At 39.2% G+C, this 144,179-nt stretch overlaps 8 protein-coding genes and 3 pseudogenes across 8 annotated transcripts; all 11 read right to left on the bottom strand.

Moving 5' to 3' along the window:
- Window positions 1-10,749: 10,749 nt before the first annotated feature.
- Window positions 10,750-11,668, bottom strand: LOC129550418 (olfactory receptor 5K1-like). The gene is given in 2 exon segments (XM_055418055.2): window positions 10,750-11,161; window positions 11,163-11,668. Coding segments are annotated over 2 exon segments (918 nt in total).
- A 6,598-nt stretch (window positions 11,669-18,266) lies between these two features.
- LOC129550413 (olfactory receptor 5H2-like) lies at window positions 18,267-21,109 on the bottom strand. The gene is made up of 2 exons (XM_055418042.2): window positions 21,091-21,109; window positions 18,267-19,234 (listed from the first exon to the last, which is right to left on the bottom strand). Exons 1-2 carry the CDS (start codon window positions 21,107-21,109, stop codon window positions 18,267-18,269), a joined length of 987 nt encoding a protein of 328 aa, XP_055274017.1.
- Window positions 21,110-36,216: 15,107 nt separating this feature from the next.
- LOC148778732 (olfactory receptor 5H15-like) lies at window positions 36,217-39,474 on the bottom strand (annotated as a pseudogene).
- A 6,717-nt stretch (window positions 39,475-46,191) lies between these two features.
- Window positions 46,192-47,133, bottom strand: LOC129550406 (olfactory receptor 5K1-like). The gene has a single exon (XM_055418029.2). It carries the CDS (start codon window positions 47,116-47,118, stop codon window positions 46,192-46,194), a length of 927 nt encoding a protein of 308 aa, XP_055274004.2. The 5' UTR covers window positions 47,119-47,133.
- Window positions 47,134-50,835: 3,702 nt separating this feature from the next.
- Window positions 50,836-53,677, bottom strand: LOC148778731 (olfactory receptor 5H2-like). The gene is made up of 2 exons (XM_088830898.1): window positions 53,659-53,677; window positions 50,836-51,803 (listed from the first exon to the last, which is right to left on the bottom strand). Exons 1-2 carry the CDS (start codon window positions 53,675-53,677, stop codon window positions 50,836-50,838), a joined length of 987 nt encoding a protein of 328 aa, XP_088687024.1.
- Window positions 53,678-73,395: 19,718 nt separating this feature from the next.
- Window positions 73,396-74,309, bottom strand: LOC129551340 (olfactory receptor 5H15-like; annotated as a pseudogene).
- Window positions 74,310-82,362: 8,053 nt separating this feature from the next.
- On the bottom strand, window positions 82,363-83,304 carry LOC148778730 (olfactory receptor 5K1-like). The gene has a single exon (XM_088838634.1). The coding sequence runs from the start codon at window positions 83,287-83,289 to the stop codon at window positions 82,363-82,365; it is 927 nt and encodes a 308-aa protein (XP_088694760.1). The 5' UTR covers window positions 83,290-83,304.
- A 3,532-nt stretch (window positions 83,305-86,836) lies between these two features.
- LOC129550423 (olfactory receptor 5H2-like) lies at window positions 86,837-89,687 on the bottom strand. Its single transcript, XM_055418068.2, has 2 exons — window positions 89,669-89,687; window positions 86,837-87,804 (listed from the first exon to the last, which is right to left on the bottom strand). The coding sequence occupies exons 1-2, from the start codon at window positions 89,685-89,687 to the stop codon at window positions 86,837-86,839; spliced, it is 987 nt and encodes a 328-aa protein (XP_055274043.2).
- An 18,088-nt stretch (window positions 89,688-107,775) lies between these two features.
- On the bottom strand, window positions 107,776-110,037 carry LOC129551331 (olfactory receptor 5H6-like; annotated as a pseudogene).
- A 6,860-nt stretch (window positions 110,038-116,897) lies between these two features.
- On the bottom strand, window positions 116,898-117,839 carry LOC148778729 (olfactory receptor 5K1-like). Its single transcript, XM_088838589.1, has one exon. The coding sequence runs from the start codon at window positions 117,822-117,824 to the stop codon at window positions 116,898-116,900; it is 927 nt and encodes a 308-aa protein (XP_088694715.1). The 5' UTR covers window positions 117,825-117,839.
- A 6,971-nt stretch (window positions 117,840-124,810) lies between these two features.
- LOC148778728 (olfactory receptor 5H2-like) lies at window positions 124,811-128,681 on the bottom strand. The gene is made up of 2 exons (XM_088830742.1): window positions 128,663-128,681; window positions 124,811-125,778 (listed from the first exon to the last, which is right to left on the bottom strand). Exons 1-2 carry the CDS (start codon window positions 128,679-128,681, stop codon window positions 124,811-124,813), a joined length of 987 nt encoding a protein of 328 aa, XP_088686868.1.
- Window positions 128,682-144,179: the final 15,498 nt, after the last annotated feature.

The raw sequence follows: 144,179 nt of genomic DNA, 5'->3' as shown, positions 1-144,179 counted from the left end.
TAAATTTGATATTCTAAGTTCTTTGATGAGTACAGTATTGTCTGAGCTCATCACACATGATTTCAGGGAGGCCAAAGTTACAGATTCTCTTTAGCAGTCAACTCCTAAATTTTTCCTTCTTGTGCAAACCATGGCTCACATTCCACAACTACACCTGACTTCCTACTTTAAACTGAAATCTAGTGAGGAATCTTACTAGGCAAAATTTGTGGGAGGAGAAAAGGAAAAAGAACACCAAGGACCACTGTGGGAAGTGGCCTAGGTTAGTGCTTCTCAAACTTTAATCCCTATGAATATTCCAGAGATATTTTTTAAATGCAAATTCTGTTTAAGCAGTGATGACTGTGAGTCTACATTTCTAATATGGTGTTGTCTCCAGACATTTGCCTTCTTCATTTTCATTATCTGCAGGCCTACCTTATCGAAGAACCAGATAATTAGAGAAATAAACCAAAAAAATTTGCAAATGTAGTAGAAATCTAAAAAGAGAAGCAAAGAGGAGTCAGAGTGGTCAAGGGAAGCCAGCATTGGTGGGGTCACATCAGATCTCATGGTAGGTGAGATTTTGTTCTATACCACAACTTAAATGAAAACTGTTCAGGGATTTTGAACACGGCAGTCACATGTTCAGATTTGCCTTTAAGTATAAACAAAGTTGCCATTGAGCATCACTGAGAAAAATAATGGCATTATTTATATCACAGTATTATAATATGACAATTGTGATGTGTTTTTATATCTGAAGTATACAACGAATGTTTAACCTCTACTTAGGATTTGATTGAAAGTTAGAGGGAAAACAAAGGATATTTTTTGGGTCATTTTTCAATTCTTCCATGTAACTAGAATTCTGCTAGTGAAAGCTAAAAAGGAGGTGAAAAAGAAAATATAGATAAAGAGAAGTAACTGTGGAAACTCAGCAGACAGATGAAGTAAGCAATAAAATGTGCATCAACACATATAATATGTAGCTTCAAGATAGCCCACCCTTGCCTTAAACATACTGCCCACTTCAATATTGTGTAACTATCTTTTCACTCTTTTTTTTTTTAATCTATCAGGTTTGTTTTTTTTTTAATTTAACAGGTGTCTGCATTGTGCTTTCCAACATAAGCAGTCTTTTCAATTTTATCATTTCAGTAGGTGGGTCATGATATCTCACTATAGTCTTAATTTGCATTTCCCCCAATGACAAATTATATTGAGAATGTTTATTCTGTCTTATGAAACAAATCCAAAAAGATATTACTATGATTTATGTCAAATAATGTTCTAGTATGTTTTCTTGTAAGGATTTGTGCATGTTAAGTCACTTCAGTCATGTCTGACTCTTTGAAACCCTATAGACTGGGGTCCACCAGGCTCTTCTGTCCATGGGATTCTCCAGACAAGAATTTTGGAGTGGGTTCCCATTTCCTCCTCCAGGGGATCTTCTCAACCCAGGGATCGAACCTACGTCTCTTATGTCTGCTGCATTAGCAGGTGAATTCTTTATACTAGTGCTACCTGAGGCGATGGCAACCCCACTCCAGTGTTCTTGCCTGGAGAATCCCAGGGACGGGGGAATCTGGTGGGCTGCCGTTTATGGGGTCGCACAGAGTCAGACACGACTGAAGCAAGTTAGCAGCAGCAGCGCTACCTGGGAAGCCACTGTAAGGATTTATGGTCTTACATTTTGGTCTTTAAGTCATTTTGAGTTTATTTTTGTATATGGTGAGAAAGTGCTCTAACTTCATTCTTTTATATGGAGAATCCAGTTTTCCCAGTAGCACTTATTTTTTAAATTTATTTTTAATTGCTGGATAATTGTAATGTTGTGCTGGTTTCTGCCATACAATAACATGAATCAATAATAGGTATATACTCCCTCTTGAACCTCCCACGTCTCTAGGTCATCACAGAGCAACAGATTGAACCCCCTGTGTTATACAGCAGCTTCCCACTAGCTATCTATTTTACACATGATAATGTGTATGTTTCAATGCTGCTCTCTCAATTTGTCCCACCCTCTCTTTGCCCTGCTGTGCCCACAAGTCCACTCTCTATGTCTACATCTCTATTCCTGCCATACAAATAGGTTCATCAGTACCATTTTTCTAGATTCCATAAATACGTGTCAATACACGATATTTGTTTTTTCTTTTTTAACTTACTTCACCCTGTATAACAGGCTCTAAGTTCATCCACCTCAGTTTAGCTGACTCAAATTCATTCCTGTTTACGGTCAGCAGCACTTACTGAAGAGACTGAATTTTCTCATTGTATGTCATTCCTCTTTTATTGTAGATTAATTAATGTTTAGTTTATGGGTTTATCTCTGGGCTCTCCTTTGTGTTCCATTAATCTATACATCTGTTTTTGCCCCAGTGCCATACTGTCTTGATGACTTTAATGCTCAAACTACCACACAATTGCACTTATCTCACACACTAGTAAAGTCATGCTCATAATTCTCCAAGCCAGTCTTCAGCAATATGTGAACTGTGAACTCCCAGATGTTCAAGCAGGTTTTAGAAAAGGCAGAGGCACCAGAAATCAAATTGCCAATATCCGCTGGATCATGGAGAAAGCAAGAGAGTTTCAGAAAAATATCTATTTCTGCTTCATTGACTATGCCAAAGCCTTTGACTGTATGGATCACAATAAACTGTGGAAAATCCTGAAAGAGATGGGAATCCCAGACCACCTGACCTGCCTCTTGAGAAACCTGTATGCAGGTCAGGAAGCAACAGTCAGAACTGTACATGGAACAACAGACTGGTTCCAAATAGGAAAAAGAGTACGTCAAGGCTGTATATTGTCACCTTGCTTATTTAACTTATATGCAGAGTACATCATGAGGAACGCTGGGCTAGAAGAAGCATAAGCTGGAATCAAGATTGCTGGGAGAAATATCAATAACCTCAGATATGCAGATTACACTACCCTTATGGCAGAAAGTGAAGAGGAACTCAAAAGCCTCTTGATGAAAGTGAAAGAGGAGAGTAAAAAGGTTAGCTTGAAGTTCAACATTCAGAAAACAAAGATCAAGGCATCTGGTCCCATCACTTCATGGGAAATAGATGGGAAAACAGTGGAAACAGTGTCAGACTTTATTTTTTTGGACTCCAAGATCACTGCAGATGCTGATTGCAGCCAGGAAATTAAAAGACGCTTACTCCTTGGAAGGAAAGTTATAACCAACCTTGATAGCATATTAAAAAGCAGAGACATTACTTTGCCAACAAAGGTCCGTCTAGTCAAGGCTATGGTTTTTCCCGTGGTCATGTATGGGTGTGAGAGTTGGACTGTGAAGAAAGCTGATCGCCGAAGAATTGATGCTTTTGAACTGTGGTGTTGGAGAAGACTCTTGAGAGTCCCTTGGACTGCAAGGAGATCCAACCAGTCCATTCTGAAGGAGATCAATCCTGGGTGTTCATTGGAAGGACTGATGTTGAAGCTGAAACTGCAATACTTTGGCCACCTCATGCGACGAGTTGCCTCACTGGAAAAGACTCTGATGCTGGGAAAGGTTGGGGGCGGGAGGAGAAGAGGATGACAGAGAATGAGATGGCTGGATGGCATCACCGACTCTGTGGACATGAGTTTGAGTGAACTCTGGGAGTTGGTGGTGGACACGGAGGCCTGGCGTGCTGTGATTCGTGTGGTTGCGGATAGTTGGACACGACTGTGCAACTGAACTGAACTGAACTGAAGCAGGGTGACAATATACAACCTTGAGGTACTCCTTTTCCTATTTGGATCCGGTCTGTTGTTCCACGTCCAGTTCTAACTGTTGCTTCCTGACCTGCATATAGGTTTCTCAAGAGGCAGGTCAGATAGGTAGGTTTATTGCTCAGTATTTTATTTTTTAGTTTAATTATAAATGAGATGTCTCCTTAATATCTGTTTCTGATAGTTCATTGTTAATGCATAGAAATGCATCAGATTTCTGTATATTAATTTTGTATCTTGCAACTTTATTTGATGTTGAATTTTTTCAAAAGATTTTTCTGCATGAATTGAAATGATCATATGATTTTTATTCTTCAGTTTTTTGCTGTGTTTTATCACATTGATTGACTTGCAGAACCATCTTTGCATACCTGGTGTGATACCCACCTAATCACATGCTATCTTTGTAATATATTGCTGAAATTGGTTTGCTAATATTCATTTGAAGATTTTTGCCTTGGTGTTCATCATAGATATTGGGTTATAATTTCTTGTGATATATGTATTTCTTGCTTTTATATCAGGATAATCCTGGCAACGTAAAATGAGTTTTAGCTTTTCTTCCTCTATAATTTTTAGAATACTTTGAGAAGGATGGGTGTTCACTTTTCTCTAAATGTTTAATAGAATTCACCTGTGTAGCTGTCTTGTCTTGGACTTTTGTTTGTTGGGAGTTTTTGTTTTGTTTGTTGTTGTTGTTATTTTACTGATTCAGTTTCTCTGCTGATAATTGGTCAGTTCATATTTTCTATTTCTTTCTGGTTCTGTCTTGGGAGACTGTACATATCTTGGTATTTATCCTTTTCTTCTAGGTTGTCCATTTTATTGACATATAGTTTGTTCATAGTAATCTCTTATGATCCTTTAAATTCTGTAGTGCTGGTTGTCATTTATTCTTTTCCATTTCTGATTTTTGATTCCGATCCTCTTGATGAGTCTGACTAAAGGTTTAACAGTTTTGTTTATCTTTCAAAGAACCCATTCTTAGTTTCATTAATATTTTATGTTTTTATATTTTAATCTCTTTCATTTATTTCTGCTTTGACCTGTATGTTTATTTCTTTTTACTTAGGAATGATATTTTTCTGATTTCTGAGTTGGACTTGTTTTGCTGTAAACTTTCGTCTAATAACTGCCTTTGCAGGATCATTGTGGTTTCATTTTTCCCCCTCTTTAAAAAAGTTTCTTCTTTGATTTCTTCATTGATCCATTGAAGTTTTAGTAGAGTGTTATTTAGCTTCCATATGTTTGTGTTTTCTGGAGGGATTTTTTTTCCTCATTATTGATTTCTAGTCTTAAAGCATTGTGGTCAGAATGCTTGATTTGATTTTAATTTTCTTAAATTTCCTAAGGCTTGTTTTTGGGTGCTGCCATTCGTGATGTATCCTGGGGAGTGTTCCATGTGCATTTCAAACAATGTGCTTTTGCTGTTATGGGCTGAAATGTCCTGTATACATATCTATTAAGCCCATTTGATCTAAAGAGTCCTTGAAGATCAGTTTCTTTGCTGACTTTCTGTGTGGATGATCCATCCATTGATATAAGTGGAATGTTAATGTCCCCTACTATGATTCTGTTATTGTCAATATCTTCCTTTATGTTCATCTATATTTGCTTTCTGTATTGTGCTTCTATGTGGAATACATACATATTTACAATGGTCATATCTTCTTGGATGATGCCTTGATCATTATTTAGTGTATTTCTATGTCTCCTGTTCCTGTCTTGTTCTAAAGTCTATTTCATTTGATATAAGTATTGCTACCTTGTGGCTCAGCTGGTAAAGAATCTGCCTGCAGTGCGAGAGAAATGGATTTGATCCCTGGGTTGGGAAGACCCCTGGAGAAGGGAAAGGCTACCCACTCCAGTAATCTGGCCTAGAGAATTCCATGGACTGTATAGTCCATGGGTTCACAAAGAGGCAGACACAACTGAGCAACTTTCACTTTCACTTCACCCTAGCTTTATTTTGATTTCCATTTATATGGGATAACTTTGATCCCTCCATTTTCAGTCTCCGTATGTCTTTAGAACTGAAGCGAGTATCTGCGGGATAAATATGGGTATTGTTTTTGCATCCCTTCAGCCTTTCTGTATGTTTTGATTAAAGCATTTAGTCTTTTTACATTTAAAATAATTATTGATAGTATGTACATATTGCCATTTTATTCGTTGTTCTGAGGTTGTTTTGTACTTCTTTTCTATGCTTTCTTCTTCTTTGATTTCTTCCCTTCTGACTTGATAACCTTATGGCTTGTATTTCTTTCTACTTTTTATGTGTTATATCTATTATGATTTTTGGTTTGTGGTTTTCATTAGGTTTATACATAGCAGTCAATATTGGGATATCAGTTCAGTTGCTCAGTCGTGTCTGACTCTGTGACCCCAAGGACTGTAGCACGCTGGGCTTCCCCATCCACCACGTACTCCCAGAGGTTGCTCAAATTCATGTCCATCGAGTGGGTGATGCCATCCTATCATCTCATCCTCTGTTGTCCCCTTCTCCTCCTGCCCCCAATCCCTCCCAGCATCAGAGTCGTTTCCAATGAGTCAACTCTTCACATGAGGTGGCCAAAGTATTGGAGTTTCAGCTTTAGCATCAGTCCTTCCAATGAACACCCAGGACTGATCTCCTTAGAATGGACTGGTTGGATATCCTTGCAGTCATAGGGACTCTCAAGAGTCTTCTCCAACACCACAGTTCAAAAGCATCAATTCTTCGGTGCTCAGCTTTCTTCACAGTCCAACCCTCACATCCATACATGATCACTGGAAAAACCATAACCTTGACTATATAGACCTTTGTTGGCAGAATAATGTCTCCTCTTTTTAATATGCTGTCTAGTTTTGTCATAGCTTTTCTTCCAAGGAGCAAATGTCTTTCAATTTCATGGCTGCAATCACCTTCTGTAGTGATTTGGGAGTCCCAAAAAATAAAGTCTGTCACTGTTTCCATTGTTTCCCCATCTCTCTGCCAGGAAGTGATAGGACCAATGCCATGATCTTTGTGTTTTTTTTTTTTTTAATGTTGAGTTTTAAGCCAGCTTTTTCACTCTTCTCTTTCACTTTCATCAAGAGGCTCTTTAGTTCCTCTTTGCTTTCTGTCGTAGGGTGGTGTCATCTGCATATCTGAGATTATTGGTATTTCTCCCTGTAATCTTGATTCCAGCTTGTGCTTCATCCAGCCTGGCTTTTCACATGATCTATTCTGCATATAAATTAAATAAACAGAGTGACAATATACAGCCTTGATGTACTCCTTTCCCAATTTGGAACCAGTCTGTTGTTCCATGTCCAGTTCTAACTGTTGCATCTTAACCTACATACAGATTTCTCAGGAAGCAGGTCAGGTAGTCTGGTATTCCCATCTCTTTCAGAATGTTCTTTTTTATTTATTTATTTTTTAATTTATTTATTTTAATTGGAGGCTAATTACTTTACATTATTGTATTGCTTTTGCCATACATTGACATGACTCTGCCCCAGGTGTACATATGTTGTTTGTTGTGGGTTGCCATTTTTTCTCCAAAAAATCTTCTCAACCTGCAGGTCATACCTGTTTCTCTTGCGTCTCCTGCATTGGCTGTCGGATTCTTTACCACCAACTATGTGTGGTAACTAAGCTGACAACAGGTGGACTTGTGGTTCATATTTTGTGTCATGTTGACATGGTCTAGATTGCCCAGATATCCAGTTATCATTACTTTTGTGTGTGTCTGTGTGTTCCTAAAAGAGATTACTGTTGACTTAGTAGACTTAGTAAAGTGGATTACAACACCCTTTGTATCTCAGTGTCATCTCATCCATTCTGGGCCTGTATGGAGCAGAAAGGCAAAGGAAGGTGGACTGAATCTGATTCATGACAGAACATGAATCTTATTTTGCCCTCCATGCTATTGGTTCTCATGTTTTCATACATGGGCTGGAATGTATACCATCAGTTCTTCAATTTCAAACTTGATAACTGCCTCAGCTTTCCTGGATCTCTACCATGCAGATAACAGATCATAGGTCTTCTCAGCCTCCATAATAAGGTGACCCAAATCTAATAATACACATCTTTAGATACATATGTACATGTAGATATAGGTTTACAAAGAGAGTGATATGATTGATTTCTATATTTGTCTTCATATATGTGTACTTCCCATTGGTACTATCCTGGATAATTCTGATTGATATAAAGACTATGTATTTAGTGAACGTCTTTCTTTATACTGAAAAATAAATGGAAATATCATGATGCTGTTGTTAACTGTAACCACCAAATGAGGCTGACTTACATCCCTTCTCATCATATTATTACAGCATAAGGAATAGCTTGTATATAAGATTTCTTTGAGAATTGTGGTCCAAAAATCATATAATCCTGGCAACTAATTTTCTCCGGTGATAACCAATGTATCTCACCTGGAAGCTGACCTGGTCTAACTTTGTGAGACCCTCCAGAAATATGTAACAATAAGATTATTGTAAATATTTTAATCCAAACGTCTAACTTAAAAAATTCTCCTGATATACCCCAGGAAATAATACTCATGATAAAAAGAAGAAGGTTTAAATCACTTTAGTTGTATGATACTTGTGATTGTCTTGAAAGAAACTTAGAGTGGTAAACTGACTTGCAGTAGTTATCCCAGGGCAAGTGATCCCCCTGAACTCACTACAAAATTGATATCAAGTAAAAGACTCTTACTTCATTTGAAGTATTTTAAAGATGATGCTGTGAAAGTACTGCACTCAATATGTCAGCAAATTTGGAAAGCTCAGCAGTGGCCACAGGACTGGAAAAGGTCAGTTTTCATTCCAATCCCAAAGAAAGGCAATGTCAAAGAATCAAAGAATGCTCAAACTACCACATAATTGCACTCATCTCACACACTAGTAAAGTGATGCTCAAAATTCTCCAAGTCAGGCTTCAGCAATACGTGAACCATGCACTTCCAAGATGTTCAAGCTGGTTTTAAAAAAGGCAGAGGCACCAGAGATCAAATTGCCAACATCCACTGGATCATGGAAAAGGCAAGAGAGATCCAAAAAAAACATCTATTTCTGCTTCATTGACTATGCCAAAGCCTTACACTGTGTGCATCACAATAAACTGTGGAACATTCTGAAAGAGATGGGAATCCCAGACCACCTGACCTGCCTCTTGAGAAACCTGTATGCAGGTCAGGAAGCAACAGTTAGAACTGGACAAGGAACAACAGAATGGTTCCAAATAGGAAAAGGAGTACGTCAAGGTTGTATATTGTCACCCTGCTTATTTAACTTATATGCAGAGTACATCATGAGGAACGCTGGGCTGGAGGAAGCACTAGCTGGAATCAAGATTGCCGGGAGAAATATCAATAACCTAAAATATGCAGATGACACCACCCTTATGGCAGAAAGTAAAGAAGAACTAAAGAGCCTCTTGATGAAAGTGAAAAAGGAGAGTGAAAATGTTGGCTTGAAGCTCAACATTCAGAAAACAAAGATCATGGCATCTGGTCCCATCACTTCATGGGAAATAGATGAGGAAGCAGTGGAAACAGTGTCAGACTTTATTTTTGGGGGCTCCAAAATCACTGCTGATGCTGATTGCAGCCAGGAAATTAAAAGACGCTTACTCCTTGGAAGGAAAGTTATGACCAACCTAGATAGTATATTAAAAAGCAGAGACATTACTTTGCCAACCAAGGTCCATCTAGTCAAGGCTATGGTTTTTCCCGTGGTCATGTATGGATGTGAGAGTTGGACTGTGAAGAAAGCTGATCGCCGAAGAATTGATGCTTTTGAACTGTGGTGCTGGAGAAGACTCTTGGGAGTCCCTTGGACTGCAAGGAAATCCAACCAGTCCATTCTAAAGGAGATCAATCCTGGGTGTTCATTGGAAGGACTTATGCTAAAGCTGAAACTGCAATACTTTGGCCACCTCATGCGACGAGTTGACTCACCGGAAAAGAGTCTGATGCTAGGATGGATTGGGGGTAGGAGTAGACGGGGACAGCAGAGAATGAGATGGCTGGATGGCATCACCGACTCGATGGACATGCGTTTGAGTGAACTCCGGGAGTTGGTGATGGACAGGGAGGCCTGGCATGCTGTGGTTCATGGTGTCGCAAAGAGTGGACATGACTGAGCAACTGAACTGAACTGAACTGAACTGATGCACCTATTAATACTCTTAATTGCAATCAGCCCAAGATAGAGATATTCCTAATAATAAGCAAGTCAAATAATAATATGAGAGGAAGCAACCTTTATTTAATTAATATATTTGGTAATTAGACTGTCATATATGATGGGCTGGCAATCAAAAGCAAACAGCATAAAAATATCAAATACATAATAGTATCAATATAAGTAGAAACATATTCAACTACAGATTGATAAATCAATAATAAATTAAAATAATCTATTTCAGAGAATTTGTTAGAAAATTGACTAACAATGAAGAGGAAAGCGTTGATTAGGAAATAAATCTTTTATTTGAATTCATATTCAAATATAATATCTTAAACTCAAAATTTATATTCAAATGGAAATAAATAGCTTACTTCTGTCACATGGTATTGCCTAAAATGGAATTAATTTTTGGGAACTTGAGGTATGAGGAGTTTGTTAGATTATGGCTTCCAATTGCAGAAATTTGCCAGCAATATTAAATGAAGGCAAATGTTGTATATAACTTCTAGTTCTAGGATTTGTTGAAAATTGTAGCTATTATACTCTGAAACTAATAGTAACTGTTGGAACTAATCATACTGGAACACAGTTTTGTGTTACTCAAGAGTACTCTTGTGTTACTCAAGAATAATTATTTAGTTTATCCCTGATACAAACTAGTAGCTTATATTTTTGAGTACATTTTAGCAGAAAGTCTCTTTTCTGAACTTGTTTATTCAGCTCAGAAACTAATCATGTGTTAATAATTTAATATTTTATATTGAAAGTTGTCATTTCCCATTTTCTCAATATTCTTTGATTTTGAAAAAAGCTTTCTCAAATTGCAATCAGCTGTCCACATGGCATGGTAATTGTTTCAGAATGTTATGATAGGTTCATAATTTTTTTCATAACATTTATTACTTCCTTATTTCTTAAGCTATAAATAAAAGGGTTTAATAAAGGAATCACTAGAGTATAAAAAATAGCAACAGGTAAATCTTTATCTTCTTCATTAACTGAATTCGGTTGAATGTACGTGAAGAGAAGAGAACCATAGAATATTGAGACTGAGAGAAAGTGGGACGCACAAGTCGATAAAGCTTTCTTTCTTCCTTCTTTAGATTTCATCTTGAAAATTGTGAAAATAATGTAAAGGTAGGAAATTATTACTATGGTAATAGTGAATATTTGAACTGATCCTCCAAAGATAAATATCATTAATTCATTGATATAAGGGTCCACACAGGAGAGTCTGTATAATGGAAGAACATCACAAAAAAAGTGATTGATTTGAACGGAAAGTTAACCTAAACAGAAACCCTATGTGAATTATGGAATGCAGGTTTCCAGCTACGTATGCCCCTGTGGTCATCTCAATGCAGAGTTTCTGTGACATCATGGTGTGGTACTGCAGTGGTTTGCAGATGGCCACAAAGTGATCATAAGCCATTGCTGCCAGGAGAAAGGAGTCTGCACTTTCAGCAAGACAGAGAAAGTAAAATTGTGCCATGCATTCATAGAGAGAAATCATCTTGTCCTTAGAAAAGAAGTTCTCCAACATTTTGGGGGTGATGGCACAGGAACAACAGGAATCCATCAGAGCAAGATTACCCAGGAAGATGTACATTGGTGTGTGAAGACGATGCTCTGTTACTATCAATGCCACCAGGCCAAGATTCCCCACCATGGTGATCAGATAGATGATAAAGAACACCAGAAACAGAAGAATCCTCAGCTCTGGGTGATCTGTAAATCCTATGAGGATAAATTCAATTGCCAAGGAGCAGTTATCCTCAGCCATCTCTACCTTGTTTGTTGAGACAGGAATTATGGAAATACAAGATTCTAATTTAGAGCATGTATATTTTATCTTTAAATTTTTATTTTTGCAACAAGGAAAGGAGCTGCTTCTTCAGATTCTCCTACTGTCTCTGTGACGGCACACAGACTTCTAAGGGACATTTGTTCCCTTAACATGTCAGCCTCTATGACCTCAAATCTAAAACTCAGGTTCATGAGCCTATTTTGATAATTCCAGGAAGGATGCTTACAGTGGGAAAGGTTTGTCTTTATGAAATTGTACAAGTACAGTGTACAAATTTAAGGTATCCATATTTGGTTCAGTGTCCTCAAATAAGTTCAGTGTCAGTATTTCGAGTTTTTTAGAATAAATTTAAAATCAATTTTTCTTTACATATACTTTTTTCATTGAGCAAAAGTTTTCATATAATCTCCCAGTGGAGTGCCTGTTTGAAAAAAAATACAGTAGACAGCTTAAAATTTTGCCTTAGGAGTTGCATGAATATTACTAAGATTAAGGGGAGGACTATTCCCTGTTCTTAAAAATGACAGAATGATTTCTGTTCGTTTCCAAGGCAAACCATTCAATATTACAGTAATCCAGGCCTATGCCCCAACCAGTAATGCTGAAGAAGCCGAAGTTAATCGGTTCTATGAAGACCTACAAGATCTTATAGAACTAACACCCAAAAAAAGATGTCCTTTTCATTATAGGGGACTGGAATGCAAAAGTAGGAAGTCAAGAAACACCTGGAGTAACTGGCAAATTTGGCCTTGGAGCACGGAATGAAGCAGGGCAAAGGCTAATTGAGTTTTGTCAAGAGAATGCACTGGTCATAGCAAACACCCTCTTCCAACAACACAAGAGAAGACTCTACTCATGGACATCACCAGATGGTCAACACCGAAATCAGATTGATTATATTCTTTGCAACCAAAGATGGAGAAGCTGTATACAGTTAGCGGAAACAAGACCAGGAGCTGACTGTGGCTCAGATCATGAACTCCTTATTGCCAAATTCAGACTTAAATTGAAGAAAGTAGGGAAAACCACTAGACCATTCAGATATGACCTCAATCAAATCCCTTATGATTATACAGTGGAAGTGAGAAATAGATTTAAGGGACTAGATCTGATTGATAGAGTGCCTGATGAACTCTGGACGGAGGTTCGTGATATTGTACAGGACACAGGGACCAAGACCATCCCCATGGAAAAGAAATGCAAAAGAGCATAATGGCTGTCTGAGGAGGCCTTACAAATAGCTGTGAAAAGAAGAGAAGCGAAAAGCAAAGGAGAAAAGGAAAGATATAAGCATCTGAATGCAGAGTTCCAAAGAATAGCAAGGAGAGATAAGAAAGCCTTCCTCAGTGATCAATGCAAAGAAATAGAGGAAAACAACAGAATAGGAAAAACAAGAGACCTCTTCAAGAAAATTAGAGATTCCAAGGTAACATTTCATGCAAAGATGGGCTCGATAAAGGACAGAAATGGTATGGACCTAACAGAAGCAGAAGATATTAAGAAGAGGTGGCAGGAATACACAGAAGAACTGTGCAAAAAAGATCTTCACGACCAAGATAGTCATGATAATGTGATCACTGACCTAGAGACAGACATCTTGGAATGTGAAATCAAGAAGGCCTTAGAAAGCATCACTACGAACACAGCTAGTGGAGGTGATGGAATTCCAGTTGAGCTATTTCAAGTCTTGAAAGATGATGCTGTGAAAGTGCTTCACTCAATATGCCAGCAGATTTGGAAAACTCAGCAGTGGCCACAGGACTGGAAGATGTCAGTCTTCATTCCAATCCCAAAGAAAGGCAATGCCAAAGAATGCTCAAACTACCGCACAATTGCACTCATCTCACACGCTAGTAAAGTCATGCTCAAAATTCTCCAAGCCAGGATTCAGCAGTATGTAAACCGTGAACTCCCAGATGTTCAAGCAATTTTTAGAAAAGGCAGAGGCACCAGAGATCAAATTGCCAACATCCGCTGGATTATGGAGAAAGCAAGAGAGTTTCAGAAAAACATCTATTTCTGCTTCATTGACTATGCCAAAGCCTTAGACTGTGTGCATCACAATAGACTGTGAAAAATTTTGAAAGAGATGGGAATCCCAGACCACCTGACCTGCCTCTTGAGAAACCTGTTTGCAGGTCAGGAAGCAACAGTTAGAATTGGACATGGAACAACAGACTTGTTCCAAATAGGAAAAGGAGTATGTCAAGGCTGTACATTGTTACCTTGCTTATTTAACTTCTATGCAGAGTACATCATGAGGAACGCTGGGCTGGAAGAAGCACAAGCTGGAATCAAGATTGCTGGGAGAAATATCAACAACCTCAGATATGCAGATGACACCACCCTTATGGCAGAAAGCGAAGAGGAACTCAAAAGCCTCTTGATGAAAGTGAAAGAGGAGAGTGAAAAGTTTGGCTTGAAGTTCAACATTCAGAAAACAAAGATCATGGCATCTGGTCCCATCACATCATGGGAAATAAATGGGGAAACAGTGGAAACAGTATCATATTTTATTTTTGGGGGGCTCCAAAATCACTGCAGATGCTGATTGCAGACATGAAATTAAAAGACCCTTACTCCTTGGAAGGAAAGTTATGACCAACCTAGATAGTGTATTAAAAAGCAGAGACATTACTTCGCCAACCAAGGTCCATCTAGTCAAGGCTATGGGATTTTCCGTGGTCATGTATGGATGTGAGAGTTGGACTGTGAAGAAAGCTGACCACCGAAGAATTGATGCTTTTGAACTGTGGTGCTGGAGAAGACTCTTGAGAGTCCCTTGGACTGCAAGGAGAGCCAACCAGTCCATTCTAAAGGAGATCAATCCTGGGTATTCATTGGAAGGACTGATGCTAAAGCTGAAACTGCAATACTTTGGCCACCTCATGCAATGAGTTGACTCCCTGGAAAAAACTCTGATGCTAGGAAAGGTTGGGGGCGGGGGGAGAAGGGGACGACAGAAGATGAGATGGCTGGATGGCATCCCCGACTCTGTGGACATGAGTTTGAGTGAACTCCGGGAGTTGGTGATGGACAGGGAGGCCTGGTGTGCTGTGATTCATGGGGTCTCGAAGAGTGGTACATGACTGAACGACTGAACTGAACTGATCTGAGCCACAGTCAGCTCCTGGTCTTGTTTTTCCTTACTGTATAGAGATTCTCCATCTTTAGCTGCAAAGAATATAATCATTCTGATTTTGTTCTTGAGCATCTGGTGTCCATGTGTAGAGTCTTCTCTTGTGTTGTTGGAAGAGGGTGTTTGCTATGACCAGTGCATTCTCTTGGTGAAACCCTAATAGCCTTTGCCCTACTTCATTCTTATCCATCCTAAACCTTCAGTTTATCATTAACTTTCTTAGCAAATTTCTCCAGTTTGACCTACAAATACATACACAGCTAGAAAGGACTTTAGAAATCATCATAGATAGTGAGAGATAACTTGCCTTTTGCCTCTCTGAGAGTCGGACTGTGAAGAAAGCTAAGCACCGAAGAATTGATGCTTTTGTACTGTGGTGTTGGAGAAGACTCTTGAGAGTCCCTTGGACTGCAAGCACATCCAACCAGTCCATCTTAAAGGAGATCAGTCCTGGGTGTTCATTGGAAGGACTGAAGCTAAAGCTGAAAGTCCAGTTCTTTGGCCACCTGATGTGAAGGGCTGCTGCTGCTGCTGCTAAATCGCTTCAGTAGTGTCCGACTCTGTGTGACCCAGTAGACGGCAGCCCGCCAGGCTCCCCCGTCCCTGGGATTCTCCGATGTGAAGAGCTAACTCACTGGAAAAGACCCTGATGCTGGGAGGGATTGGAGGCAGGAGGAGAAGGGGACAACAGAGGATGAGATGGCTGGATGGCATCACTGACTCGATGGACATGAGTTTGAGTGAACTCTGGGAGTTGGTGATGAAAACGGAGGACTGGCATGCTGCGATTCATGGGGTTGCAAAGAATCGGACAGGACTGAGTGACTGAACTGAATTGAACTGAACTGGAGCACACTAAGGTAAAAATATCTCTCATAGTGTATCTCTTTGTCTTCATTATCTTAGATCCCCCATCATTTTTTTTTCTCATTGCTTTCCCATTTCTTTCTGTGATATGATAGTTGATTCCCATGAGAAGCCTTACAAATAGCTGTGAAAAGAAGAGAAGCGAAAAGCAAAGGAGAAAAGGAAAGATATAAGCATCTGAATGCAGAGTTCCAAAGAATAGCAAGGAGAGATAAGAAAGCCTTCCTCAGTGATCAATGCAAAGAAATAGAGGAAAACAACACAATGGGAAAAACAAGAGATCTCTTCAAGAAAATCAGAGATTCCAAGGGAACATTTCATGCAAAGATGGGCTCGATAAAGGACAGAAATGGCATGGAACTAACAGAAGCAGAAGATATTAAGAAGAGGTGTCAAGAATACACAGAAGAACTGTACAAAAAAGATCTTCACGACCAAGATAGTCACGATAACGTGATCACTGACCTAGAGCCAGACATCTTGGAATATGAAGTCAAGTGGGCCTTAGAAAGCATCACTACGAACAAAGCTAGTGGAGGTGATGGAATTCCAGTTGAGCTATTTCAAATCTTGAAAGATGATGCTGTGAAAGTGCTTCACTCAATATGCCAGCAGATTTGGAAAACTCAGCAGTGGCCACAGGACTGGAAAAGGTCAGTCTTCATTCCAATCCCAAAGAAAGGCAATGCCAAAGAATGCTCAAACTACCACACAGTTGCACTCATCTCACACGCTAGTAAAGTCATGCTCAAAATTCTCCAAGCCAGGCTTCAGCAATATGTGAACCATGAACTCCCAGATGTTCAAGCAGGGTTTAGAAAAGGCAGAGGCACCAGAGATCAAATTGCCAACATCCGCTGGATCATGGAGAAAGCAAGAGAGTTCCAGAAGAGCATCTATTTCTGCTTCATTGACTATGCCAAAGCCTTTGACTGTGTGGATCACAATAAACTGTGGAACATTCTGAAAGAGATGGGAATCCCAGACCATCTGACCTGCCTCTTGAGAATCCTGTATGCAGGTCAAGAAGCAACAATCAGAACTGGACATGGAACAACAGACTGGTTCCAAATAGGAAAAGGAGTACGTCAAGGCTGTATATTGTCACCTTGCTTATTTAACTTATATGCAGAGTACATCATGAGGAACGCTGGGCTGGAAGAAGCACAAGCTGGAATCAAGATTGTCGGGAGAAATATCAATAACCTCAGATATGCAAATGACACTACCCTTATGGCAGAAAGTGAAGAGGAACTCAAAAGCCTCTTGATGAAGGTGAAAGAGGAGAGTGAAAAGGTTGTCTTGAAGCTCAACATTCAGAAAACAAAGATCATGGCATCTGGTCCCATCACTTCATGGGAAATAGATGGAAAAACAGTGGAAACAGTGTCAGACTTTTTTTGGGGGGGCTCCAAAATCACTGCAGATGCTGACTGCAGCCAGGAAATTAAAAGACACTTACTCTTTGGACGGAAAGTTATGACCAACCTTGATAGTATATTAAAAAGCAGAGACATGACCTTGCCAACCAAGGTCTGTCTAGTCAAGGCAATGGTTTTTCCCGTGGTCATGTATGGATGTGAGAGTTGGACTGTGAAGAAAGCTGATTGCCGAAGAATTGATGCTTTTGAACTGTGGTGTTGGAGAAGACTCTTGAGAGTCCCTTGTACCAGAAGGAGATCCAACCAGTCCATTCTATGGGAGATCAATCCTGGGTGTTCATTGGAGGGACTGATGCTGAAGCTGAAACTGCAATACTTTGGCCACCTTATGCGATGAGTTGACTCACTGGAAAAGACTCTGATGCTGGGAAAGGTTGGGGGCGGGAGAAGAAGGGGACGACCGAGAATAAGATGGCTGGATGGCATTACCGACTCTGTGGTCATGAGTTTGAGTGAGCTCCGGGAGTTGGTGATGGACAGGGAGGCCTGGCGTTCTGTGATTCATGGGGTCGCGGAGAGTCGGACACTTCTGAGCGACTGAACTTAACTGAAATAAAGTGGAATGTAAGACCTTTTGATGGCCAGCAGAATTCCTAGGGTTTGCCTCTCTTCATTCAAATACCAATCTGCCTCCACTTTGGAGTTAAATGTGATTGACAAATAAGGTCAAAGACATCATAAACAAGTCTCCTTCAGAGGAACTGCTCTGTTTTAATATTTAATGCATTTTAAAACCACATCGAAGAACATACAGGCATAGAAAATATTTGGGGTTTTTTGCTTTATTTTAGTATTCTCTGCTGCTGCTGCTGCTGAGTCACTTCAGTCGTGTCCGACTCTGTGTGACCCCATAGACGGAAGCCCACCAGGCTCCCCCATCCCTGGGATTCTCCAGGCAAGAACACTGGAGTGGGTTGCCATTTCCTTCTCCAGAATAAGAGGATAAAATTTTTATATGTTTTTGAATAAGAATATAAATCTATTTTATGGGATTTATTAGTTACTAATGTCTTAAGTGACTAAATAATAGAACAATTATACACCCAAAAAAGCTGAACACTGTCACATAGCAACATCTAAACTATATAATTTTGTTAATATTTAAATGAAAGGAGTACTTATAATACTATGAGATCCAACCATCTCTCTTTAACATTTTTGTCAGGGAATCTATGACTTTCTTATTTCTCAGGCTGTAAATAATTGGATTCAAAAAAGGAATTATGACAGTGTAAAATAAAGAGTCCATCATATCTTGATCATTTGCTCGTGTGGATCCAGGGCGCACATACATGAAAAGCAGAGGCCCATAGTAGAAGGAGATAGACAAGAGGTGGGCCCCACAGGTGGAGAAGGCCTTCCTTATGCCTTGCAAAGATTTCCTTTTTAATATTGTAAAGAGAACAAGTGTATATGAGATAAAAACTATCAGAATGCTGAACACCTGTATTGAGCCAGAGAAAATAAATAACATCAGGACATTAACAGAAGGATCAGTACAGGAAATTTTAATCAGTGGCATGACATCACAGTAAAAATGAAGTATTACGTTAGTATTACAAAAGGTTAACCTGAATAAAAAACCTGTATGAATTAAGGCATGAAGAAGGCCACCTACAAATGATGAGACTAGCAGCTGCATGCATAGTCTATTGGTCATAATCACTGGATAAAGTAATGGTTTGCATATGGCTACATAGCGATCATATGCCATTGTTGCCAGCAAAAAACATTCTGTGGTTACACTGATTGCAAAGGAAAAGAATTGTACTATGCATTCAGAGAGAGATATCATCTTACTCTTGCCTAGGAAGTTGACTAACATCTTGGGGGTCACTGTGGATGATAACCAAGTATCCACAAAGGCCAAATTCCCAAGAAAAAAGTACATTGGGATATGAAGTTGAGGGTCATTGTAGATGAGTGCAATCAAACCAGTGTTTCCCACGATGGTGACGAGATATATCATAAAAAACAGCAGAAACAGGGGAATTTGCCACTCTGGTTGACATGTAAGTCCTGTAAGAATGAACTCTGTCAGCTCTGTTGCATTTTTTGTTTCCATATCCTTAATAGATGGCCTCTGAAATGCAATGTGGTAAATGGAGAAAGGACATCATTTATTTTTAAAAGTGAATCTGCTGAGCGTAATTGAAATAAAAGCATATACTAACCTGAACATTTTTTATTTTACTTTTACTATGATACATGAAAATTAGTAGTGGAAAAGTTTTATTAGAATAATGTAATTGCATCATTTAATTTTTTTTTCAGAAGTGAGCAGATTTAGAACACAGAAAAGCATTATGTCATTTAAAACTTTGCACAGAAATGAGAAGATTTAGAAGAGAAGAAAGAAATTCTGAAGATGAGCAAACTTCAGTTCAATTCAGTTCAGTCTCTCAGTCGTGTCCGACTCTTTCCAACCGCATGAATCACAGCATACCAGACCTCCCTGTCCATCACCAACTCCCGGAGTTCACTCAAACTCATGTCCATCGAGTCGGTGATGCCATCCAGCCATCTCATCCTCTGTCATCCCCTTCTCCTCCTGCCCCCAATCCCTCCCAGCATCAGAGGCTTTTCCAATGAGTCAACTCTTCTCATGAGGTGGCCAAGTATTGGAGTTTCAGCTTTAACATCAGTCCTTCCAGTGAATACCCAGGACTGGTCTCCTTTAGAATGGACAGGTTTGATCTCCTTGCAGTCCAAGGGACTCTCAAGAGTCTCCTTCAACACCACAGTTCAAAAGCATCAATTTCTCAGTGCTCAGCTTTCTCAATAGTCCAACTCTCACATCCATACTTGACTACTGGAAAAACCATAGCCTTGACTAGACGGACTTTTGTTGACAAAGTAATGTCTCTGCTTTTTAATATATTGTCTAGGTTGGACATAACTTTCCTTCCAAGGAGTAAACGTCTTTTAATCTCATGGCTGCAATCACCATCTGCAGTGATTTTGGAGCCCCCAAAAACAAAGTCTGACACTGTTTCCACTGTTTGCCCATCTATTTCTCATGAAGTGATGGGACCAGATGACATGATCTTAGTTTTCTGCATGTTGAGCTTTAAGCCAACTTTTTCACTCTCCTCTTTCACGTTCATCATGAGCAGACTTAGGGGATGCTAAATAACCTCGGATATGCAGATGACACCACCCTTATGGCAAAAAAAGAGGAGAAACTAAAAAGCCTCTTAATGAACATGAAAGAGGAGAGTGAAAAAGTTGGCTTAAAGCTCAACATTCAGAAAACTAAGATCATGACATCTGGTTCCATCACTTCATGGAAAGTAGATGGGGAAACAGTGGAAACAGTGACAGACTTTATTTTGGGGGACTCCAAAATCACTGCAGATGGTGATTGCAGCCATGAAATTAAAAGACGTTTACTCCTTGGAAGGAAAGTTATGTCCAACCTAGATAATATATTAAAAAGCAGAGACATTACTTTGTCAACAAAAGTCCGTCTAGTCAAGGCTATGGTTTTTCCAGTAGTCAAGTATGGATGTGAGAGTTGGACTATCGAGAAAACGGAGCACTGAGAAACTGATGCTTTTGAACTGTGGTGTTGAAGGAGACTCTTGAGTCCCTTGGACTGCAAGGAGATCTAACCAGTCAATCCTAAAGGAAATCAGTCCTGAATATTCATTGGAAAGACTGACATTAAAGCTGAAGCATCAATAGTTAGGCCACCTGATGCAAAGAACTGATTCATTGGAAAAGACCCTGCTGCTGGGAAAGATTGAAGGCAGAATGAGAAGGGGACAGCAGAGGATGAGATAGTCAGATGGCATCACTGCCTCAATGGACATGAGTTTGAGCAAGCTCTGGGTGTTGGTGATGGACAGGGAGCCTGGTGTGCTGCAGTCCATGGGGTCGCAAAGAGTCGCACACGACTAAGCAACAGAATTGACTGATAGAGTAAGGTCAAGAAGTTCTTTGTGTATAACATGGATATAAGAACATAATAACAATATTAGAAGGGACCAGTTTATAAAATGAATGAAATGCCGTGTGAAGATCTTGAACTTCATTCTGCAAGCGTTCGGCAAGAATTTAAAACTTATTAGACAAGGAGGGAGAACATCACTTATTTTTTCAAGTTAAATATTTGGCTATAGAAAATAGGGTGCAGGGAGAAGAAACTTGCATCATAAGCAATAATTAGGAAGCTGTAGCTATTGTGCAATGATTCCTAAGCCAGATCACACATCAGAATTGTCTGGGGGAATTTTGTGCAAAATATTGATTCTGAAGTATAACTGAAGAAATTGATTCAGTAGATTATGAATGGGCTCTGATAAAAGGTATTTTATAAATATTCACCAGGTGATCTAAATGTATGTGAAATTCTTAGTTCATGTGATATAACATTAGGAATGATGAGGAAGACAAAGAGATCAAAATAAAATGAGAATGAAGATCACTTGTACTGCTGAACTCAAGTTTGTGTCCCCGATGAAAGTATCTAATATGTTGAGAACAGTTTACATTTCTTGACCAACCTAGACAGCATATTAAAAAGCAGAGACATTACTTTGCCAACGTCTAGTCAAGGCTATGGTTTTTCCAGTAGTCATGTATGGCTGTGAGAGTTAGACTGTGAACAAAGCTGAGTGCTGAAGAACTGATGCTTTTGAACTGCGGTGTTGGAGAAGACTCTTGAGAGTCCCTTGGACTGCAAGGAGATCCAACCAGTCCATCCTAAAGGAGATCAGTCCTGGGTGTTCATTGGAAGGCCTGATGCTGAAGCTGAAACTCCAGTACTTTGGCCACCTGATGCGAAGAGTTGACTCACTGGAAAAGACTCTGATGCTGGGAGGGATTGGGGGCAGGAGGAGAAGGGGACGACAGAGGATGAGATGGCTGGATGGCATCATCGACTCTATGGACATGAGTTTGGGTAAACTCCGGGAGTTGGTGATGGACAGGGAGGCCTGGCATGCTGCGATTCATGGGGTCGCAAAGAGTCAGACATGACTGAGCGACTGAACTGAATTGAACCTCCGGAAGACAGATATGAATTTTTTTTTGCCTGTAGAACAGTATCATATAGCTTTTCAAAAGAGAAAGAGGAGGGTATTGAGATAAGAATGGGTAGACAAGTGAAGTGGAAAATTTTATTGAATGAAAAGAAAACAAAAAGGAACAAAAAGCAGAAAGAGACTAAGGACCATGGATAAACATAGGACAGATCAGGAAATGGAGAGAGAGAGAAGTATTAGAAAAGTTGAAGATGAAATAAAAGTCTCAGAGTTTGGGGGCTTAGTGGTGGCAAATATTTGTCTTAACTCTGGTTTCATCAAAAGTTGGCAGCGCTGGATGTATAGAACAGTCTTTTGGACTCTGTGGGAGATGACGAGGGTGGGATGATTCGGGAGAATGGCATCGAAACATGTATACTATCATATGTGAAACGAATTGCCAGTCCAAGTTCGATGCATGATACAAGATGCTCGGGGCTGGTGCACTGGGATGAACCAGAGGGATGGGATGGAGAGGGAGGTGGGAGGGGGGTTCAAGATGGGGAACACATGTACACCCGGGGCAGATTCATGTCAATGTATGGCAAAACCAATACAATAATGTAAAGTAATTAGCCTCCAATTAAAATAAATAAATTAAAAAATAAATAAATAAATATATTAACCCTTAAAAAAAAAGTTGGCAGTGCTGGGAAACCTTTCTTTTACTTTTCTTCAAAATTCCAAGTTTATTTTCATATGGAATTTATATATGAATTAGTATTGCATTTTCAATTTATTTAAAATTGTTCATAAATATACTAGCATTGCCTCAAAGTTCTTTTCATATTTAAAAGATGTTTTATCATTGTTATTACTGTAATCAAAGCTGGATTTATCTAGAAATTCAGCTTTTCTTTATAGCATTTGCTTCTCTGCAACTTTTAGTAGCAGAATCAAATTGAGCTCAAAGCTAAAACTGAATAAAGGCAATGTAGCTGTAATTGCCGTTCTTCCATGCAACCCCAAATTAATAAATAATCAGAAATTCTTAATTCAGTGTGTGGGTACTTAAGGCCTACCTTTTACTAAAGGTCAAAAGAGACTGGAGAGGTATTTTTACCATTTCAGAAGATACATAAATAGATAGAGAGATGATACATTTACATATTCAGTGAAATAACCTAAGAAATACATGGAAAAGTAGTGAATGTAGGTTAACTAAGTAGAATAAATATTTTGAATACAACTGTCAGGAAGATCTTGCATGGGAAACATTGTGGCCTAAATATTTCAACCCACTTTTAATTTATTTAATGTTCCAGTTTACCAAAGTTTATCTTATGGACTAATTATATAATAATTATATTAACCAAATAATTAAATTTCATTAAGGATTACAATGTGGCCTTAGAGCTATCTTGCTTGACAATAATAAAATATACAGATTATTCACTATTTGTTTTTCATTTTCACCTGGCTATTTTGATATCTTGTAAACCAAATCAAAATTATTATAAATTTTATAGCATTTTTGACTTTCAGTTCTGTTCGTCACTCAGTCTTATCCGACTCTGTTTTCAGTAAAAACATGATATTATAGAAATCATTCTCTCTTACCAGTATCTACTAAGAAGTTTTCAAGATCCTTTTAGAGTTCAGCTTTCTGAAGTAGAAAATAATACAAGAGCACTGCAGTGACGATAACCCAGGCAACAGTTCTTTGTACACTGTTTCATTTTGAAGGCTTCGTTTTCAGGAAACTGTTGTTTTTGAGAATTTGTCTTTAACACAGAGTCAATAAGTTGTGTGCTTTTGTCAGAAGAGGAAAGAGCGTAGAACTCAAATCCCCCTGATAATGCCCAAAGATTCCCTTTAGGACAAAACTAAGCTGGTCTACTGGGCATTTTGGACTTGGACACGTATGAGAAATCCAGGTTGTCTCATTGGGCATTACAGACAAGACATTGTAGACAGTTCCCAGGTTCATCAATTGAAATTGCACTTCATACCACTTCTTTCCACCACAGGCACTTTTGAAATGTTTATGCAAACTCCAGTTTATCTATAAATTTGATATTCTAAGTTCTTTGATGAGTACAGTATTGTCTGAGCTCATCACACATGATTTCAGGGAGGCCAAAGTTACAGATTCTCTTTAGCAGTCAACTCCTAAATTTTTCCTTCTTGTGCAAACCATGGCTCACATTCCACAACTACACCTGACTTCCTACTTTAAACTGAAATCTAGTGAGGAATCTTACTAGGCAAAATTTGCGGGAGGAGAAAAGGAAAAAGAACACCAAGGACGACTGTGGGAAGAGGCCTAGGTTAGTGCTTCTCAAACATTAATCCCTATGAATATTCCAGAGATTTTTTTAAAATGCAAATTCTGTTTAAGCAGTGATGACTGTGAGTCTACATTTCTAATATGGTGTTGTCTCCAGACATTTGCCTTCTTCAGTTTCATTATCTGCAGGCCTACCTTATCGAAGAACCAGATAATTAGAGAAATAAACCAAAAAAATTTGCAAATGTAGTAGAAATATAAAAAGAGAAGCAAAGAGGAGTCAGAGTGGTCAAGGGAAGCCAGCATTGGTGGGGTCACATCAGATCTCATGGTAGGTGAGATTTTGTTCTATACCACAACTTAAATGAAAACTGTTCAGGGATTTTGAACACGGCAGTCACATGTTCAGATTTGCCTTTAAGTAAAAACAAAGTTGCCATTGAGCATCACTGAGAAAAATAATGGCATTATTTATATCACAGTATTATAATATGACAATTGTGATGTGTTTTTATATCTGAAGTATACAACGAATGTTTAACCTCTACTTAGGATTTGATTGAAAGTTAGAGCGAAAACAAAGGATATTTTTTGGGTCATTTTTCAATTCTTCCATGTAACTAGAATTCTGCTAGTGAAAGCTAAAAAGGAGGTGAAAAAGAAAATATAGATAAAGAGAAGTAACTGTGGAAACTCAGCAGACAGATGAAGTAAGCAATAAAATGTGCATCAACACATATAATATGTAGCTTCAAGATAACCCACCCTTGCCTTAAACATACTGCCCACTTCAATATTGTGTAACTATCTTTTCACTCTTTTTTTTTTTAATCTATCAGGTTTGTTTTATTTTTAATTTAACAGGTGTCTGCATTGTGCTTTCCAACATAAGCAGTCTTTTCAATTTTATCATTTCAGTAGGTGGGTCATGATATCTCACTATAGTCTTAATTTGCATTTCCCCCAATGACAAATTATATTGAGAATGTTTATTCTGTCTTATGAAACAAATCCAAAAAGATATTACTATGATTTATGTCAAATAATGTTCTAGTATGTTTTCTTGTAAGGATTTGTGCATGTTAAGTCACTTCAGTCATGTCTGACTCTTTGAAACCCTATAGACTGGGGTCCACCAGGCTCTTCTGTCCATGGGATTCTCCAGACAAGAATTTTGGAGTGGGTTCCCATTTCCTCCTCCAGGGGATCTTCTCAACCCAGGGATCGAACCTACGTCTCTTATGTCTGCTGCATTAGCAGGTGAATTCTTTATACTAGTGCTACCTGAGGCGATGGCAACCCCACTCCAGTGTTCTTGCCTGGAGAATCCCAGGGACGGGGGAATCTGGTGGGCTGCCGTTTATGGGGTCGCACAGAGTCAGACACGACTGAAGCAACTTAGCAGCAGCAGCAGCAGCAGTGCTACCTGGGAAGCCAATGTAAGGATTTATGGTCTTACATTTTGGTCTTTAAGTCATTTTGAGTTTATTTTTGTATATGGTGTGAGAAAGTGCTCTAACTTCATTCTTTTATATGGAGAATCCAGTTTTCCCAGTAGCACTTATTTTTTAAATTTATTTTTAATTGCTGGATAATTGCAATGTTGTGCTGGTTTCTGCCATACAATAACATGAATCAATAATAGGTATATACTCCCTCTTGAACCTCCCACCTCTCTAGGTCATCACACAGCAACAGATTGAACTCCCTGTGTTATACAGCAGCTTCCCACTAGCTAGCTATTTTACACATGATAATGTGTATGTTTCAATGCTGCTCTCTCAATTTGTCCCACCCTCTCTTTGCCCTGCTGTGCCCACAAGTCCACTCTCTATGTCTACATCTCTATTCCTGCCGTACAAATAGGTTCATCAGTACCATTTTTCTAGATTCCATAAATATGTGTCAATACATGATATTTGTTTTTTCTTTTTTAACTTACTTCACCCTGTATAACAGGCTCTAAGTTCATCCACCTCAGTTTAGCTGACTCAAATTCATTCCTGTTTACGGCCAGCAGCACTTACTGAAGAGACTGAATTTTCTCAATGTATGTCATTCCTCTTTTATTGTAGATTAATTAATGATTAGTTTATGGGTTTATCTCTGGGCTCTCCTTTGTGTTCCATTAATGGCTGCGCGGGCGCATGAGGGCCGAGAGGAGCTACTCCGCGTTCAAGGTCAGGAGGGGCGGCCTCGAGGAGATACCCCTCACCCAAGGTAAGGTACAGCGGCTGCACTTTGCTGGAGCCGCTGTGAAGAGATTTTCCACGACCAAGGTAAGAGAAACCCAAATAAGACGGTAGGTATTGCTAGGGGGCACCAGAGGGCGGACAGACTGATATCATAATCACAGGAAACTAGCCAAACTGATCACATGGACCACAGCCGAATGTGGTCCACTGGAGAAGGGAATGGCAAACCACTTCAGTATACTTGCCTTGAGAACCCCATGAACAGTAACAAAGGGCAAAATGATAGTATACTGAATGAGGAATTCCCCAGGTCAGTAGGTGCCCAGTATGCTACTGGAGCTCAGTGGGGAAATAACTATAGAAGGAATAAAGGGATGGAGCAAAAGCAAAACCAATACCCAGTTGTGGATGTGACCAGTGATAGAAGCAAGGTCCGGTGCTGTAAAGAGCAGTATTGCATAGGAACTTGGAATGTTAGGTCCATGAATCAAGGCAAATTGGAAGTGGTCAAACAGGAGATGGCAAGAGTGAACGTTGACATTCTAGGAATCAGTGAATTAAAATGGACTGGAATGGGTGAATTTAACTCAGACGACCATTATATCTACTACTGTGGGCAGGAATCCCTTAGAAGAAATGGAGTAGCCATCATGGTCAACAAAAGAGTCCGAAATGCAGTACTTGGATGCAATCTTAAAAATGACAGGATGATTTCTGTTCGTTCCAAGGCAAACCATTCAATATTACAGTAATCCAGGCCTATGCCCCAACCAGTAATGCTGAAGAAGCCGAAGTTAATCGGTTCTATGAAGACCTACAAGACCTTTTAGAACTAACACCCAAAAAAGATGTCCTTTTCATTATAGGGGACTGGAATGCAAAAGTAGGAAGTCAAGAAACACCTGGAGTAACTGGCAAATTTGGCCTTGGAGCACGGAATGAAGCAGGGCAAAGGCTAATAGAGTTTTGTCAAGAGAATGCACTGGTCATAGCAAACACCCTCTTCCAACAGCACAAGAGAAGACTCTACACATGGACATCACCAGATGGTCAACACCGAAATCAGATTGATTATATTCTTTGCAACCAAAGATGGAGAAGCTGTATACAGTTAGCGAAAACAAGACCAGGAGCTGACTGTGGCTCAGATCATGAACTCCTTATTGCGAAGTTCAGACTTAAATTGAAGAAAGTAGGGAAAACCACTAGACCATTCAGATATGACCTCAATCAAATCCCTTATGATTATACAGTGGAAGTGAGAAATAGATTTAAGGGACTAGATCTGATTGATAGAGTGCCTGATGAACTCTGGACGGAGGTTCGTGACATTGTACAGGAGACAGGGACCAAGACCATCCCCATGGAAAAGAAATGCAAAAGAGCGAAATGGCTGTCTGAGGAGGCCTTACAAATAGCTGTGAAAAGAAGAGAGGTGAAAAGCAAAGGAGAAAAGGAAAGATATAAGCATCTGAATGCAGAGTTCCAAAGAATAGCAAGGAGAGATAAGAAAGCCTTCCTCAGTGATCAATGCAAAGAAATAGAGGAAAACAACAGAATAGGAAAAACAAGAGAGCTCTTCAAGAAAATTAGAGATTCCAAGGGAACATTTCATGCAAAGATGGGCTCGATAAAGGACAGAAATGGTATGGACCTAACAGAAGCAGAAGATATTAAGAAGAGGTGGCAGGAATACACAGAAGAACTGTACAAAAAAGATCTTCACGACCAAGATAGTCACGATAACGTGATCACTGACCTAGAGCCAGACATCTTGGAATGTGAAGTCAAGTGGGCCTTAGAAAGCATCACTACGAACAAAGCTAGTGGAGGTGATGGAATTCCAGTTAAGCTATTTCAAGTCTTGAAAGATGATGCTGTGAAAGTGCTGCACTCAATATGCCAGCAGATTTGGAAAACTCAGCAGTGGCCACAGGACTGGAAGAGGTCAGTCTTCATTCCAATCCCAAAGAAAGGCAATTCCAAAGAATGCTCAAACTACCGCACAATTGCACTCATCTCACACGCTAGTAAAGTCATGCTCAAAATTCTCCAAGCCAGGCTTCAGCAGTATGTAAACCGTGAACTCCCAGATGTTCATGCAGGTTTTAGAAAAGGCAGAGGCACCAGAGATCAAATTGCCAACATCCGCTGGATCATGGAGAAAGCAAGAGAGTTTCAGAAAAACATCTATTTCTGCTTTATTGACTATGCCAAAGCCTTTGACTGTGTCGATCACAATAAAATGTGGAACATTCTGAAAGAGATGGGAATCCCAGACCACCTGACCTGCCTCTTGAGAAACCTGTATGCAGGTCAGGAAGTAACTGTTAGAACTGGACATGGAACAACAGACTGGTTCCAAATAGGAAAAGGTGTACGTCAAGGTTGTATATTGTCACCTTGCTTATTTAATTTATATGCAGAGTACATCATGAGGAACGCTGGGCTGGAAGAAGCACAAGCTGGAATCAAGATTGCTGGGAGAAATATCAATAACCTCAGATATGCAGATTAGACTACCCTTATGGCAGAAAGTGAAGAGGAACTCAAAAGCCTCTTGATGAAAGTGAAAGAGGAGAGTGAAAAGGTTGGCTTGAAGTTCAACATTCAGAAAACAAAGATCAAGGCATCTGGTCCCATCACTTCATGGGAAATAGATGGGAAAACAGTGGAAACAGTGTCAGACTTTATTTTTTGGGGCTCCAAGATCACTGCAGATGCTGATTGCAGCCATGAAATTAAAAGACGCTTACTTCTTGGAAGGAAAGTTATGACCAACCTTGATAGCATATTAAAAAGCAGAGACATTACTTTGCCAACAAAGGTCCGTCTAGTCAAGGCTATGGTTTTTCCTGTGGTCATGTATGGATGTGAGAGTTGGACTGTGAAGAAAGCTGATCGCCGAAGAATTGATGCTTTTGAACTGTGGTGTTGGAGAAGACTCTTGAGAGTCCCTTGGACTGCAAGGAGATCCAACCAGTCCATTCTGAAGGAGATCAATCCTGGGTGTTCATTGGAAGGACTGATGCTGAAGCTGAAACTGCAATACTTTGGCCACCTCATGCGACGAGTTGACTCACTGGAAAAGACTCTGATGCTGGGAAAGGTTGGAGTGGGAGGAGAAGGGGACGACGGAGAATGAGATGGCTGGATGGCATCACCGACTCTGTGGACATGAGTTTGAGTGAACTCTGGGAGTTGGTGGTGGACAGGGAGGCCTGGCGTGCTGTGATTCATGTGGTTGCGGATAGTTGGACACGACTGTGCAACTGAACTGAACTGAACTGAACTGAAGCAGGGTGACAATATACAACCTTGAGGTACTCCTTTTCCTATTTGGAACCGGTCTGTTGTTCCACGTCCAGTTCTAACTGTTGCTTCCTGACCTGCATATAGGTTTCTCAAGAGGCATGTCAGATAGGTAGGTTTATTGCTCAGTATTTTATTTTTTAGTTTAATTATAAATGAGATGTCTCCTTAATATCTGTTTCTGATAGTTCATTGTTAATGAATAGAAATGCATCAGATTTCTGTATATTAATTTTGTATCTTGCAACTTTATTTGATGTTGAATTTTTTCAAAAGATTTTTCTGCATGTATTGAAATGATCATATTTTTTTTATTCTTCAATTTTTTGCTCTGTTTTATCACATTGATTGACTTGCAGAACCATCTTTGCATACCTGGTGTGATACCCACCTAATCACATGCTATCTTTGTAATATATTGCTGAAATTGGTTTGCTAATATTCATTTGAAGATTTTTGCCTTGGTGTTCATCATAGATATTGGGTTATAATTTCTTGTGATATATGTATTTCTTGCTTTTATATCAGGATAATCCTGGCAACATAAAATGAGTTTTAGCTTTTCTTCCTCTATAATTTTTAGAATACTTTGAGAAGGATGGGTGTTCACTTTTCTCTAAATGTTTAATAGAATTCACCTGTGTAGCTGTCTTGTCTTGGACATTTGTTTGTTGGGAGTTTTTGTTGTGTTTGTTGTTGTTGTTATTTTACTGATTCAGTTTCTCTGCTGGTAATTGGTCTGTTCATATTTTCTATTTCTTTCTGGTTTTGTCTTGGGAGACTGTACATATCTTGGTATTTATCCTTTTCTTCTAGGTTGTCCATTTTATTGACATATAGTTTGTTCATAGTAATCTCTTATGATCCTTTAAATTCTGTAGTGCTGGTTGTCATTTATTCTTTTCCATTTCTGATTTTTTGATTCCGATCCTCTTGATGAGTCTGACTAAAGGTTTAACAGTTTTCTTTATCTTTCAAAGAACCCATTCTTAGTTTCATTAATATTTTATGTTTTTTTCTTTTAATCTCTTTCATTTATTTCTGCTTTGACCTGTATGTTTATTTCCTTTTACTTAGGAATGATATTTTTCTGATTTCTGAGTTGGACTTGTTTTGCTGTAAACTTTCGTCTAATAGCTGCCTTTGCAGGATCATTGTGTTTTCATTTTTCCCCCTCTTTAAAAAAGTTTCTTCTTTGATTTCTTCATTGATCCATTGAAGTTTATTTAGCTTCCACATGTTTGTGTTTTCTGGAGGGATTTTTTTTCCTCATTGTTGATTTCTACTCTTAAAGCATTGTGGTCAGAATGCTTGATTTGATTTTAATTTTCTTAAATTTCCTAAGGCTTGTTTTTGGGTGCTGCCGTTTGTGATGTATCCTGGGGAGTGTTCCATGTGCATTTCAAACAATGTGCTTTTGCTGTTATGGGCTGGAATGTCCTGTATACATATCTATTAAGCCCATTTGATCTAAAGAGTCCTTGAAGATCAGTTTCTTTGCTGACTTTCTGTGTGGATGATCCATCCATTGATATAAGTGGAATGTTAATGTCCCCTACTATGATTCTGTTATTGTCAATATCTTCCTTTATGTTCATCTATATTTGCTTTCTGTACTGTGCTTCTATGTGGAATACATACATATTTACAATGGTCATATCTTCTTGGATGATGCCTTGATCATTATTTAGTGTATTTCTATGTCTCCTGTTCCTGTCTTTGTTCTAAAGTCTATTTCATTTGATATAAGTATTGCTACCTTGTGGCTCAGCTGGTAAAGAATCTGCCTGCAGTGCGAGAGTAATGGATTTGATCCCTGGGTTGGGAAGATCCCCTGGAGAAGGGAAAGGCTACCCACTCCAGTAATCTGGCCTAGAGAATTCCATGGACTGTATAGTCCATGGGTTCACAAAGAGGCAGACACAACTGAGCAACTTTCACTTTCACTTCACCCGAGCTTTATTTTGATTTCCATTTATATGGGATAACTTTGATCCCTCCATTTTCAGTCTCCGTATGTCTTTAGAACTGAAGCGAGTATCTGCGGGATGAATATGGGTATTGTTTTTGCATCCCTTCAGCCTTTCTGTATGTTTTGATTAAAGCATTTAGTCTTTTTACATTTAAAATAATTATTGATAGTATGTACATATTGCCATTTTATTAGTTGTTCTGAGGTTGTTTTGTACTTCTTTTTTATGCTTTCTTCTTCTTTGATTTCTTCCCTTCTGACTTGATAACCTTATGGCTTGTATTTCTTTCTACTTTTTATGTGTTATATCTATTATGATTTTTGGTTTGTGGTTTTCATTAGGTTTATACATAGCAGTCAATATTGGGATATCAGTTCAGTTGCTCAGTCGTGTCTGACTCTGTGACCCCATGGACTGTAGCACGCTGGGCTTCCCCATCCACCACGTACTCCCAGAGGTTGCTCAAATTCATGTCCATCGAGTGGGTGATGCCATCCAACCATCTCATCCTCTGTTGTCCCCTTCTCCTCCCACCCCCAATCCCTCCCAGCATCAGAGTCGTTTCCAATGAGTCAACTCTTCACATGAGGTGGCCAAAGTATTGGAGTTTCAGCTTTAGCATCAGTCCTTCCAATGAACACCCAGGACTGATCTCCTTAGAATGGACTGGTTGGATCTCTTTGCAGTCCAAGGGACTCTCAAGAGTCTTCTCCAACACCACAGTTCAAAAGCATCAATTCTTCGGTGCTCAGCTTTCTTCACAGTCCAACCCTCAGATCCATACATGATCACTGGAAAAACCATAACCTTGACTATATAGACCTTTGTTGGCAGAGTAATGTCTCCTCTTTTTAATATACTGTCTAGTTTTGTCATAGCTTTTCTTCCAAGGAGCAAATGTCTTTCAATTTCATGGCTGCAGTCACCTTCTGTAGTGATCTGCGAGTCCCAAAAAATAAAGTCTGTCACTGTTTCCATTGTTTCCCCATCTCTCTGCCAGGAAGTGATAGGACCAATGCCATGATCTTTGTGTTTTTTTTTTTTTTTTTTAAATGTTGAGTTTTAAGCCAGCTTTTTCACTCTTCTCTTTCACTTTCATCAAGAGGCTTTTTAGTTCCTCTTTGCTTTCTGTCATAGGGTGGTGTCATCTGCAGATCTGAGATTATTGGTATTTCTCCCTGTAATCTTGATTCCAGCTTGTGCTTCATCCAGCCTGGCTTTTCACATGATCTATTCTGCATATAAATTAAATAAACAGAGTGACAATATACAGCCTTGATGTACTCCTTTCCCAATTTGGAACCAGTCTGTTGTTCCATGTCCAGTTTTAACTGTTGCATCTTAACCTACATACAGATTTCTCAGGAAGCAGGTCAGGTAGTCTGGTATTCCCCTCTCTTTCAGAATTTTCTTTTTTATTTATTTATTTTTTAATTTATTTATTTTAATTGGAGGCTAATTACTTTACATTATTGTATTGGTTTTGCCATACATTGACATGAATCTGCCCCAGGTGTACATATGTTGTTTGTTGTGGGTTGCCATTTTTTCTCCAAAAAAACCTTCTCAACCTGCGGATCATACCTGTTTCTCTTGCGTCTCCTGCATTGGCAGTCAGATTCTTTACCACCAACTATGTGTGGTAACTAAGCTGACAACAGGTGGACTTTTGGTTCATATTTTGTGTCATGTTGACATGGTCTAGATTGCCCAGATACCCAGTTATCATTATTTTTGTGTGTGTCTGTGTGTTCCTAAAAGAGATTACTGTTGACTTAGTAGACTTAGTAAAGTGGACTACAACACCCTTTGTATCTGAGTGTCATCTCATCCATTCTGGGCTTATATGGAGCAGAAAGGCAAAGGAAGGCAGACTGAATCTGATTCATGACAGAACATGAATCTTATTTTGCCCTCCATGCTATTGGTTCTCATGTTTTCATACATGGGCTGGAATGTTTACCATCAGTTCTTCAATTTCAAACTTGATAACTGCCTCAGCTTTCCTGGATCTCTACCATGCAGATAACAGATCACAGGTCTTCTCAGCCTCCATAATAAGGTGACCCAAATCTAATAATACTCATCTTTAGATACATATGTACGTGTAGATATAGGTTTACAAAGAGAGTGATATGATTGATTTCTATATTTGTCTTCATATATGTGTACTTCCCATTGGTACTATCCTGGATAATTCTGATTGATATAAAGACTATGTATTTAGTGAACGTCTTTCTTTATACTGAAAAATAAATGGAAATATCATGATGCTGTTGTTAACTGTAACCCCCAAATGAGGCTGACTTACATCCCTTCTCATCATATTATTACAGCATAAGGAATAGCTTGTATATAAGATTTCTTTGAGAATTGTGGTCCAAAAATCATATAATCCTGACAACTAATTATTTTCCGGTGATAACCAATGTATCTCACCTGGAAGCTGACCTGGTCTAACTTTGTGAGACCCTCCAGAAATATGTAACAATAAGATTATTGTAAATATTTTAATCCAAACATCTAACTTAAAAACTTCTCCTGATATACCCCAGGAAATAATACTCATAATAAAAAGAAGAAGGTTTAAATCACTTTAGTTGTATGATACTTGTGATTGTCTTGAAAGAAACTTAGAGTGGTAAACTGACTTGCAGTAGTTATCTCAGGGCAAGTGATCCCCCTGAACTCACTACAAAATTGATATCAAGTAAAGGACTCTTTCTTCATTTGAAGTATTTTAAAGATGATGCTGTGAAAGTACTGCACTCAATATGTCAGCAAATTTGGAAAGCTCAGCAGTGGCCACAGGACTGGAAAAGGTCAGGTTTCATTCCAATCCCAAAGAAAGGCAATGTCAAAGAATCAAAGAATGCTCAAACTACCACACAATTGCACTCATCTCACACACTAGTAAAGTGATGCTCAAAATTCTCCAAGCCAGGCTTCAGCAATACGTGAACCATGCACTTCCAAGATGTTCAAGCTGGTTTTAAAAAAGGCAGCGGCACCAGAGATCAAATTGCCAACATCCACTGGATCATGGAAAAAGCAAGAGAGATCCAAAAAAACATCTATTTCTGCTTCATTGACTATGCCAAAGCCTTTGTGTGGATCACAATAAACTGTGGAACATTCTGAAAGAGATGGGAATCCCAGACCACCTGACCTGCCTCTTGAGAAACTTGTATGCAGATCAGGAAGCAACAGTTAGAACTGTACATGGAACAACAGACTGGTTCCAAATAGGAAAAGGAGTACGTCAAGGTTGTATATTGTCACCCTGCTTCTTTAACTTATATGCAGAGTGCATCATGAGGAATGCTGGGCTGGAGGAAGCACAAGCTGGAATCAAGATTGCCGGGAGAAATATCAATAACCTAAAATATGCAGATGACACCACACTTATGGCAGAAAGCGAAGAAGAACTAAAAAGCCTCTTGATGAAAGTGAAAGAGGAGAGTGAAAAAGTTGGCTTAAAGCTCAACATTCAGAAAACGAAGATCATGGCAGCCGGTCCCATCACTTCATGGGAAATAGATGGGGAAACTTTGGAAACAGTGTCAAACTTTACTTTTGGGGGCTCCAAAATCACTGCAGATGGTGATTGCAGCCATGAAATTAAAAGACGCTTACCCCTTGGAAGGAAAGCTATGACCAACCTAGATAGCATATTAAAATGCAGAGGCATTATTTTGCCAACAAAGGTCCGTCTAGTCAAGGCTATGGTTTTTCCAGTAGTCATGTATGGATGTGAGAGTTGGACTGTGAAGAAAGCTGATCGCCGAAGAATTGATGCTTTTGAACTGTGGTGCTGGAGAAGACTCTTGAGAGTCCCTTGGACTGTGAGGAGGTCCAACCAGTCATCCTAAAGGAGATCAATCCTGGGCGTTCATTGGAAGGACTGATGCTGAAGCTGAAACTCCAGTACTTTGGCCACCTGATGCAAAGGGCTGACTCTTTGGAAAAGACACCAATGCTAGGAAAGATTGAGGGCAGGAGGAGAAGGGGACGACAGGGGATGAGATGGTTGGATGGCATCAATGACACAATGGACATGAGTTTGAGTGAACTCCAGGAGTTGGTGATGGACAGGGAGGCCTGGCCTGCTGCGATTCATGGGGTCGCAAAGAGTCAGACGTGACTGAGAGACTGAACTGAACTGAAAGTAATATTTATTTCACTTTTACATATATTTCTTAAATGCTTATTTAGGACTTCATGTATGTAAACAGTTGTGCTAATAAGCACCACAAAAGATTAAAGAATAGTGAGGCTTGTAAACTGCAATCTAAAAAATCTTATTGGCTAAAAATAAGTATTGCACAATTACACAAGATCATTTGTGGAAACTGTAACATTTAAACTTTGAAGAAAGGACCATTTCAATTGGAGATGAAGATAGATCCCTAGAGGGAGCATTCTCAGTGGAGAGACCTGTATGAAAATAAAACATGTACCAGAGAGAGAGTTTTGTCCTGAGGCTTTCAATAATTAATTTTGGTATAAAATATGGTCCATTAGGAAAATTGTGGAAGCAGATATTTCAAAGAAAAGAGCTTTAATAATGTCAGCAAATTCAGAGTAATATGTGTGTGTGTGTTTATCATGTTATCTATGCATAGATCTTAACAAATTGAACATATGTATATTCATATATGAAGTTCTGTATATGTATGCAATATATACATGCATAGTCTGGTGGCAATGGCAATCCATCAAAAGTTATTGAAGAGGAATATAAAAATAATCTGACAGGAATGTTTGGGAAGTAAGAGAATATCAACATGATGTAAAAGAAGTAATAAAACTATTACAAATGACAAATGTGAGTCATTTTAGGTCCTCAGTGGTGTCATTAGGAATGTGTATGGATTCAGTGGTGAGATTGGAAGGTAAGAGATGGACCTGAAGATAAATCACATATTATCATAGAGTATAAAGTGGAACAAAAGATGACTTTAAGCATTTCAGGGGCACAAATCATGCAAGCCCCTGGTTCATTATCAAAATGAACTCTTTGATATCATATCATCTTACAATTATTTGAACTTCAGTAATATGCATTTGAAGCCTCTGGTACTCAACAATATATTCCAATAACTTTTCCATATTACTTCTTTTTTCTTATCAGTTTCATCATTTCTAAATTGTAGCAAGGTTGAGCCCATTTCCTTCCTATTCGGCCACTTCACTTTTCTTCTTTATGCCCATCCCAGTTAAATCTTAAACCTAATCTCTTACCTTTCTGAATTAGTGAAGCTTTTCGGATTACTGTACAACACACAAGAAAACTAGACAGTGCCTTTCAAGGTATCAAGGGCAATGAGAGGCAGCTCCCCTCTTCTCATTATTTATAGACGCCCACTGGGCTAAAAACATCCTCTTATAATTTGTTCTGACTTTCATTTATTTAACTTCGTTCTCATTTTTTCTTTTTATCTTCTCATTTCTGCTGATTTCTCTGTGTAATATGAGAATTGAGTCTGCAAAAGAAATAAATTTCACCATGTCCCAAATAGAGTGTATGAAAGTCCTTTTAATAGTTAGCAAAATTCTGTGATTGGCCTGTTTACTCAAACTCAAAGTTGCCTACACTGTGGAGGTAAACATGATATGAGCTTCCAGGCTACACTGCTGTATTACTATCAAAAAATTTACATTCAATTTTTTTCAGAGCAATTGTGCTATTATAGTGCATAATGCATTTATGGAGCCACATTGAGAACATATGTGTATAATACGTTGTCTTCCTCTTTAATTAATTTAACTCAAACACTCAATTAAGTTTTTCTATGGTTTTGACATTTTGGGATAATTTGGTCTTTCCAGGTGGCACTATGGTAAAGAACCTGCCGGCCACTGCAGGTTAGATGTAAGAGACTTGGGTTCGATTCCTGGGTTGGGAAGGTCCCCTGGAGAAGGGCGTGGCAACTCATTCCAGTATTATCACCTGGAGAATTCCATAAACAGAGGAGCCTGGGGATCTGTGGTCCATAGGATCGCAAACAGTTGGACACGACTGAAGCGACTTAGCATGCAGGCATGCACACACTCATATATTTTAATATATTTATTAATGCTCCTTCTTTCAGTCATTAAAATTCTAGGGCAATTATAAATGCAAAAACTTTGAACACTAATCAATGCATATCTAATCTGCATACTTATGTGACTTCTAATGAATGCAGAACATATTAGTATGAGATCTAAGCATTTTTCTTTAACATTTTGCCAGGGAATCTATGATTTTCTTATTTCTCAGAATAGATGATTGTATTTAGCAAAGGAATTATGAAAGTTCACAAATAGAGCATCCATTGTATCTTGAACATCTGCTTCTGCAGATCCAGGGAGCACACACATGGAGAACAGAGGGTCAGAGTACAAAGAGATAATTAAGAGATATGTAAAAGGCTTTCCTTATGCTTTGTAGAGGATTCCCTGGTTGCTCAGCAGGTAAACAACCCTCCTACCAATGCAGGAGATGCAAGAGATGCTCCCTGGATTTCTGGTTCAGGAGGATACCCTGGAGAAGGAAACAGCAAAAATTCCATGGACAGAAGAGCCTGGCAGGCTACTGTCCATGGGGTCACAGAGTCAGACACAACTGAGTGTGCACTCACACAGACTCACACATACATTGTACAGACTTCTTCTTTAATATTGTAAAGAGAACAACTTTATAAGGGACAAGAACAGTCAGAATGATGCACACCTGTATTGATCCTGAGAAAAGAAATACAATCAGAGAATTAATGCAGAGGTCAGTACATGAAATCTTAAACAATGTCATAGTATATGTACTACATTATAGAATTACAGAAGGTTAATCTGACTTTGGTTCTAATGGTAAAGGATCTGCCTGTCAATGCAGGAGACATTGATCCCTGGGTCAGGAAGAGTCCCTGGTAGAGGAAATGGCAACCCACTCCAGTCTTCTTGCCTGCAGAGTCGCATGGATAGAAGAGCCTGGTGAGCTACAGCCCCATGGGGTTGCAAAGAGTCAGACATGACTAAGCAACTAATACACACAACACACAATCTGAATTTAAAAACATGATGAAGTATGGCATGAACAAGGCTATGTAAAATTGACAAAAGTAACAGCCAGTTGTATAGTCTATTGGTCATATTTACTATATAAAGTAATAGTTTGCATACGGCCATACAGTGATCATACACCATAGTTGCTAGCAAAAACCATTCTGTGGTTACTCTGATTGCACAGGAAAAAATTGTATCTTGCATTAAGTGAGAGAGATCATTTTGCTCTTGGCAAAGAGATTCTCTAGCAACTGGCTGAGGGCAGGATGGTCACTGTGGATGATATCTAGGAATCTGCAAAGGTCAGATTCTCAAGGAATAAGTACATGGGCACGTGAAGGTAGGGGTCTTTCCATAACATAGCAGTCAGACCAAGGTTCCTTGCAACAGTGATGAGATATAACATAGCAGTCAGACCAAGGTTCCTTGCAATAGTGATGAGATATATCACCAAGAACACCAATGACAAGGGGATTTGCCATTTGGTTGGTATGTAAGTCCTGTGAAAATAAAAATAAACTGTTAGTAATATTGCATTTTCTTTTTCCATATCCTCACTGGGTGGTGTCTGAAATCCATGGAGTAAATGAAAAGAATAGCAGTCAGAAATTACAAAGTGAAATTATGGGGAAAGAGAGTTGAAATGAAACCTTGCACTCCAGGGTACTGTTAATTTTATTTCCTCCTTAATATAATAAAAGGGGTCTGTTTTGGAGGGTGGAAATAAATTTTGTTATTGTTTTTCAGTCATTAAGTCCTGTCTAACCCTTTGAGACTCCAGGCACTGTAGCATGCCAGGTTCCTCTGTCCTCCAACTATCTCCTGGCATTTGCTCAAATTCATGTCCATTGAATTGGTGATGTTATCCAGCCATCTCGTCTTCTGTCGCCCCCTTTTCCTCTCCTCAGTCTTTCCCAAAATCAAGGTCTTTTCTAATGAGTCGACTTTTTACATCACTAGCCATAGTATTGGAACTTCATCTTTAGCAACAATCCTTCCAGTGAATAATCAGGATCAATTTCCTTTAGGATTGACTGGTTTGATCTTCTTGCAGTCCTAGGGACTTTCAAGAGACTTCTTCAGGACCACAATTGGAAAGCATCAATTCTTAAGCACTCAGCCTTCTTTATGGTACTACTGTCACATCCATATGTGACTATTGGAAAAACATAGCTTTGACTATATATTTGCACCTTTGTCAGCAAAGTGATGTTTCTGGTTTTTCATACACTGTCTAGGTTTATCATAGCTTTCCTTCCAAGGAGCAAGCATCTTTTCATTTCATGGCTGCAATCATAGTTTTCAGTTTTTTGGAGTCCAAGAAAATAAAATCTGTTACTGTTTCCACTTTTTTTCTATTTACCATGAAGTGATGCGATCACCTGCCATGATCTTTGTTTTCTGAATGTTGAGTTTTAAGCCATTTTTTTCACTTTCCTCTCTGAGTCTCATCAGAAGGCTTTTTAGTTCCTCTTCACTTTCTGCCATTATAATGACATTATCTACATATCTGAGGCTGTGATATTTCTCCTAGCCATCTTGATTCCAGCGGGTGATTCATCCAGCCCAGCATTTCACACGATGAACTCTGTATATAATTAAATAAGCAGGGTAGTAATTTTGTACATGGGGCTAAAGGTGAGGCTAAAGATGCAGTTTCTAGAGCCTACACTGGTTGTGAGATTGAACTTACTCTTTGCCCAATTTCTGGGGGTAGGGAGGAGTATCTGATCCCAAGTTGCTGGATCAGAACCAGGAGGATTGGGCTTTGAGCTGACCCTGTTTCTCTTTTTTTTTTAATTTTTTAATTGAATAATAATTGCTTTACAGAATTTTGTTGGTAATCAACGATAGATACACTTGTGTCCCCTCCCTGTTGAAACTCCCTAACATCTCCCTCCTATCCCATCCCCTCTAGGCTTTTACAGAGCCCCTGTCTGAGTTTCCCGAGTCATACAGCAAATTCCTGTTGACTATATGTCTATCTCTTTTACATATGATAATGTAGGTTTCCATGCTACTCTCTCCATACACCTCACCCTCTCCTTTCTCCACCACCTCCATGTCCATAAGTCTGTTCTCTATGCCTGTGTCTCCACTGCTGCCCTGCAAATAATTTCATTAGTACCATCTTTCTAGATTCCATATATGTGTGTGTGTGTGTGTTATTATACAATATTTATCTTTCTTTCTGACTCACTTCACTCTGTATAATAGGCTCTAGGTTCATCCACCTCATTAGAACTGACTCAAATGAGTTCCTTTTTATGGCTGAGTATTATTCCATTGTATATATATACCACAACTTTATCCATTCAACTGTTGATGGACATCTAGGTTGCATCCATGTTCTAGCTATTGTAGATAGTACTGCAATGAATATTGTGGTACATTGTTTTTTTCAGTTTTCATTTCCTCAGGGTATATGCCTAGTAGTGGGATTGCTGTGACCCTGTTCCTTTAAAAGTATCTTTTCTCCTCTCCCTGCACACTCAGCAGAGGGGATGTTAAAATAAGTGGGTCACATGCACAAAGTTTCAGTGTGCTGCCTATTTAGGTATCTATGGCTCTGCTAAGAGATGGGAGTCCTCACAGGTGTCACTTTAGTAAATGCCAGCAATGGCCACCACTGTCCCACCCAGGCTCAGCCTTAGAACCTGGTGATCTCTAAACCCATGATCAAATTTTTCCCTCAGTTGTGGCTTATGGCAGAAAGTGAAGAGGAACTCAAAAGCCTCTTCATGAAAGTGAAAGAGGAGTGTGAAAAGGTTGGCTTGAAGCTCAACATTCAGAAAACAAAGATCATGGCATCTGGTCCCATCACTTCATGGGAAATAGATGGGAAAACAGTGGAAACAGTGTCAGCCTTTATTTTTTGGGGCTCCAAAATCACTGCGGATGCTGATTGAAGCCATGAAATTAAAAGACGCTTACTCCTTGGAAGGAAAGTTATGACCAACCTTGATAGTATATTAAAAAGCAGAGACATTACTTTGCCAACCAAGGTCCATCTAGTCAAGGCTCTGGTTTTTCCCGTGGTCATGTATGGATGTGAGAGTTGGACTGTGAAGAAGGCTGATCGCCAAAGAATTGATGCTTTTGAACTGTGGTGCTGGAGAAGACTCTTGAGAGTCCCTTGGACTGCAAGGAAATCCAACCAGTCCATTCTAAAGGAGATCAATCCTGGGTGTTCATTGGAAGGACTGATGCTAAAGCTAAAACTGCAATACTTTGGCCACTTCATGCGACGAGTTGACTCACTGAAAAAGACTCTGATGCTGGGAAAGGTTGGGGGCAGGAGGAGAAGGGGACGACTGAGAATGAGATGGCTGGATGGCATCACCGACTCTGTGGACATGAGTTTGAGTGAACTCCGGGAGTTGGTGATGGACAGGGTGGTCTGGCGTGCTGTGATTCATGGGGTCGCGGAGAGTCAGAGACGACTGAGTGACTGAACTGGACTGAACTGAACTGTGGCCATCCCAAATCTAATCTATTTTGCTTAACTGTCCTGCAGAAAGATTGTATCAATTTTAGAGGTATAACTGCTCTATTATATTCCCAACAAATTGACTGTCATATCCTTTTAAATGTTTTCCAAACTGATAGCTCTTCTTTCCATTCATACAATAGAAGTAAAATAAAACCAAAAAAAAATTAATTTCACATATTTAAATTGAAATAAGTGAAATATATTACTTAAGCTTATTAGATTTACAATTTTTCTGTTGAATGTCCATTGCCACTTCCTTCTACTCAGATGTTTGCATGTCTTTTATGAATTGTAGTAGTTTCTTATATATGTGTTAGCCATTTTCTTTCTCTCATAAATGTCTTCAATTTTTTGTATTTTATGTGGCTATTAACTCTGCTGTTTTATTATTATGTAAAAGTTTTAAAATTTATATAGTCATTGTAAGAGGAGGAACTCAGGAAAACAAAGACTTTGCCCACTAATTAAGGAGAGAAATTTAATTCAGTAAACAATTCGAAAGTATTGTTAAATCAAAAAGTCAAACAGAATAGTAAGGCAGCTCAGAGATTACAATTAGTGAGGAGTTTCTACAAGGGTGAGTGATTAGTTAACATAAGCTATGATTTCACACGCATGAGCAACTTTCTTACAGTAGGTGGACTTAGTGATTAGATACAACTTGTGCTTGGAGACACTCCCTTTAGCAGTGGAAGAATGGGAAAAACATTATGGGTTTTCCCCCAGTCTTTAGTTACACTGATCCTCATTGTTCAATGTAGATAGAAGACATTTGGAAGGGAAGGAGTCTGAATTTGACAGTGGTCCTTAATTATAAAACAAAACACAGGTAAGGAAGTAGGAAAATGGATTGAGGGCAAAAAGGAAAATGATCAAATAATCACATGCATCAGTTAATCTGCTTATTATTTCTAGATTTGGTCTTTTGGTAATAAACCCTTTTCTTGACTTGTCAAAGTATGAAATTTTACTGTGCAAAAGCATGAAAACTCTTGTCTATTTAGTAGGTAATATATATGAAAGTTCTAGTTTAGTGCCTAGCAGTTGGTAGGTTCTCAGTAAATTATTTCTTTCATAATTGTACATGTAAGGATCAATACATGTTTTTGTTTATAAATGTAGAATTGTTAATATTTTCTGTCTCAATTATGCTTGATCAGCAACTCCAGGTTTTGGTTAATGCTATATACGCCTGGAGAATCCCAGGGACGGGGGAGACTGGTGGGCTGCCGTCTATGGGGTCACGCAGAGTCGGACATGACTGAAGTGACTTAGCAGCAGCAGCAGCATGCACCTATTAGAGCATCATCTTTCAGGATTTGAAATACCTCAGTTGGAAAGATGATGCTGTAATAGGCGCATAGCATTAACCAAAACCTGGAGTTGCTGATCAAGCATAATTGAGAAAGAAAATATTAACAATTCTACATTTATAAACAAAAACATGAGCTATTTCAAATCCTGAAAGATGAGGCTGTGAAAGTGCTGCACTCAATATGCCAGCAAATTTGGAAAACTCAGCAGTGGCCACAGGACTAGAAAAGGTCAGTCTTCATTCCAATCCCAAAGAAAGGCAATGTCAAAGAATGCTCAAACTACCGCACAATTGCACTCATGTCACACGCTAGTAAAGTCATGCTCAAAATTCTCCAAGCCAGGCTTCAGCAATATGTGAATCGTGAACTTTCAGATGTTCAAGCAGTTTTTAGAAAAGGCAGAGGAAACAGAGATCAAATTGCCAACATCCGCTGGATCATGGAGAAAGCAAGAGAGTTCCAAAAAAACATATTTCTGATTCAATGACTATGCCAAAGCTTTAGACTGTGTGGATCACATTAAACTGTGGAAAATTCTGAAAGAGACGGGAATACCAGACCACCTGACCTGCCTCTTGAGAAACCTGTATGCAGGTCAGGAAGCAACAGTCAGAACTGTACATGGAACAACAGACTGGTTCCAAATAGGAAAAGGAGTACGTCAAGGCTGTATATTGTCACCCTGCTTATTTAACTTATATGCAGAGTACATCATGAGGAACGCTGGGCTGAAAGAAGCACAAGCTGGAATCAAGATTGCCGGAAGAAGTATCAATAACCTCAGATATGCAGATGACACCACCCTTATGGTAGAAATTGAAGAGGAACTCAAAGGCCTTTTGATGAAAGTGAAAGAGGAGAGTGAAAAGGTTGGCTTGAAGCTCAACATTCAGAAAACGAAGATCATGGCATCTGGTCCCATCACTTCATGGGAAATAGATGGAAAAACAGTGGAAACAGTGTCAGACTTTATTTTTTGGGGCTCCAAAATCACTGCGGATGCTGATTGCAGCCATGAAATTAAAAGACGCTTGCTCCTTGGAAGGAAAGTTATGACCAACCTTGATAGTATATTAAAAAGCAGAGACATTATTTTGCCAACCAAGGTCCGTCTAGTCAAGGCTATGGTTTTTCCCATGGTCATGTATGGATGTGAGAGTTGGACTGTGAAGAAAGCTGATTGCCGAAGAATTGATGCTTTTGAACTGTGGTGCTGGAGAAGACTCTTGGGAGTCCCTTGGACTGCAAGGAAATCCAACCAGTCCATTCTAAAGGAGATCAATCCTGGGTGTTCACTGGAAGGACTTATGCTAAAGCTGAAACTGCAATACTTTGGCCACCTCATGCGACGAGTTGACTCACTGGAAAAGAGTCTGATGCTGGGAGGGATTGGGGGTAGGAGTAGACGGGGACAGCAGAGAATGAGATGGCTGGATGGCATCACCGACTCTGTGGACATGAGTTTGAGTGAACTCCGGGAGTTGGTGATGGACAGGGAGGCCTGGCTTGCTGTGGTTCATGGGGTCGCAAAGAGTGGACATGACTGAGCGACTGAACTGAACTGAACTGAACTGATGCACCTATTAATACTCTTATTGGAATCAGCCCAAGATAGAGATATTCCTAATAATAAGCAAGTCAAATAATAATATGAGAGGAAGAAACCTTTATTTAATTAATATATTTAGTAATTAGACTGTCATATATGATGGGCTGCCAATCAAAAGCAAACAGCATAAAAATATCAAATACATAATAGTATCAATATAAGTAGAAACATATTCAACTACAGATTGATAAATCAATAATAAATTAAAATACTCTATTTCAGAGAATTTGTTAGAAAATTGACTAACAATAAAGAGGAAAGCGTTGATTAGGAAATAAATATTTTATTTGAATTCATATTCAAATATAATATCTTAAACTCAAAATTTATATTCAAATGGAAATAAATAGCTTACTTCTGTCACACGGTATTGCCTAAAATGGAATTAATTGTTGGGAACTTGAGGTATGAGGAGTTTGTTAGATTATGGCTTCCAATTGCAGAAATTTGCCAGCAATATTAAATGAAGGCAAATGTTGTATATAACTTCTAGTTCTAGGATTTGTTGAAAATTGTAGCTATTATACTCTGAAACTAATAGTAACTGTTGGAACTAATCATACTGGAACACAGTTTTGTGTTACTCAAGAGTACTTTTGTGTTACTCAAGAATAATTATTTAGTTTGTCCCTGATAAAAGACTAGTAGCTTATATTTTTGAGTACATTTTAGCAGAAAGTCTCTTTTCTGAACTTGTTTATTCAGCTCAGAAACTAATCATGTGTTAATAATTTAATATTTTATATTGAAAGTTGTCATTTCCCATTTTCTCAATATTCTTTGATTTTGAAAAAAGCTTTCTCAAATTGCAATCAGCTGTCCACATGGCATGGTAATTGTTTCAGAATGTTATGATAGGTTCATAATTTTTTTCATAACATTTATTACTTCCTTATTTCTTAAGCTATAAATAAAAGGGTTTAATAAAGGAATCACTAGAGTATAAAAAATAGCAACAGGTAAATCTTTATCTTCTTCATTAACTGAATTCGGTTGAATGTACGTGAAGAGAAGAGAACCATAGAATATTGAGACTGAGAGAAAGTGGGACGCACAAGTCGATAAAGCTTTCTTTCTTCCTTCTTTAGATTTCATCTTGAAAATTGTGAAAATGATGTAAAGGTAGGAAATTATTACTATGGTAATAGTGAATATTTGAACTGATCCTCCAAAGATAAATATCATTAATTCATTGATATTAGGGTCCACACAGGAGAGTCTGTATAATGGAAGAACATCACAAAAAAAGTGATTGATTTGATGAGACCCATGGAAAGTTAACCTAAACAGAAACCCTATGTGAATTATGGAATGCAGGTTTCCAGCTACGTATGCCCCTGTGGTCATCTCAATGCAGAGTTTCTGTGACATCATGGTGTGGTACTGCAGTGGTTTGCAGATGGCCACAAAGCGATCATAAGCCATTGCTGCCAGGAGAAAGGAGTCTGCACTTTCAGCAAGACAGAGAAAGTAAAATTGTGCCATGCATTCATAGAGAGAAATCATCTTGTCCTTAGAAAAGAAGTTCTCCAACATTTTGGGGGTGATGGCACAGGAACAACAGGAATCCATCAGAGCAAGATTACCCAGGAAGATGTACATTGGTGTGTGAAGACGATGCTCTGTTACTATCAATGCCACCAGGCCAAGATTCCCCACCATGGTGATCAGAGAGATGATAAAGAACACCAGAAACAGAAGAATCCTCAGCTCTGGGTGATCTGTAAATCCTATGAGGATAAATTCAATTGCCAAGGAGCAGTTATCCTCAGCCATCTCTACCTTGCTTGTTGAGACAGGAATTATGGAAATACAAGATTCTAATTTAGAGCATGTATATTTTATCTTCAAATTTTTATTTTTACAACAAGGAAAGGAGCTGCTTCTTCAGAGTCTCCTACTGTCTCTGTGATACAGGCACACAGACTTCTAAGGGACATTTGTTCCCTTAACATGTCAGCCTCTATGACCTCAAATCTAAAACTCAGGTTCATGAGCCTATTTTGATAATTCCAGGAAGGATGCTTACAGTGGGAAAGGTTTGTCTTTATGAAATTGTACAAGTACAGTGTACAAATTTAAGGTATCCATATTTGGTTCAGTGTCCTCAAATAAGTTCAGTGTCAGTATTTCGAGATTTTTAGAATAAATTTAAAATCAATTTTTCTTTACATATACTTTTTTCATTGAGCAAAAGTTTTCATATAATCTCCCAGTGGAGTGCCTGTTTGAAAAAAAATACAGTAGACAGCTTAAAATTTTGCCTTAGGAGTTGCATGAAGATTACTAAGATTAAGGGGAGGACTATTCCCTATTCTTAAAAATGACAGAATGGTTTCTGTTCGTTTCCAAGGCAAACCATTCAGTATTACAGTAATCCAGGCCTATGCCCCAACCAGTAATGCTGAAGAAGCCAAAGTTAATTGGTTCTATGAAGACCTACAAGACCTTTTAGAACTAACACCCAAAAAAGATGTCCTTTTCATTATAGGGGACTGGAACGCAAAAGTAGGAAGTCAAGAAACACCTGGAGTAACTGGCAAATTTGGCCTTGGAGCACGGAATGAAGCAGGGCAAAGGCTAATAGAGTTTTGTCAAGAGAATGCACTGGTCATAGCAAACACCCTCTTCCAACAACACAAGAGAAGACTCTACTCATGGACATCACCAGGTGGTCAACACCAAAATCAGATTGATTATATTCTTTGCAACCAAAGATGGAGAAGCTGTATACAGTTAGCGAAAACAAGACCAGGAGCTGACTGTGGCTCAGATCATGAACTCCTTATTGCGAAATTCAGACTTCAATTGAAGAAAGTAGGGAAAACCACTAGACCATTCAGATATGACCTCAATCAAATCCCTTATGATTATACAGTGGAAGTGAGAAATAGATTTAAGGGACTAGATCTGATTGATAGAGTGCCTGATGAACTCTGGATGGAGGTTCGCGATATTGTACAGGAGACAGGGACCAAGATCATCCCCATGGAAAAGAAATGCAAAAGAGTGAAATGGCTGTCTGAGGAGGCCTTACAAATAGCTGTGAAAAGACGAGAAGCGAAAAGCAAAGGAGAAAAGGAAAGATATAAGCATCTGAATGCAGAGTTCCAAAGAATAGCAAGGAGAGATAAGAAAGCCTTCCTCAGTGATCAATGCAAAGAAATAGAGAAAAACAACACAATGGGAAAAACAAGAGAGCTCTTCAAGAAAATCAGAGATTCCAAGGGAACATTTCATGCAAAGATGGGCTCGATAAAGGACAGAAATGGCATGGAACTAACAGAAGCAGAAGATATTAAGAAGAGGTGGCAAGAATGCACAGAAGAACTGTACAAAAAAGATCTTCACGACCAAGATAGTCACGATAATGTGATCACTGACCTAGAGACAGACATCTTGGAATGTGAAGTCAAGTGGGCCTTAGAAAGCATCACTACGAACAAAGCTAGTGGAGGTGATGGAACTCCAGTTGAGCTATTTCAAATCTTGAAAGATGATACTGTGAAAGTGCTTCACTCAATATGCCAGCAGATTTGGAAAACTCAGCAGTGGCCACAGGACTGGAAAAGGTCAGTCTTCATTCCAATCCCAAAGAAAGGCAATGCCAAGGAATGCTCAAACTACCACACAGTTGCACTCATCTCACACGCTAGTAAAGTCATGCTCAAAATTCTCCAAGCCAGGCTTCAGCAATATGTGAACCGTGAACTCCCAGATGTTCAAGCAGGGTTTAGAAAAGGCAGAGGCACCAGAGATCAAATTGCCAACATCTGCTGGATCATGGAGAAAGCAAGAGAGTTCCAGAAGAGCATCTATTTCTGCTTCATTGACTATGCCAAAGCCATTGACTGTGTGGATCACAATAAACTGTGGAAAACTCTGAAAGAGATGGGAATCCCAGACCATCTGACCTGCCTCTTGAGAATCCTGTATGCAGGTCAAGAAGCAACAATCAGAACTGTACATGGAACAACAGACTGGTTCCAAATAGGAAAAGGAGTACGTCAAGGCTGTATATTGTCACCTTGCTTATTTAACTTATATGCAGAGTACATCATGAGGAACGCTGGGCTGGAAGAAGCACAACCTGGAATCAATATTGCTGGGAGAAATATCAATAACCTCAGATATGCAGATGACACTACCCTTATGGCAGAAAGTGAAGAGGAACTCTAAAGCCTCTTGATGAAATTGAAAGAGGAGAGCGAAAAGGTTGGCTTGAAGCTCAACATTCAGAAAACGAAGATCATGGCATCTGGTCCCATCACTTCATGGGAAATAGATGGAAAAACAGTGGAAACAGTGTCAGACTTTATTTTTATTTTTGGGGGCTCCAAAATCACTGCAGATGCTGACTGCAGCCAGGAAATTAAAAGACGCTTACTCTTTGGAAGGAAAGTTATGACCAACCTTGATAGTATATTAAAAAGCAGAGACATGACCTTGCCAACCAAGGTCTGTCTAGTCAAGGCTATGGTTTTTCCCATGGTCGTGTATGGATGTGAGAGTTGGACTGTGAAGAAAGCTGATTGCCGAAGAATTGATGCTTTTGAACTGTGGTGTTGGAGAAGACTCTTGAGAGTCCCTTGTACCAGAAGGAGATCCAACCAGTCCATTCTATGGGAGATCGATCCTGGGTGTTCATTGGAGGGACTGATGCTGAAGCTGAAACTGCAATACTTTGGCCACCTCATGCGATGAGTTGACTCACTGGAAAAGACTCTGATGCTGGGAAAGGTTGGGGGCTGGATAAGAAGGGGACGACCGAGAATAAGATGGCTGGATGGCATTACCGACTCTGTGGTCATGAGTTTGAGTGAGCTCCGGGAGTTGGTGATGGACAGGGAGGCCTGGCGTTCTGTGATTCATGGGGTCGCGGAGAGTCGGACACTTCTGAGCGACTGAACTGAACTGAAATAAAGTGGAATGTAAGACCTTTTGATGGCCAGCAGAATTCCTAGGGTTTGCCTCTCTTCATTCAAATACCAATCTGCCTCCACTTTGGAGTTAAATGTGATTGACAAATAAGGTCAAAGACATCATAAACAAGTCTCCTTCAGAGGAACTGCTCTGTTTTAATATTTAATGCATTTTAAAACCACATCGAAGAACATACAGGCATAGAAAATATTTGGGGTTTTTTGCTTTATTTTAGTATTCTATGCTGCTGCTGCTGCTGAGTCACTTCAGTCGTGTCTGACTCTGTGTGACCCCATAGACGGAAGCCCACCAGGCTCCCCCATCCCTGGGATTCTCCAGGCAAGAACACTGGAGTGGGTTGCCATTTCCTTCTCCAGAATAAGAGGATAAAATTTTTATATGTTTTTGAATAAGAATATAAATCTATTTTATGGGATTTATTAGTTACTAATGTCTTAAGTGACTAAATAATAGAACAATTATACATCCAAAAAAGCTGAACACTGTCACATAGCAACATCTAAACTATATAATTTTGTTAATATTTAAATGAAAGGAGTACTTATAATACTATGAGATCCAACCATCTCTCTTTAACATTTTTGTCAGGGAATCTATGACTTTCTTATTTCTCAGGCTGTAAATAATTGGATTCAAAAAAGGAATTATGACAGTGTAAAATAAAGAGTCCATCATATCTTGATCATTTGCTCGTGTGGATTCAGGGCGCACATACATGAAAAGAAGAGGCCCATAGTATAAGGAGATAGACAGGAGGTGGGCCCCACAGGTGGAGAAGGCCTTCCTTATGCCTTGCAAAGATTTCCTTTTTAATATTGTAAAGAGAACAAGTGTATATGAGATAAAAACTATCAGAATGCTGAACACCTGTATTGAGCCAGAGAAAATAAATATCATCAGGACATTAACAGAAGGATCAGTACAGGAAATTTTAATCAGTGGCATGACATCACAGTAAAAATGAAGTATTACGTTAGTATTACAAAAGGTTAACCTGAATAAAAAACCTGTATGAATTAAGGCATGAAGAAGGCCACCTACAAATGATGAGACTAGCAGCTGCATGCATAGTCTATTGGTCATAATCACTGGATAAAGTAATGGTTTGCATATGGCTACATAGCGATCATATGCCATTGTTGCCAGCAAAAAACATTCTGTGGTTACACTGATTGCAAAGGAAAAGAATTGTACTATGCATTCAGAGAGAGATATCATCTTACTCTTGCCTAGGAAGTTGACTAACATCTTGGGGGTCACTGTGGATGATAACCAAGTATCCACAAAGGCCAAATTCCCAAGAAAAAAGTACATTGGGATATGAAGTTGAGGGTCATTGTAGATGAGTGCAATCAAACCAGTGTTTCCCACGATGGTGACGAGATATATCATAAAAAACAGCAGAAACAGGGGAATTTGCCACTCTGGTTGACATGTAAGTCCTGTAAGAATGAACTCTGTCAGCTCCGTTGCATTTTTTGTTTCCATATCCTTAATAGATGGCCTCTGAAATGCAATGTGGTAAATGGAGAAAGGACATCATTTCTTTTTAAAAGTGAATCTGCTGAGCGTAATTGAAATAAAAGCATATACTAACCTGAACATTTTTTAGTTTACTTTTACTATGATACATGAAAATTAGTAGTGGAAAAGTTTTATTAGAATAATGTAATTGCATCATTTAAATTTTTTTTCAGAAGTGAGCAGATTTAGAACACAGAAAAGCATTATGTCATTTAAAACTTTGCACAGAAATGTGAAGATTTAGAAGAGAAGAAAGAAATTCTGAAGATGAGCAAACTTCAGTTCAGTTCAGTTCAGTCTCTCAGTCATGTCCGACTCTTTACAACCCCATGAATCACAGCATACCAGGCCTCCCTGTCCATCACCAACTCCCGGAGTTCACTCAAACTCATGTCCATCGAGTCGGTGATGCCATCCAGCCATCTCATCCTCTGTCATCCCCTTCTCCTCCTGCCCCCAATCCCTCCCAGCATCAGAGGCTTTTCCAATGAGTCAACTCTTCTCATGAGGTGGCCAAAGTATTGGAGTTTCAGCTTTAACATCAGTCCTTCCAGTGAATACCCAGGACTGGTCTCCTTCGAATGGACAGGTTTGATCTCCTTGCAGTCCAAGGGACTCTCAAGAGTCTCTTTCAACACCACAGTTCAAAAGCATCAATTTCTCAGTGCTCAGCTTTCTCGATAGTCCAACTCTCACATCCATACTTGACTACTGGAAAAACCATAGCCTTGACTAGACGGACTTTTGTTGACAAAGTAATGTCTCTGCTTTTTAATATATTGTCTAGGTTGGACATAACTTTCCTTTCAAGGAGTAAACGTCTTTTAATCTCATGGCTGCAATCACCATCTGCAGTGATTTTGGAGCCCCCAAAAATAAAGTCTGACACTGTTTCCACTGTTTGCCCATCTATTTCTCATGAAGTGATGGGACCAGATGCCATGATCTTAGTTTTCTGCATGTTGAGCTTTAAGCCAACTTTTTCACTCTCCTCTTTCACATTCATCATGAGCAAACTTAGGGGATGCTAAATAACCTCGGATATGCAGATGACACCACCCTTATGGCAAAAAAAGAGGAGAAACTAAAAAGCCTCTTGATGAACATGAAAGAGGAGAGTGAAAAAGTTGGCTTAAAGCTCAACATTCAGAAAACTAAGATCATGACATCTGGTCCCATCACTTCATGGAAAGTAGATGGGGAAACAGTGGAAACAGTGACAGACTTTATTTTGGGGGACTCCAAAATCACTGCAGATGGTGATTGCAGCCATGAAATTAAAAGACGTTACTCCTTGGAAGGAAAGTTATGTCCAACCTAGATAATATATTAAAAAGCAGAGACATTACTTTGTCAACAAAAGTCCGTCTAGTCAAGGCTATGGTTTTTCCAGTAGTCAAGTATGGATGTGAGAGTTGGACTATCAAGAAAGCGGAGCACTGAGAAATTGATGCTTTTGAACTGTGGTGTTGAAGGAGACTCTTGAGTCCCTTGGACTGCAAGGAGATCTAGCCAGTCAATCCTAAAGGAAATCAGTCCTGAATATTCATTGGAAAGACTGACATTGAAGCTGAAGCTTCAATACTTAGGCCACCTGATGCACAGAACTGATTCATTGGAAAAGACCCTGCTGCTGGGAAAGATTGAAGGCAGAATGAGAAGGGGACAGCAGAGGATGAGATAGTCAGATGGCATCACTGCCTCAATGGACATGAGTTTGAGCAAGCTCTGGGTGTTGGTGATGGACAGGGAGCCTGGTGTGCTGCAGTCCATGGGGTCGCAAAGAGTCGGACACGACTAAGCAACAGAATTGACTGATAGAGTAAGGTCAAGAAATTCTTTGTGTATAACATGGATATAAGAACATAATAACAATATTAGAAGGGACCAGTTTATAAAATGAATGAAATGCCGTGTGAAGATCTTGAACTTCATTCTGCAAGCGTTCAGCAAGAATTTAAAACTTATTAGACAAGGAGGGAGAACATCACTTATTTTTTCAAGTTAAATATTTGGCTATAGAAAATAGGGTGCAGGGAGAAGAAACTTGTGTCATAAGCAATAATTAGGAAGCTGTAGCTATTGTGCGATGATTCCTAAACCAGATTACACATCAGAATTGTCTGGGGGAGTTTTGTGCAAAATATTGATTCTGAAGTATAACTGAAGAAATTGATTCAGTAGATTATGAATGGGCTCTGATAAAAAGTATTTTATAAATATTCACCAGGTGATCTAAATGTATGTGAAATTCTTAGTTCATGTGATATAACATTAGGAATGATGAGGAAGACAAAGTGATCAAAATAAAATGAGAATGAAGATCCCTTGTACTGCTGAACTCAAGTTTGTGTCCCCGATGCCTAGGGAGACCAAACAAACCAAAAAGTTTGTTTAGGAGTTTGGAACAGAGAAAGGTTTAGTACAGGGCCAGGCAAGGGGAATATGTGGCTTACGTTCTAAAATCCTAACTCATCCTTGGTTTTTGAGGAAGACTTTTTAAAGGCAAAACTTCGGATGAGGGCTGCAGAATGTATGACTCTCTTCTGCTTGGTTTGGGGTTAGGTAACAGGGTGTGTTCGAGCAATCTTGTGCTCAGCCTTAAAGTTACCATCCTCTACCTGGATAGAGGCCTTAAAGAAAAACTTAAAGTTATGTTGTTGTGTATATTCCTTGAGGGAGAAAAAGGACCTTGCTTCATCGCTGCAATATTGTTTGCTGACTGTTCCTCTTTGCTTCTGTATCCTCCCACTTTTCCTAATTAGGAACCGTTTGAATCTGACCTTAGGAACTCAGGGAAGGTCTAGGAGCTAAAGCTTTTTTTCTACAAAGAAATGGGAGATACTGAAAGTCTTTTGTACTCATGAGGGCCCCACAGGGTCCTGCTCAGTTTCACTGGAACTCGGTGACGTGTAAGATGTGAAGGAGTGATTAGTAAAGGAGAGAGAGTAACTAAGTGACTGGGCAGATGGACATCAAAAATTGGCGTAGAAGACTCAGATGCAGTAGCTGGTTTTTGCAAGAACATCCTCTGGATATTCAAGTTAGATAAACTTCACAGTACGATTCTACAAAAGATGTAATAGAAATAATGGCTTATGAGTCATTGAGGTGGCTGAAATTCATAGTATGTATGACCTTTCCATTGGCCAGTGTGAGTAAGGTAAAAAGAGAGAAGGCATGAAAATAAACTTGAGGAAGTTATATTAGAGAGAAATAGATGTATATCATTTCTTAGACAGAAAAATCTGATCCTCTTTTTTTACCACACAAGTCTCTTTTTTACCAGATGGTGGCAAACAAAAACTGTCATCCGCTCTAGAAGCCAAAATTCTAGAAAGTGACTTTGTCCTCCCCCTTGAACCTAGGATGGGGAGGGAGGCGGGGTTTTGGTGAGGCATTTGATTTAGGGTTAGACACTTAAACTCTTCCCTGTGGCTCAGCTGGTAAAGAACCTGCCTGCAATGCAGAAGACCTGGGTTCAATCCCTGGGTTGGGAAGATCCCCTGGAGAAAGGAAAGGCTACCCTTCTCCAGTATTCTGGCTTAGAGAATTTCATGGACTATATAATGCATGGGGTCACAAAGAGTCAGACATGACTGAACAACTTTCACTTTCACTCAAACTCAGGGCTCCCTTGGTAGCTCAGCTGGTAAGGAATCTGCCTGCAATGCAGGAGACCTGGGTTCCATCCCTGAGTTGGGAAGATCCCCTGGAGGAAGGCTTGGCAACCCACTCCAGTATTCTTGCCTGGAGAAATCCCCGTGAACAGAGGAGCTTGGCGGGCTGCAGTTCATGGGGTTGTAAAGAGTGGGACACAACTGAGTGACTAAGCAAATCACCCAAACTCACCACACTGCATTTAGAATATATATAAAGACAAAAAGCATATGTGCATATGAAAAGAATTTTATTTGCCAACTCAACCAAGGAAAAAGTGTCGTGACCCCAGAAAATGAATCCTATGTCCACAACAACGGCATTGTCAGTGTGCAGTGTGGCATTTAAGTTCAGCTACAATGATAACACGTCTGACTGAACTAGAACTGAAACATGATTTGGGTGTCAGCTGTCCGATTTCTTTCTTTGTGCACCTTCCCATTTATCCAGTGGATTTCTTCAAATTACCCTAGCATTTCTTCATTGGAGACAATTTCCATTCGATTAACTTAATTCTTCCTGCAACCAAGAGCTCTGGCTCACCCAAAAGGAAATAAAGAGAGACCAAAAAATGCTACTGAGCAGAGTGAATAGAAGAAGCAGGAGGGAATGGGAAAGTTGTGTTGGGAACTCAAACAGAGGGAAATACTCAAGAACAAAGTCAAATACAGTCCTTAAAGAAAAATGAATATTCTGATAGAATAGAGTGAAAAGAAATCTTTGCGTGTGGGAACTAATCGACTTTTAGAAGCTTTAGTGAGAGCAGTTTTCATATTGTAACAGAGTTGAGTTAGAGAACAAAGAGAAGTGGCACAGCAGTGAGGAGAATGAAAGTATCTAATATGTTGAGAACAGTTTACATTTCTTGACCAACCTAGATGGCATATTAAAAAGCAGAGACATTACTTTGCCAACGAGGGTACGTCTAGTCAAGGCTATGGTTTTTCCAGTAGTCATGTATGGATGTGAGAGTTAGACTGTGAAGAAAGCTGAGTGCTGAAGAATTGATGCTTTTGAACTGCGGTGTTGGAGAAGACTCTTGAGAGTCCCTTGGACTGCATGGAGATCCAACCAGTCCATTCTAAAGGAGATCAGTCCTGGGTGTTCATTGGAAGGCCTGATGCTGAAGCTGAAACTCCAGTACTTTGGCCACCTGATGTGAAGAGTTGACTCACTGGAAAAGACTCTGATGCTGGGAGGGATTGGGGGCAGGAGGAGAAGGGGACGTCAGAGGATGAGATGGCTGGATGGCATCATCGACTCTATGGACATGAGTTTGGGTAAACTCCGGGAGTTGGTGATGGACAGGAAGGCCTGGCATGCTGCGATTCATGGGGTCGCAGAGAGTCAGACATGACTGAGCGACTGAACTGAACTGAACCTCCGGAAGACAGATTTGAATTTTTTTTGCCTGTAGAACAGTATCATATAGTTTTTCAAAAGAGAAAGAGGAGGGTATTGAGATAAGAATGGGTAGACAAGTGAAGTGGAAAATTTGATTAAATGAAAAGAAAACAAAAAGGAACAAAAAGCAGAAAGAGACTAAGGACCATGGATAAACATAGGACAGATCAGGAAATGGAGAGAGAGAAAAGTATTAGAAAAGTTGAAGATGAAATAAAAGTCTCAGAGTTTGGGGGCTTAGTGGTGGCAAATATTTGTCTTAACTCTGGTTTCATCAAAAGTTGGCAGCACTGGATGTACAGAACAGTCTTTTGGACTCTGTGGGAGAGGACGAGGGTGGGATGATTTGGGAGAATGGCATTGAAACATGTATATTATCATATGTGAAACGAATTGCCAGTCCAAGTTCGATGCATGATTCAAGATGCTCGGGGCTGGTGTACTGGGATGAACCAGAGGGATGGGATGGGGAGGGAGGTGGGAGGGGGGTTCAAGATGGGGAACACATGTACACCCAGGGCAGATTCATGTCAATGTATGGCAAAACCAATACAATAATGTAAAGTAATTAGCCTCCAATTAAAATAAATAAATAAATATATTAACACTTAAAAAAAAAGTTGGCAGGGCTGGGAAACCTTTCTTTTACTTTTCTTCAAAATTCCAAGTTTATTTTCATATGGAATTTATATATGAATTAGTATTGCATTTTCAATTTATTTAAAATTGTTCATAAATATACTAGCATTGCCTCAAAGTTCTTTTCATATTTAAAAGATGTTTTGTCATTGTTATTACTGTAATCAAAGCTGGATTTATCTAGAAATTCAGCTTTTCTTTATAGCATTTGCTTCTCTGCAACTTTTAGTAGCAGAATCAAATTGAGCTCAAAGCTAAAACTGAATAAAGGCAATGTAGCTGTAATTGCAGTTCTTCCATGCAACCCCAAATTAATAAATAATCAGAAATTCTTAATTCAGTGTGTGGGTACTTAAGTCCTACCTTTTCAGTTCAGTTCAGTTCAGTCGCTCAGTCGTGTCCAACTCTCCGCGACCCCATGAATCACAGCACGCCAGGCCTCCCTGTCCATCACCAACTCCCGGAGTACACTCAAACTCATGTCCACAGAGTCGGTGATGCCATCCAGCCATCTCATTCTCCGTCGTCCCCTTCTCCTCCCGCCCCCAACCTTTCCCAGCATGAGAGTCTTTTCCAATGAGTCAACTCGTCGCATGAGGTGGCCAAAGTATTGGAGTTTCAGCTTTAGCATCAGTCCCTCCAATGAACATCCAGGATTGATCTCCTTTAGAATGGACTGGTTGGATCTCCTTGCAGTATAAGGGACTCTCAAGAGTCTTCTCCAACACCACAGTTCAAAAGCATCGATTCTTCGGCGATCAGCTTTCTTCACAGTCCAACTCTCTTTTACTAAAGGTCAAAAGAGACTGGAGAGGTATTTTTACCATTTCAGAAGATACATAAATAGATAGAGAGATGATACATTTACATATTCAGTGAAATAACCTAAGAAATACATGGAAAAGTAGTGAATGTAGGTTAACTAAGTAGAATAAATATTTTGAATACAACTGTCAGGAAGATCTTGCATGGGAAACATTGTGGCCTAAATATTTCAACCCACTTTTAATTTATTTAATGTTCCAGTTTACCAAAGTTTATCTTATGGAATAATTATATAATAATTATATTAACCAAATAATTAAATTTCATTAAGGATTACAATGTGGCCTTAGAGCTATCTTGCTTAACAATAATAGAATATACAGATTATTCACTATTTGTTTTTCATTTTCACCTGGCTATTTTGATATCTTGTAAACCAAATCAAAATTATTATAAATTTTATAGCATTTTTAACTTTCAGTTCAGTTCGTCACTCAGTCTTATCCGACTCTGTTTTCAGTAAAAACATAATGATATTATAGAAATCATTCTCTCTTACCAGTATCTACTAAGAAGTTTTGAAGATCCTTTTAGAGTTCAGCTTTCTGAAGTAGAAAATAATACAAGAGCACTGCAGTGACGATAACCCAGGCAACAGTTCTTTGTACACTGTTTCATTTTGAAGGCTTCATTTTCAGGAAACTTGTTTTTGTGAATTTGTCTTTAACAGAGAGTCAATAAGTTGTACAGTTGTGTGCTTTTATCAGAAGAGGAAAGAGCGTAGAACTCAAATTCCCCTGATAATGCCCAAAGATTCCCTTTAGGACAAAACTAAGCTGGTCTACTGGGCATTTTGGACTTGGACATGTATGAGAAATCCAGGTTGTCTCATTGGGCATTACAGACAAGACATTGTAGACAGTTCCCAGGTTCATCAATTGAAATTGCACTTCATACCACCTCTTTCCACCACGGGCACTTTTGAAATGTTTATGCAAACTCCAGTTTATCTATAAATTTGATATTCTATGTTCTTTGATGAGTACAGTATTGTCTGAGCTCATCACACATGATTTCAGGGAGGCCAAAGTTACAGATTCTCTTTAGCAGCCAACTCCTAAATTTTTCCTTCTTGTGCAAACCATGGCTCACATTCCACAACTACACCTGACTTCCTACTTTAAGCTGAAATCTAGTGAGGAATCTTACTAGGCAAAATTTGCGGGAGGAGAAAAGGAAAAGGAACACCAAGGATGACTGTGGGAAGAGGCCTAGGTTAGTGCTTCTCAAACTTTAATCCCTATGAATATTCCAGAGATTTTTTTAAAGTGCAAATTCTGTTTAAGCAGTGATGACTGTGAGTCTACATTTCTAATATGGTGTTGTCTCCAGACATTTGCCTTCTTCAGTTTCATTATCTGCAGGCCTACCTTATCGAAGAACCAGATAATTAGAGAAATAAACCAAAAAAATTTGCAAATGTAGTAGAAATATAAAAAGAGAAACAAAGAGGAGTCAGAGTGGTCAAGGGAAGCCAGCATTGGTGGGGTCACATCAGATCTCATGGTAGGTGAGATTTTGTTCTATACCACAACTTAAATGAAAACTGTTGAGGGATTTTGAACATGGCGGTCACATGCTCAGATTTGCCTTTAAGTATAAACAATGTTGCCATTGAGCATCACTAAGAAAAATAATGGCATTATTTATATCAACATATTATAATATGACAATTGTGATGTGTTTTTATATCTGAAGTATACAACGAATGTTTAACCTCTACTTAGGATTTGATTGAAAGTTAGAGGGAAAACAAAGGACATTTTTTGGGTCATTTTTCAATTCTTCCATGTAACTAGAATTCTGCTAGTGAAACCTAAAAAGGAGGTGAAAAAGAAAATATAGATAAAGAGAAGTAACTGTGGAAACTCAGCAGACAGATGAAGTAAGCCATATAATGTGCATCAACACATATAATATGTAGCTTCAAGATAACCCACCCTTGCCTTAAACATACTGCCCACTTCAATATTGTGCAACTATCTTTTCACTCTTTTTTTTTATTCTATCAGGTTTTTTTTTTTAATTTAACAGGTGTCTGCATTGTGGTTTCCAATATAAGCAGTCTTTTCAATTTTATCATTTCAGTAGGTGGGTCATGATATCTCACTATAGTCTTAATTTGCATTTCCCCCAATGACAAATTATATTGAGAATGTTTATTCTGTCTTATGAAACAAATCCAAAAAGATATTACTATGATTTATGTCAAATAATGTTCTAGTATGTTTTCTTGTAAGGATTTGTGCATGCTAAGTCACTTCAGTCGTGTCTGACTCTTTGCAACCCTATAGACTGGGGTCCACCAGGCTTTTCTGTCCATGGGATTCTCCAGACAAGAATTTTGGAGTGGGTTCCAATTTCCTCCTCCAGGGGATCTTCTCAACCCAGGGTTCGAACCTACGTCTCTTATGTCTGCTGCATTAGCAGGTGAATTCTTTATACTAGTGCTACCTGAGGCGATGGCAACCCCACTCCAGTGTTCTTGCCTGGAGAATTCCAGGGACGGGGGAATCTGGTGGGCTGCCATCTATGGGGTCGCACAGAGTTGGACACGACTGAAGCAACTTAACAGCAGCAGCAGCAGTGCTACCTGGGAAGCCACTGTAAGTATTTATGGTCTTACATTTTGGCCTTTAAGCCATTTTGAGTTTATTTTTGTATATGGTGTGAGAAAGTGCTCTAACTTCATTCTTTTATATGGAGAATCCAGTTTTCCCAGCAGCACTTATTTTTAAATTTATTTTTAATTGCTGGATAATTGCAATGTTGTGCTGGTTTCTGCCATACAATAATATGAATCAAACATAGGTATATACTTGCCTCCTCCCTCTTGAACCTCCCACCTCTCTAGGTCATCACAGAGCAACAGATTGAACTCCCTGTGTTATACAGCAGCTTCCCACTAGCTATCCATTTTACACATGATAATGTGTATGTTTCAGTGCTGCTCTCTCAATTTGTCCCACCCTCTCTTTGCCCTGCTGTGCCCACAAGTCCACTCTCTATGTCTACATCTCTATTCCGGCCATACAAATAAGTTCATCAGTATCATTTTTCTAGATTCCATAAATATGTGTTAATACATGATATTTTTTTCTCTTTTTAACTTAAGTATAACAGGCTCTAGGTTCATCCACCTCAGTTTAACTGACTCAAATTCATTCCTGTTTATGGCCAGCAGTACTTACTGAAGGGACTGAATTTTCTCATTGTATGTCATTCCTCTTTTATTGTAGATTAATTAATGTTTAGTTTATGGGTTTATCTCTGGGCTCTCCTTTGTGTTCCATTAATCTATACATCTGTTTTTGCCCCAGTGCCATACTGTCTTGATGACTTTAATTTGTAGTATATTCTCAAATCAGGGAGTATACTTGCAACTCTGTTATTTCTTCTCAGGATTGTTTTGGCTATTTGAATTATTTTGTTTTTCAATACAAATTTTAGTACTATTTGTTCTATCATGAAAAATGTCATGATACTTTGACAGGGATTAAACTGAATCTGCAGATTACCCTGGGTAGTATGTCATTATAACAAGATTGATTCTTCCAATCAGAGAACACAGTGTATCTTTTCACCTATTTGTGTATGCTTTCATGTCTATTATCAGTGTCTTACAGTTTTCTTAGTTCTACTATGTCCTTCAGTTCAGTTCACTCACATAGTTGTGGTCAGCTCTTTGTGACCCCATGAATCACAGCATGCCAAGCCTCCCTGTCCATCACCAACTCCCCGAGTTCACTCAAACTCACCTCCATCGAGTCGATGATGCCATCCAGCCATCACATTCTCTGTTGTCCCCTTCTCCTCCCGCCCTCAATCCCACCCAGCATCAGAGTCTTTTCCAATGAGTCAACTCTTCACAAAGATAGCCAAAGTATTGGAGTTTCAGCTTTAGCATCAGTCCTTCCAATGAACACTCAGGACTGATCTCCTTTAGAATGGACTGGTTGGATCTCCTTGCAGTCCAAGGGACTCTCAAGAGTCTTCTCCAACACCACAGTTAAAAAGCATCAATTCTTCCGTGCTCAGCTTTCTTCACAGTCCAACTCTCACATCCATACATGACCACGGGAAAAACCATAGCCTTGACTAGACGGACCTAATATGCTATCTAGGTTGGTCATAACTTTCCTTCCAAGGAGTAAGCGTCTTTTAATTTCATGGCTGAAATCAGCATCCGCAGTGATTTTGGAGCGCCCAAAAATAAAGTATGACACTGTTTCCAATGTTTTCCCATCTATTTCCCATGAAGTGATGGGACCAGATGCCATGATCTTAGTTTTCTGAATGTTGAGCTTCAAGCCAACTTTTTCACTCTTCTTTTTCACTTTCATCAAGAGGCTTTTTAGTTCCTCTTCACTCTCTGCCATAAGGGTGGTGTCATCTGCATATCTGAGGTTATTGATATTTCTCCCAGCAATCTTGATTGCAGCTTGTGCTTCTTCCAGCCCAGTGTTCCTCATGATGTACTCTGAATATAAGTTAAATAAGCAAAATGGCTGTCTGAGGAGGCCTTACAAATAGCTGTGAAAAGAAGAGAAGCGAAAAGCAAAGGAGAAAAGGAAAGATATAAGAATCTGAATACAGAGTTCCAAAGAATAGCAAGGAGAGATAAGAAAGCCTTCCTCAGTGATCAGTGCAAAGAAATAGAGGAAAACAACAGAATAGGAAAAACAAGAGATCTCTTCAAGAATATTAGAGATTCCAAGGGAACATTTCATGCAAAGATGGGCTCGATAAAGGACAGAAATGGTATGGAACTAACAGAAGCAGAAGATATTAAGAAGAGGTGGCAAGAATACACAGAAGAACTGTACAAAAAAGATCTTCATGACCAGGATAGTCACGATAATATGATCACTGACCTAGAGCCAGACATCTTGGAATGTGAAGTCAAGTGGGCCTTAGAAAGCATCACTACGAAAAAAGCTAATGGAGGTGATGGAATTCCAGTTGAGCTATTTCAAATCTTGAAAGATGATGCTGTGAAAGTGCTGCACTCAATATGCCAGCAGATTTGGAAAACTCAGCAGTGGCCACAGGACTGGAAAAGGTCAGTCTTCCTTCCAATCCCAAAGAAAGGCAATGCCAAAGAATGCTCAAACTACTGCACAGTTGCCCTCATCTCACACGCTAGTAAAGTCATGCTCAAAATTCTCCAAGCCAGGCTTCAGCAATATGTGAACCGTGAACTCCCAGATGTTCAAGCAGGGTTTAGAAATGGGAGAGGCACCAGAGATCAAATTGCCAACATCCGGTGGATCATGGAGAAAGCAAGAGAGTTTCAGAAAAATATCTATTTCTGCTTCATTGAATATGCCAAAGCCTTTTCCACAATAAACTGTGGAAAATCCTGAAAGAGATGGGAATCACAGACCACCTGACCTGCCTCTTGAGAAACCTGTATGCTGGTCAGGAAGCAACAGTCAGAACTGTACATGGAACAACAGACTGGTTCCAAATAGGAAAAGGAGTACGTCAAGGCTGTATATTGTCACCTTGCTTATTTAACTTATATGCAGAGTACATCATGAGGAACGCTGGGCTAGAAGAAGCACAAGCTGGAATCAAGATTGCTGGGAGAAATATCAATAACCTCAGATATGCAGATGACACTACCCTTATGGCAGAAAGTGAAGAGGAACTCAAAAGCCTCTTGATGAAAGTGAAAGAGGAGAGTGAAAAAGTTGGCTTAAAGTTCAACATTCAGAAAACAAACATCATGACATCTGGTCCCATCACTTCATGGGAAATAGATGGAGAAACAGTGGAAACAGTGTCAGACTTTATTTTTTTGGGCTCCAAGATCACTGCAGATGCTGATTGCAGCCATGAAATTAAAAGACGTTTACTCCTTGGAGGAAAGTTATGACCAACCTTGATAGCATATTAAAAAGCAGAGACATTACTTTGCCAACAAAGGTCCGTCTAGTCAAGGCTATGGTTTTTCCCGTGGTCATGTATGGGTGTGAGAGTTGGACTGTGAAGAAAGCTGATCGCTGAAGAATTGATGCTTTTGAACTGTGGTGCTGGAGAAGACTCTTGAGAGTTCCTTGGACTGCAAGGAGATCCAACCAGTCCATTCTAAAGGAGATCAGTCCTGAGTGTTCATTGGAAGGACTGATGTTGAAGGTGAAACTGCAATACTTTGGCCACCTCATGCGACAAGTTGACCCACTGGAAAAGACTCTGATGCTGGGAAAGGTTGGGGTGGGAGGAGAAGGGGACGACGGAGAATGAGATGGCTGGATGGCATCACCGACTCTGTGGCAATGAGTTTGAGTGAACTCTGGGAGTTGGTGATGGACAGGGAGGCCTGGCGTGCTGTGATTCGTGTGGTTGCGGAGAGTTGGACACGACTGTGCAACTGAACTGAACTGAACTGAAGAAGGGTGACAATATACAACCTTGAGGTACTCCTTTTCCTATTTGGAACCGGTCTGTTGTTCCATGTCCAGTTCTAACTGTTGCTTCCTGACCTGCATATAGGTTTCTCCAGAGGCAGGTCAGATAGGTAGGTTTATTGCTCAGTATTTTATTTTTTAGTTTAATTATAAATGAGATGTCTCCTTAATATCTGTTTCTGATAGTTCATGTTAATGCATAGAAATGCATCATATTTCTGTATATTAATTTTGTATCTTGCAACTTTATTTGATGTTGAATTTTTTCAAAAGATTTTTCTGTATGTATTGAAATGATCATATGATTTTTATTCTTCAGTTTTTTGCTGTGTTTTATCACATTGATTGACTTGCAGAACCATCTTTGCATACTTGGTGTGATACCAACCTAATCACATGCTATCTTTTTAATATATTGCTGAAATTGGTTTGCTAATATTCATTTGAAGATTTTTGCCTTAGTGTTCATCATAGATATTGGGCTATAATTTCTTGTGATATATGTATTTCTTGCTTTTATATCAGGATAATCCTGGCAATGTAAAATGAGTTTTAGCTTTCCTTCCTCTATATTTTTTAGAATATTTTGAGTAGAATGGGTGTTAACTTTTCTCTAAATGTTTAATAGAATTCACCTGTGAAGCTGTCTTGTCTTGGACTTTTGTTTGTTGGGAGTTTCTGTTGTGTTTGTTGTTGTTGTTACTTTACTGATTCAGTTTCTCTGCTGGTAATTGGTCAGTTCATATTTTCTATTTGTTTCTGGTTCTGTCTTGGGAGACTGTACATATGTTGGTATTTATCCTTTTCTTCTAGGTTGTCCATTTTATTGACATATAGTTTGTTCATAGTAATCTCTTATGATCCTTTGTAATTCTGTAGTGCTGGTTGTCATTTATTCTTTTCCATTTCTGATTTTTTGATTCCGATCCTCTTGATGAGTCTGACTAAAGGTTTAACAGTTTTGTTTATCTTTCAAAGAACCCATTCTTAGTTTCATTAATATTTTATGTTTTTTTCTTTTAATCTCTTTCATTTATTTCTGCTTTGACCTGTATGTTTATTTCCTTTTACTTAGGAATGATATTTTTCTGATTTCTGAGTTGGACTTGTTTTGCTGTAAACTTTCGTCTAATAGCTGCCTTTGCAGGATCATTGTGTTTTCATTTTTCCCCCTCTTTAAAAAAGTTTCTTCTTTGATTTCTTCATTGATCCATTGAAGTTTATTTAGCTTCCACATGTTTGTGTTTTCTGGAGGGATTTTTTTTCCTCATTGTTGATTTCTACTCTTAAAGCATTGTGGTCAGAATGCTTGATTTGATTTTAATTTTCTTAAATTTCCTAAGGCTTGTTTTTGGGTGCTGCCGTTTGTGATGTATCCTGGGGAGTGTTCCATGTGCATTTCAAACAATGTGCTTTTGCTGTTTTGAATGTCCTGTATACATATCTATTAAGCCCATTTGATCTAAAGAGTCCTTGAAGATCAGTTTCTTTGCTGACTTTCTGTGTGGATGATCCATCCATTGATATAAGTGGAATGTTAATGTCCCCTACTATGATTCTGTTATTGTCAATATCTTCCTTTATGTTCATCTATATTTGCTTTCTGTACTGTGCTTCTATGTGGAATACATACATATTTACAATGGTCATATCTTCTTGGATGATGCCTTGATCATTATTTAGTGTATTTCTATGTCTCCTGTTCCTGTCTTTGTTCTAAAGTCTATTTCATTTGATATAAGTATTGCTACCTTGTGGCTCAGCTGGTAAAGAATCTGCCTGCAGTGCGAGAGTAATGGATTTGATCCCTGGGTTGGGAAGATCCCCTGGAGAAGGGAAAGGCTACCCACTCCAGTAATCTGGCCTAGAGAATTCCATGGACTGTATAGTCCATGGGTTCACAAAGAGGCAGACACAACTGAGCAACTTTCACTTTCACTTCACCCGAGCTTTATTTTGATTTCCATTTCTATGGGATAACTTTGATCCCTCCATTTTCAGTCTCTGTATGTCTTTAGAACTGAAGCGAGTATCTGCGGGATGAATATGGGTATTGTTTTTGCATCCCTTCAGCCTTTCTGTATGTTTTGATTAAAGCATTTAGTCTTTTTACATTTAAAATAATTATTGATAGTATGTACATATTGCCATTTTATTAGTTGTTCTGAGGTTGTTTTGTACTTCTTTTTTATGCTTTCTTCTTCTTTGATTTCTTCCCTTCTGACTTGATAACCTTATGGCTTGTATTTCTTTCTACTTTTTATGTGTTATATCTATTATGATTTTTGGTTTGTGGTTTTCATTAGGTTTATACATAGCAGTCAATATTGGGATATCAGTTCAGTTGCTCAGTCGTGTCTGACTCTGTGACCCCATGGACTGTAGCACGCTGGGCTTCCCCATCCATCACCTACTCCCAGAGGTTGCTCAAATTCATGTCCATTGAGTGGGTGATGCCATCCAACCATCTCATCCTCTGTTGTCCCCTTCTCCTCCCACCCTCAATCCCTCCCAGCATCAGAGTCATTTCAAATGAGTCAACTCTTCACATGAGGTGGCCCAAGTATTGGAGTTTCAGCTTTAGCATCAGTCCTTCCAATGAACACCCAGGACTGATCTCCTTAGAATGGACTGGTTGGATCTCCTTGCAGTCCAAGGGACTCTCAAGAGTCTTCTCCAACACCACAGTTCAAAAGCATCAATTCTTCGGTGCTCAGCTTTCTTCACAGTCCAACCCTCACATCCATACATGATCACTGGAAAAACCATAACCTTGACTATATAGACCTTTGTTGGCAGAGTAATGTCTCCTCTTTTTAATATGCTGTCTAGTTTTGTCATAGCTTTTCTTCCAAGGAGCAAATGTCTTTCAATTTCATGGCTGCAATCACCTTCTGCAGTGATTTGGGAGTCCCAAAAAATAAAGTCTGTCACTGTTTCCATTGTTTCCCCATCTCTTTGCCAGGAAGTGATAGGATCAACGCAATGATCTATGTGTTTTTTTTTAATGTTGAGTTTTAAGCCAGCTTTTTCACTCTTCTCTTTCACTTTCATCAAGAGGCTCCTTAGTTCCTCTTTGCTTTCTGTCGTAGGGTGGTGTCATCTGCATATCTGAGATTATTGGTATTTCTCCCTGTAATCTTGATTCCAGCTTGTGCTTCATTTAGCCTGGCTTTTCACATGATGTATTCTGCATATAAATTAAATAAACAGAGTGACAATATACAGCCTTGATGTACTCCTTTCCCAATTTGGAACCAGTCTGTTGTTCCATGTCCAGTTCTAACTGTTGCATCTTAACCTACATACAGATTTCTCAGGAAGCAGGTCAGGTAGTCTGGTATTCCCCTCTCTTTCAGAATTTTCTTTTTTATTTATTTATTTTTTAATTTATTTATTTTAATTGGAGGCTAATTACTTTACATTATTGTATTGGTTTTGCCATACATTGACATGAATCTGCCCCAGGTGTACATATGTTGTTTGTTGTGGGTTGCCATTTTTTCTCCAAAAAAATCTTCTCAACCTGCGGGTCATACCTGTTTCTCTTGCGTCTCCTGCATTGGCAGTCAGATTCTTTACCACCAACTATGTGTGGTAACTAAGCTGACAACAGGTGGACTTGTGGTTCATATTTTGTGTCATGTTAACATGGTCTAGATTGCCCAGATATCCAGTTATCATTATTTTTGTGTGTGTCTGTGTGTTCCTAAAAGAGACTAGTGTTGACTTAGTAGACTTAGTAAAGTGGATTACAACACCCTTTGTATCTGAGTGTCATCTCATCCATTCTGGGCCTGTATGGAGCAGAAAGGCAAAGGAAGGCAGACTGAATCTGATTCATGACAGAACATGAATCTTATTTTGCCCTCCATGCTATTGGTTCTCATGTTTTCATACATGGGCTGGAATGTTTACCATCAGTTCTTCAATTTCAAACTTGATAACTGCCTCAGCTTTCCTGGATCTCTACCATGCAGATAACAGATCATAGGTCTTCTCAGCCTCCATAATAAGGTGACCCAAATCTAATAATACTCATCTTTAGATACATATGTACATGTAGATATAGGTTTACAAAGAGAGTGATATGATTGATTTCTATATTTGTCTTCATATATGTGTACTTCCCATTGGTACTATCCTGGATAATTCTGATTGATATAAAGACTATGTATTTAGTGAACGTCTTTCTTTATACTGAAAAATAAATGGAAATATCATGATGCTGTTGTTAACTGTAACCCCCAAATGAGGCTGACTTACATCCCTTCTCATCATATTATTACAGCATAAGGAATAGCTTGTATATAAGATTTCTTTGAGAATTGTGGTCCAAAAATCATATAATCCTGACAACTAATTATTTTCCGGTGATAACCAATGTATCTCACCTGGAAGCTGACCTGGTCTAACTTTGTGAGACCCTCCAGAAATATATAACAATAAGATTATTGTAAATATTTTAATCCAAACATCTAACTTAAAAACTTCTCCTGATATACCCCAGGAAATAATACTCATGATAAAAAGAAGAAGGTTTAAATCACTTTAGTTGTATGATACTTGTGATTGTCTTGAAAGAAACTTAGAGTGGTAAACTGACTTGCAGTAGTTATCCCAGGGCAAGTGATACCCCTGAACTCACTACAAAATTGATATTAAGTAAAGGACTCTTACTTCATTTGAAGTATTTTAAAGATGATGCTGTGAAAGTACTGCACTCAATATGTCAGCAAATTTGGAAAGCTCAGCAGTGGCCACAGGACTGGAAAAGGTCAGTTTTCATTCCAATCCCAAAGAAAGGCAATGTCAAAGAATGCTCAAACTACCACACAATTGCACTCATCTCACACACTAGTAAAGTGATGCTCAAAATTCTCCAAGTCAGGCTTCAGCAATACGTGAACCATGCACTTCCAAGATGTTCAAGCTGGTTTTAAAAAAGGCAGAGGCACCAGAGATCAAATTGCCAACATCCACTGGATCATGGAAAAAGCAAGAGAGATCCAAAAAAACATCTATTTCTGCTTCATTGACTATGCCAAAGCCTTTGACTGTGTGGATCACAATAAACTGTGGAACATTCTGAAAGAGATGGGAATCCCAGACCACCTGACCTGCCTCTTGAGAAACTTGTATGCAGGTCAGGAAGCAACAGTTAGAACTGGACAAGGAACAACAGAATGGTTCCAAATAGGAAAAGGAGTACGTCAAGGTTGTATATTGTCACCCTGCTTATTTAACTTATATGCAGAGTACATCATGAGGAACGCTGGGCTGGAGGAAGCACAAGCTGGAATCAAGATTGCCGGGAGAAATATCAATAACCTAAAATATGCAGATGACACCACACTTACGGCAGAAAGCGAAGAAGAACTAAAAAGCCTCTTGATGAAAGTGAAAGAGGAGAGTGAAAAAGTTGGCTTAAAGCTCAACATTCAGAAAACGAAGATCATGGCAGCCGGTCCCATCACTTCATGGGAAATAGATGGGGAAACAGTGGAAACAGTGTCAAACTTTATTTTTGGGGGCTCCAAAATCACTGCAGATGGTGATTGCAGCCATGAAATTAAAAGACGCTTACCCCTTGGAAGGAAAGCTATGACCAACCTAGATAGCATATTAAAATGCAGAGGCATTATTTTGCCAACAAAGGTCCGTCTAGTCAAGGCTATGGTTTTTCCAGTAGTCATGTATGGATGTGAGAGTTGGACTGTGAAGAAAGCTGATCGCCGAAGAATTGATGCTTTTGAACTGTGGTGCTGGAGAAGACTCTTGAGAGTCCCTTGGACTGTGAGGAGGTCCAACCAGTCATCCTAAAGGAGATCAATCCTGGGTGTTCATTGGAAGGACTGATGCTGAAGCTGAAACTCCAGTACTTTGGCCACCTGATGCAAAGGGCTGACTCTTTGGAAAAGACACCGACGCTAGGAAAGATTGAGGGCAGGAGGAGAAGGGGACGACAGTGGATGAGATGGTTGATGGCATCAATGACACAATAGACATGAGTTTGAGTGAACTCCAGGAGTTGGTGATGGACAGGGAGGCCTGGCCTGCTGTGATTCATGGGGTCGCAAAGAGTCAGACGTGACTGAGAGACTGAACTGAACTGAAAGTAATATTTATTTCACTTTTACATATATTTCTTAAATGCTTATTTAGGACTTCATGTATGTAAACAGTTGTGCTAATAAGCACCACAAAAGATTAAAGAATAGTGAGGCTTGTAAACTGTAATCTAAAAAAACTTATTGGCTAAAAATAAGTATTGCACAATTACACAAGATCATTTGTGGAAACTGTAACATTTAAACTTTGAAGAAAGGACCATTTCAATTGGAGATGAAGATAGATCCCTAGAGGGAGCATTCTCAGTGGAGAGACCTGTATGAAAATAAAACATGTACCAGAGAGAGAGTTTTGTCCTGAGGCTTTCAATAATTAATTTTGGTATAAAATATGGTCCATTAGGAAAATTGTGGAAGCAGATATTTCAAAGTTAAATTTGGAAGAAACGAGCTTTAATAATGTCAGCAAATTCAGAGTAATATGTGTGTGTGTGTTTATCATGTTATCTATGCATAGATCTTAACAAATTGAACATACGTATATTCATATATGAAGTTCTGCATATGTATGCAATATATACATGCATAGTCTGGTGGCAATGGCAATCCATCAAAAGTTTGAAGAGGAATATAAAAATAATCTGACAGGAATGTTTGGGAAGTAAGAGAATATCAACATGATGTAAAAGAAGTAATAAAACTACTACAAATGACAGATGTGAGTCATTTTAGGTCCTCAGTGGTGTCAATAGGAATGTGTATGGATTCAGTGGTGAGATTGGAAGGTAAGAGATGGACCTGAAGATAAATCACATATTATCATAGAGTATAAAGTGGAACAAAAGATGACTTTAAGCATTTCAGGGGCACAAATCATGCAAGCTCCTGATTCATTATCAAAATGAACTCTTTGATATCATATCATCTTACAATTATTTGAACTTCAGTAATATGCATTTGAAGCCTCTGGTACTCAACAATATATTCCAATAACTTTTCCATATTACTTCTTTTTTCTTATCAGTTTCATCATTTCTAAATTGTAGCAAGGTTGAGCCCATTTCCTTCCTATTCGGCCACTTCACTTTTCTTCTTTATGCCCATCCCAGTTAAATCTTAAACCTAATCTCTTACCTTTCTGAATTAGTGAAGCTTTTCGGATTACTGTACAACACACAAGAAAACTAGACAGTGCCTTTCAAGGTATCAAGGGCAATGAGAGGCAGCTCCCCTCTTCTCATTATTTATAGACGCCCACTGGGCTAAAAACATCCTCTTATAATTTGTTCTGACTTTCATTTATTTAACTTCGTTCTCATTTTTTCTTTTTATCTTCTCATTTCTGCTGATTTCTCTGTGTAATATGAGAATTGAGTCTGCAAAAGAAATAAATTTCACCATGTCCCAAATAGAGTGTATGAAAGTCCTTTTAATAGTTAGCAAAATTCTGTGATTGGCCTGTTTACTCAAACTCAAAGTTGCCTACACTGTGGAGGTAAACATGATATGAGCTTCCAGGCTACACTGCTGTATTACTATCAAAAAATTTACATTCAATTTTTTTCAGAGCAATTGTGCTATTATAGTGCATAATGCATTTATGGAGCCACATTGAGAACGTATGTGTATTATATGTTGTTTTCCTCTTTAATTAATTTAACTCAAACACTCAATTAAGTTTTTCTATGGTTTTGACATTTTGGGATAATTTGGTCTTTCCAGGTGGCACTATGGTAAAGAACCTGCCGGCCACTGCAGGTTAGATGTAAGAGACTTGGGTTCGATTCCTGGGTTGGGAAGGTCCCCTGGAGAAGGGCGTGGCAACTCATTCCAGTATTATCACCTGGAGAATTCCATAAACAGAGGAGCCTGGGGGTCTGTGGTCCTTAGGGTCGCAAACAGTTGGACACGACTGAAGCGACTTAGCATGCAGGCATGCTCACATTCATATATTTTAATATATTTATTAATGCTCCTTCTTTCAGTCATTAAAATTCTAGGGCAATTATAAATGCAAAAACTTTGAACACTAATCAATGCATATCTAATCTGCATACTTATGTGACTTCTAATGAATGCAGAACATATTAGTATGAGATCTAAGCATTTTTCTTTAACATTTTGCCAGGGAATCTATGATTTTCTTATTTCTCAGAATAGATGATTGTATTTAACAAAAGAATTATGAAAGTTCACAAATAGAGCATCCATTGTATCTTGAACATCTGCTTCTGCAGATCCAGGGAGCACACACATGGAGAACAGAGGGTCAGAGTATAAAGAGATAATTAAGAGATGTGTAAAAGGCTTTCCTTATGCTTTGTAGAGGATTCCCTGGTAGCTCAGCAGGTAAAGAACCCTCCTACCAATGCAGGAGATGCAAGAGATGCTCACTGGATTTCTGGTTCAGGAGGATCCCCTGGAGAAGGAAACAGCAAAAATTCCATGGACAGAAGAGCCTGGCAGGCTACTGTCCATGGGCTCACAGAGTCAGACACAACTGAATGTGCACTCACACAGACTCACACATACATTGTACAGACTTCTTCTTTAATATTGTAAAGAGAACAACTTTATAAGGGACAAGAACAGTCAGAATGATGCACACCTGTATTGATCCTGAGAAAAGAAATACAATCAGAGAATTAATGCAGAGGTCAGTACATGAAATCTTAAACAATGTCATAGTATATGTACTACATTATAGAATTACAGAAGGTTAATCTGACTTTGGTTCTAATGGTAAAGGATCTGCCTGTCAATGCAGGAGACATTGATCCCTGGGTCAGGAAGAGTCCCTGGTAGAGGAAATGGCAACCCACTCCAGTCTTCTTTCCTGGAGAGTCCCATGGACAGAAGAGCCTGGTGAGCTACAGCCCCATGGGGTTGCAGAGAGTCAGACACGACTAAGCAACTAATACACACAACGCACAATCTGAATTTAAAAACATGATGAAGTATGGCATGAACAAGGCTATGTAAAATTGACAAAAGTAACAGCCAGTTGTATAGTCTATTGGTCATATTTACTATATAGAGTAATAGTTTGCATATGGCCACACAGTGATCATACACCATAGTTGCTAGCAAAAACCATTCTGTGGTTTCTCTGATTGCACAGGAAAAAATTGTATCTTGCATTAAGTGAGAGAGATCATTTTGCTCTTGGCAAAGAGATTCTCTAGCAACTGGCTGAGGGCAGGATGGTCACTGTGGATGATATCTAGGAATTTGCAAAGGTCAGATTCTCAAGGAATAAGTACATGGGCACGTGAAGGTAGGGGTCATTCCATAACATAGCAGTCAGACCAAGGTTCCTTGCAACAGTGATGAGATATAACATAGCAGCCAGACCAAGGTTCCTTGCAATAGTGATGAGATATATCACCAAGAACACCAATGACAAGGGGATTTGCCATTTGGTTGGTATGTAAGTCCTGTGAAAATAAAAATAAACTGTTAGTAATATTGCATTTTCTTTTTCCATATCCTCACTGGGTGGTGTCTGAAATCCATGGAGTAAATGAAAAGAATAGCAGTCAGAAATTACAAAGTGAAATTATGGGGAAAGAGAGTTGAAATGAAACCTTGCACTCCAGGGTACTGTTAATTTTATTTCCTCCTTAATATAATAAAAGGGGTCTGTTTTGGAGGGTGGAAATAAATTTTGTTATTGTTTTTCAGTCATTAAGTCCTGTCTAACCCTTTGAGACTCCAGGCACTGTAGCATGCCAGGTTCCTCTGTCCTCCAACTATCTCCTGGCATTTGCTCAAATTCATGTCCATTGAATTGGTGATGTTATCCAGCCATCTCGTCTTCTGTCGCCCCCTTTTCCTCTCCTCAGTCTTTCCCAACATCAAGGTCTTTTCTAATGAGTCGACGTTTTACATCACTAGCCATAGTATTGGAACTTCATCTTTAGCAACAATCCTTCCAGTGAATAATCAGGATCAATTTCCTTTAGGATTGACTGGTTTGATCTTCTTGCAGTCCTAGGGACTTTCAAGAGACTTCTCCAGGACCACAATTGGGAAGCATCAATTCTTAAGCACTCAGTCTTCTTTATGGTACTACTGTCACATCCATATGCGACTATTGGAAAAACATAGCTTTGACTATGTTTTTTTTCTCCACCACCTCCATGTCCATAAGTCTGTTCTCTATGTATATTTGCACCTTTGTCAGCAAAGTGATGTTTCTGGTTTTTCATACACTGTCTAGGTTTATCATAGCTTTCCTTCCAAGGAGCAAACATCTTTTCATTTCATGGCTGCAATCATAGTCTTCAGTTTTTTGGAGTCCAAGAAAATAAAATCTGTTACTGTTTCCACTTTTTTTCTATTTACCATGAAGTGATGCGATCACCTGCCATGATCTTTGTTTTTTGAATGTTGAGTTTTAAGCCATTTTTTTCACTTTCCTCTCTGAGTCTCATCAGGAGGCTTTTTAGTTCCTCTTCACTTTCTGCCATTATAATGACATTATCTACATATCTGAGGCTGTTGATATTTCTCCTAGCCATCTTGATTCCAGCTTGTGATTCATCCAGCCCAGCATTTCACATGATGAACTCTGTATATAATTAAATAAGCAGGGTAGTAATTTTGTCCATGGGGCTAAAGGTGAGGCTAAAGATGCAGTTTCTAGAGCCTACACTGGTTGTGAGATTGAACTTACTCTTTGCCCAATTTCTGGGGGTAGGGAGGGGTATCTGATCCCAAGTTGCTGGATCAGAACCAGGAGGATTGGGTTTTGAGCTGACCCTGTTTCTCTTTTTTTTTTATTTTTTAAATGAATAATAATTGCTTTACAGAATTTTGTTGGTAATCAACGATAGATACACTTGTGTCCCCTCCCTCTTGAACCTCCCTTGCCGGGAGCCAGCGAGGGAAATTCTACCCGTGGCAAAGGTCAACTGGGGAAGAGGCCTGACGGGCAAAGGCTAATCAGGACTCGAGGAGCCCCCTGGACTTACCTGAGCATCTACCCCAAAGAAAACCGGAATCTGACTGCTTTACTATCTTACGCTTCTTACCAAGTCCTCTAATACTTACGGGGGCTTCCCCCCAACCACCTTTCTCTGAAAACATTAATTCAGAGCTCTAGTTTAAAAGTTCTCCTCGGCTTAATAGGACTGTTCCAATCCAAGCCCCTCTGATAGCTTTCTAACTTGCATGACAAGTTTGTCCGGGCTCTTACAACTATGAGTGTGACTGTTTATAGCCTCCCAGCCATGCAAGGACAGAAAGCTTAATATTCTAAAATACAGGAATCTGTTGAAGAAGTTAAAATCATTAGAGTAGTACTAAAAAAGATTTCATTGTTGAATCGATGCTTGCTGCCGTTTCCTCTATCTATTGTATCCTTGGAAATATATTAATCACATATAGAGAATATAAGTAGTAGCCTTTGATTTAACCACATCAGATCTTAGGTTAATAAATTCCTTTCTTGCAGCTCACTACACCGGTGCCTTATAGGAATGTAACTTTGTTATGTGTCTAGCACCTGACTCTAGGAAAGTCACCTTAAAAGAATATAAGCCTTTTACTTGCTAACTAACCTATTGTTAGGAAAGAGGGCCATAAACTGTTAGCAGGCCCCCTGGCCAGAAGAGGATGTAAACCACCTAAAACTTTTATCACAAGACACACAAAAATAAGCCCTGATCCTGATAAGGGTCAAGACTGCTGACCCCACGTGATTTTGGCGTGAATCTATACCTCCCTTTCTCTGTTTCTTATGCGCATAACTTAGGGTATAAAAGCAGCACTGGAAAATAAAGTTTTGGGCCTTGCTCACTGAAGCTTGGTCTCCCCGTGTCGTTCTTTCTCTTTTTCCATCCTTTTCTCTATTCTCCTTTTTCTGGTTGAGATCCTTGGAGCGCTGGGCCCTCTGAGTTTACTTATCTGCCTGGGCTTCTAAGACTCACTCGAGGGGGTGCCCTGGTGGGGTGCCTCCAGTGATTCGAGAGGGCGCCTGCGGCCTACGTAAACAGACCAAGCCCCGTGCTGGGGTTTTATTGGTTTCCAGCGTAAACCAAGGAATGGTCAGCCCCTGTCTCTCTCTCTTTCTCCGTCTCTCTCTCTGACGCCGACGCCGTTCATCCCGAGGACACCCTGGGTCATATCGAGGCTGGTCCCCGATACTCCCTCCCATCTCCCTCCTATCCCATCCCCTCTAGGCTTTTACAGAGCCCCTGTCTGAGTTTCCCGAGTCATACAGCAAATTCCTGTTGACTATATGTCTATCTCTTTTACATATGATAATGTAGGTTTCCATGCTACTCTCTCCATACACCTCACCCTCTCCTTTCTCCACCACCTCCATGTCCATAAGTCTGTTCTCTATGCCTGTGTCTCCACTGCTGCCCTGCAAATAATTTCATTAGTACCATCTTTCTAGATTCCATGTGTGTGTGTGTGTGTGTGTGTGTGTTATTATACAATATTTATCTTTCTTTCTGACTCACTTCACTCTGTATAATAGGCTCTAGGTTCATCCACCTCATTAGAACTGACTCAAATGAGTTCCTTTTTATGGCTGAGTATTATTCCATTGTATATATATACCACAACTTTATCCATTCAATTGTTGATGGACATCTAGGTTGCATCCATGTTCTAGCTATTGTAGATAGTACTGCAATGAATATTGGGGTACATTGTTTTTTTCAGTTTTTATTTCCTCAGGGTATATGCTTGGTAGTGGGGTGCTGTGACCCTGTTCCTTTAAAAGTATCTTTTCCCCTCTCCCTGCACTCTCAGCAGAGGGGATGTTAAAATAAGTGGGTCACATGCACAAAGTTTCAGTGTGCTGCCTATTTAGGTATCTATGGCTCTGCTAAGAGATCTGGGAGTCCTCACAGGTGTCACTTTAGTAAATGCCAGCAATGGCCACCACTGTCCGACCCAGGCTCTGCCTTAGAATATGGTGATCTCTAAACCTACAATCAAATTTTTCACTCAGTTGTGGCTTATGGCAGAAAATGAAGAGGAACTCAAAAGCCTCTTGATGAAAGTGAAAGAGGAGAGTGAAAAGGTTGGCTTGAAGCTCAACATTCGGAAAACTAAGATCATGGCATCTGGTCCCATCACTTCATGGGAAATAGATGGAAAAACAGTGGAAACAGTGTCAGACTTTATTTTTTTGGGCTACAAAATCACTGCAGATGCTGATTGCAGCCATGAAATTAAAAGACGCTTACTCCTTGGAAGGAAAGTTATGACCAACCTAGATAGTATATTAAAAAGCAGAGACATTACTTTGCCAACCAAGGTCCATCTAGTGAAGGCAATGGTTTTTCCCATGGTCATGTATGGATGTGAGAGTTGGACTGTGAAGAAGGCTGATCGCCAAAGAATTGATGCTTTTGAACTGTGGTGCTGGAGAAGACTCTTGAGAGTCCCTTTGGTGCAAGGAGATCCAACCAGTCCATTCTAAAGGAGATCAATCCTGGGTGTTCATTGGAAGGACTGATGCTAAAGCTAAAACTGCAATACTTTGGCCACCTCATGCGACGAGTTGACTCACTGAAAAAGACTCTGATGCTGGGAAAGGTTGGGGGCAGGAGGAAAAGGGGACGACTGAGAATGAGATGGCTGGATGGCATCACCGACTCTGTGGACATGAGTTTGAGTGAACTCCGGGAGTCGGTGATGGACAGGGTGGCCTGGCGTGCTGTGATTCATGGGGTCACGGAGAGTCGGACACTACTGAGTGACTGAACTGAACTGAACTGAACTGTGGCCATCCCAGATCTAATCTATTTTGCTTAACTGTCCTGCAGAAAGATTGTATCAATTTTAGAGGTATAACTGCTCTATTATATTCCCAACAAATTGACTGTCATATCCTTTTAAATGTTTTCCAAACTGATAGCTCTTCTTTCCATTCATACAATACAGGTAAAATAAAACCAAAATAAAATTAATTTCACATATTTAAATTGAAATAAGTGAAATATATTACTTAAGCTTATTAGATTTACAATTTTTCTGTTGAATGTCCATTGCCCCTTCCTTCTACTCAGATGTTTGCATGTCTTTTATGAATTGTAGTAGTTTCTTATATATGTGTTAACCGTTTTCTTTCTCTCATAAATGTCTTCAATTTTTTGTATTTTATGTGGCTATTAACTCTGCTGTTTTATTATTATGTAAAAGTTTTAAAATTTATATAGTCATTGTAAGAGGAGGAACTCAGGAAAACAAAGACTTTGCCCACTAATTAAGGAGAGAAATTTAATTCAGTAAACAATTCGAAAGTATTGTTAAATCAAAAAGTCAAACAGAATAGTAAGGCAGCTCAGAGATTACAATTAGTGAGGAGTTTCTACAAGGGTGAGTGATTAGTTAACAGAAGCTATGATTTCACACGCATGAGCAACTTTCTTACAGTAGGTGGACTTAGTGATTAGATACAACTTGTGCTTGGAGACGCTCCCTTTAGCAGTGGAAGAGGGGAGAAACATTATGGGTTTTCCCCCAGTCTTTAGTTACACTGCTCCTCATTGTTCAATGTAGGTGGAAGACATTTGGAAGGGAAGGAGTCTGAATTTGACAGTGGTCCTTAATTATAAAACAAAACACAGGAAAGGAAGTAGGAAAATGGATTGAGGGCAAAAAGGAAAATGATCAAAGAATCACATGCATCAGTTAATCTGCTTATTATTTCTAGATTTGGTCTTTTGGTAATAAACCCTTTCCATGACTTGTCAAAGTATGAAATTTTACTGTGGAAAAGCATGAAAAATCTTGTCTATTTAGTAGGTAATATATATGAAAGTTCTAGTTTAGTGCCTAGCAGTTGGTAGGTTCTCAGTAAATTATTTCTTTCATAATTGTACATGTAAGGATCAATACATGTGTTTGTTTATAAATGTAGAATTGTTAATATTTTCTGTCTCAATTATGCTTGATCAGCAACTCCAGGTTTTGGTTAATGCTATATACGCCTGGAGAATCCCAGGGACGGGGGAGACTGGTGGGCTGCCGTCTATGGGGTCACGCAGAGTCGGACATGACTGAAGTGACTTAGCAGCAGCAGCAGCATGCACCTATTACAGCATCATCTTTCAGGATTTGAAATACCTCAGTTGGAAAGATGATGCTGTAATAGGTGCATAGCATTAACCAAAACCTGGAGTTGCTGATCAAGCATAATTGAGAAAGAAAATATTAACAATTCTACATTTATAAACAAAAACATGAGCTATTTCAAATCCTGAAAGATAATGCTGTGAAAGTGCTGCACTCAATATGCCAGCAAATTTGGAAAACTCAGCAGTGGCCACAGGACTGGAAAAAGTCAGTCTTCATTCCAATCCCAAAGAAAGGCAATGCCAAAGGATGCTCAAACTACCGCACAATTGCACTCATCTCACATGCTAGTAAAGTCATGCTCAAAATTCTCCAAGCCAGGCTTCAGCAATATGTGAATCGTGAACTTCCAGATGTTCAAGCAGGTTTTACAAAAAGCAGAGGAAACAGAGATCAAATTGCCAACATCCGCTGGATCATGGAGAAAGCAAGAGTTCCAGAAAAACATCTATTTCTGGTTCATTGACTATGCCAAAGCTTTTGACTGTGTGGATCACATTAAACTGTGGAAAATTCTGAAAGAGATGGGAATCCCAGACCACCTGACCTGCCTCTTGAGAAACCTGTATGCAGGTCAGGAAGCAACAGTTAGAACTGTACATGGAACAACAGACTGGTTACAAATAGGAAAAGGAGTACGTCAAGGCTGTACATTGTCACCTTGCTTATTTAACTTATATGCAGAGTACATCATGAGGAACGCTGGGCTGGAAGAAGCACAAGCTGGAATCAAGATTGCCGGGAGAAATATCAATAACCTCAGAAATGCAGATGACACCACCCTAATGGCAGAAAGTGAAGACGAACTCAAAGGCATTTTGATGAAAGTGAAAGAGGAAAGTGAAAAAGTTGGCTTGAAGCTCAACATTCAGAAAACGAAGATCATGGCATCTGGTCCCAACACTTCATGGAAAACAGATGGGGAAACAGTGGAAACAGTGTCAGACTTTATTTTTTTGGGCTCCAAAATCACTGCAGATGCTGATTGCAGCCATGAAATTAAAAGACGCTTGCTTCTTGGAAGGAAAGTTATGACAAACCTTGATAGTATATTAAAAAGCAGAGACATTACTTTGCCAACCAAGGTCCGTCTAGTCAAGGCTATGGTTTTTCCAGTGGTCATGTATGGATGTGAGAATTGGACTGTGAAGAAAGCTGATCGCTGAAGAATTGATGCTTATGAACTGTGGTGCTGGAGAAGACTCTTGGGAGTCCCTTGGACTGCAAGGAGATCCAACCAGTCCATTCTAAAGGAGATCAATCCTGGGTGTTCATTGGAAGGACTTATGCTAAAGCTGAAACTCCAATACTTTGGCCACCTCATGCGACGAGTTGACTCACCGGAAAAGAGTCTGATGCTAGGATGTATTGGGGGTAGGAGTAGACGGGGACAGCAGAGAATGAGGTGGCTGAATGGTATCACCGACTCGATGGACATGAGTTTGAGTGAACTCCGGGAGTTGGTGATGGACAGGGACGCCTGGCGTGCTGTGGTTCATGGGGTCGCAAAGAGTGGACATGACTGAGCAACTGAACTGAACTGAATTGAACTGATGCACCTATTAATACTCTTAATTGGAATCAGCCCAGGATAGAGGTATTCCTAATAATAAGCAAGTCAAATAATAATATGAGAAGAAGCAACCTTTATTTAATTAATATATTTGGTAATTAGACTGTCATATATGATGGGCTGCCAATCAAAAGCAAACAGCATAAAAATATCAAATACATAATAGTATCAATATAAGTAGAAACATATTCAACTACAGACTGATAAATCAATAATAAATTAAAATACTCTATTTCAGAGAATTTGATAGAAAATTGACTAACAATGAAGAGGAAAGCGTTGATTAGGAAATAAATCTTTTATTTGAATTCATATTCAAATATAATATCTTAAACTCAAAATTTATATTCAAATGGAAATAAATAGCTTACTTCTGTCACACGGTATTGCCTAAAATGGAATTAATTTTGGGGAACTTGAGGTATGAGGAGTTTGTTAGATTATGGCTTCCAATTGCAGAAATTTGCCAGCAATATTAAATGAAGGCAAATGTTGTATATAACTTCTAGTTCTAGGATTTGTTGAAAATTGTAACTATTATACTCTGAAACTAATAGTAACTGTTGGAACTAATCATACTGGAACACAGTTTTGTGTTACTCAAGAGTACTCTTGTGTTACTCAAGAATAATTATTTAGTTTATCCCTGATAAAAGACTAGTAGCTTATATCTTTGAGTACATTTTAGCAGAAAGTCTCTTTTCTGAACTTGTTTATTCAGCTCAGAAACTAATCATGTGTTAATAATTTAATATTTTATATTGAAAGTTGTCATTTCCCATTTTCTCAATATTCTTTGATTTTGAAAAAAGCTTTCTCAAATTGCAATCAGCTGTCCACATGGCATGATAATTGTTTCAGAATGTTATGATAGGTTCATAATTTTTTTCATAACATTCATTACTTCCTTATTTCTTAAGCTAGAAATAAAAGGGTTTAATAAAGGAATCACTAGAGTATAAAAAATAGCAACAGGTAAATCTTTATCTTCTTCATTAACTGAATTCGGTCGAATGTACGTGAAGAGAAGAGAACCATAGAATATTGAGACTGAGAGAAAGTGGGATGCACAAGTCGATAAAGCTTTCTTTCTTCCTTCTTTAGATTTCATCTTGAAAATTGTGAAAATGATGTAAAGGTAGGAAATTATTACTATGGTAATAGTGAATATTTGAACTGATCCTCCAAAGATAAATATCATTAATTCATTGATATAAGGGTCCACACAGGAGAGTCTGTATAATGGAAGAACATCACAAAAAAAGTGATTGATTTGATGAGACCCACGGAGAGTTAACCTAAACAGAAACCCTATGTGAATTATGGAATGCAGGTTTCCAGCTACGTATGCCCCTGTGGTCATCTCAATGCAGAGTTTCTGTGACATCATGGTGTGGTACTGCAGTGGTTTGCAGATGGCCACAAAGCGATCATAAGCCATTGCTGCCAGGAGAAAGGAGTCTGCACTTTCAGCAAGACAGAGAAAGTAAAATTGTGCCATGCATTCATAGAGAGAAATCATCTTGTCCTTAGAAAAGAAGTTCTCCAACATTTTGGGGGTGATGGCACAGGAACAACAGGAATCCATCAGAGCAAGATTACCCAGGAAGATGTACATTGGTGTGTGAAGACGATGCTCTGTTACTATCAATGCCACCAGGCCAAGATTCCCCACAATGGTGATCAGATAGATGATAAAGAACACCAGAAACAGAAGAATCCTCAGCTCTGGGTGATCTGTAAATCCTATGAGGATAAATTCAATTGCCAAGGAGCAGTTATCCTCAGCCATCTCTACCTTGCTTGTTGAGACAGGAATTATGGAAATACAAGATTCTAATTTAGATCATGTATATTTTATCTTCAAATTTTTATTTTTGAAACAAGGAAAGGAGCTGCTTCTTCAGATTCTCCTACTGTCTCTGTGATACAGGCACACAGACTTCTAAGGGACATTTGTTCCCTTAACATGTCAGCCTCTATGACCTCAAATCTAAAACTCAGGTTCATGAGCCTATTTTGATAATTCCAGGAAGGATGCTTACAGTGGGAAAGGTTTGCTTTATGAAATTGTACAAGTACAGTGTACAAATTTAAGGTATCCATATTTGGATCAGTGTCCTCAAATAAGTTCAGTGTCAGTATTTCGAGTTTTTTAGAATAAATTTAAAATCAATTTTTCTTTACATATATTTATTTCATTGAGCAAAAGTTTTCATATAATCTCCCAGTGGAGTGCCTGTTTGAAAAAAAATACAGTAGACAACTTAAAATTTTGCCTTAGGAGTTGCATGAATATTACTAAGATTAAGAGGAGGACTATTCCCTATTCTTAAAAATGACGGAATGATTTCTGTTTGTTTCCAAGACAAACCATTCAATATTACAGTAATCCAGGCCTATGCCCCAACCAGTAATGCTGAAGAAGCCGAAGTTAATCGGTTCTATGAAGACCTACAAGACTTTTTAGAACTAACACCAAAAAAGATGTTCTTTTCATTATAGGGGACTGGAACGCAAAAGTAGGAAGTCAAGAAACACCTGGAGTAACTGGCAAATTTGGCCTTGGAGCACGGAATGAAGCAGGGCAAAGGCTAATAGAGTTTTGTCAAGAGAATGCACTGGTCATAGCAAACACCCTCTTCCAACAACATAAGAGAAGACTCTACTCATGGACATCACCAGGTGGTCAACACCGAAATCAGATTGATTATATTCTTTGCAACCAAAGATGGAGAAGCTGTATACAGTTAGCGAAAACAAGACCAGGAGCTGATTGTGGCTCAGATCATGAACTCCTTATTGTGAAATTCAGACTTAAATTGAAGAAAGTAGGGAAAACCACTAGACCATTCAGATATGACCTCAATCAAATCCCTTATGATTATACAGTGGAAGTGAGAAATAGATTTAAGGGACTAGATCTGATTGATAGAGTGCCTGATGAACTCTGGATGGAGGTTCATGATATTGTACAGGACACAGGGACCAAGACCATCCCCATGGAAAAGAAATGCAAAAAAGCAAAATGGCTGTCTGAGGAGGCCTTACAAATAGCTGTGAAAAGAAGAGAAGAGAAAAGCAAAGGAGAAAAGGAAAGATATAAGCATCTGAATGCAGAGTTCCAAAGAATAGCAACAAGAGATAAGAAAGACTTCCTCAGTGATCAATGCAAAGAAATAGAGAAAAACAACAGAATAGGAAAAACAAGAGATCTGTTCAAGAAAATTAGAGATTCCAAGGGAACATTTATTGGAAAATGGGCTCGATAAAGGACAGAAATGGTATGGACCTAACAGAAGCAGAAGATATTAAGAAGATGTGGCAGAAATACACAGAAGAACTGTACAAAAAAGATCTTCACGACCAAGATAGTCACGATAATGTGATCACTGACCTAGAGCCAGACATCTTGGAATGTGAAATCAAGTGGGCCTTAGAAAGCATCACTACTAACAAAGCTAGTGGAGGTGATGGAATTCCAATTGAGTTATTTCAAGTCTTGAAAGATGATGCTGTGAAAGTGCTTCACTCAATATGCCAGCAGATTTGGAAAACTCAGCAGTGGCCACAGGACTGGAAAAGGTCAGTCTTCATTCCAATCCCAAAGAAAGGCAATGCCAAAGAATGTTCAAACTACCGCACAAGTGCACTCATCTCACACGCTAGTAAAGTCATGCTCAAAATTCTCCAAGCCAGGCTTCAGCAGTATGTAAACCGTGAACTCCCAGATGTTCAAGCAAGTTTTAGAAAAGGCAGAGGAACCAGAGATCAAATTGCCAACATCCGCTGGATCATGGAGAAAGCAAGAGAGTTTCAGAAAAACATCTATTTCTGCTTCATTGACTATGCCAAAGCCTTTGACTGTGTGGACCACAATAAACTGTGGAACATTCTGAAAGAGATGGGAATACCAGACCACCTGACCTGCCTCTTGAGAAACCTGTATGCAGGTCAGGAAGCAATAGTTAGAACTGGACATGGAACAACAGACTGGTTCCAAATAGGAAAAGGAGTACGTCAAAGTTGTATATTGTCAACCTGCTATTTTAACTTATATGCAGAGTACATCATGAGGAACGCTGGTCTGGTAGAAGCACAAGCTGGAATCAAGATTTCCAGGAGTAATATCAATAACCTCAGATATGCAAATGACAGTACCCTTATGGCAGAAGGTGAAGAGGAATTCAAAAGCCTCTTGATGAAAGTGAAAGAGGAGAGTGAAAAGGTTGGCTTGAAGTTCAACATTCAGAAAACAAAGATCATGGCATCTGGTCCCATCACTTCATGGGAAATAGATGCGGAAATAGTGGAAGCAGTGTCAGACTTTATTTTTTGGGGCTCCAAAATCACTGCGGATGCTGATTGCAGCCATGAAATTAAAAGACGCTTACTCCTTGGAAGGAAAGTTATGACCAACCTAGATAGCATATTAAAAAGCAGAGACATTACTTTGCAACCAAGGTCCATCTAGTCAAGGCTATGGTTTTTCCCTTGTTCATGTTTGGATGTGAGAGTTGGACTGTGAAGAAAGCTGATCTCCGAAGAATTGATGCTTTTGAACTGTGGTGCTGGAGAAGACTCTTGAGAGTCCCTTGTACCAGAAGGAGATCCAACCAGTCCATTCTATGGGAGATCGATCCTGGGTGTTCGTTGGAGGGACTGATGCTGAAGCTGAAACTGCAATACTTTGGCCACCTTATGAGATGAGTTGACTCAAAGGTTGGGGGCGGGAGAAGAAGGGGACGACCGAGAATGAGATGGCTGAATGGCATTACCGACTCTGTGGGCATGAGTTTGAGTGAGCTCCAGGAGTTGATGATGGACAGGGAGGCCTGGCGTTCTGTGATTCATGGGGTCGCGGAGAGTTGGACACGACTGAGCGACTGAACTGAACTGAAATAAAGTGGAATGTAAGACCTTTTGATGGCCAGCCGAATTCCTAGGGTTTGCCTCTCTTCATTCAAATACCAATTAGCCTCCACTTTGGAGTTAAATGTGATTGACAAGTAAGGTCAAAGACATCATAAACAAGTCTCCTTCAGAGGAACTGCTCTGTTTTAATATTTAATGCATTTTAAAACCACATCGAAGAACATACAGGCATAGAAAATATTTGGGGATTTTTGCTTTATTTTAGTATTCTATAAGAGGATAAAATTTTTATATGTTTTTGAATAAGAATATATATCTATTTTATGGGATATATTAGTTACTAATGTCTTAAGTGACTAAAATAATAGAACAATTATACATCCAAAAAAGCTGAACACTGTCACATAGCAACATCTAAACTATATAATTTTGTTAATATTTAAATGAAAGGAGTACTTATAATACTATGAGATCCAACCATCTCTCTTTAACATTTTTGTCAGGGAATCTATGACTTTCTTGTTTCTCAGGCTGTAAATAATTGGATTCAAAAAAGGAATTATGACAGTGTAAAATAAAGAGTCCATCATATCTTGATCATTTGCTCGTGTGGATCCAGGGCGCACATACATGAAAAGCAGAGGCCCATAGTATAAGGAGATAGACAGGAGGTGGGCCCCACAGGTGGAGAAGGCCTTCCTTATGCCTTGCAAAGATTTCCTTTTTAATATTGTAAAGAGAACAAGTGTATATGAGATAAAAACTATCAGAATGGTGAACACCTGTATTGAGCCAGAGAAAATAAATATCATCAGGACATTAACAGAAGGATCAGTACAGGAAATTTTAATCAGTGGCATGACATCACAGTAAAAATGAAGAATTACGTTAGTATTACAAAAGGTTAACCTGAATAAAAAACCTGTATGAATTAAGGCATGAAGAAGGCCACCTACAAATGATGAGACTAGCAGCTGCATGCATAGTCTATTGGTCATAATCACTGGATAAAGTAATGGTTTGCATATGGCTACATAGCGGTCATATGCCATTGTTGCCAGCAAAAAACATTCTGTGGTTACACTGCTTACAAAGGAAAAGAATTGTACTACGCATTCAGAGAGAGATATCATCTTACTCTTGCCTAGGAAGTTGACTAACATCTTGGGGGTCACTGTGGATGATAACCAAGTATCCACAAAGGCCAAATTCCCAAGAAAAATGTACATTGGGATATGAAGTTGAGGGTCATTGTAGATGAGTACAATCAAACCAGTGTTTCCCGTGATGGTGATGAGATATATCATAAAAAACAGCAGAAACAGGGGAATTTGCCACTCTGGTTGACATGTAAGTCCTGTAAGAATGAACTCTGTCAGTTCTGTTGCATTTTTTGTTTCCATTTCCTTAATAGATGGCCTCTGAAATGCAATGTGGTAAATGGAGAAAGGACATCATTTCTTTTTAAAAGTGAATCTGCTGAGCGTAATTGAAATAAAAGCATATACTAACCTGAATATTTTTTATTTTACTTTTACTATGATACATGAAAATTAGTAGTGGAAAAGTTTTATTAGAATAATGTAATTGCATCATTTAAATATTTTTTCAGAAGTGAGCAGATTTAGAACACAGAAAAGCATTATGTCATTTAAAACTTTGCACAGAAATGAGAAGATTTAGAAGAGAAGAAAGAAATTCTGAAGATGAGCAAACTTCAGTTCAGTTCAGTTCAGTCCAGTCTCTCAGTCGTGTCCGACTCTTTACAACCCCATGAATCACAGCATACCAGGCCTCCCTGTCCATCACCAACTCCCGGAGTTCACTCAAACTCATGTCCATCGAGTCGGTGATGCCATCCAGCCATCTCATCCTCTGTCATCCCCTTCTCCTCCTGCCCCCAATCCCTCCCAGCATCAGAGGCTTTTCCAATGAGTCAACTCTTCTCATGAGGGGGCCAAAGTATTGGAGTTTCAGCTTTAACATCAGTCCTTCCAGTGAATACCCAGGACTGGGCTCCTTTAGAATGGACAGGTTTGATCTCCTTGCAGTCCAAGGGACTCTCAAGAGTCTCTTTCAACACCACAGTTCAAAAGCATCAATTTCTCAGTGCTAAGCTTTCTCGATAGTTCAACTCTCACATCCATACTTGACTACTGGAAAAACCATAGCCTTGACTAGACGGACTTTTGTTGACAAAGTAATGTCTCTGCTTTTTAATATATTGTCTAGGTTGGACATAACTTTCCTTCCAAGGAGTAAACGTCTTTTAATCTCATGGCTGCAATCACCATCTGCAGTGATTTTGGAGCCCCCAAAAATAAAGTCTGACACTGTTTCCACTATTTGCCCATCTATTTCCCATGAAGTGATGGGACCAGATGACATGATCTTAGTGTTCTGCATGTTGAGCTTTAAGCCAACTTTTTCACTCTCCTCTTTCACGTTCAGCATGAGCAAACTTAGGGGATGCTAAATAACCTCGGATATGCAGATGACACCACCCTTATGGCAAAAAAAAGAGGAGAAACTAAAAAGCCTCTTGATGAACGTGAAAGAGGAGAGTGAAAAAGTTGGCTTAAAGCTCAACATTCAGAAAACTAAGATCATGACATCTGGTCCCATCACTTCATAGAAAATAGATGGGGAAACAGTGGAAACAGTGACAGACTTTATTTTGGGGGACTCCAAAATCACTGCAGATGGTGATTGCAGCCATGAAATTAAAAGACGTTTACTCCTTGGAAGGAAAGTTATGTCCAACCTAGATAATATATTAAAAAGCAGAGACATTACTTTGTTAACAAAAGTCCGTCTAGTCAAGGCTATGGTTTTTCCAGTAGTCAAGTATGGATGTGAGAGTTGGACTATCGAGAAAGCTTAGCACTGAGAAATTGATGCTTTTGAACTGTGGTGTTAAAGGAGACTCTTGAGTCCCTTGGACTGCAAGGAGATCTAACCAGTCAATCCTAAAGGAAATCAGTCCTGAATATTCATTGGAAAGACAGACATTGAAGCTGAAGCTTCAATACTTAGGCCACCTGATGCAAAGAACTGATTCATTGGAAAAGACCCTGCTGCTGGGAAAGATTGAAGGCAGAATGAGAAGGGGACAGCAGAGGATGAGATAGTCAGATGGCATCACTGCCTCAATGGACATGAGTTTGAGCAAGCTCTGGGAGTTGGTGATGGACAGGGAAGCCTGGTGTGCTGCAGTCCATGGGGTCGCAAAGAGTCGGACACGACTAAGCAACAGAATTGACTGATAGAGTAAGGTCAAGAAATTCTTTGTGTATAACATGGATATAAGAACATAATAACAATATTAGAAGGGACCAGTTTATAAAATGAATGAAATGCCGTGTGAAGATCTTGAACTTCATTCTGCAAGCGTTCAGCAAGAATTTAAAACTTATTAGACAAGGAGGGAGAACATCACTTATTTTTTCAAGTTAAATATTTGGCTATAGAAAATAGGGTGCAGGGAGAAGAAACTTGCGTCATAAGCAATAATTAGGAAGCTGTAGCTATTGTGCAATGATTCCTAAGCCAGATTACACATCAGAATTGTCTGGGGGAGTTTTGTGCAAAATATTGAATCTGAAGTATAACTGAAGAAATTGATTCAGTAGATTATGAATGGGCTCTGATAAAAGGTATTTTATAAATATTCACCAGGTGATCTAAATGTATGTGAAATTCTTAGTTCATGTGATATAACATTAGGAATGATGAGGAAGACAAAGAGATCAAAATAAAATGAGAATGAAGATCACTTGTACTGCTGAACTCAAGTTTGTGTCCCTAAACAAACCAAAAAGTTTGTTTAGGAGTTTGGAACAGAGAAAGGTTTAGTACAGGGCCAGGCAAGGGGAATATGTGGCTTACGTTCTAAAATCCTAACTCATCCTTGGTTTTTGAGGAAGACTTTTTAAAGGCAAAACTTCGGATGAGGGCTGCAGAATGTATGACTCTCTTCTGCTTGGTTTGTGGTTAGGTAACAGGGTGTGTTCGAGCAATCTTGTGCTCAGCCTTAAAGTTACCATCCTCTACCTGGATAGAGGCCTTAAAGAAAAACTTAAAGTTATGTTGTTGTGTATATTCCTTGAGGGAGAAAAAGGACCTTGCTTCATCGCTGCAATATTGTTTGCTGACTGTTCCTCTTTGCTTCTGTATCCTCCCACTTTTCCTAATTAGGAACCGTTTGAATCTGACCTTAGGAACTCAGGGAAGGTCTAGGAGCTAAAGCTTTTTTTCTACAAAGAAATGGGAGATACTGAAAGTCTTTTGTACTCATGAGGGCCCCACAGGGTCCTGCTCAGTTTCACTGGAACTCGGTGACGTGTAAGATGTGAAGGAGTGATTAGTAAAGGAGAGAGAGTAACTAAGTGACTGGGCAGATGGACATCAAAAATTGGCATAGAAGACTCAGATGCAGTAGCTGGTTTTTGCAAGAACATCCTCTGGATATTCAAGTTAGATAAACTTCACAGTACGATTCTACAAAAGATGTGATAGAAATAATGGCTTATGAGTCGTTGAGGTGGCTGAAATTCATAGTATGTATGACCTTTCCATTGGCCAGTGTGAGTAAGGTAAAAAGAGAGAAGGCATGAAAATAAACTTGAGGAAGTTATATTAGAGAGAAATGGATGTATATCATTTATTAGACAGAAAAATCTGATCCTCTTTTTTTACCACACGAGTCTCTTTTTTACCAGATGGTGGCAAACAAAAACTGTCATCCGCTCTAGAAGCCAAAATTCTAGAAAGTGACTTTGTCCTCCCCCTTGAACCTAGGATGGGGAGGGAGGCGGGGTTTTGGTGAGGCATTTGATTTAGGGTTAGACACTTAAACTCTTCCCTGTGGCTCAGCTGGTACAGAACCTGCCTGCAATGCAGAAGACCTGGGTTCAATCCCTGGGTTGGGAAGATCCCCTGGAGAAAGGAAAGGCTACCCTTCTCCAGTATTCTGGCTTAGAGAATTTCATGGACTATATAATGCATGGGGTCACAAAGAGTCAGACATGACTGAACAACTTTCACTTTCACTCAAACTCAGGGCTCCCTTGGTAGCTCAGCTGGTAAGGAATCTGCCTGCAATGCAGGAGACCTGGGTTCCATCCCTGAGTTGGGAAGATCCCCTGGAGGAAGGCTTGGCAACCCACTCCAGTATTCTTGCCTGGAGAAATCCCCGTGAACAGAGGAGCTTGGCGGGCTGCAGTTCATGGGGTTGTAAAGAGTGGGACACAACTGAGCGACTAAGCAAATCACCCAAACTCACCACATTGCATTTAGAATATATATAAAGACAAAAAGCATATGTGCATATGAAAAGAATTTTATTTGCCAACTCAACCAAGGAAAAAGTGTCGTGACCCCAGAAAATGAATCCTATGTCCACAACAACGGCATTGTCAGTGTGCAGTGTGGCATTTAAGTTCAGCTACAATGATAACACGTCTGACTGAACTAGAACTGAAACATGATTTGGGTGTCAGCTGTCCGATTTCTTTCTTTGTGCACCTTCCCATTTATCCAGTGGATTTCTTCAAATTACCCTAGCATTTCTTCATTGGAGACAATTTCCATTCAATTAACTTAATTCTTCCTGCAACCAAGAGCTCTGGCTCACCCAAAAGGAGAAAAAGAAAGACCAAAAAATGCTACTGAGCAGAGTGAATAGAAGAAGCAGGAGGGAATGGGAAAGTTGTGTTGGGAACTCAAACAGAGGGAAATACTCAAGAACAAAGTCAAATACAGTCCTTAAAGCAAAATGAATATTCTGATAGAATAGAGTGAAAAGAAATCTTTGCGTGTGGGAACTAAGCGACTTTTAGAAGCTTTAGTGAGAGCAGTTTTCATATTGTAACAGAGTTGAGTTAGAGAACAAAGAGAAGTGGCACAGCAGTGAGGAGAATGAAAGTATCTAATATGCTGAGAACAGTTTACATTTCTTGACCAACCTAGATGGCATATTAAAAAGCAGAGACATTACTTTGCCAACGAGTGTACGTCTAGTCAAGGCTATGGTTTTTCCAGTAGTCATGTATGGCTGTGAGAGTTAGACTGTGAAGAAAGCTGAGTGCTGAAGAATTGATGCTTTTGAACTGCGGTGTTGGAGAAGACTCTTGAGAGTCCCTTGGACTGCAAGGAGATCCTACCTGTCCATCCTAAAGGAGATCAGTCCTGGGTGTTCATTGGAAGGCCTGATGCTGAAGCTGAAACTCCAGTACTTTGGCCACCTGATGCGAAGAGTTGACTCACTGGAAAAGACTCTGATGCTGGGAGGGATTGGGGGCAGGAGGAGAAGGGGACGACAGAGGATGAGACGGCTGGATGGCATCACCGACTCTATGGACATGAGTTTTGGTAAACTCCGGGAGTTGTTGATGGACAGGAAGGCCTGGCATGCTGCGATTCATGGGGTCGCAGAGAGTCAGACATGACTGAGCGACTGAACTGAACTGAACATCTGGAAGACAGATTTGAATTTTTTTTTTGCCTGTAGAACAGTATCATATAGTTTTTCAAAAGAGAAAGAGGAGAGTATTGAGATAAGAATGGGTAGACAAGTGAAGTGGAAAATTTGATTAAATGAAAAGAAAACAAAAAGGAACAAAAAGCAGAAAGTGACTAAGGACCATGGATAAACATAGGACAGATCAGGAAATGGAGAGAGAGAGAAGTATTAGAAAAGTTGAAGATGAAATAAAAGTCTCAGAGTTTGGGGGCTTAGTGGTGGCAAATATTTGTCTTAACTCTGGTTTCATCAAAAGTTGGCAGCGCTGGATGTATAGAACAGTCTTTTGGACTCTGTGGGAGAGGACGAGGGTGGGATGATTTGGGAGAATGGCATCGAAACATGTATACTATCATATGTGAAACGAATTGCCAGTCCAAGTTCAATGCATGATACAAGATGCTCGGGGCTGTTGTACTGGGATGAACCAGAGGGATGGGACGGGGAGGGAGGTGGGAGGGGGGTTCAAGATGGGGAACACATGTACACCCGGGGCAGATTCATGTCAATGTATGGCAAAACCAATACAATAATGTAAAGTAATTAGCCTCCAATTAAAATAAATAAATTTAAAAAAAATAAATAAATATATTAACACTTAAAAAAAAAAGTTGGCAGTGCTGGAAACCTTTCTTTTACTTTTCTTCAAAATTCCAAGTTTATTTTCATATGGAATTTATATATGAATTAGTATTGCAATTTCAATTTATTTAAAGTTGTTCATAAATATACTAGCATTGCCTCAAAGTTCTTTTCATATTTAAAAGATGTTTTGTCATTGTTATTACTGTAATCAAAGCTGGATTTATCTAGAAATTCAGCTTTTCTTTATAGCATTTGCTTCTCTGCAACTTTTAGTAGCAGAATCAAATTGAGCTCAAAGCTAAAACTGAATAAAGGCAATGTAGCTGTAATTGCAGTTCTTCCATGCAACCCCAAATTAATAAATAATCAGAAATTCTTAATTCAGTGTGTGGGTACTTAAGGCCTACCTTTTACTAAAGGTCAAAAGAGACTGGAGAGGTATTTTTACCATTTCAGAAGATACATAAATAGAGAGATGATACATTTACATATTCAGTGAAATAACCTAAGAAATACATGGAAAAGTAGTGAATGTAGGTTAACTAAGTAGAATAAATATTTTGAATACAACTGTCAGGAAGATCTTGCATGGGAAACATTGTGGCCTAAATATTTCAACCCACTTTTAATTTATTTAATGTTCCAGTTTACCAAAGTTTATCTTATGGACTAATTATATAATAATTATATTAACCAAATAATTAAATTTCATTAAGGATTACAATGTGGCCTTAGAGCTATCTTGCTTGACAATAATAAAATATACAGATTATTCACTATTTGTTTTTCATTTTCACCTGGCTATTTTGATATCTTGTAAACCAAATCAAAATTATTATAAATTTTATAGCATTTTTGACTTTCAGTTCTGTTCATCATTCAGTCTTATCCGACTCTGTTTTCAGTAAAAACATGATATTATAGAAATCATTCTCTCTTACCAGTATCTACTAAGAAGTTTTCAAGATCCTTTTAGAGTTCAGCTTTCTGAAGTAGAAAATAATACAAGAGCACTGCAGTGACGATAACCCAGGCAACAGTTCTTTGTACACTGTTTCATTTTGAAGGCTTCGTTTTCAGGAAACTGTTGTTTTTGAGAATTTGTCTTTAACACAGAGTCAATAAGTTGTGTGCTTTTGTCAGAAGAGGAAAGAGCGTAGAACTCAAATCCCCCTGATAATGCCCAAAGATTCCCTTTAGGACAAAACTAAGCTGGTCTACTGGGCATTTTGGACTTGGACACGTATGAGAAATCCAGGTTGTCTCATTGGGCATTACAGACAAGACATTGTAGACAGTTCCCAGGTTCATCAATTGAAATTGCACTTCATACCACTTCTTTCCACCACAGGCACTTTTGAAATGTTTATGCAAACTCCAGTTTATCTATAAATTTGATATTCTAAGTTCTTTGATGAGTACAGTATTGTCTGAGCTCATCACACATGATTTCAGGGAGGCCAAAGTTACAGATTCTCTTTAGCAGTCAACTCCTAAATTTTTCCTTCTTGTGCAAACCATGGCTCACATTCCACAACTACACCTGACTTCCTACTTTAAGCTGAAATCTAGTGAGGAATCTTACTAGGCAAAATTTGCTGGAGGAGAAAAGGAAAAAGAACACCAAGGACGACTGTGGGAAGAGGCCTAGGTTAGTGCTTCTCAAACATTAATCCCTATGAATATTCCAGAGATTTTTTTAAAATGAAAATTCTGTTTAAGCAGTGATGACTGTGAGTCTACATTTCTAATATGGTGTTGTCTCCAGACATTTGCCTTCTTCATTTTCATTATCTGCAGGCCTACCTTATCGAAGAACCAGATAATTAGAGAAATAAACCAAAAAAATTTGCAAATGTAGTAGAAATATAAAAAGAGAAGCAAAGAGGAGTCAGAGTGGTCAAGGGAAGCCAGCATTGGTGGGGTCACATCAGATCTCATGGTAGGTGAGATTTTGTTCTATACCACAACTTAAATGAAAACTGTTCAGGGATTTTGAACACGGCAGTCACATGTTCAGATTTGCCTTTAAGTAAAAACAAAGTTGCCATTGAGCATCACTGAGAAAAATAATGGCATTATTTATATCACAGTATTATAATATGACAATTGTGATGTGTTTTTATATCTGAAGTATACAACGAATGTTTAACCTCTACTTAGGATTTGATTGAAAGTTAGAGCGAAAACAAAGGATATTTTTTGGGTCATTTTTCAATTCTTCCATGTAACTAGAATTCTGCTAGTGAAAGCTAAAAAGGAGATGAAAAAGAAAATATAGATAAAGAGAAGTAACTGTGGAAACTCAGCAGACAGATGAAGTAAGCAATAAAATGTGCATCAACATATATAATATGTAGCTTCAAGATAACCCACCCTTGCCTTAAACATACTGCCCACTTCAATATTGTGTAACTATCTTTTCACTCTTTTTTTTTTAATCTATCAGGTTTGTTTTTTTTTTAATTTAACAGGTGTCTGCATTGTGCTTTCCAACATAAGCAGTCTTTTCAATTTTATCATTTCAGTAGGTGGGTCATGATATCTCACTATAGTCTTAATTTGCATTTCCCCCAATGACAAATTATATTGAGAATGTTTATTCTGTCTTATGAAACAAATCCAAAAAGATATTACTATGATTTATGTCAAGTAATGTTCTAGTATGTTTTCTTGTAAGGATTTGTGCATGTTAAGTCACTTCAGTCATGTCTGACTCTTTGAAACCCTATAGACTGGGGTCCACCAGGCTCTTCTGTCCATGGGATTCTCCAGACAAGAATTTTGGAGTGGGTTCCCATTTCCTCCTCCAGGGGATCTTCTCAACCCAGGGATCGAACCTACGTCTCTTATGTCTGCTGCATTAGCAGGTGAATTCTTTATACTAGTGCTACCTGAGGCGATGGCAACCCCAGTCCAGTGTTCTTGCCTGGAGAATCCCAGGGACGGGGGAATCTGGTGGGCTGCCGTTTATGGGGTCGCACAGAGTCAGACACGACTGAAGCAACTTAGCAGCAGCAGCAGCAGCAGTGCTACCTGGGAAGCCAATGTAAGGATTTATGGTCTTACATTTTGGTCTTTAAGTCATTTTGAGTTTATTTTTGTATATGGTGTGAGAAAGTGCTCTAACTTCATTCTTTTATATGGAGAATCCAGTTTTCCCAGTAGCACTTATTTTTTAAATTTATTTTTAATTGCTGGATAATTGCAATGTTGTGCTGGTTTCTGCCATACAATAACATGAATCAATAATAGGTATATACTCCCTCTTGAACCTCCCACCTCTCTAGGTCATCACACAGCAACAGATTGAACCCCCTGTGTTATACAGCAGCTTCCCACTAGCTAGCTATTTTACACATGATAATGTGTATGTTTCAATGCTGCTCTCTCAATTTGTCCCACCCTCTCTTTGCCCTGCTGTGCCCACAAGTCCACTCTCTATGTCTACATCTCTATTCCTGCCGTACAAATAGGTTCATCAGTACCATTTTTCTAGATTCCATAAATATGTGTCAATACATGATATTTGTTTTTTCTTTTTTAACTTACTTCACCCTGTATAACAGGCTCTAAGTTCATCCACCTCAGTTTAGCTGACTCAAATTCATTCCTGTTTACGGCCAGCAGCACTTACTGAAGAGACTGAATTTTCTCAATGTATGTCATTCCTCTTTTATTGTAGATTAATTAATGATTAGTTTATGGGTTTATCTCTGGGCTCTCCTTTGTGTTCCATTAATGGCTGCGCGGGCGCAGGAGGGCCGAGAGGAGCTACTCCGCGTTCAAGGTCAGGAGGGGCGGCCTCGAGGAGATACCCCTCACCCAAGGTAAGGTACAGCGGCTGCACTTTGCTGGAGCCGCTGTGAAGAGATTTTCCACGACCAAGGTAAGAGAAACCCAAATAAGACGGTAGGTATTGCTAGGGGGCACCAGAGGGCGGACAGACTGATATCATAATCACAGGAAACTAGCCAAACTGATCACATGGACCACAGCCGAATGTGGTCCACTGGAGAAGGGAATGGCAAACCACTTCAGTATACTTGCCTTGAGAACCCCATGAACAGTAACAAAGGGCAAAATGATAGGATACTGAATGAGGAATTCCCCAGGTCAGTAGGTGCCCAGTATGCTACTGGAGCTCAGTGGGGAAATAACTATAGAAGGAATAAAGGGATGGAGCAAAAGCAAAACCAATACCCAGTTGTGGATGTGACCAGTGATAGAAGCAAGGTCCGGTGCTGTAAAGAGCAGTATTGCATAGGAACTTGGAATGTTAGGTCCATGAATCAAGGCAAATTGGAAGTGGTCAAACAGGAGATGGCAAGAGTGAACGTTGACATTCTAGGAATCAGTGAATTAAAATGGACTGGAATGGGTGAATTTAACTCAGACGACCATTATATCTACTACTGTGGGCAGGAATCCCTTAGAAGAAATGGAGTAGCCACGATGGTCAACAAAAGAGTCCGAAATGCAGTACTTGGATGCAATCTTAAAAATGACAGGATGATTTCTGTTCGTTCCAAGGCAAACCATTCAATATTACAGTAATCCAGGCCTATGCCCCAACCAGTAATGCTGAAGAAGCCGAAGTTAATCGGTTCTATGAAGACCTACAAGACCTTTTAGAACTAACACCCAAAAAAGATGTCCTTTTCATTATAGGGGACTGGAATGCAAAAGTAGGAAGTCAAGAAACACCTGGAGTAACTGGCAAATTTGGCCTTGGAGCACGGAATGAAGCAGGGCAAAGGCTAATAGAGTTTTGTCAAGAGAATGCACTGGTCATAGCAAACACCCTCGTCCAACAGCACAAGAGAAGACTCTACACATGGACATCACCAGATGGTCAACACCGAAATCAGATTGATTATATTCTTTGCAACCAAAGATGGAGAAGCTGTATACAGTTAGCGAAAACAAGACCAGGAGCTGACTGTGGCTCAGATCATGAACTCCTTATTGCGAAGTTCAGACTTAAATTGAAGAAAGTAGGGAAAACCACTAGACCATTCAGATATGACCTCAATCAAATCCCTTATGATTATACAGTGGAAGTGAGAAATAGATTTAAGGGACTAGATCTGATTGATAGAGTGCCTGATGAACTCTGGACGGAGGTTCGTGACATTGTACAGGAGACAGGGACCAAGACCATCCCCATGGAAAAGAAATGCAAAAGAGCGAAATGGCTGTCTGAGGAGGCCTTACAAATAGCTGTGAAAAGAAGAGAGGTGAAAAGCAAAGGAGAAAAGGAAAGATATAAGCATCTGAATGCAGAGTTCCAAAGAATAGCAAGGAGAGATAAGAAAGCCTTTCTCAGTGATCAATGCAAAGAAATAGAGGAAAACAACAGAATAGGAAAAACAAGAGAGCTCTTCAAGAAAATTAGAGATTCCAAGGGAACATTTCATGCAAAGATGGGCTCGATAAAGGACAGAAATGCTATGGACCTAACAGAAGCAGAAGATATTAAGAAGAGGTGGCAGGAATACACAGAATAACTGTACAAAAAAGATCTTCACGACCAAGATAGTCACGATAACGTGATCACTGACCTAGAGCCAGACATCTTGGAATGTGAAGTCAAGTGGGCCTTAGAAAGCATCACTACGAACAAAGCTAGTGGAGGTGATGGAATTCCAGTTGAGCTATTTCAAGTCTTGAAAGATGATGCTGTGAAAGTGCTGCACTCAATATGCCAGCAGATTTGGAAAACTCAGCAGTGGCCACAGGACTGGAAGAGGTCAGTCTTCATTCCAATCCCAAAGAAAGGCAATTCCAAAGAATGCTCAAACTACCGCACAATTGCACTCATCTCACACGCTAGTAAAGTCATGCTCAAAATTCTCCAAGCCAGGCTTCAGCAGTATGTAAACCGTGAACTCCCAGATGTTCATGCAGGTTTTAGAAAAGGCAGAGGCACCAGAGATCAAATTGCCAACATCCGCTGGATCATGGAGAAAGCAAGAGAGTTTCAGAAAAACATCTATTTCTGCTTTATTGACTATGCCAAAGCCTTTGACTGTGTCGATCACAATAAAATGTGGAACATTCTGAAAGAGATGGGAATCCCAGACCACCTGACCTGCCTCTTGAGAAACCTGTATGCAGGTCAGGAAGTAACTGTTAGAACTGGACATGGAACAACAGACTGGTTCCAAATAGGAAAAGGTGTACGTCAAGGTTGTATATTGTCACCTTGCTTATTTAACTTATATGCAGAGTACATCATGAGGAACGCTGGGCTGGAAGAAGCACAAGCTGGAATCAAGATTGCTGGGAGAAATATCAATAACCTCAGATATGCAGATTAGACTACCCTTATGGCAGAAAGTGAAGAGGAACTCAAAAGCCTCTTGATGAAAGTGAAAGAGGAGAGTGAAAAGGTTGGCTTGAAGTTCAACATTCAGAAAACAAAGATCAAGGCATCTGGTCCCATCACTTCATGGGAAATAGATTGGAAAACAGTGGAAACAGTGTCAGACTTTATTTTTTGGGGCTCCAAGATCACTGCAGATGCTGATTGCAGCCATGAAATTAAAAGACGCTTACTTCTTGGAAGGAAAGTTATGACCAACCTTGATAGCATATTAAAAAGCAGAGACATTACTTTGCCAACAAAGGTCCGTCTAGTCAAGGCTATGGTTTTTCCTGTGGTCATGTATGGATGTGAGAGTTGGACTGTGAAGAAAGCTGATCGCCGAAGAATTGATGCTTTTGAACTGTGGTGTTGGAGAAGACTCTTGAGAGTCCCTTGGACTGCAAGGAGATCCAACCAGTCCATTCTGAAGGAGATCAATCCTGGGTGTTCATTGGAAGGACTGATGCTGAAGCTGAAACTGCAATACTTTGGCCACCTCATGCGACGAGTTGACTCACTGGAAAAGACTCTGATGCTGGGAAAGGTTGGAGTGGGAGGAGAAGGGGACGACGGAGAATGAGATGGCTGGATGGCATCACCGACTCTGTGGACATGAGTTTGAGTGAACTCTGGGAGTTGGTGGTGGACAGGGAGGCCTGGCGTGCTGTGATTCGTGTGGTTGCGGATAGTTGGACACGACTGTGCAACTGAACTGAACTGAACTGAACTGAAGCAGGGTGACAGTATACAACCTTGAGGTACTCCTTTTCCTATTTGGAACCGGTCTGTTGTTCCACGTCCAGTTCTAACTGTTGCTTCCTGACCTGCATATAGGTTTCTCAAGAGGCATGTCAGATAGGTAGGTTTATTGCTCAGTATTTTATTTTTTAGTTTAATTATAAATGAGATGTCTCCTTAATATCTGTTTCTGATAGTTCATTGTTAATGAATAGAAATGCATCAGATTTCTGTATATTAATTTTGTATCTTGCAACTTTATTTGATGATGAATTTTTTCAAAAGATTTTTCTGCATGTATTGAAATGATCATATTTTTTTTATTCTTCAATTTTTTGCTCTGTTTTATCACATTGATTGACTTGCAGAACCATCTTTGCATACCTGGTGTGATACCCACCTAATCACATGCTATCTTTGTAATATATTGCTGAAATTGGTTTGCTAATATTCATTTGAAGATTTTTGCCTTGGTGTTCATCATAGATATTGGGTTATAATTTCTTGTGATATATGTATTTCTTGCTTTTATATCAGGATAATCCTGGCAACATAAAATGAGTTTTAGCTTTTCTTCCTCTATAATTTTTAGAATACTTTGAGAAGGATGGGTGTTCACTTTTCTCTAAATGTTTAATAGAATTCACCTGTGTAGCTGTCTTGTCTTGGACATTTGTTTGTTGGGAGTTTTTGTTGTGTTTGTTGTTGTTGTTATTTTACTGATTCAGTTTCTCTGCTGGTAATTGGTCTGTTCATATTTTCTATTTCTTTCTGGTTCTGTCTTGGGAGACTGTACATATCTTGGTATTTATCCTTTTCTTCTAGGTTGTCCATTTTATTGACATATAGTTTGTTCATAGTAATCTCTTATGATCCTTTAAATTCTGTAGTGCTGGTTGTCATTTATTCTTTTCTATTTCTGATTTTTTGATTCCGATCCTCTTGATGAGTCTGACTAAAGGTTTAACAGTTTTCTTTATCTTTCAAAGAACCCATTCTTAGTTTCATTAATATTTTATGTTTTTTTCTTTTAATCTCTTTCATTTATTTCTGCTTTGACCTGTATGTTTATTTCTTTTTACTTAGGAATGATATTTTTCTGATTTCTGAGTTGGACTTGTTTTGCTGTAAATTTTCGTCTAATAACTGCCTTTGCAGGATCATTGTGTTTTCATTTTTCCCCCTCTTTAAAAAAGTTTCTTCTTTCATTTCGTCATTGAACCATTGAAGTATTAGTAGTGTGTTATTTAGCTTCCACATGTTTGTGTTTTCTGGAGGGATTTTTTTTTTCCTCATTATTGATTTCTAGTCTTAAAGCATTGTGGTCAGAATGCTTGATTTGATTTTAATTTTCTTAAATTTCCTAAGGCTTGTTTTTGGGTGCTGCCGTTTGTGATGTATCCTGGGGAGTGTTCCATGTGCATTTCAAACAATGTGCTTTTGCTGTTATGGGCTGGAATGTCCTGTATACATATCTATTAAGCCCATTTGATCTAAAGAGTCCTTGAAGATCAGTTTCTTTGCTGACTTTCAGTGTGGATGATCCATCCATTGATATAAGTGGAATGTTAATGTCCCCTACTATGATTCTGTTATTGTCAATATCTTCCTTTATGTTCATCTATATTTGCTTTCTGTACTGTGCTTCTATGTGGAATACATACATATTTACAATGGTCATATCTTCTTGGATGATGCCTTGATCATTATTTAGTGTATTTCTATGTCTCCTGTTCCTGTCTTTGTTCTAAAGTCTATTTCATTTGATATAAGTATTGCTACCTTGTGGCTCAGCTGGTAAAGAATCTGCCTGCAGTGCGAGAGTAATGGATTTGATCCCTGGGTTGGGAAGATCCCCTGGAGAAGGGAAAGGCTACCCACTCCAGTAATCTGGCCTAGAGAATTCCATGGACTGTATAGTCCATGGTTTCACAAAGAGGCAGACACAACTGAGCAACTTTCACTTTCACTTCACCCGAGCTTTATTTTGATTTCCATTTATATGGGATAACTTTGATCCCTCCATTTTCAGTCTCCGTATGTCTTTAGAACTGAAGCGAGTATCTGCGGGATGAATATGGGTATTGTTTTTGCATCCCTTCAGCCTTTCTGTATGTTTTGATTAAAGCATTTAGTCTTCTTACATTTAAAATAATTATTGATAGTATGTACATATTGCCATTTTATTAGTTGTTCTGAGGTTGTTTTGTACTTCTTTTTTATGCTTTCTTCTTCTTTGATTTCTTCCCTTCTGACTTGATAACCTTATGGCTTGTATTTCTTTCTACTTTTTATGTGTTATATCTATTATGATTTTTGGTTTGTGGTTTTCATTAGGTTTATACATAGCAGTCAATATTGGGATATCAGTTCAGTTGCTCAGTCGTGTCTGACTCTGTGACCCCATGGACTGTAGCACGCTGGGCTTCCCCATCCACCACGTACTCCCAGAGGTTGCTCAAATTCATGTCCATCGAGTGGGTGATGCCATCCAACCATCTCATCCTCTGTTGTCCCCTTCTCCTCCCACCCCCAATCCCTCCCAGCATCAGAGTCGTTTCCAATGAGTCAACTCTTCACATGAGGTGGCCAAAGTATTGGAGTTTCAGCTTTAGCATCAGTCCTTCCAATGAACACCCAGGACTGATCTCCTTAGAATGGACTGGTTGGATCTCTTTGCAGTCCAAGGGACTCTCAAGAGTCTTCTCCAACACCACAGTTCAAAAGCATCAATTCTTCGGTGCTCAGCTTTCTTCACAGTCCAACCCTCAGATCCATACATGATCACTGGAAAAACCATAACCTTGACTATATAGACCTTTGTTGGCAGAGTAATGTCTCCTCTTTTTAATATACTGTCTAGTTTTGTCATAGCTTTTCTTCCAAGGAGCAAATGTCTTTCAATTTCATGGCTGCAGTCACCTTCTGTAGTGATCTGCGAGTCCCAAAAAATAAAGTTTGTCACTGTTTCCATTGTTTCCCCATCTCTCTGCCAGGAAGTGATAGGACCAATGCCATGATCTTTGTGTTTTTTTTTTTTTTTTTTAAATGTTGAGTTTTAAGCCAGCTTTTTCACTCTTCTCTTTCACTTTCATCAAGAGGCTTTTTAGTTCCTCTTTGCTTTCTGTCATAGGGTGGTGTCATCTGCAGATCTGAGATTATTGGTATTTCTCCCTGTAATCTTGATTCCAGCTTGTGCTTCATCCAGCCTGGCTTTTCACATGATCTATTCTGCATATAAATTAAATAAACAGAGTGACAATATACAGCCTTGATGTACTCCTTTCCCAATTTGGAACCAGTCTGTTGTTCCATGTCCAGTTCTAACTGTTGCATCTTAACCTACATACAGATTTCTCAGGAAGCAGGTCAGGTAGTCTGGTATTCCCCTCTCTTTCAGAATTTTCTTTTTTATTTATTTATTTTTTAATTTATTTATTTTAATTGGAGGCTAATTACTTTACATTATTGTATTGGTTTTGCCATACATTGACATGAATCTGCCCCAGGTGTACATATGTTGTTTGTTGTGGGTTGCCATTTTTTCTCCAAAAAAACCTTCTCAACCTGCGGATCATACCTGTTTCTCTTGCGTCTCCTGCATTGGCAGTCAGATTCTTTACCACCAACTATGTGTGGTAACTAAGCTGACAACAGGTGGACTTGTGGTTCATATTTTGTGTCATGTTGACATGGTCTAGATTGCCCAGATACCCAGTTATCATTATTTTTGTGTGTGTCTGTGTGTTCCTAAAAGAGATTACTGTTGACTTAGTAGACTTAGTAAAGTGGACTACAACACCCTTTGTATCTGAGTGTCATCTCATCCATTCTGGGCCTATATGGAGCAGAAAGGCAAAGGAAGGCAGACTGAATCTGATTCATGACAGAACATGAATCTTATTTTGCCCTCCATGCTATTGGTTCTCATGTTTTCATACATGGGCTGGAATGTTTACCATCAGTTCTTCAATTTCAAACTTGATAACTGCCTCAGCTTTCCTGGATCTCTACCATGCAGATAACAGATCACAGGTCTTCTCAGCCTCCATAATAAGGTGACCCAAATCTAATAATACTCATCTTTAGATACATATGTACGAGTAGATATAGGTTTACAAAGAGAGTGATATGATTGATTTCTATATTTGTCTTCATATATGTGTACTTCCCATTGGTACTATTCTGGATAATTCTGATTGATATAAAGACTATGTATTTAGTGAACGTCTTTCTTTATACTGAAAAATAAATGGAAATATCATGATGCTGTTGTTAACTGTAACCCCCAAATGAGGCTGACTTACATCCCTTCTCATCATATTATTACAGCATAAGGAATAGCTTGTATATAAGATTTCTTTGAGAATTGTGGTCCAAAAATCATATAATCCTGACAACTAATTATTTTCCGGTGATAACCAATGTATCTCACCTGGAAGCTGACCTGGTCTAACTTTGTGAGACCCTCCAGAAATACGTAACAATAAGATTATTGTAAATATTTTAATCCAAACATCTAACTTAAAAACTTCTCCTGATATACCCCAGGAAATAATACTCATAATAAAAAGAAGAAGGTTTAAATCACTTTAGTTGTATGATACTTGTGATTGTCTTGAAAGAAACTTAGAGTGGTAAACTGACTTGCAGTAGTTATCCCAGGGCAAGTGATCCCCCTGAACTCACTACAAAATTGATATCAAGTAAAGGACTCTTACTTCATTTGAAGTATTTTAAAGATGATGCTGTGAAAGTACTGCACTCAATATGTCAGCAAATTTGGAAAGCTCAGCAGTGGCCACAGGACTGGAAAAGGTCAGGTTTCATTCCAATCCCAAAGAAAGGCAATGTCAAAGAATCAAAGAATGCTCAAACTACCACACAATTGCACTCATCTCACACACTAGTAAAGTGATGCTCAAAATTCTCCAAGCCAGGCTTCAGCAATACGTGAACCATGCACTTCCAAGATGTTCAAGCTGGTTTTAAAAAAGGCAGCGGCACCAGAGATCAAATTGCCAACATCCACTGGATCATGGAAAAAGCAAGAGAGATCCAAAAAAACATCTATTTCTGCTTCATTGACTATGCCAAAGCCTTTGTGTGGATCACAATAAACTGTGGAACATTCTGAAAGAGATGGGAATCCCAGACCACCTGACCTGCCTCTTGAGAAACCTGTATGCAGATCAGGAAGCAACAGTTAGAACTGTACATGGAACAACAGACTGGTTCCAAATAGGAAAAGGAGTACGTCAAGGTTGTATATTGTCACCCTGCTTATTTAACTTATATGCAGAGTGCATCATGAGGAATGCTGGGCTGGAGGAAGCACAAGCTGGAATCAAGATTGCCGGGAGAAATATCAATAACCTAAAATATGCAGATGACACCACACTTATGGCAGAAAGCGAAGAAGAACTAAAAAGCCTCTTGATGAAAGTGAAAGAGGAGAGTGAAAAAGTTGGCTTAAAGCTCAACATTCAGAAAACGAAGATCATGGCAGCCGGTCCCATCACTTCATGGGAAATAGATGGGGAAACTTTGGAAACAGTGTCAAACTTTACTTTTGGGGGCTCCAAAATCACTGCAGATGGTGATTGCAGCCATGAAATTAAAAGACGCTTACCCCTTGGAAGGAAAGCTATGACCAACCTAGATAGCATATTAAAATGCAGAGGCATTATTTTGCCAACAAAGGTCCGTCTAGTCAAGGCTATGGTTTTTCCAGTAGTCATGTATGGATGTGAGAGTTGGACTGTGAAGAAAGCTGATCGCCGAAGAATTGATGCTTTTGAACTGTGGTGCTGGAGAAGACTCTTGAGAGTCCCTTGGACTGTGAGGAGGTCCAACCAGTCATCCTAAAGGAGATCAATCCTGGGTGTTCATTGGAAGGACTGATCCTGAAGCTGAAACTCCAGTACTTTGGCCACCTGATGCAAAGGGCTGACTCTTTGGAAAAGACACCGATGCTAGGAAAGATTGAGGGCAGGAGGAGAAGGGGACGACAGGGGATGAGATTGTTGGATGGCATCAATGACACAATGGACATGAGTTTGAGTGAACTCCAGGAGTTGGTGATGGACAGGGAGGCCTGGCCTGCTGCGATTCATGGGGTCGCAAAGAGTCAGACGTGACTGAGAGACTGAACTGAACTGAAAGTAATATTTATTTCACTTTTACATATATTTCTTAAATGCTTATTTAGGACTTCATGTATGTAAACAGTTGTGCTAATAAGCACCACAAAAGATTAAAGAATAGTGAGGCTTGTAAACTGCAATCTAAAAAAACTTATTGGCTAAAAATAAGTATTGCACAATTACACAAGATCATTTGTGGAAACTGTAACATTTAAACTTTGAAGAAAGGACCATTTCAATTGGAGATGAAGATAGATCCCTAGAGGGAGCATTCTCAGTGGAGAGACCTGTATGAAAATAAAACATGTACCAGAGAGAGAGTTTTGTCCTGAGGCTTTCAATAATTAATTTTGGTATAAAATATGGTCCATTAGGAAAATTGTGGAAGCAGATATTTCAAAGAAAAGAGCTTTAATAATGTCAGCAAATTCAGAGTAATATGTGTGTGTGTGTTTATCATGTTATCTATGCATAGATCTTAACAAATTGAACATATGTATATTCATATATGAAGTTCTGTATATGTATGCAATATATACATGCATAGTCTGGTGGCAATGGCAATCCATCAAAAGTTATTGAAGAGGAATATAAAAATAATCTGACAGGAATGTTTGGGAAGTAAGAGAATATCAACATGATGTAAAAGAAGTAATAAAACTATTACAAATGACAAATGTGAGTCATTTTAGGTCCTCAGTGGTGTCATTAGGAATGTGTATGGATTCAGTGGTGAGATTGGAAGGTAAGAGATGGACCTGAAGATAAATCACATATTATCATAGAGTATAAAGTGGAACAAAAGATGACTTTAAGCATTTCAGGGGCACAAATCATGCAAGCCCCTGGTTCATTATCAAAATGAACTCTTTGATATCATATCATCTTACAATTATTTGAACTTCAGTAATATGCATTTGAAGCCTCTGGTACTCAACAATATATTCCAATAACTTTTCCATATTACTTCTTTTTTCTTATCAGTTTCATCATTTCTAAATTGTAGCAAGGTTGAGCCCATTTCCTTCCTATTCGGCCACTTCACTTTTCTTCTTTATTCCCATCCCAGTTAAATCTTAAACCTAATCTCTTAGCTTTCTGAATTAGTGAAGCTTTTCGGATTACTGTACAACACACAAGAAAACTAGACAGTGCCTTTCAAGGTATCAAGGGCAATGAGAGGCAGCTCCCCTCTTCTCATTATTTATAGACGCCCACTGGGCTAAAAACATCCTCTTATAATTTGTTCTGACTTTCATTTATTTAACTTCGTTCTCATTTTTTCTTTTTATCTTCTCATTTCTGCTGATTTCTCTGTGTAATATGAGAATTGAGTCTGCAAAAGAAATAAATTTCACCATGTCCCAAATAGAGTGTATGAAAGTCCTTTTAATAGTTAGCAAAATTCTGTGATTGGCCTGTTTACTCAAACTCAAAGTTGCCTACACTGTGGAGGTAAACATGATATGAGCTTCCAGGCTACACTGCTGTATTACTATCAAAAAATTTACATTCAATTTTTTTCAGAGCAATTGTGCTATTATAGTGCATAATGCATTTATGGAGCCACATTGAGAACATATGTGTATAATACGTTGTCTTCCTCTTTAATTAATTTAACTCAAACACTCAATTAAGTTTTTCTATGGTTTTGACATTTTGGGATAATTTGGTCTTTCCAGGTGGCACTATGGTAAAGAACCTGCCGGCCACTGCAGGTTAGATGTAAGAGACTTGGGTTCGATTCCTGGGTTGGGAAGGTCCCCTGGAGAAGGGCGTGGCAACTCATTCCAGTATTATCACCTGGAGAATTCCATAAACAGAGGAGCCTGGGGATCTGTGGTCCATAGGATCGCAAACAGTTGGACACGACTGAAGCGACTTAGCATGCAGGCATGCACACACTCATATATTTTAATATATTTATTAATGCTCCTTCTTTCAGTCATTAAAATTCTAGGGCAATTATAAATGCAAAAACTTTGAACACTAATCAATGCATATCTAATCTGCATACTTATGTGACTTCTAATGAATGCAGAACACATTAGTATGAGATCTAAGCATTTTTCTTTAACATTTTGCCAGGGAATCTATGATTTTCTTATTTCTCAGAATAGATGATTGTATTTAACAAAAGAATTATGAAAGTTCACAAATAGAGCGTCCATTGTATCTTGAACATCTGCTTCTGCAGATCCAGGGAGCACACACATGGAGAACAGAGGGTCAGAGTACAAAGAGATAATTAAGAGATATGTAAAAGGCTTTCCTTATGCTTTGTAGAGGATTCCCTGGTTGCTCAGCAGGTAAAGAACCCTCCTACCAATGCAGGAGATGCAAGAGATGCTCCCTGGATTTCTGGTTCAGGAGGATACCCTGGAGAAGGAAACAGCAAAAATTCCATGGACAGAAGAGCCTGGCAGGCTACTGTCCATGGGGTCACAGAGTCAGACACAACTGAATGTGCACTCACACAGACTCACACATACATTGTACAGACTTCTTCTTTAATATTGTAAAGAGAACAACTTTATAAGGGACAAGAACAGTCAGAATGATGCACACCTGTATTGATCCTGAGAAAAGAAATACAATCAGAGAATTAATGCAGAGGTCAGTACATGAAATCTTAAACAATGTCATAGTATATGTACTACATTATAGAATTACAGAAGGTTAATCTGACTTTGGTTCTAATGGTAAAGGATCTGCCTGTCAATGCAGGAGACATTGATCCCTGGGTCAGGAAGAGTCCCTGGTAGAGGAAATGGCAACCCACTCCAGTCTTCTTGCCTGCAGAGTCGCATGGATAGAAGAGCCTGGTGAGCTACAGCCCCATGGGGTTGCAAAGAGTCAGACATGACTAAGCAACTAATACACACAACACACAATCTGAATTTAAAAACATGATGAAGTATGGCATGAACAAGGCTATGTAAAATTGACAAAAGTAACAGCCAGTTGTATAGTCTATTGGTCATATTTACTATATAAAGTAATAGTTTGCATACGGCCATACAGTGATCATACACCATAGTTGCTAGCAAAAACCATTCTGTGGTTACTCTGATTGCACAGGAAAAAATTGTATCTTGCATTAAGTGAGAGAGATCATTTTGCTCTTGGCAAAGAGATTCTCTAGCAACTGGCTGAGGGCAGGATGGTCACTGTGGATGATATCTAGGAATCTGCAAAGGTCAGATTCTCAAGGAATAAGTACATGGGCACGTGAAGGTAGGGGTCTTTCCATAACATAGCAGTCAGACCAAGGTTCCTTGCAACAGTGATGAGATATAACATAGCAGTCAGACCAAGGTTCCTTGCAATAGTGATGAGATATATCACCAAGAACACCAATGACAAGGGGATTTGCCATTTGGTTGGTATGTAAGTCCTGTGAAAATAAAAATAAACTGTTAGTAATATTGCATTTTCTTTTTCCATATCCTCACTGGGTGGTGTCTGAAATCCATGGAGTAAATGAAAAGAATAGCAGTCAGAAATTACAAAGTGAAATTATGGGGAAAGAGAGTTGAAATGAAACCTCGCACTCCGGGGTACTGTTAATTTTATTTCCTCCTTAATATAATAAAAGGGGTCTGTTTTGGAGGGTGGAAATAAATTTTGCTATTGTTGTTCAGTCACTAAGTCCTGTCTAACCCTTTGAGACTCCAGGCACTGTAGCATGCCAGGTTCCTCTGTCCTCCAACTATCTCCTGGCATTTGCTCAAATTCATGTCCATTGAATTGGTGATGTTATCCAGCCATCTCATCCTCTGTCGCCCCCTTTTCCTCTCCTCAGTCTTTCCCAACATCAGGGTCTTTTCTAATGAGTCGACTTTTTACATCAGCTAGCCATAGTATCGGAACTTCCTCTTTAGCAACAATCCTTCCAGTGAATAATCAGGATCAATTTCCTTTAGGACTGACTGGTTTGATCTTCTTGCAGTCCTAGGGACTTTCAAGAGACTTCTCCAGGACCACAATTGGAAAGCATCAATTCTTAAGCACTCAGTCTTCTTTATGGTACTACTGTCACATCCATATGTGACTATTGGAAAAACATAGCTTTGACTGTATATTTGCACCTTTGTCAGCAAAGTGATGTTTCTGGTTTTTCATACACTGTCTAGGTTTATCATAGCTTTCCTTCCAAGGAGCAATCATCTTTTCATTTCATGGCTGCAGTCATAGTCTTCAGTTTTTTGGAGTCCAAGAAAATAAAATCTGTTACTGTTTCCACTTTTTTTCTATTTACCATGAAGTGATGCAATCACCTGCCATGATCTTTGTTTTTTGAATGTTGAGTTTTAAGCCATTTTTTTCACTTTCCTCTCTGAGTCTCATCAGGAGGCTTTTTAGTTCCTCTTCACTTTCTGCCATTATAATGACATTATCTACATATCTGAGGCTGTTGATATTTCTCCTAGCCATCTTGATTCCAGCTTGTGATTCATCCAGCCCAGCATTTCACATGATGAACTCTGTATGTAATTAAATAAGCAGGGTAGTAATTTTCTACATGGGGCTAAAGGTGAGGCTAAAGATGCAGTTTCTAGAGCCTACACTGGTTGTAAGATTGAACTTACTCTTTGCCCAATTTCTGGGGGTAGGGAGGAGTATCTGATCCCAAGTTGCTGGATGAGAACCAGGAGGATTGGGCTTTGAGTTGACCCTGTTTCTCTTTTTTTTTTTTAATTTTTTAATTGAATAATAATTGCTTTACAGAATTTTGTTGGTAATCAACGATAGATACACTTGTGTCCCCTCCCTGTTGAAACTCCCTCCCATCTCCCTCCTATCCCATCCCCTCTAGGCTTTTACAGAGCCCCTGTCGGAGTTTCCCGAGTCATACAGCAAATTCCTGTTGACTATATGTCTATCTATTTTACATATGATAATGTAGGTTTCCATGCTACTCTCTCCATACACCTCACCCTCTCCTTTCTCCACCACCTCCATGTCCATAAGTCTGTTCTCTATGCCTGTGTCTCCACTACTGCCCTGCAAATAATTTTATTAGTACCATCTTTCTAGATTCCATATATGTGTGTGTGTGTGTGTTATTATACAATATTTATCTTTCTTTCTGACTCACTTCACTCTGTATAATAGGCTCTAGGTTCATCCACCTCATTAGAACTGACTCAAATGAGTTCCTTTTTATGGCTGAGTATTATTCCATTGTATATATATACCACAACTTTATCCATTCAACTGTTGATGGACATCTAGGTTGCATCCATGTTCTAGCTATTGTAGATAGTACTGCAATGAATATTGGGGTACATTGTTTTTTTCAGTTTTCATTTCCTCAGGGTATATGCCTAGTAGTGGGATTGCTGTGACCCTGTTCCTTTAAAAGTATCTTTTCCCCTCTCCCTGCACACTCAGCAGAGGGGATGTTAAAATAAATGGGTCACATGCACAAAGTTTCAGTGTGCTGCCTATTTAGGTATCTATGGCTCTGCTAAGAGATGGGAGTCCTAACAGGTGTCACTTTAGTAAATGCCAGCAATGGCCACCACTGTCCCACCCAGGCTCAGCCTTAGAACCTGGTGATCTCTAAACCCATGATCAAATTTTTCGCTCAGTTGTGGCTTATGGCAGAAAGTGAGGAGGAACTCAAAAGCCTCTTCATGAAAGTGAAAGAGGAGAGTGAAAAGGTTGGCTTGAAGCTCAACATTCAGAAAACAAAGATCATGGCATCTGGTCCCACCACTTCATGGTAAATAGATGGGAAAACAGTGGAAACAGTGTCAGACTTTATTTTTTTGGGCTCCAAAATCACTGCGGATGCTGATTGAAGCCATGAAATTAAAAGACGCTTACTCCTTGGAAGGAAAGTTATGACCAACCTTGATAGTATATTAAAAAGTAGAGACATTACTTTGCCAATCAAGGTCCATCTAGTCAAGGCTCTGGTTTTTCCCGTGGTCATGTATGGATGAGAGACTTGGACTGTGAAGAAGGCTGATCGCCAAAGAATTGATGCTTTTGAACTGTGGTGCTGGAGAAGACTCTTGAGAGTCCCTTGGACTGCAAGGAAATCCAACCAGTCCATTCTAAAGGAGATCAATCCTGGGTGTTCATTGGAAGGACTGATGCTAAAGCTAAAACTGCAATACTTTGGTCACTTCATGCGACGAGTTGACTCACTGAAAAAGACTCTGATGCTGGGAAAGGTTCTGGGCAGTAGGAGAAGGGGATGACTGAGAATGAGATGGCTGGATGGCATCTCCGAATCTGTGGACATGAGTTTGAGTGAACTCCGGGAGTTGGTGATGGACAGGATGGCCTGGTGTGCTGTGACTCATGGGGTCGCGGAGAGTCAGACACGACTGAGTGACTGAACTGGACTGAACTGAACTGTGGCCATCCCAAATCTAATCTATTTTGCTTAACTGTCCTGCAGAAAGATTGCATCAATTTTAGAGGTATAACTGCTCTATTATATTCCCAACAAATTGACTGTCATATCCTTTTAAATTTTTCCAAACTGATAGCTCTTCTTTCCATTCATACAATAGAAGTAAAATAAAACCAAAAAAAATTAATTTCACATATTTAAATTGAAATAAGTGAAATATATTACGTAAGCTTATTAGATTTACAATTTCTCTGTTGAATGTCCATTGCCACTTCCTTCTACTCAGATGTTTACATGTCTTTTATGAATTGTAGTAGTTTCTTATATATGTGTTAGCCATTTTCTTTCTCTCATAAATGTTTTCAATTTTTTGTATTTTATGTTGCTATTAACTCTGCTGTTTTATTATTATGTAAAAGTTTTAAAACTTATGTAGTCGTTGTAAGAGGAGGAACTCAGGAAAACAAAGACTTTGCCCACTAATTAAGGAGAGAAATTTAATTCAGTAAACAATTCGAAAGTATTGTTAAATCAAAAAGTCAAACAGAATAGTAAGGCAGCTCAGATATTACAATTAGTGAGGAGTTTCTACAAGGGTGAGTGATTAGTTAACATAAGCTATGATTTCACACGCATGAGCAACTTTCTTACAGTAGGTGGACTTAGTGATTAGATACAACTTGTGCTTGGAGACACTCCCTTTAGCAGTGGAAGAGGGGAAAAACATTATGGGTTTTCCCCCAGTCTTTAGTTACACTGCTCCTCATTGTTCAATGTAGATAGAAGACATTTGGAAGGGAAGGAGTCTGAATTTGACAGTGGTCCTTAATTATAAAACAAAACACAGGAAAGGAAGTAGGAAAATGGATTGAGGGCAAAAAGGAAAATGATCAAAGAATCACATGCATCAGTTAATCTGCTTATTATTTCTAGATTTGGTCTTTTGGTAATAAACCCTTTTCTTGACTTGTCAAAGTATGAAATTTTACTGTGCAAAAGCATGAAAAATCTTGTCTATTTAGTAGGTACTATATATGAAAGTTCTAGTTTAGTGCCTAGCAGTTGGTAGGTTCTCAGTAAATTATTTCTTTCATAATTGTACATGTAAGGATCAATACATGTTTTTGTTTATAAATGTAGAATTGTTAATATTTTCTGTCTCAATTATGCTTGATCAGCAACTCTAGGTTTTGTTTAATGCTATATACGCCTGCAGAATCCCAGGGACAGGGGAGACTGGTGGGCTGCCATCTATGGGGTCACGCAGACTCGGACAAGACTGAAGTGACTTAGCAGCAGCAGCAGCATGCACCTATTACAGCATCATCTTTCAGGATTTGAAATACCTCAGTTGGAAAGATGATGCTGTAATAGGTGCATAGCATTAACCAAAACCTGGAGTTGCTGATCAAGCATAATTGAGAAAGAAAATATTAACAATTCTACATTTATAAACAAAAACATGAGCTATTTCAAATCCTGAAAGATGAGGCTGTGAAAGTGCTGCACTCAATATGCCAGCAAATTTGGAAAACTCAGCAGTGGCCACAGGACTGGAAAAGGTCAGTCTTCATTCCAATCCCAAAGAAAGGCAATGCCAAAGAATGCTCAAACTACCGCACAATTGCACTCATCTCACACGCTAGTAAAGTCATGCTCAAAATTCTCCAAGCCAGGCTTCAGCAATATGTGAATCGTGAACTTTCAGATGTTCAAGCAGTTTTTAGAAAAGGCAGAGGAAACAGAGATCAAATTGCCAACATCCGCTGGATCATGGAGAAAGCAAGGGAGTTTCAGAAAAACATCTATTTCTGCTTCATTGACTATGCCAAAGCTTTTGACTGTGTGGATCACATTAAACTGTGGAAAATTCTGAAAGAGATGGGAATACCAGACCACCTGACCTGCCTCTTGAGAAACCTGTATGCAGGTCAGGAAGCAACAGTCAGAACTGCACATGGAACAACAGACTGGTTCCAAATAGGAAAAGGAGTACGTCAAGGCTGTATATTGTCACCCTGCTTATTTAACTTATATGCAGAGTACATCATGAGGAACGCTGGGCTGGAAGAAGCACAAGCTGGAATCAAGATTGCCGGAAGATATATCAATAACCTCAGATATGCAGATGACGCCACCCTTATGGCAGAAAGTGAAGAGGAACTCAAAAGCCTCTTCATGAAAGTGAAAGAGGAGAGTGAAAAGGTTGGCTTGAAGCTCAACATTCAGAAAACGAAGATCATGGCATCTGGTCCCATCACTTCATGGAAAATAGATGGAAAAACAGTGGAAACAGTTTCAGACTTTATTTTTTGGGGCTCCAAAATCACTGCGGATGCTGATTTCAGCCAGGAAATTAAAAGACGCTTGCTCCTTGGAAGGAAAGTTATGACCAACCTTGATAGTATATTAAAAAGCAGAGACATTACTTTGCCAACCAAGGTCCGTCTAGTCAAGGCTATGGTTTTTCCCATGGTCATGTATGGATGTGAGAGTTGGACTGTGAAGAAAGCTGATCGCCGAAGAATTGATGCTTTTGAACTGTGGTGCTGGAGAAGACTCTTGGGAGTCCCTTGGACTGCAAGGAGATCCAACCAGTCCCTTCTAAAGGAGATCAATCCTGGGTGTTCACTGGAAGGACTTATGCTAAAGCTGAAACTCCAATATTTTGGCCACCTCATGCGACGAGTTGACTCACCGGAAAAGAGTCTGATGCTAGGAGGGATTGGGGGTAGAAGTAGACGGGGACGGCAGAGAATGAGATGGCTGGATGGCATCACCGACTCGATGGACATGAGTTTGAGTGAACTCCAGGAGTTGGTGATGGACAGGGAGGCCTGGCTTGCTGTGGTTCATGGGGTCGCAAAGAGTGGACATGACTGGGCGACTGAACTGAACTGAACTGAACTGATGCACCTATTAATACTCTTAATTGGAATCAGCCCAAGATAGAGATATTCCTAATAAAAAGCAAGTCAAATAATAATATGAGAGGAAGAAACCTTTATTTAATATATTTAGTAATTAGACTGTCATATATGATGGGCTGCCAATCAAAAGCAAACAGCATAAAAATATCAAATACATAATAGTATCAATATAAGTAGAAACATATTCAACTACAGATTGATAAATCAATAATAAATTAAAATACTCTATTTCAGAGAATTTGTTAGAAAATTGACTAACAATAAAGAGGAAAGCGTTGATTAGGAAATAAATCTTTTATTTGAATTCATATTCAAATATAATATCTTAAACTCAAAATTTATATTCAAATGGAAATGAATAGCTTACTTCTGTCACACGGAATTGCCTAGGATGGAATTAATTGTTGGGAACTTGAGGTATGAGGAGTTTGTTAGATTATGGCTTCCAATTGCAGAAATTTGCCAGCAATATTAAATGAAGGCAAATGATGTATATAACTTCTAGTTCTAGGATTTGTTGAAAATTGTAACTATTATACTCTGAAACTAATAGTAACTGTTGGAACTAATCATACTGGAACACAGTTTTGTGTTACTCAAGAGTACTCTTGTGTTACTCAAGAATTATTATTTAGTTTATCCCTGATAAAAGACTAGTAGCTTATATTTTTGAGTACATTTTAGCAGAAAGTCTCTCTTCTGAACTTGTTTATTCAGCTCAGAAACTAACCATGTGTTAATAATTTAATATTTTATATTGAAAGTTGTCATTTCCCATTTTCTCAATATTCTTTGATTTTGAAAAAGCTTTCTCAAATTGCAATCAGCTCTCCACATGGCATGGTAATTGTTTCAGAATGTTATGATAGGTTCATAATTTTTTTCATAACATTTATTACTTCCTTATTTCTTAAGCTATAAATAAAAGGGTTTAATAAAGGAATCACTAGACTATAAAAAATAGCAACAGCTAAATATTTATCTTCTTCATTAACTGAATTCGGTCGAATGTACGTGAAGAGAAGAGAACCATAGAATATTGAGACTGAGAGAAAGTGGAACGCACAAGTCGATAAAGCTTTCTTTCTTCCTTCTTTAGATTTCATCTTGAAAATTGTGAAAATGATGTAAAGGTAGGAAATTATTACTATGGTAATAGTGAATATTTGAACTGATCCTCCAAAGATAAATATCATTAATTCATTGATATAAGGGTCCACACAGGAAAGTCTGTATAATGGAAGAACATCACAAAAAAAGTGATTGATTTGATGAGACCCACGGAGAGTTAACCTAAACAGAAACCCTATGTGAATTATGGAATGCAGGTTTCCAGCTACGTATGCCCCTGTGGTCATCTGAATGCAGAGTTTCTGTGACATCATGGTGTGGTACTGCAGTGGTTTGCAGATGGCCACAAAGCGATCATAAGCCATTGCTGCCAGGAGAAAGGAGTCTGCACTTTCAGCAAGACAGAGAAAGTAAAATTGTGCCATGCATTCATAGAGAGAAATCATCTTGTCCTTAGAAAAGAAGTTCTCCAACATTTTGGGGGTGATGGCACAGGAACAACAGGAATCCATCAGAGCAAGATTCCCCAGGAAGATGTACATTGGTGTGTGAAGACGATGCTCTGTTACTATCAATGACACCAGGCCAAGATTCCCCACCATGGTGATCAGAGAGATGATAAAGAACACCAGAAACAGAAGAATCCTCAGCTCTGGGTGATCTGTAAATCCTGTGAGGATAAATTCAATTGCCAAGGAGCAGTTATCCTCAGCCATCTCTACCTTGTTTGTTGAGACAGGAATTATGGAAATACAAGATTCTAATTTAGAGCATGTATATTTTATCTTAAAATTTTTATTTTTACAACAAGGAAAGGAGCTGCTTCTTCAGATTCTCCTACTGTCTCTGTGATACAGGCACACAGACTTTTAAGGGACATTTGTTCCCTTAACATGTCAGCCTCTATGACCTCAAATCTAAAACTCAGGTTCATGAGCCTATTTTGATAATTCCAGGAAGGATGCCTACAGTGGGAAAGGTTTGTCTTTATGAAATTGTACAGTACAGTGTACAAATTTAAGGTATCCATATTTGGTTCAGTGTCCTCAAATAAGTTCAGTGTCAGTATTTCGAGTTTTTTAGAATAAATTTAAAATCAATTTTTCTTTACATATACTTTTTTCATTGAGCAAACGTTTTCATGTAATCTCCCAGTGGAGTGCCTGTTTGAAAAAAAATACAGTAGACAGCTTAAAATTTTGCCTTAGGAGTTGCATGAAGATTACTAAGATTAAGGGGAGGACTATTCCCTATTCTTAAAAATGACAGAATGATTTCTGTTCGTTTCCAAGGCAAACCATTCAATATTACAGTAATCCAGGCCTATGCCCCAACCAGTAATGCTGAAGAAGCCGAAGTTAATCGGTTCTATGAAGACCTACAAGATCTTTTAGAACTAACACCCAAAAAAAGATGTCCTTTTCATTCTAGGGGACTGGAATGCAAAAGTAGGAAGTCAAGAAACACCTGGAGTAACTGGCAAATTTGGCCTTGGAGCACGGAATGAAGCAGGGCAAAGGCTAATAGAGTTTTGTCAAGAGAATGCACTGGTCATAGCAAACACCCTCTTCCAACAACACAAGAGAAGACTCTACTCATGGACATCACCAGATGGTCAACACCAAAATCAGATTGATTATATTCTTTGCAGCCAAGATGGAGAAGCTGTATACAGTTAGTGAAAACAAAACCAGGAGCTGACTGTGGCTCAGATCATGAACTCCTTATTGCGAAATTCAGACTTAAATTGAAGAAAGTAGGGAAAACCACTAGACCATTCAGATATGACCTCAATCAAATCCCTTGTGATTATACAGTGGAAGTGAGAAATAGATTTGAGGGACTAGATCTGATTGACAGAGTGCATGAGGAACTCTGGACGGAGGTTCATGATATTGTACAGGAGACAGGGACCAAGACCATCCCCATGGAAAAGAAAGCAAAAGAGCGAAATGGCTGTCTGAGGAGGCCTTAAAAATAGCTGTGAAAAGAAGAGAAGCGAAAAGCAAAAGAGAAAAGGAAAGATATAAGCATCTGAATGCAGAGTTCCTAAGAATAGCAAGGAGAGATAAGAAAGACTTCCTCAGTGATCAATGTAAAGAAATAGAGGAAAACAACAGAATAGGAAAAATAAGAGACCTCTTCAAGAAACTTAGAGATTCCAAGGGAACATTTCATGCAAAGATGGGCTCTATAAAGGACAGAAATGGTATGGACCTAACAGAAGCAGAAGATATTAAGAAGAGGTGGCAGGAATACACAGAAGAACTGTACAAAAAAGATCTTCACGACCAAGATAGTCACGATAACGTGATCACTGACCTAGAGCCAGACATCTTGGAATGTGAAGTCAAGTGGGCCTTAGAAAGCATCACTACTAACAAAGCTAGTGGAGGTGATGGAATTCCAGTTGAGCTATTTCAAGTCTTGAAAGATGATGCTGTGAAAGTGCTTCACTCAAAAGCCAGCAGATTTGGAAAACTCAGCAGTGGCCACAGGACTGGAAGAGGCCAGTCTTCATTCCAATCCCAAAGAAAGGCAATGCCAAAGAATGCTCCAACTACCGCACAATTGCACTCATCTCACACGCTAGTAAAGTCATGCTCAAAATTCTCCAAGCCAGGATTCAGCAGTATGTAAACCGTGAACACCCAGATGTTCAAGCAAGTTTTAGAAAAGGCAGAGGAACCAGAGATCAAATTGCCAACATCCGCTGGATCATGGAGAAAGCAAGAGAGTTTCAGAAAAACAACTATTTCTGCTTCATTGACTTTGCCAAAGCCTTAGACTGTGTGCATCACAATAGACTGTGAAAATTTTTGAAAGAGATGGGAATCCCAGACCACCTGACCTGCCTCTTGAGAAACCTGTATGCAGGTCAGGAAGCAACAGTTAGAATTGGACATGGAACAACAGACTTGTTCCAAATAGGAAAAGGAGTATGTCAAGGCTCTACATTGTCACCTTACTTATTTAACTTATATTCAGAGTACATCATGAGGAACGCTGGGCTGGAAGAAGCACAAGCTGGAATCAAGATTGCTGGGAGAAATATCAACAACCTCAGATATGCAGATGACACCACCCTTATGGCAGAAAGCGAAGAGGAACTCAAAAGCCTCTTGATGAAAGTGAAAGAGGAGAGTGAAAAGTTTGGCTTGAAATTCAACATTCAGAAAACAAAGATCATGGCATCTGGTCCCATCACATCATGGGAAATAGATGGGGAAACAGTGGAAACAGTATCATATTTTATTTTTTTTGGGCTCCAAAATCACTGCAGATGCTGATTGCAGACATGAAATTAAAAGACGCTTACTCCTTGGAAGGAAAGTTATGACCAATCTAGATAGTGTATTAAAAAGCTTAGACATTACTTTGCCAACCAAGGTCCATCTAGTCAAGGCTCTGGTTTTTCCCGTGGTCATGTATGGATGTGAGAGTTGGACTGTGAAGAAAGCTGACCACCGAAGTATTGATGCTTTTGAACTGTGGTGCTGGAGAAGACTCTTGAGAGTCCCTTGGACTGCAAGGAGATCCAACCAGTCCATTCTAAAGATCAATCCTGGGTATTCATTGGAAGGACTGATGCTAAAGCTGAAACTGCAATACTTTGGCCACCTCATGCAATGAGTTGATTCCCTGGAAAAGACTCTGATGCTAGGAAAGGTTGGGGGCGGGGGGAGAAGGGGACGACAGAAGATTCGATGGCTGGATGGCATCACCGACTCTGTGGAAATGAGTTTGAGTGAACTCCGGGAGTTGGTGATGGACAGGGAGGCCTGGCGTGCTGTGATTCATGGGGTCGCGAAGAGTGGGACATGACTGAACGACTCAACTGAACTGATCTGAGCCACAGTCATGTCCTGGTCTTGTTTTTCCTTACTGTATAGAGATTCTCCATCTTTAGCTGCAAAGAATATAATCATTCTGATTTTGTTCTTGAGCATCTGGGTTCCATGTGTAGAGTCTTCTCTTGTTTTGTTGGAAGAGGGTGTTTGCTATTACCAGTGCATTCTCTTGGTAAAACCCTAATAGCCTTTGCCCTACTTCATTCTTATCCATCCTAAACCTTCAGTTTATCATTAACTTTCTTAGAAAATTTCTCCAGTTTGACCTACAAATACATACACAGCTAGAAAGGACTTTAGAAATCATCATAGATAGTGAGAGATAACTTGCCTTTTGCCTCTCTGAGAGTCGGACTGTGAAGAAAGCTAAGCACCGAAGAATTGATGCTTTTGTACTGTGGTGTTGGAGAAGACTCTTGAGAGTCCCTTGGACTGCAAGCACATCCAACCAGTCCATCTTAAAGATCAGTCCTGGGTGTTCATTGGAAGGACTGAAGCTAAAGCTGAAAGTCCAGTTCTTTGGCCACCTGATGTGAAGGGCTGCTGCTGCTGCTGCTAAATCGCTTCAGTAGTGTCCGACTCTGTGTGACCCAGGAGACGGCAGCCCGCCAGGCTCCCCCATCCCTGGGATTCTCCGATGTGAAGAGCTAACTCACTGGAAAAGACCCTGATGCTGGGAGGGATTGGAGGCAGGAGGAGAAGGGGACAACAGAGGATGAGATGGCTGGATGGCATCACTGACTCGATGGACATGAGTTTGAGTGAACTCTGGGAGCTGGTGATGAAAACGGAGGACTGGCATGCTGCAATTCTTGGGGTTGCAAAGAATAGGACAGGACTGAGTGACTGAACTGAATTGAACTGAACTGGAGCACACTAAGGTAAAAATCCGTGGTCATGTATGGATGTGAGAGTTGGACTGTGAAGAAAGCTGATCGCCGAAGAATCGATGCTTTTAAACTGTGGTGTTGGAGAAGACTCTTGAGAGTCCCTTATACTGCAAGGAGATCCAACCAGTCCATTCTAAAGGAGATCAATCCTGGATGTTCATTGGAGGGACTGATGCTAAAGCTGAAACTCCAATACTTTGGCCACCTCATGAGACGAGTTGACTCACTGGAAAAGACTCTGATGCTGAGAAAGGTTGGGGGCGGGAGGAGAAGGGGACGACAGAGAATGAGATGGCTGGATGGCATCACCGACTCTGTGGACATGAGTTTGAGTGTACTCCGGGAGTTGGTGATGGACAGGGAGGCCTGGCGTGCTGTGATTCATGGGGTCGCGGAGAGTCGGACACGACTGAGCGACTGAACTGAACTGAACTGAAGGTAAAAATATCTCTCATAGTGTAGCTCTTTGTCTTCATTATCATAGATCCCCCATCATTTTTTTTTCTCATTGCTTTCCCATTTCTTTCTGTGATATGATAGTTGATTCCCATGAGAAGTGTTACAAATAGCTGTGAAAAGAAGAGAAGCGAAAAGCAAACGAGAAAAGGAAAGATATAAGCATCTGAATGCAGAGTTCCAAAGAATAGCAAGGAGAGATAAGAAAGCCTTCCTCAGTGATCAATACAAAGAAATAGAGGAAAACAACACAATGGGAAAAACAAGAGATCTCTTCAAGAAAATCAGAGATTCCAAGGGAACATTTCATGCAAAGATGGGCTCGATAAAGGACAGAAATGGCATGGAACTAACAGAAGCAGAAGATATTAAGAAGAGGTGGCAAGAATACACAGAAGAACTGTACAAAAAAGGTCTTCACGACCAAGATAGTCACGATAACGTGATCACTGACCTAGAGCCAGACATCTTGGAATGTGAAGTCAAGTGGGCCTTAGAAAGCATCACTACGAACAAAGCTAGTGGAGGTGATGGAATTCCAGTTGAGCTATTTTAAATCTTGAAAGATGATGCTGTGAAAGTGCTTCACTCAATATGCCAGCAGATTTGGAAAACTCAGCAGTGGCCACAGGACTAGAAAAGGTCAGTCTTCATTCCAATCCCAAAGAAAGGCAATGCCAAAGAATGTTCAAACTACCACACAGTTGCACTCATCTCACACGCTAGTAAACTCATGCTCAAAATTCTCCAAGCCAGGCTTCAGCAATATGTGAATCGTGAACTCCCAGATGTTCAAGCAGGGTTTAGAAAAGGCAGAGGCACCAGAGATCAAATTGCCAACATCTGCTGGATCATGGAGAAAGCAAGAGAGCTCCAGAAGAGCATCTATTTCTGCTTCATTGACTATGCCAAAGCCTTTGACTGTGTGGATCACAATAAACTGTGGAACATTCTGAAAGAGATGGGAATCCCAGACCATCTGACCTGCCTCTTGAGAATCCTGTATGCAGGTCAAGAAGCAACAATCAGAACTGTATATTGTCACCTTGCTTATTTAACTTATATGCAGAGTACATCATGAGGAACGCTGGGCTGGAAGAAGCACAAGTTGGAATCAAGATTGCTGGGAGAAATATCAGTAACCTCAGATATGCAGATGACACTACCCTTATGGCAGAAAGTGAAGAGGAACTCAAAAGCCTCTTGATGAAAGTGAAAGAGGAGAGTGAAAAGGTTGGCTTGAAGCTCAACATTCAGAAAACAAAGATCATGGCATCTGGTCCCATCAATTCATGGGAAATAGATGGAAAAACAGTGGAAACAGTGTCGGACTTTATTTTTTGGGGCTCCAAAATCACTGCAGATGCTGCCTGCAGCCAGGAAATTAAAAGACGCTTACTCTTTGGAAAGAAAGTTATGACCAACCTTGATAGTATATTAAAAAGCAGAGACATGACCTTGCCAACCAAGGTCTGTCTAGTCAGGGCTATGGTTTTTCCCGTGGTCATGTATGGATGTGAGAGTTGGACTGTGAAGAAAGCTGATTGCCGAAGAATTGATGCTTTTGAACTGTGGTGTTGGAGAAGACTCTTGAGAGTCCCTTGTACCAGAAAGAGATCCAACCAGTCCATTCTATGGGAGATCGATCCTGGCTGTTCATTGGAGGGACTGATGCTGAAGGTGAAACTGCAATACTTTGGCCACCTCTTGCGATGAGTTGACTCACTGGAAAAGACTCTGATGCTGGGAAAGGTTGGGGGCGGGATAAGAAGGGGACGACCGAGAATAAGATGGCTGGATGGCATTACCGACTCTGTGGACATGAGTTTGAGTGAGCTCCGGGAGTTGGTGATGGACAGGGAGGCCTGGCGTTCTGTGATTCATGGGGTCGCGGAGAGTCGGACACTTCTGAGCGACTGAACTGAACTGAAATAAAGTGGAATGTAAGACCTTTTGATGGCCAGCAGAATTCCTAGGGTTTGCCTCTCTTCATTCTAATACCAATCTGCCTCCACTTTGGAGTTAAATGTGATTGACAAATAAGGTCAAAGACATCATAAACAAGTCTCCTTCAGAGGTACTGCTCTGTTTTAATATTTAATGCATTTTAAAACCACATCGAAGAACATACAGGCATAGAAAATATTTGGGGTTTTTTGCTTTATTTTAGTATTCTATGCTGCTGCTGCTGCTGAGTCACTTCAGTCGTGTCCGACTCTGTGTGATCCCATAGACGGAAGCCCACCAGGCTCCCCCGTCCCTGGGATTCTCCAGTCAAGAACACTGGAGTGGGTTGCCATTTCCTTCTCCAGAATAAGAGGATAAAATTTTTATATGTTTTTGAATAAGAATATAAATCTATTTTATGGGATTTATTAGTTACTAATGTCTTACGTGACTAAATAATAGAACAATTATACATCCAATAAAGCTGAACACTGTCACATAGCAACATCTAAACTATATAATTTTGTTAATATTTAAATGAAAGGAGTACTTATAATACTATGAGATCCAACCATCTCTCTTTAACATTTTTGTCAGGGAATCTATGACTTTCTTGTTTCTCAGGCTGTAAATAATTGGATTCAAAAAAGGAATTATGACAGTGTAAAATAAAGAGTCCATCATATCTTGATCATTTGCTCGTGTGGATCCAGGGCGCACATACATGAAAAGCAGAGGCCCATAGTATAAGGAGATAGACAGGAGGTGGGCCCCACAGGTGGAGAAGGCCTTCCTTATGCCTTGCAAAGATTTCCTTTTTAATATTGTAAAGAGAACAAGTGTATATGAGATAAAAACTATCAGAATGCTGAACACCTGTATTGAGCCAGAGAAAATAAATAACATCAGGACATTAACAGAAGGATCAGTACAGGAAATTTTAATCAGTGGCATGACATCACAGTAAAAATGAAGTATTACGTTAGTATTACAAAAGGTTAACCTGAATAAAAAACCTGTATGAATTAAGGCATGAAGAAGGCCACCTACAAATGATGAGAATAGCAGCTGCATGCATAGTCTATTGGTCATAATCACTGGATAAAGTAATGGTTTGCATATGGCTACATAGCGATCATATGCCATTGTTGCCAGCAAAAAACTTTCTGTGGTTACACTGATTGCAAAGGAAAAGAATTGTACTATGCATTCAGAGAGAGATATCATCTTACTCTTGCCTAGGAAGTTGACTAACATCTTGGGGGTCACTGTGGATGATAACCAAGTATCCACAAAGGCCAAATTCCCAAGAAAAAAGTACATTGGGATATGAAGTTGAGGGTCATTGTAGATGAGTGCAATCAAACCAGTGTTTCCCACGATGGTGACGAGATATATCATAAAAAACAGCAGAAACAGGGGAATTTGCCACTCTGGTTGACATGTAAGTCCTGTAAGAATGAACTCTGTCAGCTCCGTTGCATTTTTTGTTTCCATATCCTTAATAGATGGCCTCTGAAATGCAATGTGGTAAATGGAGAAAGGACATCATTTATTTTTAAAAGTGAATCTGCTGAGCGTAATTGAAATAAAAGCATATACTAACCTGAACATTTTTTATTTTACTTTTACTATGATACATGAAAATTAGTAGTGGAAAAGTTTTATTAGAATAATGTAATTGCATCATTTAAATTTTTTTTCAGAAGTGAGCAGATTTAGAACACAGAAAAGCATTATGTCATTTAAAACTTTGCACAGAAATGAGAAGATTTAGAAGAGAAGAAAGAAATTCTGAAGATGAGCAAACTTCAGTTCAGTTCAGTCTCTCAGTCGTGTCTGACTCTTTACAACCCCATGAATCACAGCATACCAGGCCTCCCTGTCCATCACCAACTCCCGGAGTTCACTCAAACTCATGTCCATCGAGTCGGTGATGCCATCCAGCCATCTCATCCTCTGTCATCCCCTTCTCCTCCTGCCCCAATCCCTCCCAGCATCAGAGGCTTTTCCAATGAGTCAACACTTCTCATGAGGTGGCCAAAGTATTGGAGTTTCAGCTTTAACATCAGTCCTTCCAGTGAATACCCAGGACTGGGCTCCTTTAGAATGGACTGGTTAGATCTCCTTGCAGTCCAAGGGACTCTCAAGAGTCTCTTTCACCACCACAGTTCAAAAGCATCAATTTCTCAGTGCTCAGCTTTCTCGATAGTCCAACTCTCACATCCATACTTGACTACTGGAAAAACCATAGCCTTGACTAGACGGACTTTTGTTGACAAAGTAATGTCTCTGCTTTTTAATATATTGTCTAGGTTGGACATAACTTTCCTTCCAAGGAGTAAACGTCTTTTAATCTCATGGCTGCAATCACCATCTGCAGTGATTTTGGAGCCCCCAAAAATAAAGTCTGACACTGTTTCCACTGTTTAGCCATCTATTTCTCATGAAGTGATGGGACTAGATGACATGATCTTAGTTTTCTGCATGTTGAGCTTTAAGCCAACTTTTTCACTCTCCTCTTTCACATTCATCATGAGCAAACTTCAGTTCAGTTCAGTTCAGTTCAGTCGCACAGTCGTGTCCGACTCTCCGCGACCCCATGAATCACAGCACGCCAGGCTTCCCTGTCCATCACCAACTCCCGGAGTTCACTCAAACTCATGTCCACAGAGTCCGTGATGCCATCCAGCCATCTCATTCTCCGTCGTCCCCTTCTCCTCCCGCCCCCAACCTTTCCCAGCATCAGAGTCTTTTCCAGTGAGTCAACTCGTCGCATGAGGTGGCCAAAGTATTGCAGTTTCAGCTTTAGCATCAGTCCCTCCAATGAACATCCAGGATTGATCTCCTCCAGAATGGACTGGTTGGATCTCCTTGCAGTATAAGGGACTCTCAAGAGTCTTCTCCAACACCACAGTTCAAAAGCATCAATTCTTCGGCGGTCAGCCTTCTTCACAGTCCAACTCTCACATCCATACATGACCACGGGAAAAACCATTGCCTTGACTAGACGGACCTTGGTTGGCAAAGTAATGTCTCTGCTTTTTAATATACTATCAAGGTTGGTCATAACTTTCCTTCCAAGGAGCAAGCGTCTTTTAATTTCATGGCTGCAATCAGCATCTGTAGTGATTTTGGAGCCCCAATAAATAAAGTCTGACACTGTTTCCACTGTTTTTCCATCTATTTCCCATGAAGTGATGGGACCACATGCCATGATCTTTGTTTTCTGAATGTTGAGCTTCAAGCCAACCTTTTCACTCTCCTCTTTCACTTTCATCAAGAGGCTTTTGAGTTCCTCTTCACTTTCTGCCATAAGGGTAGTGTCATCTGCATATCTGAGGTTATTGATATTTCTCCCAGCAATCTTGATTCCAGCTTGTGCTTCTACCAGCCCAGCGTTCCTCATGATGTACTCTGCATATAAGTTAAATAGGCAAGGTGACAATATACAACCTTGACGTACACCTTTTCCTATTTGGAACCAGTCTGTTGTTCCATGTCCAGTTCTAACAGTTGCTTCCTGACCTGCATACAGGTTTCTCAAGAGGCAGGTCAGGTGGTCTGGGATTCCCATCTCTGGGGATGCTAAATAACCTCGGATATGCAGATGACACCACCCTTATGGCAAAAAAAGAGGAGAAACTAAAAAGCCTCTTGATGAATGTGAAAGAGGAGAGTGAAAAAGTTGGCTTAAAGCTCAACATTCAGAAAACTAAAATCATGACATCTGGTCCCATCACTTCATGGAAAATAGATGGGGAAACAGTGGAAACAGTGACAGACTTTCTTTTGGGGGACTCCAAAATCACCGCAGAGGGTGACTGCAGCCATGAAATTAAAAGACTTTACTCCTTGGAAGGAAAGTTATGTCCAACCTAGACAATATATTAAAAAGCAGAGACATTACTTTGTCAACAAAAGTCCGTCTAGTCAAGGCTATGGTTTTTTCAGTAGTCAAGTATGGATGTGAGAGTTGGACTATCAAGAAAGCGGAGCACTGAGAAATTGATGCTTTTGAACTGTGGTGTTGAAGGAGACTCTTGAGTCCCTTGGACTGCAAGGAGACCTAACCAGTCAATCCTAAATGAAATCAGTACTGAATATTCATTGGAAAGACTGACATTGAAGCTGAAGCGTCAATACTTAGGCCACCTGATGCAAAGAACTGATTCATTGGAAAAGACCCTGCTGCTGGGAAAGATTGAAGGCAGAATGAGAAGGGGACAGCAGAGGATGAGAAAGTCAGATGGCATCACTGCCTCAATGGACATGAGTTTGAGCAAGCTCTGGGAGTTGATGATGGACAGGGAAGCCTGGTGTGCTGCAGTCCATGGGGTCGCAAAAAGTCGGACACGACTAAGCAACAGAATTGACTGATAGAGTAAGGTTAAGAAATTCTTTGTGTATAACATGGATATAAGAACATAATAACAATATTAGAAAGGACCAGTTTATAAAATGAATGAAATGCCGTGTGAAGATCTTGAACTTCATTCTGCAAGCGTTCGGCAAGAATTTAAAACTTATTAGACAAGGAGGGAGAACATCACTTATTTTTTCAAGTTAAATATTTGGCTATAGAAAATAGGGTGCAGGGAGAAGAAACTTGTGTCATAAGCAGTAATTAGGAAGCTGTAGCTATTGTGCGATGATTCCTAAACCAGATTACACATCAGAATTGTCTGGGGGAGTTTTGTGCAAAATATTGATTCTGAAGTATAACTGAAGAAATTGATTCAGTAGATTATGAATGGGCTCTGATAAAAGGTATTTTTAAATATTCACCAGGTGATCTAAATGTATGTGAAATTCTTAGTTCATGTGATATAACATTAGGAATGATGAGGAAGACAAAGAGATCAAAATAAAATGAGAATGAAGATCACTTGTACTGCTGAACTCAAGTTTGTGTCCCCGATGCATAGGGAGACCAAACAAACCAAAAAGTTTGTTTAGGAGTTTGGAACAGAGAAAGGTTTAGTACAGGGCCAGGCAAGGGGAATATGTGGCTTATGTTCTAAAATCCTAACTCATCCTTGGTTTTTGAGGCAGACTTTTTAAAGGCAAAACTTCTGATGAGGGCTGCAGAATGTATGACTCTCTTCTGCTTGGTTTGTGGTTAGGTAACAGGGTGTGTTCGAGCAATCTTGTGCTCAGCCTTAAAGTTACCATCCTCTACCTGGATAGAGGCCTTAAAGAAAAACTTAAAGTTATGTTGTTGTGTATATTCCTTGAGGGAGAAAAAGGACCTTGCTTCATCGCTGCAATATTGTTTGCTGACTGTTCCTCTTTGCTTCTGTATCCTCCCACTTTTCCTAATTAGGAACCGTTTGAATCTGACCTAGGAAATCAGGGAAGGTCGTCTAGGAGCTAAAGCTTTTTTTCTACAAAGAAATAGGAGATACTGAAAGTCTTTTGTACTCATGAGGGCCCCACAGGGTCCTGCTCAGTTTCACTGGAACTCGGTGACGTGTAAGATGTGAAGGAGTGATTAGTAAAGGAGAGAGAGTAACTAAGTGACTGGGCAGATGGACATCAAAAATTGGCATAGAAGACTCAGATGCAGTAGCTGGTTTTTGCAAGAACATCCTCTGGATATTCAAGTTAGATAAACTTCACAGTACGATTCTACAAAAGATGTGATAGAAATAATGGCTTATGAGTCATTGAGGTGGCTGAAATTCATAGTATGTATGACCTTTCCATTGGCCAGTGTGAGTAAGGTAAAAAGAGAGAAGGCAGGAACATAAACTTGAGGAAGTTATATTAGAGAGAAATGGATGTATATCATTTATTAGACAGAAAAATCTGATAATCTTTTTTTACCACACGAGTCTCTTTTTTACCAGATGGTGGCAAACAAAAACTGTCATCCGCTCTAGAAGCCAAAATTCTAGAAAGTGACTTTGTCCTCCCGCTTGAACCTAGGATGGGGAGGGAGGCGGGGTTTTGGTGAGGCATTTGATTTAGGGTTAGACACTTAAACTCTTCCCTGTGGCTCAGCTGGTACAGAACCTGCCTGCAATGCAGAAGAGCTGGGTTCAATCCCTGGGTTGGGAAGATCCCCTGGAGAAAGGAAAGGCTACCCTTCTCCAGTATTCTGGCTTAGAGAATTTCATGGACTATATAATCCATGGGGTCACAAAGAGTCAGACATGACTGAACAACTTTCACTTTCACTCAAACTCAGGGTTCCCTTGGTAGCTCAGCTGGTAAGGAATCTGCCTGCAATGCAGGAGACCTGGGTTCCATCCCTTAGTTGGGAAGATCCCCTGGAGGAAGGCTTGGCAACCCACTCCAGTATTCTTGCCTGGAGAAATCCCCGTGAACAGAGGAGCTTGGCGGGCTGCCGTTCATGGGGTTGTAAAGACTGGGACACAACTGAGCGACTAAGCAAATCACCCAAACTCACCACACTGCATTTAGAATATATATAAAGACAAAAAGCATATGTGCATGAAAAGAATTTTATTTGCCAACTCAACCAAGGAAAAAGTGTCGTGACCCCAGAAAATGAATCCTATGTCCACAACAACGGCATTGTCAGTGTGCAGTGTGGCATTTAAGTTCAGCTACAATGATAACAGGTCTGACTGAACTAGAACTGAAACATGATTTGGGTGTCAGCTGTCCAATTTCTTTCTTTGTGCACCTTCCCATTTATCCAGTGGATTTCTTCAAATTACCCTAGCATTTCTTCATTGGAGACAATTTCCATTCAATTAACTTAATTCTTCCTGCAACCAAAAGCTCTGGCTCACCCAAAAGGAGAAAAAGAAAGACCAAAAAATGCTACTGAGCAGAGTGAATAGAAGAAGCAGGAGGGAATGGGAAAGTTGTGTTGGGAACTCAAACAGAGGGAAATACTCAAGAACAAAGTCAAATACAGTCCTTAAAGCAAAATGAATATTCTGATAGAATAGAGTGAAAAGAAATCTTTGCGTGTGGGAACTAAGCGACTTTTAGAAGCTTTAGTGAGAGCAGTTTTCATATTGTAACAGAGTTGAGTTAGAGAACAAAGAGAAGTGGCACAGCAGTGAGGAGAATGAAAGTATCTAATATGTTGAGAACAGTTTTACATTTCTTGACCAACCTAGATAGCATATTGAAAAGCAGAGACATTACTTTGCCAACGAGGGTACGTCTAGTCAAGGCTATGGTTTTTCCAGTAGTCATGTATGGATGTGAGAGTTAGACTGTGAAGAAAGCTGAGTGCTGAAGAATTGATGCTTTTGAACTGCGGTGTTGGAGAAGACTCTTGAGAGTCCCTTGGACTGCAAGGAGATCCAACCAGTCCATCCTAAAGGAGATCAGTTCTGGGTGTTCATTGGAAGGCCTGATGCTGAAGCTGAAACTCCAGTACTTTGGCCACCTGATGCGAAGTGTTGACTCACTGGAAAAGACTCTGATGCTGGGAGGGATTGGGGGCAGGAGGAGAAGGGGACGACAGAGGATGAGATGGCTGGATGGCATCATCGACTCTATGGACATGAGTTTGGGTAAACTCCGGGAGTTGGTGATGGACAGGGAGGCCTGGCATGCTGCGATTCATGGAGTCGCAAAGAGTCAGACATGACTGAGCGACTGAACTGAACAGAACCTCTGGAAGACAGATTTGAATTTTTTTTGCCTGTAGAACAGTATCATATAGTTTTTCAAAAGAGAAAGAGGAGAGTATTGAGATAAGAATGGGTAGACAAGTCAAGTGGAAAATTTGATTAAATGAAAAGAAAACAAAAAGGAACAAAAAGCAGAAAGAGACTAAGGACCATGGACAAACATAGGACAGATCAGGAAATGGAGAGAGAGAGAAGTATTAGAAAAGTTGAAGATGAAATAAAAGTCTCAGAGTTTGGGGGCTTAGTGGTGGCAAATATTTATCTTAACTCTGGTTTCATCAAAAGTTGGCAGCGCTAGATGTATAGAACAGTCTTTTGGACTCTGTGGGAGAGGACGAGGCTGGGATGATTTGGGAGAATGGCATTGAAACATGTATACTATCATATGTGAAACGAATTGCCAGTCCAAGTTTGATGCATGATACAAGATGCTCGGGGCTGGTGCACTGGGATGAACCAGAGGGATGGGATGGGGAGGGAGGTGGGAGGGGGGTTCAAGATGGGGAACACATGTACACCCGGGGCAGATTCATGTCAATGTATGGCAAAGCCAATACAATAATGTAAAGTAATTAGCCTCCAATTAAAATAAATTAAAAAATAAATAAATAAATATATTAACACTTAAAAAAAAGTTGGCAGTGCTGGGAAACCTTCTTTTACTTTTCTTCAAAATTCCAAGTTTATTTTCATATGGAATTTATATATGAATTAGTATTGCATTTTCAATTTATTTAAAATTGTTCATAAATATACTAGCATTGCCTCAAAGTTCTTTTCATATTTAAAAAATGTTTTATCATTGTTATTACTGTAATCAAAGCTGAATTTATCTATAAATTCAGCTTTTCTTTATAGCATTTGCTTCTTTTAGTAGCAGAATCAAATTGAGCTCAAAGCTAAAACTGAATAAAGGCAATGTAGCTGTAATTGCAGTTCTTCCATGCAACCCCAAATTAATAAATAATCAGAAATTCTTAATTCAGTGTGTGGGTACTTAAGGCCTACCTTTTACTAAAGGTCAAAAGAGACTGGAGAGGTATTTTTACCATTTCAGAAGATACATAAATAGATAGAGAGATGATACATTTACATATTCAGTGAAATAACCTAAGAAATACATGGAAAAGTAGTGAATGTAGGTTAACTAAGTAGAATAAATATTTTGAATACAACTCTCAGGAAGATCTTGCATGGGAAACATTGTGGCCTAAATATTTCAACCCACTTTTAATTTATTTAATGTTCCAGTTTACCAAAGTTTATCTTATGGACTAATTATATAATAATTATATTAACCAAATAGTTAAATATCATTAAGGATTACAATGTGGCCTTAGAGTATCTTGCTTAACAATAATAAAATATACAGATTATTCACTATTTTTTTTTCATTTTCACCTGGCTATTTTGATATCTTGTAAACCAAATCAAAATTATTATAAATTTTATAGTATTTTTAACTTTCAGTTCAGTTCAGTCACTCAGTCGTATCCGACTCTGTTTTCAGTAAAAACATAATGATATCATAGAAATCATTCTCTCTTACCAGTATCTACTAAGAAGTTTTCAAGATCCTTTTAGAGTTCAGCTTTCTGAAGTAGAAAATAATACAAGAGCACTGCAGTGACGATAACCCAGGCAACAGTTCTTTGTACACTGTTTCATTTTGAAGGCTTCATTTTCAGGAAACTGTTGTTTTTGTGAATTTGTCTTTAACAGGGAGTCAATAAGTTGTACAGTGTGTGCTTTTATCAGAAGAGGAAAGAGCGTAGAACTCAAATTCCCCTGATAATGCCCAAAGATTCCCTTTAGGACAAAACTAAGCTGGTCTACTGGGCATTTTGGACTTGGACATGTATGAGAAATCCAGGTTGTCTCATTGGGCATTACAGACAAGACATTGTAGACAGTTCCCAGGTTCATCAATTGAAATTGCACTTCATACCACTTCTTTGCACCACAGGCACTTTTGAAATGTTTATGCAAACTCCAGTTTATCTATAAATTTGATATTCTAAGTTCTTTGATGAATACAGTATTGTCTGAGCTCATCACACATGATTTCAGGGAGGCCAAAGTTACAGATTCTCTTAGCAGTCAACTCCTAAATTTTTCCTTCTTGTGCAAACCATGGCTCACATTCCACAACTACACCTGACTTCCTACTTTAAGCTGAAATCTAGTGAGGAATCTTACTAGGCAAAATTTGCGGGAGGAGAAAAGGAAAAAGAATACCAAGGACCACTGTGGGAAGTGTCCTAGGTTAGTGCTTCTCAAACTTTAATCCCTATGAATATTCCAGAGATTTTTTTTAAATGCAAATTCTGTTTAAGCAGTGATGACTGTGAGTCTACATTTCTAATATGGTGTTGTCTCCAGACATTTGCCTTCTTCAGTTTCATTATCTGCAGGCCTACCTTATCGAAGAACCAGATAATTAGAGAAATAAACCAAAAAAATTTGCAAATGTAGTAGAAATCTAAAAAGAGAAGCAAAGAGGAGTCAGAGTGGTCAAGGGAAGCCAGCATTGGTGGGGTCACATCAGATCTCATGGTAGGTGAGATTTTGTTCTATACCACAACTTAAATGAAAACTGTTGAGGGATTTTGAACATGGCGGTCACATGTTCAGATTTGCCTTTAAGTATAAACAAAGTTGCCATTGAGCATCACTGAGAAAAATAATGGCATTATTTATATCAAAATATTATAATATGACGATTGTGATGTGTTTTTATATCTGAAGTATACAATGAATGTTTAACCTCTACTTAGGATTTGATTGAAAGTTAGAGGGAAAACAAAGGACATTTTTTGGGTCATTTTTCAATTCTTCCATGTAACTAGAATTCTGCTAGTGAAAGCTAAAAAGGAGGTGAAAAAGAAAATATAGATAAAGAGAAGTAACTGTGGAAACTCAGGAGACAGATGAAGTAAGCAATATAATGGGCATCAACACATATAATATGCAGCTTCAAGATAACCCACCCTTGCCTTAAACATACTGCCCACTTCAATATTGTGTAACTATCTTTTCACTCTTTTTTTTTTATTCTATCAGGTTTTTTTTTTTTTTTAATTTAACAGGTGTCTGCATTGTGGCTTCCAATATAAGCAGTCTTTTCAATTTTATCATTTCAGTAGGTGGGTCATGATATCTCACTATAGTCTTAATTTGCATTTCCCCCAATGACAAATTATATTGAGAATGTTTATTCTGTCTTATGAAACAAATCCAAAATGATATTACTATGATTTATGTCAAGTAATGTTCTAGTATGTTTTCTTGTAAGGATTTGTGCATGCTAAGTCACTTCAGTCGTGTCTGACTCTTTGCAACCCTATAGACTGGGGTCCACCAGGCTTTTCTGTCCATGGGATTCTCCAGACAAGAATTTTGGAGTGGGTTCCCATTTCCTCCTCCAGGGGATCTTCTCAACCCAGGGATCGAACCTACGTCTCTTATGTCTGCCGCATTAGCAGGTGAATTCTTTATACTAGTGCTACCTGAGGCGATGACAACCCCACTCCAGTGTTCTTGCCTGGAGAATCCCAGGGACGGGGGAATCTGGTGGTCTGCCGTCTATGGGGTCGCACAGACTTGGACACGACTGAAGCAACTTAACAGCAGCAGCAGTGCTACCTGGGAAACCACTGTAAGGATTTATGGTCTTACTTTTAGGTCTTTAAGCCATTTTGAGTTTATTTTTGTATATGGTGTGAGAAAGTGCTCTAACTTCATTCTTTTATATGGAGAATCCAGTTTCCCCAGTAGCACTTATTTTTTAAATTTATTTTTAATTGCTGGATAATTGCAATGTTGTGCTGGTTTCTGCCATACAATAACATGAATCAAACATAGGTATACACTTGCCTCCTCCCTCTTGAAACTCCCACCTGTCTAGGTCATCACAGAGCAACAGATTGAACTCCCTGTGTTATACAGCAGCTTCCCACTAGCTATCTATTTTACACATGATAATGTGTATGTTTCAGTGCTGCTCTCTCAATTTGTCCCACCCTTTCTTTGCCCTGCTGTGCCCACAAGTCCACTCTCTATGTCTACATCTCTATTCCTGCAATACAAATAGGTTCATCAGTACCAATTTTCTAGGTTCCATAAATATGTGTTAATACATGATATTTGTTTTTTCTCTTTTTAACTTACTTCACCCTGTATAACAGGCTCTAGGTTCATCCATCTCAGTTTAGCTGACTCAAATTCATTCCTGTTTATGGCCAGCAGCACTTACTGAAGAGACTGAATTTTCTCATTGTATGTCATTCCTCTTTTATTGTAGATTAATTAATGTTTAGTTTATGGGTTTATGTCTGGGCTCTCCTTTGTGTTCCATTAATCTGTACATCTGTTTTTGCCCCAGTGCCAAATTGTCTTGATGACTTTAATTTGTAGTACATTCTCAAATCAGGGAGTATACTTCCAACTCTGTTATTTATTCTCAGGATTGTTTTGGCTATTTGAATTATTTTGTTTTTCAATACATATTTTAGTACTATTTGTTCTATCATGAAAAATGTCATGATACTTTGACAGGGATTGAACTGAATCTGCAGATTACCCTGGGTAGTATGTCATTATAACAAGATTGATTCTTCCAATCAGAGAACACAGTGTATCTTTTCATCTATTTGTGTATGTTTTCATGTCTATTATCAGTGTCTTATAGTTTTCTTAGTTCTTCTATGTCCTTCAGTTCAGTTCAGTCGCTTAGTTGTGGTCAGCTCTTTGCGACCCCATGAATCACAGCATGCCAAGCCTCCCTGTCCATCACCAACTCCCCGAGTTCACTCAAACTCACCTCCATCGAGTCGGTGATGCCATCCAGCCATCTCATTCTCTGTTGTCCCCTTCTCCTCCCGCCCTCAATCCCTCCCAGCATCAGAATCTTTTCCAATGAGTCAACTCTTCACAAAGGTAGCCAAAGTATTGGAGTTTCAGCTTTAGCATCAGTCCTTCCAATGAACACCCAGGACTGATCTCCTTTAGAATGGACTGCTTGGATCTCCTTGCAGTCCAGGGACTCTCAAGAGTCTTCTCCAACACTGCAGCTCAAAAGCATCAATTCTTCCGTGCTCAGCTTTCTACACAGTCCAACTCTCACATCCATAATGACCACGGGAAAAACCATAGCCTTGACTAGACGGACCTAATACGCTATCTAGGTGGGTCATAACTTTCCTTCCAAGGAGTCAGTTCAGTTCAATTCAGTTCAGTCCCTCAGTCGTGTCCGACTCTCCCCGACCCCATGAATCACAGCACACCAGGCCTCCCTGTCCATCACCAACTCCCGGAGTTTACTCAAACTCATGTTCACAGAGTTGGTGATGCCATCCAGCCATCTCATTCTCTGTTGTCCCCTTCTCCTCCCGCCCCCAACCATTCCTAGCATCAGAGACTTTTCCAGTGAGTCAATTCGTCTCATGAGGTGGCCAAAGTATTGCAGTTTCAGCTGTAGCATCTGTCCTTCCAATGAACACCCAGGATTGATCTCCTTTAGAATGGACTGGTTAGATCTCCTTGCACCAAAGGGACTCTCAAGAGTCTTCTCCAGCACCACAGTTCAAAAGCATCAATTCTTCGGCGATCAGCTTTCTTCACAGTTCAACTCTCACATCCATACATGACAACGGGAAAAAACCATAGCCTTGACTAGACAGACCTTTGTTGGCAAAGCAACGTCTCTGCTTTTTAATATACTATCAAGGTTGGTCATAAATTTCTTTCCAAGGAGCAAGCGTCTTTTAACTTCCTGGCTGCAATCAGCATCCGCAGTGATTTTGGATCCCACAAAAATAAAGTCTGACACTGTTTCCACTGTTTCCCCATCTATTTCCCATGAAGTGATGGGACCAGATGCCATGATCTTAGTTTTCTGAATGTTGAGCCTCAAGCCAACTTTTTCACTCTTCTTTTTCACTTTCATCAAGAGGCTTTTTAGTTCCTCTTCACTCTCTGCCATAAGGGTGGCGTCATCTGCATATCTCAGCTTATTGATATTTCTCCCAGCAATCTTGATTGCAGCTTGTGCTTCTTCTAGCCCAGTGTTCCTCATGATGTACTCTGAATATAAGTTAAATAAGCAGGGTGATAATATACAGCCTTGACGTACTCCTTTTCCTATTTGGAACCAGTCTGTTGTTCCATGTCCAGTTCTAACTTTTGCCTCCTGACCTGCATATAGAGGCAGGTAAGATAGGTTGGTTTATTGCTCGGTATTTTATTTTTTAGTCTAATTATAAATGAGATGTCTCCTTAATATCTGTTTCTGATAGTTCATTGTTAATGCATAGAAATGCATCTGATTTCTGTATATTAATTTTGTATCTTGCAACTTTATGTGATTCATGGGGTCGCGAAGAGTCGGACACGACTGAGCGACTGAACTGAACTGAACTGAACTGAACTTTATTTGATGTTGAATTTTTTCAAAATATTTTTCTGCATGTGATCAAATGATCATATGAATTTTATTCTTCAATTTTTTGCTGTGGTTTATCACATTGATTGACTTGCAGAACAATCTTTGCATACTTGGTGTGATACCCACTTAATCATATGCTATCTTTTTAATATATTGCTGAAATTGGTTTGCTAATATTCATTTGAAGATTTTTGCCTTGGTGTTCATCATAGATATTGGCCTATAATTTTTTGTGATATATGCATTTCTAGCTTTTATATCAGGATAATCCTGGCAACGTAAAATGAGTTTTAGCTTTCCTTACTCTATAATTGTTAGAAACTTTGAGAAGGATGGGTGTTAACATTTCTCTAAATGTTTAATAGAACTCACCTGTGTAGCTGTCTTGTCTTGGACTTTTGTTTGTTGGGAGTTTTTGTTGTGTTTGTTGTTGTTATTTTACTGATTCGGTTTCTCTGCTGGTAATTGGTCTGTTCATATTTTCTATTTGTTTCTGGTTCTGTCTTGGGAGACTGTACATATCTTGGTATTTATCCCTTTCTTCCAGGTTGTCCATTTTATTGACATATAGTTTGTTCATAGTAATCTCTTATGATCCTTTGTAATTCTGTAGTGCTGGTTGTCATTTATTCTTTTCCATTTCTGATTTTTTTATTCCGATCCTCTTTCTTTTGATGAGTCTGACTAAAGGTTTAACAGTTTTGTTTATCTTTCAAAGAACCCATTCTTAGTTTCATTAATATTTATATATTTTTTTCTTTTAATCTCTTTCATTTATTTCTGCTTTGACCTGTATGTTTATTTCTTTTTACTTAGGAATGATATTTTTCTGATTTCTGAGTTGGACTTGTTTTGCTGTAAACTTTCGTCTAATAACTGCCTTTGCAGGATCATTGTGTTTTCATTTTTCCCCCTCTTTAAAAAATTTTCTTCTTTGATTTCTTCATTGATCCATTGAAGTATTAGTTGTGTGTTATTTAGCTTCCACATGTTTGTGTTTTCTGGAGGGATTTTTTTTTTCCTCATTGTTGATTTCTAGTCTTAAAGCATTGTGGTCAGAATGCTTGATTTGATTTTAATTTTCTTAAATTTCCTAAGGCTTGTTTTTGGGTGCTGCCGTTTGTGATGTATCCTGGGGAGTGTTCCATGTGCATTTCAAACAATGTGCTTTTGCTGTTATGGGCTGGAATGTCCTGTATACATATCTGCTGCTGCTAAGTCACTTCAGTCGTGTCCGACTCTGTGTGACCCCATAGACGGAAGCCCACCAGGCTCCCCCGTCCCTGGGATTCTCCAGGCAAGAACACGGAGTGGGTTGCCATTTCCTTCTCCAGTATACATATCTATTAAGCCCATTTGATCTAAAGAGTCCTTGAAGATCAGTTTCTTTGCTGATTTTCTCTGTGGATGATCCATCCATTGATATAAGTGGAATGTTAATGTCCCCTACTATGATTCTGTTATTGTCAATATCTTCCTTTATGTTCATCTATATTTGCTTTCTGTACTGTGCTTCTATGTGGAATACATACATATTTACAATGGTCATATCTTCTTGGATGATGCCTTGATCATTATTTAGTGTATTTCTATGTCTCCTGTTCCTGTCTTTGTTCTAAAGTCTATTTCATTTGATATAAGTATTGCTACCTTGTGGCTCAGCTGGTAAAGAATCTGCCTGCAGTGCGAGAGTAATGGATTTGATCCCTGGGTTGGGAAGATCCCCTGGAGAAGGGAAAGGCTACCCACTCCAGTAATCTGGCCTAGAGAATTCCATGGACTGTATAGTCCATGGGTTCACAAAGAGGCAGACACAACTGAGCAACTTTCACTTTCACTTCACCCGAGCTTTATTTTGATTTCCATTTATATGGGATAACTTTGATCCCTCCATTTTCAGTCTCTGTATGTCTTTAGAACTGAAGCGAGCAATTCTAATGAGGTGGATGAAACTGGAGCCTATGATTTGACATAGTCCATTTTTTAAAGTACTCCTTCTGTGCTCAGAAATAACGCTTATTCGAGAGACGCCTGGCTCCGGCGGCGCAGACGCGAGAGACGCCCGGCTCCGGCGGCGCAGACGCGAGAGACGCCCGGCTCCGGCGCAACCGACCACGTGCAGAATGGTGGCTGAGAGGAGCTACCCCGCGCCCAGGGTTAGGGCGGTGGCCGAGAGGAGCTGTACCACGTCCAGGAGGCGGTGGCTGCTTTGGCACCGGAGGGCCGAGAGGAGCTGATCCACATTCAAAGCAGGAGGGGCGGCCTTGAGGAGATACCCCTTGTCCAAGGTAAGGTACAGCGGCTGCGCCTTGCTGGAGCAGCTGGGAAGAGATACTCCACGACCAAGTGGAATATAAGAATCCAGTGTTCTGGGGAGGAAGGAACAAGATGGCGGAGGGATAAGACGGCGAGACCACTTTCTCCCCCACAAATTCATCAAAAGAACATTTGAACGTGGAGTAAAGGCCACAAAACAACTTCTGAATACTGGCAGAGGTCATCAGGCTCCCAGAAAAGCAGCCCATTGTCTTCTAAAGGAGAGAGAAGAAATCCAGCTCCACCCAGCAGAACACCGACACATGCTTCCCTAACCAGGGAACCCAGACAAGTCACCCATCCAACCCCACACACAGCGAAGAAACTACATAATAAAGAGAACTCCACAAACTGCAAGAAGAGGGAAAGGCCACCCCAAGCAAAGCAATATAAGCAAGATGAAGAGGCAGAGAAATACCCAGCAAGTAAAGGAACAAGATAATTGCCCACCAACACAAACAAAAGAAGAAGATACAGGGAATTTACCTGATAAAGAGTTTCAAATTTTGATGGTGAAAATGATTCAAAATCTTGAAAGCAAAATGGAGTTACAGATAAATAACCTGGAGAAAAGGATTGAGAAGATGGAAGAAAGATTTAATAAGGACTTAGAAGAAATAAAAAAGAGTCAATATACAATGAATAATGCAATAGATGAGATCAGAAACACTCTGGAGGGAACAAACAATAGAATAACAGAGGCAGAAGACAGGATTAGCGAACTAGAAGATAGAATTGTAGAAATAAATGAAACAGAGAGGAAAAAAGAAAAACGAATTAAAAGAAATGAGGACAATGTTAGAGACCTCTGGGACAATGTTAAACGCTCCAACATTCGAATCATAGGAGTCCCAGAAGAAGAAGACAAAAAGAAAGACCATGAGAGAATACTTGAAGAGATAATAGTTGAAAACTTCCCTAAAATAGGGAAAGAAATAATCACCCAAGTCCAAGAAACCCAGAGAGTCCCCAACAGGATAAACCCAAGGCAAAATACTCCAAGACACATATTAATCAAATTAACAAAGATCAAACACAAAGAACAAATATTAAAAGCAGCAAGGGAAAAGCAGCAAATAACACATAAGGGGATTCCCATAAGGATAACAGCTGATCTTTCAACAGAAACTCTTCAGGCCAGAAGGGAGTGGCAAGACATACTTAAAGTGATGAAAGAAAATACCCTACAGCCCAGATTACTATACCCAGCAAGGATCTCATTCAAATATGAAGGAGAAATCAAAAGCTTTACAGACAAGCAAAAGCTGAGAGAATTCAGCATCACCAAACCAGCTCTCCAACAAATGCTAAAGGATCTTCTATAGACAGGATACACAGAAAGAGTGTATAAACTTGAACCCAAAGCAATAAAGAAAATGGCTACGGGATCGTACTTATCAATAATTACCTTAAACGTAAATGGGTTGAAATTTTCAAAAAGGCTAGGAAACAATTCTCATAGCCATCAATAGTTCAGTGTTGAGTTCATGAATAGTTTTTAAAGTTTGGGACAAACTGTAGTATTTGCTATTTGAAGTACTATTTGTAATTGGCATATTACGATGTAACATTGGTCTTCATTTCCAACTTAAAACGCCTAAAAATGCCTAACAGGTTTTTAGATTTGTGAATTTTAGTTGATATGTATTTTATGATGTTACTGAACCTGCAGGAATATTGAAATATTTCAGAGAACTTATTCACTGTACATTTAATTTATTTTATTTATAAAAGTTATGAACTGTAGAAAGTTTTACTTGTTGGGTCAAATGCTTGTTGCTTCAAATGCTTGTTGCATTTGAAGTGCTAGTTACAAGAAAATCAAATACCTTCAATGTATAAATGCTATTAAGTTTTTAAAGGACTCTGGAGTATAAGTAAGTTTGTTTAAAGAAATTTAGTCTATTCAACCTGAATCAGCTCTGTCAAACATTAATTAAAAGCCTCATTTAAAATAAATAAATAAATAAATAATGGTGGTGGGAGGGAGGGTTGGGAAGCTGGCTGGAGGTGGAGGTGGTGAAGTTTATTAATCTAATTAAAAATGAAGTTGCATTTCTATTTTCCAAAACCACCCATCCACCATCGTACTGTGTCACTAGACATTATGTACGATTTTACTTTGCGACAGAAACCATTACATTTAAAAATTCATTACAGCAAGGTTAGTTAGACACATGATGGATGCAGCTTTAATCCTGCCATATATTATTACAGGTAAAATGTAAATGATGAAAAATATTTTGTGCTTATCAGCATTTATGTGGAAATGTGTTTTACAGTGATATATGGTGTCATATTTCTATTATTGTGATGAAAAAGAAAGCAATACAAAAAGACGAAGTGTTTATTAAAACATAAAAAAAAAAAAGAAAGAAATGGTTTTGCAGCACTGAAGAGATTATAGAAAGTAAATTAGCTAGATGAGACCTGTTTTATGTAGTAATTTTATAGTTTATTTTAATTATTTCAGTTGTAAAATATTGTCATACTGTTCATTAGCTCTGATTGTTCATATTAAACTATTGTAATGCAAATAAATAAATAATCAAAAAAAAAAAAAAATAGAACTGAAGCGAGTATCTGCGGGATGAATATGGGTATTGTTTTTGCATCCCTTCAGCCTTTCTGTATGTTTTGATTAAAGCATTTAGTCTTTTTACATTTAAAATAATTATTGATAGTATGTACATATTGCCATTTTATTAGTTGTTCTGAGGTTGTTTTGTACTTCTTTTTTATGCTTTCTTCTTCTTTGATTTCTTCCCTTCTGACTTGATAACCTTATGGCTTGTATTTCTTTCTAGTTTTTATGTGTTATATCTACTATGATTTTTGGTTTGTGGTTTTCATTAGGTTTATACATAGCAGTCAATGTTGGGATATCAGTTCAGTTGCTCAGTCGTGTCTGACTCTGTGACCCCATGGACTGTAGCACGCTGGGCTTCCCCATCCACCACCTACTCCCAGAGGTTGCTCAAATTCATGTCCAACGAGTGGGTGATGCCAAACAACCATCTCATCCTCTGTTCTCCCCTTCTCCTCCTGCCCCCAATCCCTCCCAGCATCAGAGTCGTTTCCAATGAGTCAACTCTTCACATGAGGTGGCCAAAGTATTGGAGTTTCAGCTTTAGCATCAGTCCTTCCAACGAACACCCAGGACTGATCTCCTTAGAATGGACTGGTTGGATCTCCTTGCAGTCCAAGGGACTCTCAAGAGTCTTCTCCAACACCACAGTTCAAAAGCATCAATTCTTCGGTGCTCAGCTTTCTTCACAGTCCAACCCTCACATCCATACATGATCACTGGAAAAACCATAACCTTGACTATATAGACCTTTGTTGGCAGAATAATGTCTCCTCTTTTTAATATGCTGTCTAGTTTTGTCATAGCTTTTCTTCTAAGGAGCAAATGTCTTTCAATTTCATGGCTGCAGTCACCTTCTGTAGTGATCTGGGAGTCCCAAAAAATAAAGTCTGTCACTGTTTCCATTGTTTCCCCATCTCTCTGCCAGGAAGTGATAGGACCAATGCCATGATCTTT

Source organism: Moschus berezovskii, chromosome 1 (assembly GCF_049115385.1).
Source record: "Moschus berezovskii isolate FMDL1 chromosome 1, NW_MosBer_1.0, whole genome shotgun sequence".
Taxonomy (NCBI): Eukaryota; Metazoa; Chordata; class Mammalia; order Artiodactyla; family Moschidae; genus Moschus; species Moschus berezovskii.
The sequence above is the reverse complement of the archived record's forward strand: the minus strand, read 5'-3'. Positions and strand labels throughout refer to the sequence as shown.

Excerpts from the sequence above, each read along its gene's own strand:
- LOC148778729 (XM_088838589.1), bottom strand. The coding sequence starts at position 117,824 with ATGGCTGAGGATAACTGCTCCTTGGCAATTGAATTTATCCTCACAGGA.
- LOC148778730 (XM_088838634.1), bottom strand. The coding sequence starts at position 83,289 with ATGGCTGAGGATAACTGCTCCTTGGCAATTGAATTTATCCTCATAGGA.
- LOC129550406 (XM_055418029.2), bottom strand. The coding sequence starts at position 47,118 with ATGGCTGAGGATAACTGCTCCTTGGCAATTGAATTTATCCTCATAGGA.